General features: G+C 28.7%; 15 protein-coding genes and 2 long non-coding RNA genes across 23 annotated transcripts; 12 read left to right on the forward strand and 5 right to left on the reverse strand.

Annotated features, from left to right (window-relative positions):
* Window positions 1-2,305: 2,305 nt before the first annotated feature.
* LOC141537350 (5-hydroxytryptamine receptor 2A-like) lies at window positions 2,306-28,900 on the forward strand. Its single transcript, XM_074258270.1, has 7 exons — window positions 2,306-2,753; window positions 11,777-11,956; window positions 12,175-12,269; window positions 14,149-14,301; window positions 16,754-16,942; window positions 18,997-19,131; window positions 27,330-28,900. Exons 1-7 carry the CDS (start codon window positions 2,370-2,372, stop codon window positions 27,616-27,618), a joined length of 1,425 nt encoding a protein of 474 aa, XP_074114371.1. The 5' UTR covers window positions 2,306-2,369; the 3' UTR covers window positions 27,619-28,900.
* A 6,786-nt stretch (window positions 28,901-35,686) lies between these two features.
* Window positions 35,687-39,137, forward strand: LOC141537402 (uncharacterized). Its single transcript, XM_074258387.1, has 4 exons — window positions 35,687-36,192; window positions 36,251-36,533; window positions 38,119-38,321; window positions 38,582-39,137. The coding sequence occupies exons 1-4, from the start codon at window positions 36,190-36,192 to the stop codon at window positions 38,702-38,704; spliced, it is 612 nt and encodes a 203-aa protein (XP_074114488.1). The 5' UTR covers window positions 35,687-36,189; the 3' UTR covers window positions 38,705-39,137.
* Window positions 39,138-39,278: 141 nt separating this feature from the next.
* LOC141537401 (ribonuclease Oy-like) lies at window positions 39,279-45,369 on the reverse strand. 2 transcript variants are annotated; one of them, XM_074258385.1, is made up of 3 exons: window positions 44,846-45,342; window positions 40,062-40,929; window positions 39,279-39,544 (listed from the first exon to the last, which is right to left on the reverse strand). In XM_074258385.1, the coding sequence occupies exons 1-3, from the start codon at window positions 44,902-44,904 to the stop codon at window positions 39,404-39,406; spliced, it is 1,068 nt and encodes a 355-aa protein (XP_074114486.1). In that variant the 5' UTR covers window positions 44,905-45,342; the 3' UTR covers window positions 39,279-39,403. The 2 variants fall into 2 exon arrangements, with proteins under 2 accessions (XP_074114486.1, XP_074114487.1); XM_074258386.1 differs by having other exon boundaries at window positions 39,405-39,544; window positions 40,072-40,929; window positions 44,846-45,369.
* Window positions 45,370-47,533: 2,164 nt separating this feature from the next.
* LOC141537551 (uncharacterized) lies at window positions 47,534-52,325 on the reverse strand. Of its 2 annotated transcripts, none has more exons than XM_074258589.1 (4): window positions 52,167-52,325; window positions 50,572-52,098; window positions 48,013-49,084; window positions 47,534-47,789 (listed from the first exon to the last, which is right to left on the reverse strand). In XM_074258589.1, the coding sequence occupies exons 2-4, from the start codon at window positions 50,628-50,630 to the stop codon at window positions 47,613-47,615; spliced, it is 1,308 nt and encodes a 435-aa protein (XP_074114690.1). In that variant the 5' UTR covers window positions 50,631-52,098; window positions 52,167-52,325; the 3' UTR covers window positions 47,534-47,612. The 2 variants fall into 2 exon arrangements, with proteins under 2 accessions (XP_074114690.1, XP_074114691.1); XM_074258590.1 differs by having other exon boundaries at window positions 50,572-52,113; window positions 52,167-52,303.
* A 1,459-nt stretch (window positions 52,326-53,784) lies between these two features.
* Window positions 53,785-55,708, forward strand: LOC141537333 (uncharacterized). The gene is made up of 2 exons (XM_074258240.1): window positions 53,785-53,995; window positions 54,709-55,708. The coding sequence occupies exons 1-2, from the start codon at window positions 53,895-53,897 to the stop codon at window positions 55,664-55,666; spliced, it is 1,059 nt and encodes a 352-aa protein (XP_074114341.1). The 5' UTR covers window positions 53,785-53,894; the 3' UTR covers window positions 55,667-55,708.
* A 5,134-nt stretch (window positions 55,709-60,842) lies between these two features.
* Window positions 60,843-68,783, forward strand: LOC141537567 (uncharacterized). Its single transcript, XM_074258609.1, has 3 exons — window positions 60,843-64,230; window positions 67,462-67,816; window positions 68,501-68,783. Exons 1-3 carry the CDS (start codon window positions 63,444-63,446, stop codon window positions 68,532-68,534), a joined length of 1,176 nt encoding a protein of 391 aa, XP_074114710.1. The 5' UTR covers window positions 60,843-63,443; the 3' UTR covers window positions 68,535-68,783.
* A 9,500-nt stretch (window positions 68,784-78,283) lies between these two features.
* On the forward strand, window positions 78,284-80,740 carry LOC141537568 (uncharacterized). 2 transcript variants are annotated; one of them, XR_012480947.1, is made up of 5 exons: window positions 78,284-78,578; window positions 78,740-78,926; window positions 79,305-79,486; window positions 79,751-80,196; window positions 80,380-80,739. XR_012480947.1 is itself a non-coding variant. In XM_074258610.1 (4 exons), exons 1-4 carry the CDS (start codon window positions 78,453-78,455, stop codon window positions 79,961-79,963), a joined length of 708 nt encoding a protein of 235 aa, XP_074114711.1. In that variant the 5' UTR covers window positions 78,284-78,452; the 3' UTR covers window positions 79,964-80,740. The 2 variants fall into 2 exon arrangements, 1 of the variants encoding a protein (XP_074114711.1); XM_074258610.1 differs by having other exon boundaries at window positions 79,751-80,740.
* A 1,442-nt stretch (window positions 80,741-82,182) lies between these two features.
* On the forward strand, window positions 82,183-85,047 carry LOC141537555 (uncharacterized). Of its 2 annotated transcripts, none has more exons than XM_074258594.1 (4): window positions 82,183-83,440; window positions 84,134-84,169; window positions 84,265-84,464; window positions 84,895-85,047. In XM_074258594.1, exons 1-4 carry the CDS (start codon window positions 82,471-82,473, stop codon window positions 85,042-85,044), a joined length of 1,356 nt encoding a protein of 451 aa, XP_074114695.1. In that variant the 5' UTR covers window positions 82,183-82,470; the 3' UTR covers window positions 85,045-85,047. The 2 variants fall into 2 exon arrangements, with proteins under 2 accessions (XP_074114695.1, XP_074114696.1); XM_074258595.1 differs by having other exon boundaries at window positions 82,185-83,440; window positions 84,283-84,464.
* A 105-nt stretch (window positions 85,048-85,152) lies between these two features.
* On the reverse strand, window positions 85,153-88,448 carry LOC141537556 (trypsin-1-like). Its single transcript, XM_074258596.1, has 7 exons — window positions 88,313-88,448; window positions 88,178-88,223; window positions 87,937-88,105; window positions 87,432-87,640; window positions 87,130-87,323; window positions 85,930-85,987; window positions 85,153-85,853 (listed from the first exon to the last, which is right to left on the reverse strand). The coding sequence occupies exons 1-7, from the start codon at window positions 88,391-88,393 to the stop codon at window positions 85,729-85,731; spliced, it is 882 nt and encodes a 293-aa protein (XP_074114697.1). The 5' UTR covers window positions 88,394-88,448; the 3' UTR covers window positions 85,153-85,728.
* Window positions 88,449-89,618: 1,170 nt separating this feature from the next.
* On the forward strand, window positions 89,619-91,978 carry Prel (preli-like). Of its 2 annotated transcripts, none has more exons than XM_074258708.1 (4): window positions 89,619-89,839; window positions 90,199-90,369; window positions 91,165-91,378; window positions 91,440-91,978. In XM_074258708.1, the coding sequence occupies exons 2-4, from the start codon at window positions 90,278-90,280 to the stop codon at window positions 91,842-91,844; spliced, it is 711 nt and encodes a 236-aa protein (XP_074114809.1). In that variant the 5' UTR covers window positions 89,619-89,839; window positions 90,199-90,277; the 3' UTR covers window positions 91,845-91,978. The 2 variants fall into 2 exon arrangements, with proteins under 2 accessions (XP_074114809.1, XP_074114810.1); XM_074258709.1 differs by lacking the exon at window positions 89,619-89,839 and adding an exon at window positions 90,012-90,110.
* Window positions 91,979-93,180: 1,202 nt separating this feature from the next.
* LOC141537616 (uncharacterized) lies at window positions 93,181-95,327 on the reverse strand. Its single transcript, XM_074258716.1, has 2 exons — window positions 94,969-95,327; window positions 93,181-93,359 (listed from the first exon to the last, which is right to left on the reverse strand). The coding sequence occupies exons 1-2, from the start codon at window positions 95,144-95,146 to the stop codon at window positions 93,193-93,195; spliced, it is 345 nt and encodes a 114-aa protein (XP_074114817.1). The 5' UTR covers window positions 95,147-95,327; the 3' UTR covers window positions 93,181-93,192.
* A 614-nt stretch (window positions 95,328-95,941) lies between these two features.
* Window positions 95,942-100,962, forward strand: Abi (tyrosine kinase Abl). 2 transcript variants are annotated; one of them, XM_074258705.1, is made up of 4 exons: window positions 95,942-96,084; window positions 98,489-99,439; window positions 100,337-100,588; window positions 100,695-100,962. In XM_074258705.1, exons 2-4 carry the CDS (start codon window positions 98,506-98,508, stop codon window positions 100,856-100,858), a joined length of 1,350 nt encoding a protein of 449 aa, XP_074114806.1. In that variant the 5' UTR covers window positions 95,942-96,084; window positions 98,489-98,505; the 3' UTR covers window positions 100,859-100,962. The 2 variants fall into 2 exon arrangements, with proteins under 2 accessions (XP_074114806.1, XP_074114808.1); XM_074258707.1 differs by lacking the exon at window positions 95,942-96,084 and adding an exon at window positions 96,162-96,330.
* Window positions 100,963-105,789: 4,827 nt separating this feature from the next.
* LOC141537618 (uncharacterized) lies at window positions 105,790-106,874 on the forward strand. The gene is made up of 3 exons (XR_012480952.1): window positions 105,790-106,479; window positions 106,553-106,683; window positions 106,753-106,874. It is a non-coding gene; the product is annotated as an uncharacterized LOC141537618 (long non-coding RNA).
* Window positions 106,875-106,879: 5 nt separating this feature from the next.
* LOC141537612 (uncharacterized) lies at window positions 106,880-108,060 on the forward strand. Its single transcript, XM_074258710.1, has 3 exons — window positions 106,880-106,959; window positions 107,012-107,387; window positions 107,850-108,060. Exons 2-3 carry the CDS (start codon window positions 107,033-107,035, stop codon window positions 108,041-108,043), a joined length of 549 nt encoding a protein of 182 aa, XP_074114811.1. The 5' UTR covers window positions 106,880-106,959; window positions 107,012-107,032; the 3' UTR covers window positions 108,044-108,060.
* Window positions 108,061-110,069: 2,009 nt separating this feature from the next.
* Window positions 110,070-110,766, forward strand: LOC141537617 (uncharacterized). The gene is made up of 2 exons (XM_074258717.1): window positions 110,070-110,130; window positions 110,396-110,766. The coding sequence occupies exons 1-2, from the start codon at window positions 110,098-110,100 to the stop codon at window positions 110,675-110,677; spliced, it is 315 nt and encodes a 104-aa protein (XP_074114818.1). The 5' UTR covers window positions 110,070-110,097; the 3' UTR covers window positions 110,678-110,766.
* A 2,801-nt stretch (window positions 110,767-113,567) lies between these two features.
* On the forward strand, window positions 113,568-116,261 carry LOC141537614 (uncharacterized). The gene is made up of 2 exons (XM_074258713.1): window positions 113,568-113,711; window positions 115,629-116,261. Exons 1-2 carry the CDS (start codon window positions 113,664-113,666, stop codon window positions 116,049-116,051), a joined length of 471 nt encoding a protein of 156 aa, XP_074114814.1. The 5' UTR covers window positions 113,568-113,663; the 3' UTR covers window positions 116,052-116,261.
* A 14,606-nt stretch (window positions 116,262-130,867) lies between these two features.
* On the reverse strand, window positions 130,868-139,350 carry LOC141537619 (uncharacterized). Its single transcript, XR_012480953.1, has 3 exons — window positions 139,320-139,350; window positions 139,041-139,181; window positions 130,868-131,006 (listed from the first exon to the last, which is right to left on the reverse strand). It is a non-coding gene; the product is annotated as an uncharacterized LOC141537619 (long non-coding RNA).
* Window positions 139,351-143,818: the final 4,468 nt, after the last annotated feature.

Consider the following 143,818-nt stretch of genomic DNA (forward strand, 5'->3'; position numbering starts at 1 on the left):
TTTGGAGTAAGCTAAAACACCTAGGCCTTGTAAAGCGTACTTCATCTTCTCCTCTAAATCATTTTGAACCGTCTGACTTCTGTATATGAACATTATGCAGCCATGGTACGTCGACACCCAGCATGTGACCAACAATTTGTAAATTCACTTTTCCAATTACATAAAAGTAAAGTAAATTCTTTTTTACTTGGACTGAAATAGATATAGTTGATGTGACTAAAGCTCTACACTTGACTCTTCAAAAATCTAAAGGGAATAGTCCAGATGGACTTGATTTGAGATGGTTAAAAAATCACGTACCTCAAATTACAATCCTTCTTACAGCACTTTTTGATCGGTCATTAGACACTGGAGTCTTCCCTCATATATGGAAAGCAATATTTATAATACCCATCAATAAAGTAACTCCCCCAAAATCTTTATCAGATACGCGCCCAATAGCTAATACATCTCATCTGAGCAAGGTATTTGAGAGAATCATTGCAAATCAGGTAATAAGCTACTTAGAAGATAATGAGCTGCTTGATAAATATCAATCAGGGTTTAGGAAACATCATAGCACTCAATCAGCCTTACTAAAACTTATAGATGATATTAGGCGTTCTATGGATGAAAACAAGTTAACTATTATTGTCCTATTTGATCTAACTAAAGCTTTTGATTATGTTAACCCAAGAGTAATTTTGATTACACTAGTTGAACTCGGTTTTTCGAGTGAGACCATTTCTTGGTTTTTCTCGTACTTGACAAATCAAACCCAATCAGTTGTAAATGAATTGGGGTTACCCGTAAAATTCCTAGAAACTACCTCTGGAGTCCCACAAGGCTCAGTTCTTGGACCGATATTATTTCTAATAGTAATGAACTTGGTAGCTAAGCGATTAATTTATACAAATTATGGTCTGTTTGCGGATGATCAATTCATTTACCTTCATTTCTACGACTATCAACTTCAAGACGCTATTAGACAAATTACGATAGATGCTCAGGCTGTTGCTGATTGGACAAGAGAGAATGGCTTGCAATTGAATCTATCCAAAACTAAAACAATGATTCTTCAAAAGTTACAAGCAAATGGTATTCCACCAATTGTCATTGACGGATTTGCACTTCCTTATGTAGAGTCAACTAAATGTTTAGGTCTTCATATTGTAAATAATTTATCTTGGAGTTTGCATATGTGAAAGACTGTATATAAAATTAATTCAGCGTTATATAGTTTAAAAATAAGAAAAAACATCTATACTAAAGACATTAGGAGGTTATTAGTCTCAGCAACTATATTACCACTTATCGATTATTGTTCTATAGTATTAACTAGTTGTACTGCTGATGAGAATTGTAAATTACAACGCTCATTAAATACAGCGATTCGTTTTATTTATAAATTGAAAAAGGATGAACATATTACACCGTATAGACGAGAGCTTAGATGGCTATCAGTTAAAAGCCGCCGAATGTACTATTTAGCATGTTATTTTTATAAACTGTTGAGTATAGGCAAACCTAGCTACTTACGAGAACTATTCATTGAAGATATTGATTATATATAAGTTATAATTATTACGTTTAAATCATAAAATTTAAAAATGTATTGTTTTCACAAAATGTATATTTTTCTATTGTCATTTGGCCGATGAAGGCTTTGGCATAAATCAATAAATTCAAATTCAAATTCAATTCTATCAGTTCCGGATTTTTTTAATATAATATTAATTTAAAATTTACATAAAAATCTACGCGACATAATTTTTCACACTACATTGACACTAAAAATCAATGTAATGCTATTTTTCACAATTAAAAAAATTCATAAAATTTTCGCACTGCATTGACACTCAAAACTAATGCAAAATTATTTTTTTCGTTATTTCCATTAATTTCAAATATTTTTTAACAATTTCAGTTCAATATTTAAAACACAAAAGACTAACAAAATTTTTATTCTACATTGACACTCAGAATCAATGCACTCATTTTTCAGTAATATCTAAGAATCTATTAGTCGAATTTCAATGAAATTTCGATATGTAATTCTCGAAACTAAAACAAAGTAATAACAGAACAAATAATAACAGTAATCATGATAACAATAATAAAAAAATTTCTATAATAAGTAAAAGATGAGATAACAATAAAGTTTGTTTCTTTTGTTATTTAAGCGTCAGATCGTGCGAAGATCCAGAACCGAAAGGATTATGCGCGATAAAACAAGGGATGAAAGTAGGGGATGAGCATATTGTCCTTTAACACGCGTATATTCCATGCAACCCTGCGATAAAATTTAGTCGTTGCCGCGGCATAGTCGGGAGAGCTTCTATTTTACTTAAATTGCGACAAAATCGGCCGATTTTTTTTTCTCAAACAAAATGGAAGAAGCTAAACGAGAAATGGCTTTAATTCCCAGCCAATATTACTCGGAAGTTGCCGAATACATAAAAGATCTCAACAATTTGTCGTATCACTTCGATCTTTCAAAACCGATTTTACGACTTGCGGTTGCTAAAATTTACCCGCTATTTATATTAATCTACGCGATTTTAATAACTATCGGAATTATCGCCAACGCCGCTATGATTATGCATATTTCCAAAAATAAATTATATCGCGACCCGACTTACGCGTATTTAATTAATATCGCGATATCGGATATCGCTAAATGTATGTTTGTTCTTCCAATTACACTCGCGGTTTTGTTGATCCAAAATTGGGTTTTTGGAAAGTTTTTGTGCTTATCTTTGGCAATGATACAAGTAAGTTTTTTCACTATTAATAATTATTATCACCTAAAAAGAAAAATCAATGTAATTTATTTTATTTATCGGCTTAATGAAGAAAAAAAGAAATTTATTATTTTCCTTGCAGATTTTTATTGAAAAATTAATTCATAATTAAAATCGCGTTGTAATATCAATTAAATAAGGTTTTTTGGTTACAAATGACGCTTTTATGCTGCATTGACGCTCGAAATCAATGTAAAATTTTATCAGTGTCTTAAAAGATAATATTTACGAAGTACCTTAAAAAATAAATCTTTACAGATTTGTTATTCGAGATAAATAAATTTTTTAAATTACATTGACGCTTAAAATCAATGCATTTCTTTGAAAAATCGTAAAAGTGTTACAGTTGTTAATTATTTCGTGTTTTAAGTTCAATAAAAAGTGGGTTGAAGTATTAATAAAATGCTTATTAACCATAAATGACGTATTTATACTGCATTGACCTTCAAAATCTATGTAGCATTTCGTAAAGTTTTATTATCGTTCTACTTGTTAGAAACATCCAGTCAAAATTTTAATAAAAGTGTCTTGAAAAGATAAATGAGAAATTTAGATTGCATTGACTCTTAAAATCAATGCAATTATTCGGAGATATTTCAATCCGTTATACGTGTTACAATTTTATTAAAAAAAAAAAGGCCGTTATGTTTAATATTCCGTTCTCGGCTGCATTGACAATCAAAATCAATGCAAAGTCGTATTAAACATCACCATTTCGAGGATTTGTCACTAATTTGAAGACTAAATTACTCTTTACATAATTTAAAGACGTCCCTGAACTGCATTGACGCTTTAAATCAATGCATTGATTTGATAATTGTCTCAATTCGTAATATCGCCTTAAAATTCCACCAAAAGGGCCGTTTGTATCTAGTATTCCGTTTTTACTACATTGACATTCGAAATCAATGCAACTGTCAATAATAATTACAATTTGTAACTTCTATTAGCCATATCGTTTCAAATTTATTAACAAAAATTATTTGTAATGTAATTGACACGACAAGCTGCATTGATGTTTAAAATCAATGTAATAATATTATTAAACATCGCAATTTACAATATTTATTACGGATATCGAGTCAAAATTTGAAGAAAAATCTTCTTTACACAATTCAATGACAGTTCTGAACTGCATTGACGCTAAAAATCAATGTAGTCATTAATAAAGTTTTAATTTGTAAAATTAATCAGTGTTATATCAAAATTCCAACAAAATGTATTCTTTCGGGGTAAATTATTACAATTTATACTGTAAATATTTTTTAAAGCATTGACGTTCGAAATCAATGCAATTTATTATCGTCAATATTTCAAAATCTAACGATTGGATTTTTTTAAAAGTTTGATATGTTTTTTAAACGGTAACCCAGAACCTATTAATGTCAACCATGTTACAATTTCTAACACTGGATTATAAATTGAATTGTTTAATCAAAAGCACAATACTACTTTGAACAAGAAACTCAAATTTATTCCGGTCAAGAAAATTGTCCGTCAATATTGAGTTTAAATAAATACGGTCCGAAGTAACATTAATGAATCTAGTTTTGTAGTGAACAAAACTTTCTCGAAAAGCATCTATTTTCTCGAAGGATTCCGGATATAATATTTGGTATAGTGCTTTGAACTGAAGTATCACTAAACCATTGCTAAGAACTTCAGGAACCTCAATAAAACCACAGTAGTCCGTTTTATCTGTATGTCAAGACAGACTGGAGTAATCTCTTTTACCACACGACGAAGGGAACTCAATAATTACAAAGGTTTCATTTAAGCATTCGAAATTCTCAGTCAACCTCAATTAGTATCTATCTGCTTTGATTAAACTTCTTTTGTCTTTTGCAATTTCAAGTGTTTTTAGTGTATTGACTCTTAAAATCAATGCAAACATAATTTTTATTGATTCTAGCATTATTTATTTATGAAATCGCGTGAAAAATCTATTTAGGATCAGTTTTTAAGGGAAAAGGATGTTATTAGACTGCATTGACACTCATAATCAATGCATATATTCTTTTTTTTCATAAACTTGACTGATTTAATCATTAATAATTAATAACACCGCATCAAATTTTTTCTCAAGAGTAAATTTGTTGAAACGGCGACTTTCAACTGCATTGACACTAAAAATCAATGTAATAGTTAGTAAACATCTTAATCGGTAATATTTGTTGAATACATCCCGCTGAAATTTTGACTGGAAAATTTTTATGTGGAAAAGCCGGTTTGCACTGCATTGACACTCAAAATCAATACATTTTAGTCAATATCTCCAAAAATAACTGCAATTTTGTTATTTAAGGCTTAAAATTCAATCAAAAGAGCATTTGAATAGAATAATACAATTTTAAGCTGCATTGACACTCAAAATCAATGTATTTTGATGGATATCTAACAAAAAAACCCCTAATTTGTTAGTATCTACTGAAAATTTGATTAAAAGAGTATTTAAATTAAAGATGACAATTTCAGGATGCATTGACACTCAGAATCAATGCATTTTAAATTAATTTCTTATTTAATAATATTAATTAGTAACATTGCAATAACCTTTCCATATAAAAGACCTTTTTTTACCTATAAAATGTCATTTTACGCTGCATTGACGCTCAAAATCAATGCATTTTTAATAAATATCTAATAAAAGTTCCTAACTTGTTATTGTATACTGAAAATGTAATTAAAAGAGTATTTAAATAAAAATGCCATTTTCCACTGCATTGACACTCAAAATCAATGCTTTTTTATGAATATCTAACAAAAACTCTAATTTTTTATTATCTATTGAAAATTTAGTTGAAAAAATTTTTAAATAAAAAATAACAATTTCAGGATGCATTTACACTCAGAATCAATACATTTTTTATCAATTTCTTAATGAATAATACTAATTAGTAGCATTGCAATAAACTTCCCATATATAAAAGACCCTTTTTCCCTATAAAATGCCATTTACACTGCATTGACACTCAAAATCAATGTATTTTTAATTAATGTCTAAAAAATCCCAAATTTGTTATTTTTTGTTTTCTATTTGTTATTATTTGCTGAAATTTCAATTGAAAGAGTATTTAAATAAAAAAAATCGACTTTATCAAGCTGCATTAACACTCAAAATCAATGCAAATCCTATAAAACATTTTAATTAGTTTCCGGCGTTATTTCCTAACATAGTAAATAAAATTTCCGACATCATTGACACTCAATATCAATGTAATCACTACTTCAAATAACATTTGATAAGTTTTAGCTTAGTCATGTATGAAATATACTTCAATCAGACAATTTCAATGCAATTGTTAATGTTCTACTACGACATTGACGCTCAAAATCACTGCATATATTTTTTTTCAATATTTCTAGATCTATTGACCCGATTTTTTTGTAAATTGAAATTTTCATTCTTGAGACTAAAATACAATGTTATTAATAAAATAAGTATAAATAAAAATAATAATAATAAAAACAGTACAAAACATTCGTTACGTAAAAAATCTATATTGACTACATTTGTCGGACTTTTATACTCGATATTTACATTATACACTTCTATTTATCAGAAAAATTCATAACTGAAAAAAAAAAGTCCTTATAAATGCTTACTGAAAAAATAAAAATAACTGAAAAATTTTATTTTATTGCGTACCTACAATAAAGGTTCGAATAAAAATTTTAAAAACATTCCAGCATCAGTAAATATTGTAAATTTATCTGACAAAGCTTATATTGTATTGTTGGAAACGTGTAAATTAATAACAATTAATTGTTACTAACAATTATTCAACTAAAAAATGTTTAAATTTCAATTAACTATCATTTTTATTGTTAATATTTATGGAATTTATGTTATATCATGCGTATACTTCCGTCAGTATGATTGACATCCCTTCGTATTCTACCCCTCATACTATCACTCATTATTCATTATTATTATTATTGTTATTATTATTTGTACACCTCATGGATCGAATTACTATTTATTCACGCACTGTTTAAATAACGAACAGACGTGAAATAATTAGGGGCAGAAATAGTGAATAAATAGTAGGTCAATTGTAGTTATTATGGAACGATAATTCGAACAAAGTTTTCAATTTTGTTTATATCTAAGCTGGCAACAAGCTTTTTACACTCGAGCCCGTGTAAAAAAAATTGTCCCAAGTTTGGGACATCCAAACGTGACACAATTTGGGACAATTTTGGGATATCTTAGAAATAACCAGAATTTTTGAAAATGTGCATTTAAGTAATTTGTCGTCAATTTTACGTATTTTTTTTTTTTAATTTTTGGAATACTTCAATTTTATGACAATTTTACTACAATATTTTTTAAATTTCCCAAAATTGTTCCAAAGTTGTCCCAAAAATGTCCTAAATTTGTTCCAATAAAGTCCCAAAAATGTCCTAAAATTGTCCCAAAATTTTCATCCATTAATCTTACGATAAATCTATAACCGTGCAAAAGTAAATTGTCTTTACTAAAATCATTTGAAAAACGTTTAAAATTGTCTTAAGAATATTTTAAAAAAGTTCTAAAAATTACTTAAATGCACTATTTTAAAATTTCTGTTTATTTCTAAGATGTTCCAAAATTGTCCCAAATTGTGTCACGTTTGAATGTCCCAAGCTTGGGACATTTTTGGGACAATTTTTTTACACTCGAGAAGTTAATAGATTTTTTTATTTCTGTAAAAGTGATATTTTTATATTCTATATTAGAGAATAAGTAAAATTTTGGGGCAGTGTATTTATACGATAAAATTACAAGTATTTATCACAAAATTTGATTTAAAAATTAGGAAAACAGTTGACCCTAAAGGCCACCTCTGCAACTTCCCGCTAATTCCGTTAATACATGGCCGTTTTTTTTTTTAGCTCTTCGAGCTCAAAAATACAATCTGTATGTTATTTTGAGCTCTTCGAGCTCAAAAAGATACCCTTTCTGTGCTTTTGCGCTCTTTGAGCTTAAAAGTCTGACAGAAGTTTCACAGAACATTATTTTTGGATTTTTAAACCGCAATAAATTTTGAATGAGTGAACCGATTTTGACCGGATTGGCGGCAATCGACGTGGTTTTTCAAGGTTGAGAGTTAATTAGTTTTTGAAATCGATCGGTTGCGCCGTTTAAATGTTATTTCAAAAAAACCACTTCTGAAAAAATTTTTTCCTAATTTTTTTGAGATTTCTCAAAATTTCTCAAAATCTATCGGTCCGAATCGGTTCAAATTTTCAGGAAATCTAAGATTTTCAAAAAACGGGGTAAAACCAATAACTTCCCGATTTTTGAAAATTTTCAATTTTCTTAGCGGGAAGTTAAAAAAACAATCGGACCTGTTTGAAAATAAAAATATCGAAAATTTTTTCTTAGTGCAAACCTACACTAAAATTCTATAAATACTTTAGTACAATTGGCGTCACACTAAGTTTTCATTCTCCCCTTACAATTATCGTCAATCAATCTTCAATTTTTTCTCCAACAATGAGGATTAACAAAATTTTATTCGACATATTTATACCCAGTACATTAAGGTTATATAAACTAAAAATAAACTTTATCATGATTAATTGAATTTTACCACACTAAATATATTATTATATGACAATAATTCAATATTATGTTTTTACTTCGCAACAGGACGTCAATTTAATATTTCACCCCTTTAATGCTCAATTATTCTCTCTTTTACTTAACCCACACTCACTAACACATTTATTTATTTTATTGAACATAAACAAACCCGATATTAAAATAAATTATTATTTAATTAAAAAAATTTTCAATTTAAAATTTGATGCACAACTTAAAGGGTTACATTTGTTTTCTCCGAGAAAAAATGGCTCATTTTTAACAATTTTTTTTTAAATTCAAATTTAAAAAAATTCGCGCCTTTTTTTTCAAATAACGGAAGGCTTCATCAAAAGCAAGATGGCGGTAAGCAACCGGATCAGCTGATTATACCCGTATTTCACAGTAAAAGCTGGAAAAATCCTCATTTTGTTAATAAAAGTCCGACTTTTTTTTGTAGAATCAATTATTGGGCTAATTAGCTTTGTTGAATCAGTGTTTCTAATTAAAAGCTTTCAACGCTTGATAAATAATTCTTTAAAATGAGAACTGGGAACGGTACAAAGCAATCGTTCACGCTTGATCATCTGTTAATGAATGTGAAAAAAAAAATTTCAACTTTTCATTAAAAGCGACCTTTGACGTTCCCTACAAGCGCTTTTACTCTTGATTTTCCGACTAAACGAGCGCGAAAGCAAGATAAACACGGACAATGTTGATTTCATTTAATTACAACCGTTTTAGATATATATATATATATTTTTTTTTTTAATTTCTATGATGAACTCGGATAATGAAGTTGGCGGTATATTCTTTATGACTATAATAAATTAATTTATCATTATTATTATATTAAATTTTTTTATATATATATATATATATATATATATATATATATATATATATATATATATATATATATATATATATATATATATATATATATATATATCAATTAAGAGTCAATGAAAAGAAAATTTCAAAATTTCATTAAATCAAACAAGTATAACCTGAGATACAGACAAAAGAAAAATTACATTGATTTCGGCTGTCAATGTAATTGAAAAAAAAAACAGTTTTTATTAAAAGAAGCCTAAGATTCAACTTTTAACTTCATATTATTGAAAAATATGGCTATAAAAAGTAAAACGAGCGTGTTTGCATTGATTTTGAGCGTCAATGCAAACCAAAGCGTTGAGGTTGTGCTCTACTCTCGACATTTCAAAAAAAGCAATTTTCTCGAAACTGAAATTGATTTTTTGTTATTTATATTGCACTTATAGGTTAATTTGAGTGCACCAATATCAAGTCAAATAATTTGTCAGGCACATAAAATATATTTCAATAACAATTTTTTTGTTTAACATAGTAAATAATAACATTAAATATAATCTTTTCTGGACGTCCGTGTATGGATGGGTGTATGTGGCATCAAAATTGCTCGAAAAAATGATCGTACCGGAATAATTTTTTTTTAATTATCTAAAGTAACACACGACAGAATTTCGTAGTTAATATGAGCGTTTAATTCACTGTCGTTAAATTATTATTTATAAAAAACTAATATATGACTGTTGATTTTTTTGTATATTTATCTATACATTTTTATTATAGTATTTTTTTCCTCACCTTAGAGTTATGGCGCTACTAAACCATAGCAGAGTTTTCTGTTTTTTTTTTTTTATTATTTTATTTTAATTTGATTAATTATTTGATTGTTAGCAGTAATAAAGATAAAAAAATTGCTAAACTTCTTTAAAAGCATTTTTTATTTGTTTATTGAATAAAAATAAATAAAAAAAAAAGTCAAATGTAAAATCTTAAGTTGTAACCTCGTGAATATAACTCCATCTGATATCTATAAATGGTATTTACTTACAAGTCACGGTAAAGTTACATTGACTATTGAGGTGTTTTTCTACATTTTATATTTTATTTTAATCAATTTTATTGTGAAAAATGAGATTATGAGGCGTGCACTTTTGGATTTTCCAATTTTTTAATTTAATTTTGAATTTAATATTAAAAGGTCTGTTATACTATCACGGATAATTATTTCATTGCTTTTTTGTACTTTTTACTTTCATGTAGCAAACATGATACATGTAATATTTATTTGTTATCTTGAGAGCTCGATATAAAATGTGTTATCTCTCGCACAACGTGTGTGGGGAGGCAGAATAGATGGAAGATGGATGAATAGATAGATAAACAGATGAATAGACACATCTGATCGAAAGTGAATACTCCAGAGAATGTGCTTCCGCTTGAATACTATCTCCCGGAAATGAACGTTTCCCGATTATTATCGTTACAAAGGTTCGTGTTGACATGATGGAAATTAAATTTTCACTTCGGTTGTTTGTGATTTATATATGTTAATATAATTTTGTAATTGTTAATATTTCATAATGTGTAGTTGTTTTATCATAATTTGCGGATCAAAATTCATATTTCTGATTTTATACTCAGTTATAATTTGATAAAAAGTTTCTACTTTAATAAGCCATTAATAAGTCTTTAATAAGCCAATGCATTCGTAAGTAAGAAAATATTTTTCTTCTCAATTATTTTCTTGAGTGAAAAAAAAATTTTTTTTTGACAAAAGAAATTTCACTTATTTCAACAAATTGATTCTCTTGCTTTAAGAAATAAAAATCTTGATCCAAGAAAATTTATTTAAGTCAAGAAAATCTTCTTGTTTTAAGAAAATTCAGCCCCTTGCTCCAAAAAATTAAATATCTTGATAGTAAATTTTCATTAATATTTTTACTGACTAACATGTCAAATGGGAAGATCAAATAATATTTCATCATTTCTTTTTATTCAATATGTAAAATTGCACGCTAAAATAATATAAAATGGGCATCAAATATTTAAGAGAAAAATTTTCTCAAGGTGAGAAAATTTTTTTCTCAGCTGAAGTAGGTGGCGCTGCTTCCCTGAAGTATCTAAAAATCTTGATCAAATATAAAAATTTATTGTATCAAGTATTTATGATAATTTGAATTAAGAAAAAATTACTTCCACCAAGAATAGAATTTCTCGAAAAATTTTTACTTCGGCCAACACAACTTCGGTCTTCCTTCCGGCACCCGAAAATTTTCTTGAGCCAAGAATTTCGTTCTCTAGTCAAGAAATTTTTCTTTCTATGTGACAGGTTTAAAATTATGTCACAGCCCAATTATAAGAGCAATGTTGTTTCTACTGTATTGACACTCAAAATCAATGCAATCTGTTTTTGCCAACTTCTAAGAATCTCCGCAATCGATTTTCACAAAATTTGAATATATTCTACTCGAAAACCACACCGATTATTCCAATACACATGAAACTGAATTTACAAAGTATTATCGAAATAATCCTGTCACAACATTGACGAAGCTAAAGTAAATATTAAACGAAGCTATTTGACTCATTTCAGGACATTCCATTCCACGTATCGATGATGACATATTTACTGATTGCTGGGGATCGATACCGTTTATTAAGCGATCCTGGAAAACCAAGAATACCAGCGTTTGTGTGTGCTCTCGGTTCATGGTTCTTCGCAATATGCATTGTGCTGCCGTTTCCAATTTATACTACTTACCTTGATCTCTCGGTAAGCTGCCTCCATTTATATTATTTTATTATTATTCACTGTATCTCGAATATAATACAGAAAAACAGCAATAAGGATACAAATGTTGTTTTCTTATGCAGAATATAATGCAGACTAATGTTAAAGATTTCTTCCCTTAAGTCGCTTCTGAATCTTTCAGAATAACTTCTCAGTAACATTACTTATGTATGCTTAATAATAATATTATTATGTTGCAGAGCTTCAAAAAAGGGCACTTTGACGGTCTTGGGATTTGTCTCGGAAATCTCGTCGACGACATTCAGCAGTACATGCGCGGTTTATTTTTATTGACGTAATTATCCTCTTTAATATTCCATAAGCATGAAATTTTCATAAAAAAAATAACACTTTAAAAAGATCTAAATTATAAATTATGCAATATTATAAAATTTTTTTTAAATCCCAGTCTTAGACCTTTATTTTAGAGGGCATTTTTTTAGTGTTGTATGTGTGCGAATACACAAATATTGTTATGTACTAATTGTTCAATGTCGGTAAAGACGATAGGAACCTGTGAGTTCTTGGATTCCTACATGGGAAATCCACATCGGAATACCTATAAAAACGATTTTGTTAAAATAACAAAAGATCGGATAACTGAAAAATATGTTGTGATAACAAATAAGTATAGTTATAGTAACAAATCCATTAGTTGCATTAACAAAATGTTTCAAGTTATACTAACAAACCAGTTTGTTAAATCACAAAATCAATTTGTTGCTCTAACAAAATCATTTTGTTGCTATCACAAAATAACTTTGTTGCTGCAATAAAGTGATTTTGTTGCAATAACAAAACTCATTTTTTTCTTTTCAAATGTATTCTTGTAAAATTCACTGTTATGAATTTATTTGTTATTCCAACAAATTTTCATTGTTATTCTTAAAAATTCTCTTTATTACTTCAACAAATTGTCTTTGTTATTTTAATAAAATAATTTTGCTGTTTCAATGAAAAAATTTGTTATACCAATTAAAGTATTTCGTCGAATCAACTAAAAAATTTGTGTCGTAACAAAACTGTTTTGTTGTTATAACATATCAATAAATTGTTATAACACAAATTTTGTTATTTTAACATGTGATTTACCGTAATATAGTATGACACTGTAAATTACGGAGATTTTACGGCAAATTACCGCGATTGTACAGTAATTTACCGTTATTGTACGGTAACTTATTGCTAAAATAGGGTATATTTGACGGTAGGTTACCATTGGAATACGGTAATGCGGAAAGTTCAGAAATATATATATTCTACCATATTTTCACCGTACGCTACCGTAATTTTACCGTTCTATACTGTATTTTCACCATTCTTTACTGTAAGTTACGGTGTTTTACGGTTTCTACTGTGCAAATAGAACGCTACTGTAATCTACGGTGGCCACACAGTATATCGACCGCATTTTACCGTAGAATACCGTAATTTTACGGTATTTCAGATCCGCCAGGGAACATATCTTAGGTTATCTTAACAAAAGTTTTTCTGCGTGAAGTATGGATTTATATAGTGGAAATAAATCCACATTATTCACAGTGGAAATAAATATTAAAATATGATGGTGCGGTCAAAACTAAAAATATATCCAATTTTTAGTTGTAAAAACCAAATGAGCATGCTTTAAGCGCTCATGTTATCTGTCTGTTATTTAAAAAAAAAAATTAATCAATATTTGTTTATTTATTTTTAATTTCCCGCGTACAGTGATTATTTACGATGCGAATAAAAAGCGTTGACGTATTCAATCAAAATGTTTTAATTACAGCTAAATGAAGCTACATCAAGCTTTAATATTGAATAGGGTTCTTCATTAAAGTTTAATGACCGAGCTGGAAAAAAAAATGACTCCTAAAATTGTATATATTTTTAAGTTTATCAAACTTTTTTAATTCTTGCGATTGGACGTGAAAAATACAATCCGTATTTTGCCGTTTAATTGTCAATTAATATTCATATGATTATTAGAGCTCGATCGGCGAATAACAATGATAAACAGTCGGCGGAATTACTGCATACAATAATTAAATTGTACTTTTTAATTCGCATATCTGTCATCTGTTATTTCGCATTGTTTGTTTAATGAGTAATTAAAATGTGTATTTTAACATTTCGATAATTCTTTGATCGATGAATGTTAATTATGATTTAATTATAATATTTTATTCCAGGTATATTGCGCCGTTGGCAATTACTGCGTATATTTATGTTAAATCAAGTCGTGAGTTGCAAAATAAAGAAGATCCATTGTCGGCAATTGCGATTTTTGAAGCAAGAAGAAAAGGCTCTTCAAGACATGACAGCGATGTTAGTACTGACTTGATGTAAGTATTTTTTTTTTATTTTTTAAATTTTAATCAGTATTAATTAAAATAATGATAATGAATGAATATTGTTGTTATTCAGGCGTTAATTGAAAATGACACATTGATTTTGTGCGTCAATGCAGGATAAATTGGGGAGTGAAAAATAAAATATTTACTTGTTTGGATTTCTATTGTGATCCACTCTTATAATTTAAATGAAAAGTATGAAAATATATCATGTATCGTGATTGGTCAAATATATCATAAGCATGAAAATATATATAATTCCATACTAATGTTCAGACGTGCGTTTGCGCGCGCAACATATACCAGTATCGTAAATTGAGCGTGTTCAGCCGAACTAAGTTGTGAGTAAACTTATAGTTAGCCTTAGTATAGTCAAAGCATTCCTTGCTATACATATCCGAACAAAAACAGTTTCACTGTAAAAAAAAATCGTGCCAAGTCCACGTTCATAAGACTATTAAGAAAAAAAAAATTTTATTTCTTTACAAAAAGATATAAAATAAAAAATTAAAAAATCCAAGTAACCGATATGGTTGTATATGATTTTCGAAAATTAAAAAAAAATTTTTGTAAATTTAAAAATTAAAAGAAACAATTTTGGAACGTATTTAGTGTGCGTAGTTACGAAATATTTCACTTTTTATGAAATTTCTAAATTGTATCTACTAGGATACTTAAAAAAAATTCAAGTACACAATAACGCACACCAAGTACATATAGTTTGTGCTGATTATTTTTAATAATTTTAAATAGAAATTATAAAGATAATTGATAATAATCAAGTAATACGCGTAATAAAAAGCATGAACTACTATTATAAAATATCATATAAAAAAAAAATCAAATTAAATTTGAAAAAAAACTTGTAACCTCAAAAAACGATTCTGCTTACGGTATATACACACTCGGTAGTCTGGCTTGAGAACGGAACTTGGCGCCATATTCTACCGAATCTGTTGATATTTATCTACTATACTATACATATCTTACTAAGTTTACTCAAAACTCAGTTCGGGTGAACACGCTCATTGTCAACGTAGATTAGTATAAGAGTTATGATAAAGATTAGTAATTAGGGATACTACTGAAGATTATACATTGATTTTGAGAGTCAATGCAGGATAAATTCGTACTGATAAAAAGATTTGTTTGTTTGAATTTTCATTGTGATATCATAAATAGTTTTCATAAAAATCAGGATACATATTAAAGCTTGTACATTGATTTTGAGAGTCAATGCAGTATCATTTTCGGACTGGTAAAAATTTGTATGTTTGAAATTCTATTGTGATATAACAAATAGTTTTCAGAAAGATTAAGATACTACTGAAGATTATACATTGATTATGAGGGTCAATGCAGGAGAAAATAAGGAATAATAAAAAGATTTTTTTGTTTGAAATTTCATTGTGATATCATAAGTAGTTCTCATAAAGATTAAAATACCTACTGAATATTAAACATTGATTCTGAGAGTCTATGCAAGTCAAGACAAGTTGGGTATAGTGATAAAATTAAAATTTGTTTGATGTATGAAATTCTATTGTGATATCATAAATAGTTTTCATAAAGATTAGAATACCTACTAAAGATTATACATTGATTTTGAGAGTCAATACAGTCAAAAATTCCAGTTTTTGTGCAAGAATTCGTTAATATAAAATTCCAACCTCATTATAAATAAATGTTTCTAATTGAAGCATCTATTAAAAAAAATGCATTGATTTTGAGCATAAATGCAGCATTAAAACAAAATCTTTTTGTAAAAAGTTTGCTTGGTAGTAAATTTAACGCAAAACTATACGCAAGAATTAGTAATTAAAATTCAGTCAAAATACATTGATTTTGAACGTCAATGCCATACAGTAAAGCTATTCTTTTGTAAAAAATTGGTTTGATTTGAAATCTAATGCGATATTATAAACACGAATTACTAGTGCATTGATAATAAGTATCAATGCAGTATAAAACGTCAGTTTTAGTATAAAAACTTGTTCAATCTGAATTTGAACGCTTAATTAAGAACAAGTATTACTAATTAAGGTATGAACTGAGAAATGCATTGATCTTCAGCGTCAATGCAGTTATAAATATTTCATTTTCTTGTAAAAATGTTCTATTAGAATTTTATCCCCAGATTGTTGACAAATATCATTGGTTAATACACTAACTGCCATTGCATTGATTTCGAATGTCAATGCAGCGTCAAGAGGTCTTTAAAAAATTCAGTTTCATTATTTTTCAAAAGGATTTGTATCATAAATGCTAACAAACAAAGATTTATATGAGAAGCAATTTCTTTAACTAGGTTAAATAAATATAAATATTGATTTTATAAATTAAGATAATTTCAAAACCGAAAATATTTACCCAAGTGTTATTTTAATCCTTAGATTGTGATAATATTTATGGTTAATGTTTACATTTTTTCTCGTTGTTATAGGACATACCGAGACATTAAATGTGGGAGCGGAAGTTTGACAACAACAACTGCTACAATGGGATTATCTGCGTTTACAACTAACACTTACAATCCGGAAATAGATGTTGCTAAAGAAATACGCTCGCAAAAATATCTTATCTTCATGGTGTCTTATTACGCAATTTTGCTGTGTCCGTTAATGGTTTTGAAGTGAGTTTTTTTTTATTTTTAGAAAGAGTAAAAAATGATAATGATAACGTTGTTTAATGGATAAAAAATTCATGGGTACCGTAAATCAATCTTTCAGCGAAAAATAATGAACGAAAAAAGATTTATTGTGATATCCTTGATGGTATTATTTTTTTTTTATCCTCCGGGTTTTATTTTTGTATTAAGAAGAAAAACTCGAGACGATTACCGTGAATTTTAGTTTTATCCTTCAGAGTAATTCGATTTCTGTAACGACGATCATATTTTTCTTTTTAATTGCTGTATGCTTTCGTAATTATAATCGTAATATTTTATAACATTTTTATTATTATTAGTATTTTTTTTTTTAAATAAATCCAGAAACATTAAGAAAAAACTAGTGCATTGACTCTGGGAGTCAATGCAAGATAAATGCAAAAATCGTTAAAAAAATCTTCAGTTTCAATTTTTACTTGCTGTTATTAACAAAATTTGGCTGATTAAGCCGAATAATAAATATACTGCATTGATTCTGAGTGTCAATGTAGACAAAATTGTGTTAGGACAAGCTAATGCTCATTTACTATTTTTGTTACTGAAAAATAGTCCTTACAAATACACTTCTTACAAAAATTAAGGAAGCAAGAAAAAATCCAAATTTTTGGGGGATTTTCAACAGGCTGTAACTTATACAAAAATGGTCGTACAGCAAAAAAAAAAACAAATTGTAGCTCTAAGTGTCTAGTTTTCGGATCTGAGTTTGAAATTTTTTTTTTCAAAATTGTTTTCGAGGAATCTTAAGAAAACCACCGAAAAAAAAAATTTCGAAATTTTTTTGGTTTTTTTTTTTTTTTAATCTCCGGACGTAGAAAAAATTTTTTTGACTTAACCTTCATATGGACTAGATAGCTTAGTTATTCAGCTTTAATTTGGTTTTTTAAAAATCTCAATACGAGCATTTCTCACTGAAATATCGGTGTTTGAATGGAAAAAGATCATTTTGTCTTTGATTACCAATATCTCAGCAACCAATGATCGCACAGAAATTTTAAGATTAGTTTTGAAAACTTGAATAAATTCTCTACAAGGATTGGCTATTGATTTTTGAAAAAAAAATTTTTTTTCAATCATTACATGAATTTGAAAAAGCAACCAAAAATGGGCTTTTTGTGGTTTTTTGGAAAATCAAGCGCCTAATCAAAAATATTGCGGAAATCACTAATGTTAAATATGCGTTTTACTATTCAATATACCCACAAAAATCCTACGAAGTTTCAACTTAATCTAGCCAACCGTTTTTTTTCCGACTAGATTTAATTTTTAAAAAAATTAAAGGAGCAAAAATTTCGCTCTGAAAAAGTCATGATTTTTATTAAAAATGAAAAAAAAAATTTTTTTTTTCATTTTTCTCTTCATTCTGTATTAGTGACTTGATAAATTTGAGAAAAAAAAATCAAAAATTTTTGAAAAAAAATTCAAAAATTAAAAAAAAAAAAAATTATTTTTTTAATTTTTTAATTGGCTGCATCATTATAATTTTAAGCCAATTTTAATGAAGATGTTTATTAATTGAGCGCAATGATTATGAGTGTCAATGCAGTAAAAATACCAAAATTGTTTGCAGGCACATTAGATTTGACTTCTGCTTGTTTTTATAAACAAATACTACCAATTAACATGTTTTCTTAACCAAATACATTGATTTTGAGTAGCAATGCAGTAAAAATGCAATTACCCATAGAACGGCACCTCAAATTCAAATTCTACCATTGTACAATCGATCTTATTCTAAAAAAGACTGCATCATCATTATTTTTATTCAATTTTTGCTTTAAAGAAGCATAGAATAAAAAAAACAACATTTACATAAAAAAGCAGAAGAAAAATAGCGCGGAAGAAAAATATTTGTTCTTCATCATAAATAAAAGCTTTTCTATGTCTCATATACAAAAGAATATTACTGATGATGAGTATTTTATTTCATCAGCTCATATTTAATAAATATTAAATTAAAATGAATGAAACCACTTAGTAAATTTGGAACACAAACATTTATATTGTACTTCTTTTTCTAGACTCGCAAAATTGGCCCTTGTGGAAACGGCGGAGAATGAAGGTCACTTTGACATTACTTACACGATATTTGTTTGGCTCGGGTTCACCCCCACAGTCGCAACCCCTATACTTTATGCGTCTTGGCAAATGAGCAGGTATGTTATATTAATATGCAAATTCAATTTTCTAAACAGAATTTTTTTTTTTTTTTTCATTTTATTACATTAAATTTTTATTTGCATAATTATAAATTTTTTATACCAAGAAAATATTTAGTTTAATATTTTTAATTGAAATTTCTTTGCAGTATATTTTAACGTAAAAAAAAAAAAAAAAATAATAATAATCAAAATTCAGTTTTCTATTTATTGACTTAGATATAAATAATTCATTCGTTGAGGTACAATATTTACAGAACCCAACCTCGAGAAAATTCAAGATTTTTTTTTGTCCAATATTAAATTTATTATACGGAAAATTGTGATTGATTAAATTAACATTTAAATCTCAAGAAAAGAATTTAATAAAAATTATTCTGAAAATAATGTTAAATGTACATGTAAATAACTTGACATTAACTTATAAGAAATAAATTATAAATTATAATAATACTTGGTATTACTTTGAACGTTCAATGACCTGAACTTTATGTAGTTAGCCTTTGAAGGTAACAAGTATTGTAGGTGATGAAAATGAATACTTTGAGGGAATTACTGGGTTTAATAATGTAAAGAAATTATTATTATCATTATGATTATATCGGTTTTTTTTTGTTCCTTTTATATTTATTATATCTTGTACTTGTAATGATATTTATACGTAGAAGGGAGTCGATTTAGTCAATAAAGTTAGATTATCATTTAACGTTCTGTTGAGCTCTCTGCAAATTGACGACTCGAATTATGAAGTGGAGTGAAGGAGGAAATTGAGGAATAAAAATAAACTAACTTCGTTCTGTATTTTTAGTTACTTATAAAGTTTATTATTATTATTATTATTATTTTTTTTTTTTTTTAAATCTCACCAACAAAATTAAATTTTCTTGAAAATCGAGTGAAAAGATCTGGAGAAATTGCCAAAAATAAGTATTTTGATTTAAAAATTGTCAGTGTAGTATAAAAAACTATAACTAGTTTAAATACAATGTTGATTTAAGGTAGTACCCTCGCCAGAGTCGTTTTCTTAGGATTTTTTTTTAATTTTGGCAGATCAATGTTCATATAATTCTGCATCGATTGGCGCAATTTGAAAATTTTTGACCATCTAGTTTCAGAGATATTTAATTTCAAAGTTTGAGTTTTTAACGCTCTTATACGTTACGGTATACGGGATATCCAAAAGTTTACCTACAAACATTTTTATATCTCAGAAACTTTTCTTAAGATCTTTTTAAAAAACTAGAGTAACGTTAACTAACAACTAAACAATTTTTTAAAAATAATTTCATTGATAATTTACCATAGAGTTTCACAAATATTTATTAATAAGTAATGAAAAATTTACCAGACTTTAGCCGAGGAAGGGATACGTTAATAAAGCTATGGCAACAACGCAAGTTTTGTGAGCCGCGAAAAAAGTATGAGACGCGCATGCGCTGAAAAATTTGAAAAGTTTAATGTACGTAAGGTGTAATATTACAGTTATTAATTTTATTTATTTAAAAAAAAAATAAAAATGATTATTTTATGAAAATAAGTATTTTTCTACATTTATTAAAAATTCAAAAAAGTTAACAATTTTAATATAATAATATATATTAATCTTTGATAAGTTATAAAAATAATAGTCAGATGAAATAATAAAAAATAGTAAAATTTAAAATCAGTTAATACATCAACACAAAAAATTTAATTGCTGATTTTTCTGAAAAAACAAAACAATACTGTCAATTATTTTTTTTTTTAGACATTGTAATTATATTTCCGAATAAATGTATGTAAATAAATAAATAAACGCGTGTATCAAAACAGAGGTTAGTCTACAGCTGGTCCAAAATATTACAGTGTAACCACTATAAAATATCTTAACGCTCATGCAGTGTTGCCAGACTTTTCAAACGGTCAGTTTCTTGTTGGTGATTGGCTAAAATAAGTACATAAACAGCAAAAAGTTTTAGGCTTGTCAATAATTACTCTCAAGAATATGTACCGTACACTCTAACATAAACTTTTGACTACGAAAGTCGCGAGGGTTCTACCTTAAATTTTTACTCGATAAAATTCTTAAATATCACCCTTTTTGATGATTATGATAACAAAGTAGTACATACATCGATTTTGAGCGTCAATGCAGTCTAAAAATGTCATTTACTGTGTAGCAGTTCACCGGATTTGAATTCTGACGCGATATCATCGTTAGTATAATCATCACGACCGTTCTTTATGTAAAAACATGTAAAAGAACAGAATAAAAAAATATGAACTACAATAAAAATAAAAAACTTCAACAATTGTATGAAATAGGAACAACTCTATCTAAATAATTGTGTATTGTGTATTATATATTTATTTCATAATAAAATATTCAAATAAAGTGACAAAAATGATAACAAAAAAAAGGAGTGCGCTCGTGGATTCTATTTTGAAGATATAATATACGTTCCGATTCAGATTCCGATTGCAACAACCTGTATAATAATAAAATGAAATATAAAAATGTCATGAATATCAATTGTATGACTTTCATATTGACAACGAAAAGAAAATGATTTCACCTTTCACTTTTTCTACTCACTTTTATATAAATATACATACAAATAATCTTTGATACATTTTTTTTGTTCAACATTGCGATATTAAAATAAAAAGTTAGATATTTATCATTTAACTAAATCCTTTAGCGACATTTAAATTAAAAGCTAAAAGATTCGAAGAAGAAAAATAGCTTTTTATATATTTAGGGGAAGAAAGTTTTGTGGGGACAAAAACAAGAATAAAAGCAATTATTTTAAAACTCTGATAAGCAAATTTTTTTTTTTTTTTTTTGTTTAATTTATATTTATGGATTTATTATTGTAGGGAGTAAAAAAATAAAAAAGTTATTTTTAAAATAAAAATGCTATTTTAAAAATGAACGAATAATCGATTTGTCGAGCCGTAAAAATGCGTCACAGATAAAAAAATTAATTCAGTAGCTCAATTTGCAGAAAAGGTTTTTAAAATTTAATTTTTAATATTTTTAGAGCTTTTGAGAGAGAAAAATTTTTTTGCGTTTTTCTATCAAAATTAACGATTTTTTTACAACATTTTTGGGGTTTTTTGTACTCGGCCTCTTTCCTTAACTATCGAAAAAATCTATATGGGGAACCAACCTAAATTCCCACATGGCGCTTTCTATGTAGGATTCTACATAGATTCCCATATTAATTAGACGAAAAAAAAATTTACTTGAAAAATTAAAAATGATGATGCATGTTAAATATCCAATTTTTAATTGAATTTATCTTGGGATATAATTGGTCAATCGACTTTGAATTTTTAGGGTAAATGTGTCATCATATCCTTAATAAGTATCCAAAAATTTTTTAAAATTTGGAAAAGTTTGGAAAATCCAAAAGTGCACGCCTCATAATCTCATTTTTCACAATAAAATTGATTAAAATAAAATATAAAATGTAGAAAAACACCTCAATAGTCAATGTAACTTTACCGTGATTTGTAAGTAAGTACCATTTATAAATATCAGATGGACTTATATTCATGAGGTTACAACTTAAGATTTTACATTTGACTTTTTTTTTTTTTTAATTTATTTTTATTCAATAAACAAATAAAAAAATGCTTTTAAAGAAGTTTAGCAATTTTTTTTTATCTTTATTACTGCTAACAATCAAATAATTAATCAAATTAAAATAAAATAATTAAAAAAAAAAAAAAAAACAGAAAACTCTGCTATGGTTTAGTAGCGCGATAACTCTAAGGTGAGGAAAAAAAATACTATAATAAAAATGTATAGATAAATATACAAAAAAATCAACAGTCATGTATTAGTTTTTTATAAATAATAATTTAACGACAGTGAATTGAACGCTCATATTAACTAAGAAATTCTGTCGTGTGTTACTTTAGATAATTAAAAAAAAATTAATCCGGTACGATCATTTTTTCGAGCAATTTTGATGCCACATACACCCATCCATACACGGACGTCCAGAAAAGATTATATTTAATGTTATTATTTACTATGTTAAACAAAAAAATTGTTATTGAAATATATTTTATGTGCCTGACAAATTATTTGACTTGATATTGGTGCACTCAAATTAACCTATAAGTGTAATATAAATAACAAAAAATCAATTTCAGTTTTGAGAAAATTGCTTTTTTTGAAATGTCGAGAGTAGAGCACAACCTCAACGCTTCGCTTACGAGGCGTACAATAATTAGTACATACGGTAACTTTAACATTATTTTGTTTTTTCGTTTAGTTACTAAAATGTTGGTAATGGTTTTGAACTTTGAAACAGAAAGGCCATCGGTACATTTGCAACTGTCTAACTCGAAGGCAAAATCTAGTTAAAAGTTACATAACATAGTGTCGATTAATGAAACTTTAAATATATGCCTATGAATTTTTGACATAACATAATAAATGGAAAATATCCGCATAAATGTTTTGGATTATTGCCGTGCATTGAAATGTAAGCGTCACGCAAACTTCTCCGGAAATTAATTACTTTCAACGTGGATTATGTAAATTATTTCTTGCTCGGAATATACACGTGAAAAATTTGCATACTGTCGAAAGAATGATAATGATAATATATATTTTTACAATGAGACGTAATATTATTTATCTTGCGTTAAAGTTTTAATTTAAAGTAAATTTGTACAGAAAAAAGATTTTCTGAACTGCACTGACGCTCAAAATCAATGTAAGTGAAATTGCTTCTTATTATCTAAATATTAAAATAGAGATGAAATGTATGTGAAACCAATGTATTCGTGATGTGATTGGTCGAAAATAATTATTCTTATTCTGATTGGTTGAAAATGAATATAGTATATATAAACGACACGTAAATATATCATGACAATATATATGAGGCGCGCGCTTGCGCGCGCAAATTCAAATTCTAGTCCCATAATAAAATTGAGATGAAATGTATGTGGCATCAAACTATTCGTAACGTGATTGGTCGAATATATCATGAGCATGAAAATATATGTAAACGCTATAGTAAGGCGCGCGCTTGCGCGCGCAAATTTGAATTCTAGTGTCAATTTAAAAATAATCTTTGTTGTAATATCACCTTAAAATTCCAATTGAGAGTTTAAATAACGTTTTTTGAACTGCATTGACACTCAAAATCAATGCACATGATTTTTTTTTAATATAGCAACACTGTAACTAATATTTATAATAATATCACAACTAAATGTCAATTTAGAGAGTATTTGTATAAACAATATCGTTCTTTGACTGTATTGACGCTTAAAATCAATGCACATGCTCTTTTTTTTATATTCAAACTCTAATAAAAATATTTGTTGTGATATCTTATATAAATTTCAATTTAGAATGACTTTGTATAAAAAATAATTTTTTTGAGATGCATTGACACTCGAAATCAATGCATTTAATATTTCTTGTAATATTTCAATACTGATGAGACTATTTCTTAGTATTATTGCCTTAAAACTTCTAATTTTAGTAAATTTGTTTGAAAAACAACGTTTTTAGACTGCATTGACTTTGAACGTCAATGCACATGAAATTATTCCATAATTTTTCAATAATAATTGAAATAATTATAGTAACATCGCCTCTAAACTCCAATTAACAATGTATTTGGCCAAAAAATTACGCATTTGAACTGCATTGACACTCTAAATCAATGCATTTGATATTCTTGTAATATTTCAATACTGATGAGAGTTTTTCTTAGTATTATCGCCTTAAAACTCCAATCGGGAGAGTATTTGTTTGAAAAATAACGTATTTTAAATTGCATTGACGTTCAAAGTCAATGTACATAAAATTATTTCATAATTTTTCAATAATAATTGAATTAATTGTAGTAAAATCGCCTTTAAACTCCAATTAAGAATGTATTTAATAAAAATGACATTTTGAACTGCATTGACACCCAAAGTCAATGCATATACTATTTTTTGTGCTTTTTTTCGTAATGAAGAATATAAATCGTTACATTACTTTAAAATTACAACTAAAAATATCTTATACCAAAAATTCGCCGTAAAACTCATCAAGAGCTTTCATTTTAGTACTCACACGCATTTTTCATATATTTTTCATATATACATATATATAATATAAATATAAATATATGAAATATATGAAAAATTGATGTGGGTACTCAAATGAAAGGTCTCGATGAGTGTAACATCGGGATGAGCTTATATTTTTAAAAATGTCAATAGTTCACAAGATACAAGGTAATTTCTTAATTATGTATCTAGAGATAGAGCATTTTCAAATGCAGTCTAAATTCTTATCACCCTAAATCGACTATCAGTGAGAATTATCTCCTGAACACTAAATTTTTCTTATCCTCTTAATAATATAAATAAAGTAGAACATTAATCATTGTAATCTCATATTGAAATTTTTATCATTAATGCATGACATTTTTCCGCTGCATTTATCCGCCCGAATTTTCTCAAATTTTAATACCTCTCAGGCTGCATCCAGACAGACAATTACCTAAAAAAACATTTCAAAATCGAGTAGTCAGAAAAAAATTTTAGTACAAAGTAAAGCAGAATACTTAATCTCCCCTTTCAATAATCGTTGCTTGTACGCATTCTTGTCAAACAATTTCTGGACTGATCAATAATTAACAATCCACTTCCTTTGATCTGTCAGCGCAACTATGTCTTCAATGTCTACCAAGGAATTCTCAACCCCCACAACTTTCCATCTCTAATGTAATCACTCTAATTGGGGCAGTTTTCCCTGCATAAAAGTCACCTCTATTCACTTAAAAATTACCATCCATGATTTATTATAAAAAAGAAAAAACCTTCAATTACATGAGATCAATTACGATTAAAATATTTTTTTTTTCTGGATCAATAGTGTCGTGACCCATAACTGCCATTAAATTATCATGAAAAATACATCCGAGTTGTTTTTTTTTCTCCCTATCATCTACAATTTTTAAGAAAAATTTCCTAAGCTTATAAATAACCTAAATAATTCCTTACAATAAATAATAAAAATGATACATTATAATCAATATATTTTTCATTCAACCTTGTAAGCACGATAAATCACGAAAAAATAGTCCAATCGGTCCGATTTTTTGTAAGCATCAGCTCCTTACCTCTCTAAAGGACCGTATTAAAAATCAGCCCTCAACCTCCACTTCTTCACTGAAATCATTAACTTTGTTCCAGGCCAATGAAGAAAATTTTATCAAATCGTTGTTGTTGTCATTATCATTATGAACTTATAAAATTTTCCGTCAGACATTTTCAATTAGAATTTTACCGTGATAGTATTTTCGTATCAGCAGTGATACCGCGAACAACATTAGTGTTTGCATTGATTTTGAGCATCAATACAGGATAAAATGTGAAAAGTAGTATGAAGACACATTCAATTTTACTTTTAATTTAGTGCCGTCAATCAATACCACCAATTACAGTCCTTAATGCATTTAATGTATTGATTTCTGTTATGAGTGACAGTAGAAGTTAAAAACATTAGAACTAATATGAAGACTCGTTTATCTTCAATTTTGTATCGATTTTGAACGTCAATGCAGACTAAAAATTCCAGAACTATACGGAAAGAAAATTGAAGGAATTTTTACTATTGCACGACTCATGATGCGAAGCATCAGAGAGTGCTTTACGATCGAAAAATTTTTTTTCTTTTTATTTTGCACGACTCATATGTGTTTTTTTTTTTTTCCTTATTTTCGTTATTTATTGACAAATAATTGGATAGCTATTTTTTTTATTTTTTTTTATATTTCATAATTAAATGAGCATTATGAATCGTGCACTTTTGGATTTTCCAAACTTTTTTACTATTTTACTGGATGCAGATAAAAAATATAAAATAAATGGAGACAATTTTAGTTAAAAAAAAATTACTTGATTTTTGTAAAGCGAGAGTAGAGCACTACCTCATGCGCATCGCTTATGAGGCGTGCAATTTCAAAACTAATGTAAAGTCATAATCAATTTTAATTTTGACTCATTATAACTTAAATATTACCAACTAAGGTCTTTACTGAATAAAATGTATTGATTTTGATCGTCAATGCAGATTAAAAAAAAAAAGCGATAAAAACGTTCAATCGACTTGATTTTTTGCAACCATCATCTCCTAACCTCTATAAACAATCACCAGCTTACTAAATTAATGAGCTTTGTTCCAGACCAACAAAGGAGAGATTGAAAGGCTACTTCCAGTCTTCAAGCCGGAGACTTACTAAGGTTTGCGAAGAGACTGTTATTAGATCGAACCGGCACCCATCTCACCAGATCAACCCCTCTGGTCTAGCTAACGTCGCTTATACACAACACCCAAGATCCGGAAATGGGAACAATAGCTCCAGCGGCAGTAATTACAATGAATCAGAGGGTATCAATTGCTCCCGAGGAAATCTAAGCACCCGCAGCAGCGAATTTGATAATCATCCACAAAATATGTATCTCGTTCATTGATTACGTAATTTAATAGTTTATTGGGAAAGGTCAAGGAGCAAGAATAGAAATTTGATGCCAATTTTAAAAAATTTAGAACTTCAATTTTATTAGAATTTTTTTCTACATTTCTACGGAATTTAAATTTATTTATATAAGAATTTTAATAATTTTGATAAATTTGTATATATTTTCTCAAATATCGTGTTGAAAACTCTAAAATTTTGTAAATTATACCAAAACATTGCTTAAGGGTCTTTTTTCGGCGTTAGTTTGTTTTTTCACCGCTAGGTGGCGCATAGGCGGCGGCTTCTCGCATGTGGTCGGTACTGGAGGCCAAAAATGACGGAATCAGCGATCTGAGGACTTTGTAGTTACTATCAATGGCCCTAAAGACGTTTGCCTTGATGGCTACTGAGTTTTTTTTGTTAAAAACTTAAAAAAAGTCAAATTTCGAGAAATTTTTGAGAACTTTCATTAAATTTTCTTTCTTCGACGTTATTTCATAAACAACTGAATTTATCAAAAAAATGGTAAGAACAAAATTTATAGGAAATTTAGTTTTCTGTGAAAAAGGTCCTTTGAACTTAATCACTAAAATTAATATTTCTTGAGATATAGACCGTTGACATTATAATAACATAAAAAATCACTTTTGACCTTATTTTTGACCATTAGTACTTCTCGCATGCGAGAAACTGTCGCAAGCGCCATCTAGAAGTAAAATAACGAACTAATATTCAAAAGGCTTATTTTATGTACTAGAGCTGCAGGACGGCTGTATATTTTATGATTAATTAATTTTAATTAAATTCTATCCGTCTTTTTGCTAGCTTTGACAATTATTAAACATTTTTTGTGTAGCTGGGAATAGAATTATGCGTGATGAAAAAGAACTCAGAGTCCAGCAAAAAATTATAATCCAACGAAGGTAGAATTTTTTCCATCCCCGGGGGATGCGTTGTTTACACAGTACTGGAGTTTTATTTTAAACTGTTATTTGTTTATAAATTTTCGGCGGCTTTTACGCTTGTGGAATATCATGTACAGAAAAAATAACCACTGTTTGGTCAAAAATAAATAAATATCTATATAAACAAAAATAATGTCAAAGATATAAAAATAAATGTGGATAAAATTTATGTTTGCTATAAATATTATTAATGTGGAAAAAAAATAAACATTTTTATTCAATGAATATAAAAATGAAATTCATTGCAAAAAAGTATATGTGATATATTTTTAAATGAATATAAAGATACTTGTAATTAATAAAAAATAAAATAAAATAAAAAAAAATGAATACTATTAATTAATTTGATTTTTTAATTTACTAAAAGTAAAAAATCGCACACAAAAAACCAATTACTTGCGCCAAAAAAATTTCAAGGAAAAAAAATGATTCTAGAGCAAGAAGAAATTTTCTTGGCTCAAGAAACTTTGACTTAATTAAAAAAATTTTCAATCTTCCTAAATATTTTCTTAAGCTAAGAAAATTTACACTCCAGTTAAGAATTTTCTTTTTCAGTGCAGGATTTTACAGTTTGAAATGGAAATTTTTAGCAGTTGATAATTACTTATTACAAATCGACTATTATTTATTACAGTTTACTTTTTTCCGTATATTTTTTATATTTTCAAAAATCAAAAACGTTAATTTATGTAATGAATTGAATTATTATTATGTATTCCAGCTATAGGGCTATAAAAAATGTCAAAAGAAAATTGCTTTTTATTAACAGTTAATAAATATATATATATATATATATATATATATATATATATATATATATATATATATATATATATATATATATATATTAGGTGGGTCAAAAAAATCGAATAATTTATTTTTGACTTTATACTCTGAAAAATAGGTTCGTAGACACCTAAAAAGAATTCTCTCCAAGTATAAGCTCTTAATTATAACGGGAAGGTCCTCCGCTTTGCGGGTTTCTATTTTTTCGAATAATCAGATAAAAAAATTTATATCTCGCTTCCAACTGCTTGGAAAAATATTCCGTGGCATAGATTTTGTGAGAAATTGAATGCTTTACAAAAAAGGTCTCTTATGACTTTTTCAAAAACTCAACCGATTAAAAGATATTCATAGTTGAAGTTTGGCTATTTTAAGGAAAATATTCGTTTTTATTATGAATTTTATAAGTCGATGAAAAAAATTATTTCGGATTGCGGAACTCATGATTTTGTAGGAAATTTACTGCTCTACAAAAATGGTCTCTTATAATTTTTTGATTAAGTGAAGCCGTTACGAGATATTCATCGTCAAACATTAACGAATATCAATATTTCCAGTTTTTGATCAATAATTCGATAAATTTTAATTTAAACTATGAGTTTCAGGAAAATTTACATAAATTTGAGTTTCGATCGATAAAGAAATGTTATAAACAATTTTTTAATATTGTTTTCAGTCTTGAGCTTGTTTGATTGCATTAAAACAAGAAATTAGAGCATTTTTTTCGACATATAGCCAATGATTAGTTTAATTTGAAGTGAATGACATATTTCTTTGTCAAATTTAATATGAAACGTATTGAATCAAGTGAGAAACAACCAGTATTTAACTTTTTTATAGATAAATTTTTTATTGAATTATCAATTGCAATATAATTGTCTATATTTTTAACATAACAGTACGCTATTACTATAAATAATTTCTTTTATTACAATTTGGGAATGTTTTTTGATGTTCTTTGACAACTTGCAATAAGTACTGGAATTGTTCTTCATTTTTGTCAAGCATTGATTATATTCACTGACTAATGCAACAGCTCGCTCTGCTGAATCATTGACAACTTTTAGTTGTTGAAAGTATTCTTTATTTTCGAGATAACTCTCATTAGTAGGCCATAATTCAACATCGACATCAAGAAAGTCATACGGTAGATCGAAGATTTTGAAAAGATTTAATGACTTTTTAGACACAAAGTCACTCAGAGTTCTCTGCGCCAATGAATTCAAATCTTTTTAGCAATTACAAATCTTTTAGCTTTAGAATCTGTACCTTCACGAGTATTAACAGCTTCAACAATACTTTTTTTTACTTCTAATGGAACGCCATCGTCAAACAGTGATAAAATGGCAAGTTCATCGCTCAAATACCATAAGTGCGAAATCATTTTTTCACACGTAGCTGAAGAAATCAAAGGATTGATATGTTTGTACTCCAATAAATTTTTCATAAACTGCAAGTCATGATAAGCAGCAGTTGTTGCAGAAGTTGATGAAAACCAAGCTTTTAAATACAATGTGACTATAAAAATACAGAAATGACGAAGACCATGCAATTCTTTCTGAGAGAGTTTGAATTCATCTCTGAATAGATACATTTTCAAACTATAAATGGCCTTAGCCATCCATCTAGCATGATGAACAGCACCAGGACGTTTGAAAGAAATCTTTTCTTGAGGCATTTCTCCAAGGAAAATCAATGATAATTCCAATAATTCTTTATCTAACTTATTATAACATTTCTTTATCGATCGAAACTCAAATTTATGTAAATTTTCCTGAAACTCATAGTTTAAATTAAAATTTATCGAATTATTGATCAAAAACTGGAAATATTGATATTCGTTAATGTTTGACGATGAATATCTCGTAACGGCTTCACTTAATCAAAAATCATAAGAGACCATTTTTGTAGAGCAGTAAATTTCCTACAAAATCATGAGTTCCGCAATCCGAAATAATTTTTTTCATCGACTTATAAAATTCATAATAAAAACGAATTTTTTTCCTTAAAATAGCCAAACTTCAACTATGAATATCTTTTAATCGGTTAAGTTTTTGAAAAAGTCATAAGAGACCTTTTTGTAAAGCATTCAATTTCTCACAAAATCTATGCCACGGAATATTTTTCCAAGCAGTTGGAAGCGAGATATAAATTTTTTTATCTGATTATTCGAAAAAATAGAAACCCGCAAAGCGGAGGACCTTCCCGTTATAATTAAGAGCTTATACTTGGAGAGAATTCTTTTTAGGTGTCTACGAACCTATTTTTCAGAGTATAAAGTCAAAAATAAATTATTCGATTTTTTGACCAACCTATATATATATATATATATATATATATATATATATATATATATATATATATATATATATATATATATATATATATATAAATCATTTGCTGTGCGTTAGTCTCGCTAAAACTCAAAAACGGCTGGACCGATTTTCAAAATTTTTTTTTTGTTTTGTTCGTTATAGTTCAGGGATGGTTTAGAAAAAATTTTGGAATTTTGGAATTGAAAAAAATTTCAGCTTAAAAAATAAAAAATTGTTTATTTTGTATCGAAATCGCTATTGTTACGCTTGAGCCTCAAGGTTGCAAGAGTATACAAAATTGTCCAATATGCAGGAAGATACGTACAAGTATAGTTTGGGTATCTTTTATATATATATATATATATATATATATATATATATATATATATATATATATATATATATATAAAAGCCATATATAATAGCTAAATTTGTCATTACAGACAAATTTTTGGGAACTGCGGGAAATAAAGGATAAAGGGGGAAGGGGAGGACCTTTACTCAGTAGGAATTTTCGGTAACTGAAAAAGTAATTCGGACAGCCCAGACCGGGAATCGAACCCGGATCGTTTGGTTACGCGCCAAAGGCTCTATAATTTGTTATACATTTATTATATAAATAAAACACATAAAACATATTAAAATGACCAACAAGTTTCATTTAATAACTTAATACCAACTTAACCGTCTACAATAGACCAGTGTTAATTGTTGACAAAAATAAATTAGTGTTTGCAGGTTAAAAATCACAAATCAAAATTTGTAAAAAAAAAATTTTTGTAGGTGAAACGAAGTTCACCGGGTCAGCTAGTATATATATATATGTGTGTATATAGGAGACTTTCTATAGATATAGTCACTCATCACGATATCTCTGGACCTATAAGACCTAGAGACTTGAAATTTGGCAGGAATATTCCTTTCACCGAGTAGAGGTCAGCTAAGAACGGATTTTACAAAATTCCACCCACAAGGGGGGTTGCGGGGGCGTTAACAATGAAAAATTCCCGTTTTTAAACTATAGCTCCTATCGACTCCAAATTTTTTAGGAATCTTCTGTAAAAGATGTAGAAATAATCTATAAATGAATTTTACGATATCTCACCTCACAGAGGGTTGCGGGGGTTGGTATTAACAATCAAAATTTTTAATTTTCAAGCTATAACTCCTACAGACACCAAATTTTGTAGGAATTTTCTGTAAGTGATGAAAAAATAATTTATGAACGAATTTTACGATATTCTACCCCAAAGAAGATTGCGGGGGCGTTAATAATGAAAAATTCCCGTTTTTAAAATATAGCTCCTATCGACTCTAAATTTGGTAGGAATCTTCTGTAAGAGATGTAGAAAAATTCTATGGGCAAATTTTACGATAGCTCATCTCACAGGGGTTTGCGAAGGTGGCTGTTAACATTAAAAATTTTTAATTTCCAAGCTATAGTTCCTATAGACTCCAAATTCTCATTTCAAATTTTTTTCTTCGTGTCAATTATTATTCATTTTTGAAAAAAAGCCACGCAAACATTATAATGATTGCACTTTGAAAGTTACAATGAATATTAGCTGGAATAATTACATGGATAAAAGGTATATGCTAATTCGATGAAATTTGGAATTTGTGAAATTCAAAACAATACTCTAATTAAATTTCAAGTTTAGATCTAAAAATGCAATTCTATAAAATTCCCAGTGACGCGAGCGGGTAACAGCTAGTATTTTTTATAACAGTTAAATATAATTTATAACAGTTAATAAATTACTTATAAACTGTTAATAAATATTTGTTAACTGTTAAAAAATATTTATTAATATTTAATAAATAATTTATTAACTGTTAATTGGCATTAAAAAATTATTTATTAGCAGTTAAAAAAGCTTATTAAATAAAAGCCAATTATTCTCTTGAATCAGTGTACAATAAATTTACAAATAATGTATTTATGTTCATTTTATCTCAACTGGTAATTATTTGGAGCCTTTATCCGATAATAATAATAATAATAGTTAGGAAAATTTGTTCCAAGTGGATTTCAGTTCGTCCTGAAATTTAATCCCTTAACTGACTAGAATTCGTAATCCGCTGTCATCGGACACTTATCAACTTACTCTACTATTCGGTAAGACAAGCCTTTGTTAAGAAGAATAATTCTGAATTCTTCGGAGGACTACGACGAACTTTTACCTTCGGTATCTAACAAAACTCGAATTAGTTTTATCTCAATACAAGGTTATAGAGTTTTACTAATTTAAAACTTTCGGGATCGTGAATGAGAAGTAAAAAAAAAAAAAAAACGTATTTTTATATATTTCTGTTGAAGTTATAATTATTGTTAGTAAATTAAATCTGGATCCAGAAAGTCTGGAAAACTGAGGAGAGGAAAATTCAGATTTGATTTAAGCTTCATAATTGAGTTTTACATGCGCTTGATTTTTATTATTATTCATTTTTTTTTTTTTTATGGTAAAAAAAATGCTTGGAAATATTCGAAGAAAAAAATCGATTTGCGTCAGGGGAATAGTGATGCAGAGAATTGTATTTATTCAGTCAAACTAATTTAAGCTCCGGGAAAAAGTTGAGTTGGATTGACGGGATGCTTGAATAATTACGGGAAATTGGGTTATTTGGGAAACAAAAAAATTGGGGTGAGTTTATTTCATTTGTGTTGAGAATTTAAGATAATCTACTTTGAAGCTTAGTGAGTAAGATTGAAGGAAATTTTAATAAAAATACTATTAAAAAAAAAAAAAAAAAAAAAATCGAAATTTTTGAAGGTAAATAGATACAAAACGACAGACTGAGGAACATATCAAAATTTGAGATAAATCGGACGAGTAGTTCCTGAGAAAAATGACTGAATTGATTTTGAGTGACGATGCAGGATTAAAATAATTATTCTTTTTTTTAGATATAATTAAAATTCTAAAAAGTTAATATTGAGCAATATTACTCACCGAAATTTCGACTAAATGAATTGCATTGATTTTGAACATCAATGCAGTAAACTGTGATATGAATTGTGTTCAACTAGATGAAATTAAACTTTCATAGCGATATTACTGATTCTGATATGATAATAATCAGTAATTAAGATGCTGGATGAATTGCATTGATTCAATTTAAGTTTTTATGCTAAATTTTTTTGAATGATGCCTGGCTTTGTAGCTGAAATATCAAAACGAACAATTGCATTGACTTTGAGAGTCAATGCAGTCCATAACCTTATTTTCCTTAGAACTGCGCCTCTTATTCGAGGTTTATTGCTACATTTGAACAATTCTAATCTTAAGTGATGAGTGGGATTTTGATTAGAGAAATTGCATTGATTTTGAGTGTTAATGTAACATAGAAATGCTATTTTCCGCAATTACGGCTCTTTTAATCGAAATTTCAACGCTAGATTTTAACAATTCTAATCTTAACTGGTAATGATGATGTCGATTAGCAAAATTACATTGAATTTGAATGTCAATGCAGTCTAAAAACGTCAGTTTCCGTACAAACACATCTCTAAATAAAACTCCAAGGTTACAATTAAACAATTCTAATATCAATTAGTAACTGACACTTAAATTAAAGAAATTACATTGATTTTGAGTGTCAATGCAGTCTAATACGTAGTTTTTCTTGTAACAACGCCTATTTTTCAACATTTATTGCTCCATTTAAATAATTCTAATCTTGAGTGATGAGTGGGATTTTGATTAGCAAAATTGCATTGATTTTGAATGTCAATGCAGTCTAAAACGTTATTTTCCCCACAAACACATCTCTAATTAATATTTCAATGTTATAATTGAACAATTCTAACCTAATTAACAATTGACACTTCAATTAAAGAAATTGCATTGAATTTGAGTGTCAATGCAGTCTAAAAACGTCATTTTTCATACAAACACATCTCTAAATAAAATTCCAATGTTAAAATTGAACAATTCTAATCTCACTTAGTAATGAATACTTTAATTAAAAAAATTGCATTGATTTTAAAAGTCAATGCAGTCATTTTTCACAAAAACGGCGTTCTAAATAAAAATTCTTGCCTAAAAATACAATATTCTTTAAAAAGTCACGTAAGTATAAAAAAAAGTAAGATTTCATTGTTACTCAAAATTTCACTTTTATTTTCTAATTGTTCCATAAAAGCAGTCCTCATTTTACCTCATCCACCTATCATAGATTTATGATTATTTTCTCTCTTCCTTTCGTCTTTCCGTTCGCCGTATATATAGAGGGAAAGTACGGGGAATAATAATTCACATATTTATACATCTCACGTTTCTATAGCAAGTGAATGCTTCCTTTGTATATAAATATAACTTGCTCGGAATTGAATCTCACTTGATTGCCAGTTTGATTTTCGTCATCAGACATCAAATATCAGTCGTATAAATCGGATTAAGATCCACTTACAGTTTTACGTCTAAAATAAGTACAAATATATATATTGCACCGCGTGTGTCAACAGTTTGTAATAATTCATCAGATAGTAAAGCTAATCAGTGACTCTGAAACAAAATGGTAACAATCACCGACAAAATGGCGACAAACGATAAACTAAATATATTGTCCATTACAGAACACAAATATTGGGATTTGTCTGATGATAGCATCATCAATATCTTCAGTTGTTTCCGTCAGTGTTAATCCAGGATCCGGAATAAGGCCGTCGAATATATTAGGAGGCGCTGGACAACATGCAAGTTTCGATTTCATCCGGCCCGGATTAACCCAGACGTCCTATTCATTCAATGGCCCCAGCTCGCATCAATCATTCAGCTCAAGCATTGGGAACCCATTACTAGCCCAAAAAGTCCTCCCTAATGTTGCTCAAGCTCTGGCCTACAGAAATCCTGGACTCGGTAAAAAATTTAACATCTTTATTATTATTACTTTCCCTCTTTTTACTTACTCTCGGTTATTATTTCTCTTGACATCGATTTATCTTAAGAAAGTTCTTGTTTAAGAGTGATGGTGGAATTAACATTGAAATAAATCGGTAAATAATTTGAAAATTTAGAATTTGAGTTATAGCCAAGGAAGGTTTTGAGAAAATATTTTTCTTCCTAATTATTTTCTTGAGTGAAAAAAAAATTTTTTTTTGACAAGAAATTTCATTTATTCCAACAAATTAATTCTCTTGCTATAAGAAATACGTATCTTGATCCAAGAAAATGTATTTAAGTTAAAAAAATCTTCTTGTTTTAAGAAAATTCAGCCTCTCGCTCCGAAAAATTTTGTTATTGATAGAAGTAAATTTTCTTGCCTTGAGAAAATTTCTCTCTTGCTCCAAAAAATTAAATATCTTGATAGTAAATTTTCATTAATATTTTTATTAACTAACATGTCAAATGGGAAGATCAAATAATATTTCATCATTTTTTTTCATTCAATATGTAAAATTGCACGCTAAAATAATATAAAATGAGCATCAAATATTCAAGAGAAAAATTTTCTCAAGGTGAAAAAATTGTTTTCTCCGCTGAAGTAGGTGGCGCTGCTTCTCTAAAGTATCTAAAAATCTTGATCAAATATAAAAATTTATCGTATCAAGTATTTATGATAATTCGAATAAAGAAAAAATTACTTTCACCAAGAATAGAATTTCTCGAAAAATTTTTACTTCGACCAACACAACTTCGGTCTTCCTTCAGGCACCCGAAAATTTTCTTGAGCCTAGAATTTTGTTCTCTAGTCAAGAAATTTTTCTTTCTGGGTACACAGAAAGAAAATTGAAAGAATTTTTACTATTTTACTATCGTAATTTTTATTAAATAAAATACTGATGATTTTAATACTTGATAAAATAGTCTTAAAAAATCATAAAATTGTCTTAAAAAATCTTAAAAAAGTCTTAAAAAATCTTAAAATAATCTTAAAAAAATTTTTTTTTAATTTTTCGTGACTATTATAAAATGAGCTAACAGCGACAGAGCCCCGGAATATTAAAACGGAGCGTCTTAAAATTGTCCAATAATAAGTTTTCAACAATTTCAAATTCAATTTAAAAAGAGCGTACTCAAAAATATAGCGGTTAGAAAATCGTAAAATCGTCTAAAAATTAATTATCATAAAAAATTCGAGAGCCAAATTTCAAAAATCTGCTCTCGGAATTTTTTTTTAACGTCTTAAAAAAGTCTTAAAATAGTCTTGGTTTGTGTCACGTTTAAGACCTTAAACAAAAGACAATTTTTTTTACACGGGTGAGATAGAAGCGTATTTGCATTAATTTTAAGCGTCAATGCAGTAAAAAGCATCAAATTTTTTTTTCAAAATTTTTACTCGATGTTATTAAAAATATTTTATGTAACTCCTTAATATTATAATAACTCTAATCGTTTGAGCATTGATGCACCAAAAAAACATTTTTGCAGAAAAAAAGTTTTTCCAAAATTTTCTCAAAACCAATTTTTCTTGCTTTTGTAACCACCCAAAAATTATTTTCAGACTATCAACCCCAAATTCGACCAGAACTGTTCCAATATTCTCAATATCCATCGAGAGCTTCTCCAGATGCTGGTGCAGTTTATCAACACAGTTTGTTAAGCCAACAATATCAGCAGCAACAACAAATAAATAATAACTATTACCAAAATCAATTAGCGCAAATATTGGCATTGCGTCAAGCCCAATTAACTTCTATTGAAAATGTGAGTTGATAATTATTCTCCATTAACTTCTACTTTTATTTGGTTACGAATCGTTAATTGCTGGTTATGCACATTCACAATTGGAATTACTTCTTTGTTAGTTCAAATTAAAAAAATGGCCTTTGTCTCTTATAATCGAAACTCATTTTTAATGTTTTCATTTCTTCATTTCTTCTCGTGAATTGTAATGAAAAGATTTTATTCAATTAACCAACAACTACGATTTAGTCATTAATAAAACTGATTACGTTTTTTTCTAGGCACCCGATCAAGTTCAACAATCACCTGTGGAGCACCAGAATTTATTAGGCGTCGCATATTCCCCATCAAACGCCGTATCGCATGTGAAAATCAGTGCAAATGGCTATAAATACGATTTCTAATTAATTATTTAATTATTTTAAAGACTGTATCATACTTAATTACATCAATTAAATAAAGTTATCTAATATAATTATCAAGAATATCAATTTAAATTTGATAACATCAATCAATAATAATTCCCTGAAGGCATCTGTTTATTGTTCGTCAACAAAATGGAGGACGCATGTGCGTGTCAATACATATGGTAAAAACATTTCCTGCAAAATCGAGCGTTGTCTACTGGCTAGAGAAATTTAGACTTTTGTCTGTCGATAATAAAAATCTGGATGAAACAATTTTTAGTATCAAACCCTGTTAACACAAATTAAACAAACTTCGCTTAAACCTACGGCCGAAATTTGACGTAAAGTTTTCGCTAACAATTGTACTTATATCTGTTGACGTGAAGTTAAGGTTAACTTTTTGTAACTTCGCGTTAAATTTGAGCGAATCTTTCGGAAAAATTCCGGCAGTAGATTGACCTTAACTTGATGCGTAAATTAAAGTCAAGTTCTAGGAAACTATTGCAAATATAAAGGTTGATGGTCAACCCATGCTAACTGGGTAAAAGAATAAGATCATATGTGGGCAATATTACATGCATATGATATTATATTAAAGAGATTGATCATAATGCAACATATTTATAAGTTATAATTACACAATAAATTACACTGATTGTAACTTTAAAGTTGTTTTGTTCATCATCGATCTTGTTTTTATCGAGGCACTTCTGCTAAATAAGAAATTTCAATGTTTCTAATCTTCGGATTATCATGTTCCTCCTTTGGATGGTCTATAGATTTAAATTGGTGGTCATAACACAATTGGATTTCTATTAAGTAACGTTGTTGGGTTATCTATGAAAAAAAAATTTTTTTTTTCTAATTGATCAGATCAGATATGGTCACATCTGATTAAATTTGATCACACATGACCGTACCTAACTATTTATAGTCATATATAATAATATATGGCCAGATGCGTCCAAATAGATCATGTATGGCAAAAACGTGACCACATATAATCATATGTGATCAAATGCGGTCATATATGGTCAGACTGTGATCATATGTGATCAAATATGATCATACGTGACCAGATATGATTATATTTGACCAGATATGAATATATCTTAGAAATTGGGTCATATTAAATTTAACGTGATCATATATGGCCAAATCAGTTTAGATATGGTTGCATATGATCGGGCATAATGTAATTATGCCTGACCATATATGGTCAGCTCTGATAATATATGGTCACATGATCACATGTTATATATAGAAGATCATGCCATATCTGATCAAATATAGTCAGATCTAGTATCAATTTCCCGACACTCATTAACGAAAATAAAAGTTGAAAGAATCTTACGTGATCATACCAGTATTTTATGTAAGGATAACAACCATGTTTTTTTTTAACAATACTGTACAACTCCGTCAACTTGACCTTAGTTCCTTCGATAAACCCACCATCCTCCAGGGTTTTTTTGAGGTTTATGTCATCATACAACTTAAACGTCATCTGAAAGTATCCTATCTGGTCACAAACATATTCCGAGCGAGTGGCACATTTACCGTGTTTGTTGAACTGGTACCGCCAAAAGGACTCATCAGTTCTGTTAATCTCATCATACAAAGCTGACCACAGCTTACTGAGTCTTTCTACCAGACTTTCTTTACTAAACAGTAGCTTCTCGTTGTATTTTATGAATATCTGGTTACACCAGTCTTGAAGTTCTTCTCCACCTTTCGAAGCCGTAGGCCACAATCCATGAATTGTCCAGTCATCAATCAATTTATGTTTATGATATTTTTTACCGGTTCTTTCTCCAAACAATGCTTTTGTTATCGGTGAAATTAGTGCCAATGTAAAGTAATCGAAACAGTCTTTTGCTGAAGAGTTTTTGTCGATGCAAGTTTCCATTGATGCATATGTTGGTTGAGGGTCAGTTTCTTTTGAGACATGACTTGATTTATCATAACTTTGGGCGCTGTCACTACTGTCTCCTGATATAGAACTAAGATTACTTTTGCTAGAACTGGCAACGCTTGATATAAAATGATTATCTGGATAATTTAGATATCCACGTCCAGAATAAAGTCCAGTATGACTAGTGCCCTTTGAACTTGATTGACCTCCTGGATTCATTATATCTAAAGCTCTATAATAACTTATTTTTCCTTGAACATTATCCGCTGTGAGATTTTTATTACTATTTGGACTTGCATTAACATTCCTAATTACAAAAATCATACAATTAAAAAAAAAACTGCAAGTTTGTTTAATTTTGTTGTTTCTAAAAAGTTTAGTTGAAGTTATTGAGATAAAATAAAGAAGAAATATTTAAATAATTTACTTGTCCAAGTAGTTTTTAAATTAAATTATTTTTTAAATTCAAATTTAACCGCGGCAGTGACGTAGTATTATTTCCGGCGCGCAACGCCATCTTACAGAGAGTTTTAAAACTATATCCATGTTAACGTTGTCTTCTTAACTAAATAAATAAACGGTTATTTTGTAATACAAGATATATTTATCGGTGAAATAAATTAATAAATTAAAAAAAAAATATTTTAACGAATAAAACAATTATTTGTGAAAAATAATTATTATTAAAAAGCGCGGGAAAGATAAATACTGACCGATATTTAACAGCAATACTTCAAGTACACCCGGACACGTTATGTCTTGTTTCTTCAACCCGATATCAATCATATTTTTTATTTATTCGAGATTATTTTGCATTAATAAAAAAAATTATCATAATTTGCTTTTACACCAAAATTTTCATTTTTTATAATGAATTTAAAAAATACACTAGTCACAAAAATTAAGGGATATAAAAAAAATTCCAAATTTTTTGGTGATTTTCAGCGAGCTGTAACTCCGAGGAAAATGATCGCACAGAAAAAAAAAAAAAAAGCAAATTATAGCTCCAAGTGTCTAGTTTTTAGATATGACCATGAAAATTTTTTGTCATCGTCAGGTCTGGAGAAATCCTAAGAAAACTACTGAAAAAAAATTTTTCGAAATTTTTTTTCGTCTTAAAAAAGGTCTACGGGCTTCAAAAAATTTTTTCGATTGTTTCGTTTAAAAGCTCTTTTAGTAAATTTAATACCCTTTAATTTGACGTAATCAAAAAGCCTGTACGATAATTTGCCGCGGAGTTATCGTCAATCAAAGCAAAAAAGGTTTTTTTGACTTTGGAAATCAATAACTCTGGAAATAATGACCGTATAGGAAATCGAAGGAGGGTTTTGAAAACTACACAATATTCTCTATAAGAGAACGTAAACCGCTTTTGAAGAAAAAATTTTTTTTGAATTGAAAACTCGGACTGAAAAAAAGACAAAAATTCGCATAATTAAGGATATTTGGATAACTTGGTATAACTTTGGATAAAATGGATGAACGAAGGATATCGTTGGTAATTTTTAACTTCAAAGTGTCCTCTAAAATCCCTAAGAAATTCAAAGCGCTGCGATTTTTTGTTCATAGTGCCCAGAAGCTTCAAATTCTGTGTTTTCGCAAAAATCACCATTATGAGCAATTTTGTGATTTTTATTCATTTTTCCATTGAAAAAATTTTTTTCAAAATTCTTTATTTTTTCGATCAAAGAGATTGATTTTTCAAGAAATTTGAAAAAAAAATTTCAATTTTTTTCGAAAATTTTTTCGAAATTTTTTTATCAAAAATTTTTTTTTTTTTTTTTTATCGTCTTCAGAATGCTTCACTATTGTCAAAAAAATTAACTCAATTTTTTCTGTCCGCTACAACTGCCTTAGTTTTAAATCTCATTTTAAAAATTCAATAAAAACAAATTGATATACCCCCGCGGAGTTCGGCTTTTCCTCACACAAAACTTGAATTTTACGTTTTCTTTTTAGCCTAAATTCCTTACGTGAATTTTATGTAAGCTTTTCTTTGATAAGCACCTTTTGATATGCCTCGTCGACATTTAGCTGCCACAGATGTGGCTCGCATTGTTACCCTCCTTCAAGAGGGCTACAGTCAGGTGGAAGTAGCAGCTTCTATGGGAGTGAGCCAGTCCGTTATCAGTCGGGCCTATGCCCGATTTAACGCGACTCAAAGTTACGATCGTCGTCCGGGTCAAGGTAGACTACGAATCACTACCGAGCGTGATGATCGAGCTATCATTCGAGAAGCTCGTCGAAACCCTACTGCGCATGCCCACATGATCGCTCATCAATTTCGCAATCGTCGACAACGTCCTCCCCAACAACACATATCGGCATCGACGGTTCGAAATCGCTTTCGAGAGCAAGGACTACGCGCTAGACGCGCAAATCGCGTGCCTATGCTCACTCCACGACATCGCCGAGCCCGATTGGCCTATGCTCATGATCATCACCATTGGGGTCGTAGACAGTGGACCAGTGTATTATGGACTGACGAATCTCGATTTTGTCTTCATGGCAGCGATAGACGATCTCTCGTTTGGCGCCGTCGTGGAGAACGAGATCGGGATGGTTTTACGAGACCAGTTACAGCTTTCAATGGTGGATCAGTCATGGTGTGGGCAGGCGTGTCCTTCAATACCAGAACCCCGTTGGTCATCGTTCGTGGGACGTTGACTGCCGATAGGTACGTCGACGAAATTCTGGAGCCACACGTCCTGCCTATGCGCACACGCATGGGGGCAAGACGGTTCATTTTGATGCAGGATAATGCTCGTCCTCACACTGCAGTTCGTACGCGAACTTTTCTCCGCGCCAACAACGTAACAACGCTTAATCATCCAGCGATGAGTCCTGATTTGAACCCAATTGAGCATGTTTGGGACATGCTTGGGCGTCGATTGCGGCGAGACTATCCGCAACTGCACAATCTTCATCAGTTGACTCAAGCGTTGTTACGTTGTTGGCAAGGAATTTCGCAACGTGATATTCGACGATGCATCAACATGCAAGAGCGTTTACGAGCTGTGATTCGGAACAGAGGTGGCAATACACGGTACTGAGCAGTTACTGCCGTGCGTACAGAGGTCATTCGGCAGCTGCAAACAGGCAAACGCGCAGACAAAGACACACACACACACACACACGCGCGTGTGTGTGAGAAGCGTAAATCCGACCGAGCAACCTCCACGTGGTACGCTTTGGGTAACGCTAATGCCGGCGGTAAAACAACAGTCGAAAAAAATTGAGAAAATTTCGAAAAAATTTTCGAAAAAATTGAAATTTTTTTTTCAAATTTCTTGAAAAATCAATCTCTTTGATCGAAAAAATAAAGAATTTTGAAAAAAATTTTTTCAATGGAAAAATGAATAAAAATCACAAAATTGCTCATAATGGTGATTTTTGCGAAAACACAGAATTTGAAGCTTCTGGGCACTATGAACAAAAAATCGCAGCGCTTTGAATTTCTTAGGGATTTTAGAGGACACTTTGAAGTTAAAAATTACCAACGATATCCTTCGTTCATCCATTTTATCCAAAGTTATACCAAGTTATCCAAATATCCTTAATTATGCGAATTTTTGTCTTTTTTCAGTCCGAGTTTTCAATTCAAAAAAAATTTTTTCTTCAAAAGCGGTTTACGTTCTCTTATAGAGAATATTGTGTAGTTTTCAAAACCCTCCTTCGATTTCCTATACGGTCATTATTTCCAGAGTTATTGATTTCCAAAGTCAAAAAAACTTTTTTGCTTTGATTGACGATAACTCCGCGGCAAATTATCGTACAGGCTTTTGATTACGTCAAATTAAAGGGTATTAAATTTACTAAAAGAGCTTTTAAACGAAACAATCGAAAAATTTTTTTGAAGCCCGTAGACCTTTTTAAGACGAAAAAAATTTCGAAAAATTTTTTTTCAGTAGTTTTCTTAGGATTTCTCCAGACCTGACGATGACAAAAAATTTTCATGGTCATATCTAAAAACTAGACACTTGGAGCTATAATTTGCTTTTTTTTTTTTTTCTGTGCGATCATTTTTCTCGGAGTTACAGCTCGCTGAAAATCACCAAAAAATTTGGAATTTTTTTTATATCCCTTAATTTTTGTGACTAGTGTAGAATTGTTAATCAAAAAATTATTAGAACATTTTTAAAATAAAGAATTTTTTAATTTATAAATTAATTCTTATAGTGTAATTCAATATCAATAAAAGTGCTTTGATTAAAATTACTTACGATTTGATAGTTCTGACTTTTTGTTGTAAATTATTCCAAACGTTGTATGTATTAGACATATTGTCAATTCGTTTTTTTTTTTGTCAGATAAAATATATATTAATCACTCACTTTGTCACGTACGCAATTATTAACAACAGTGATAAAATCAGTAAAATTGTCGTCGTATATATAACATAATAAGATTATGGTACAATCTTCGAGAATACAAAATTGTTTAAAATTTCTTCTTAAATTTCCATTCTGAGCCAGAAAATTCTTCTACAGAAATTCAATGACGCAAATTTGATTATAAGAGTACAAAATGTCGTTTCATATGATATGCAGCCATTTTAAAAGTAATTTCTAGAAAACATCTCTTTACTAACAGTCAACAAGATGGCGGACATACGCATGAGTATCATATCTATAGTATATATACTGGGTGGGAGAAATCAGGTAGTCGCCTGTGGGTAAGGTAGACTTAAATAGTATTCAATGATGGTAATAAGATATGGATATCCATATAAATGCTGCCAATAAAGTAAAATCTTCTACTTTTAAAAGTAAATGTCATAAAACTCATAATATACTTTATTGAACAAAATTAATGGAACGGAAAAATGATAACATGTTTATAATAATAATAATAATAATAATAATAATAATAATAATAATAATAATAATAATAATAATAATAATAATAATAATAATAATAATAATAATAATAATAATAATAATAATAATAATAATAATAATAATAATAATAATAATAATAATAATAATAATAATAATAATAATAATAATAATAATAATAATAATAATAATAATAATAATAATAATAATAATAATAATAATAATAATAATAATAATAATAATAATAATAATAATAATAATAATAATAATAATAATAATAATAATAATAATAATAATAATAATAATAATAATAATAATAATAATAACACACATAATAATAATAATAATAATAATAATAATAATAATAATAATAATAATAATAATAACATAATAATAATAACACATAACATAATAATAACATAATAATAATAATAATAATAATAATAATAATAATAATAATAATAATAATAATAATAATAATAATAATAATAATAACACACACATAATAATAATAATAATAATAATAACACACACACACACATAATAATAACACACACACACATAATAACACATAATAATAACATAACACATAACACATAATAATAACACATAATAATAATAATAATAATAATAATAATAATAATAATAATAATAATCATAATAATAATAATAATAATAATAATAATAATAATAATAATAATAATAATAATAATAATAATAATAATAATAATAATAATAATAATAATAATAATAATCATAATAATAATAATAATAATAATAATAATAATAATAATAATAATAATAATAATAATAATAATAATAATAATAATAATAATAATAATAATAATAATAATATTGACGTGACACCAGTGCTGCCTTATTTGCCAGGAGATATTCCCCAGGTTGTTGAGAATGACAGTTGCAAAATTTATTGGAACATGCCATTTGCAACAACCCGGCGGATAGATCACAACAAACCTGATATTGTACTCTTCGACAAGGCCACTCATGACATTTATGTCATTGAGTTCTCGGCCCCGGCTGAATACAACATCTCAGCCAAAGAAGAGCAGAAAAGACAAATATATCAGGATCTCCTGTTTGAAATTGGTAAACTTTATCCAGGTTACCGTGTCAAGCTTGTCGTCCTGATTGTTGGCGTCCTAGGAGGGATGAAGCAGTCTTTTGTATCCTCACTTGCCAAAGTTCCAGCTTGCTCATCAAAAGCTGAGTTCTTGGCAGTTAGGATGCAGAAGGCTGTTTTACTTGGTTCTCTCCGTCTCTTAAGGGAAATGACTTTGGCCTGCTGTGATCACTAACCGCCTTGTTGTGCGGAGTGGTCCAGCAGTAACGGACGGAGCTCAGGCTGGGCCCTTTAATAATAATAATACACACATACACACACACACATATTATTATTATTATTATTATTATTATTATATTATTATTATTATTATTATTATTATATTATTATTATTATTATTATTATTATTATTATTATATTATTATTATATTATATTATTATTATTATTATTATTATATTATTATTATTATTATTATTATTATTATTATTATTATTATTATTATTATTATTATTATTATTATTATTATTATTATTATTATTATTATTATTATTATTATTATTATTATTATTATTATTATTATTATTATTATTATTATTATTATTATTATTATTATTATTATTATTATTATTATTATTATTATTATTGTATTATTATTATTATTATTATTATTATTATTATTATTATTATTATTATGTATTATTATTGTATTATTATTATTATTATTATTATTATTATGTATTATTGTATTATTATTATTGTATTATTATGTATTATTATGTGTATTATTATTATTATTATTATTATTATTATTATTATTATTATTATTATTATTATTATTATTATTATTATTGTATTATTATTGTATTGTGTATTGTGTATTATTATTATTATTATTATTATTATTATTATTATTATTATTATTATTATTATTATTATTATTATTATTATTATTATTATTATTATTATTATTATTATTATTGTATTATTATTATTATTATTATTATTATTATTATTATTATTATTATTATTATTATTATTATTATTATTATTATAATGATAATGTGTTATTACATGGAATTAAACGGAAAATATCTTTTTGTTGATGTTTTCCGCAGCGTTACATCATAGTGGAACAGCAACTTCTTGAATTTAGGATCACGATATGGGTCTCCTGGACAATCCATAGGTTTCAGATCATGATCATAGAACAGTTTTATTTCATGTGCATGGAAGATGTTACGATCCTTAAAAGTCATAAAATATTACAAACTACTTTTTTAACTTCCCGCTAATAAAATTGAAAGTTTTCAAAAATCGTGAAGTCCCTCATTAAAAAAAAGAATTAGAAAGCTAAGGCTATCAAAAGCGTTGCTGCACAATATTTGTTTAAAATCTACCGAACTATTTCAAAATTTGAGCCAGTAAGTGAAATTCTAGCATAATTAAGTAAAATAAAAAAAATCTTACCGAGTCTCTCAGTTGTTCGATTTTAGGATAACCACCATGTTTTTTTTTAATAATCTCGTACATTTTCGCCCAGGTGACAGTTGTTCCGGATTTAAAACCACCGTCAGCAAGCGTTTTCGTGAGGTCTGCACGATCGAACATCTTCAATGTCAGATTGAAGTATCCTTTAAGGTCTTTAACATGTTTTGACCGCGTCGCACACCTGCCGTGCTCATAAAATTCATGCTTCCAAAACCCTTCTTCAGAATAACCATCATTCTTGTAAAGACTAAACCACTTTTTACGTAGTTTATTGACAAGCTCTTCATCATTTAGCAATAATTGTTCATCAAACCTCATGCTAATCAGATTAGCGCACTTTTTTTCCAGTTCTGCACCGTACTTATAAGAAAAAGTCCACAATCCATGAATAGCCCAGTCATCATTCAACTTATCTTTCCTATATATCTTACCGAGGGATTGAGCATTCAAGGCTGCCGCTTTTGGAAAATAACATGTCAACATAAAGAAGTCGAAGCAATCTTTAGCGGATGATTTTTCATTAATACAAGTCCTTAAAGATGCATAACCTCTCTCAGAGCTTGACTGGTGTTTAGAACGAGACTTGCTTCTATCACTGGTAGCCCTTGATCTTGAAGAATCTGTTCTAGAACGGGAGTGACTTCTACGGTTGCTGGCCTTGGATTTAGAAGAGTCTCTTTCGTGACTTCTATCTCTTGATTCGTAAAATCCTGCACTAGAATCATAATCATCGATGCGACTGCTGTGTTTTGATTTGGACGAATCTCTCTTGGATCGCTGATCACTTGTGCGACTGCTGTCTCTTGATCTAGAAGAGTGTTTTTGAGAGTGATGGTAACTTCTACGACTGCTTTCCCTTGATACAGAATCTGCCTTAGGGGGAATTGAATGTCCAGAGCCATGAGAATATTCTTTGTGTCTGTTGCTGAAATCGGCTTTACTAGTAGGACGATCATACGGACAATTTGGTATGATTCTCGTAACACTTCCGTGCACTGCACCAGAATATGAGGTTGACTTTGGTAACTCTGTCTCTGGATCGTCAGTATAACTGAGAAAAGTTAACAATTAAGTGATTCTACAGTGTAATAGTATTTTTTCTCCAACTTCATTTTTAGATCCAGAAAGTGGTATTCTTGTGGGACAAATACCAAAGTTTAATCTCCACAAGAATACGAACTTGTTACAGCAAAGTTTGGTTTTACTATCACCAAAATTCTCTAAAAAAAGTTTGGAAAATCCAATAATGCACGCCTCATAATCTCATTTTTCATAATAAAAATTGATTAAAATAAAATACAAATACTTTTAAATCTTTCGCGCCATTTTTTACCCTGAAAAGAAAGGTAGGGGAGAAGGGGGTGAAAAATTGAAAAAACGCTTCATGCTGTTAGAATTAGATTATAATATGTTAAACTCGGATATGATCAAAATTTGAAATCATTGCGATTAATAAATTTTGAAAAATTGAGATTTTTTTATTTTTAGGCATGTAAACTTTTTTTTTGGCTGGTGACAAATTGTTTAATAAAATTTCAATTTTTGAATTAATTGATAAAGTTTGAATTGTAGTCGTTGTATATACTTATACTTTATAATCCTCAACTTTGTTTATAGTGATATAATAGTTTATTTATGTATTATTTACTATTAATTGTTATAAAATTATATGGGGTCAATTGAACCAGCAGTCCCGGGGACGATTGAACCATACGGAGAAGCATGGGATATGCGCGCGCATCTTGACTACTCTACGTGAAAAAACTCAGGGAAATAACCTAACAATTTGATGAACTGAATTTATAATGAAAATTATTTTTAAATTGATTTTTAATTTATTTAATATAATATCTGTGCATTAAAACGATGCAACAGTAATATTAGCAAGTAACAATTAATATATTATTTTCTTAAAAGTTCGGGTTTGAGTTTTAAATATTATTGGTTCAATTGACCCCAAGCAGTGGTTCAATTGCCCCCAAGCGGGGGTCAATTGAACCATTCGACGCATTTGGATAAATCAATAATTTTTTAAAATTCACTTTGTTTATTGCCTAATTTATGTATTGATAATGATAGTAGATATAATAAACTACCATTCCAAGAAAAAAAAAAATTATTATTTAGTTTTAATTCGAATAGTAAAAAATTTTTGTAAAAATAGTAAAAAGATTTTTGTAAAGCGAAAGTAGAGCACTACTTCATCCGCTTCGCTTATGAGGTGTGCAATTTATATCAAACAAACTTAACCTCACCTAATTGATGCGAATGTGTCTATAGAATGACGGCCGTTTTCATTTTTTATTCAATGAACTATCAAGAATTAAAAGTATTATTTAATAAAAATTAAGCAAACTTTTCAATCCTCGATTTCGCCGTAATAAATAGCATTTAATAATTCTAATACACACATAAACAAAATAAAAATCATATCAATTGATGAAAAAATTAGAGCTTTAAAAAATTTACGCATAACATGAGCGCTTGAGGCTTACATTTGGATTTACCAAAATTCTTTTGAAATTATTGTATACTTACGATTTTAAACTTTCTACTATATCTCTCATTCTACTGTAGCTCCTGTCTTTATTAAACATTTTCAACTTGTTCGTTGTTCGCAAGACAAAACAAATTTATCTATACTTTGTCACTATTCACTATCAGGATTAATAATGATCTAGTTATTATAATTGTCATCTGCTTTATAAAGTGAGACATTAGAAAATTTTCGAGAATGCAAAGCTAGAGCTTTTTTCGATGAAAATTGACTATCTTATCAGTCGAGAAAATGTCGCAGACATTTTGTACAACTTCGACACTATTAATCACTTTTGTTGATGAAAATTGGACCTTGGAGAGGATTTTTTAAATTGAACATTCCAATTTTTAAAAAGTTATTCAATAAATTATAAATTTACAATACAAAATTATTATTTAATGCAAAGTTTATTTTTAAAAAATTATAATAAACAAAAAATCCGTACATTTTACATCAATCTGCCATTTTGCCGAGCTTAGCTTTCGCAAATATTACCAAGGAATTAAAAAAAAAGAGCGATTATTTACACTAAACAATACATTAACTGCTCATGATACCTTGCAGTTAACCTTAGGCCTACAATTTACTATAGTTTCACTAAAAAACCGCGTGGTTACACAAAAAGTCCGCCATTTTGTCGTGCGTAACTTTCGCTAATATCACCAAGCAGAAACTCAACAAAACAACGATTATTTACACTTTTAATGCTTAAAACTAAGCTTAGACCAAGTTTCACTATTTTCTTTTAAAAAAACCGGATAATTACACAAGAAGGACGACAAAATGGCGGACAAAACAACGTTTACTTATGACAAATGACACTACTAACGCTTAAGATTCTACTAAAATAATAATAATATAAAAAGCGAAATAAAATCAAAACTTTTCCAAGCAGAAGGAGTTCTAAAATGGGACGGTGCTATCAAGAGGGTCCGTGCTATCAGGAAGGCATGCTATCAAAAGGAACCGTGCTATCAGGAGGGTTCGTGGAATCATCACAAAAATCTGCCCAGGAGTTATCGTCGTAAAATTCTGGATCCATCCTGGTTTTTTTGGTCGTAGGCCTGAAAATAACTTCGACAGACTCGATGTCAAACTCGTAGACGAAGGTCATGACGTTCTTTGGGGCGTATTCCTCGTAGTTGATGAAGAGGCCATCTTTGTTGATGAAATCCGGGATGGTGTAGGTTATGATGTCGTCTATCTCTAAAAGAGCGTCGTGGTTCATGCGGATTTTCGTGCCATTTTGTGTCACCATCCAGATCTTGAAGTTTACAATCACCCGCTTCCCCTCTGTGAACTGCTTAAGTTGCAAGGAAATCCATTGGCCGTACTCGTTTTTTGAACCGTTGAAGATCAACGTAATTTCCCAGAGGAGGTCGTGGTACGACTTCGTAGTGCGGACTGAGTTGAATATCTCGTAGTTGCTGTCAAATTCCGTGTCTAACAGCTCGTCCACGCCGTTTACTCTCCATTGGTGGAGTAAGTTCTTCTCGACCGACGCCATAGCTTTAGACAATTGCTTACTGGAAAGATTTTTACTTTGGTTTATTGTTGGCGAGTGTTTGAAATTAATCGAGAATTCAGTACTTACCTGAGAGCGAAATTTAAGGTGGAAATTCTACAGCTAAGGTTAATTTTATACGCGCACTTGGTTAGCAGGGTTTTTGGTTATGTTCTCTAGTCACGCCGAATGCCGATGGGAATATCGGTGAAAGTTTTTTTTAGAACTTGGGCAGGTTTGAGCTGCCTCGTGTATGCGTTGTAAGAAAGGGAATCAAGGCCCGTTTACAATAATTGGAAAGTTTGGATTATTAAAATGAAAATTAAAGAATTGAAATAAAAAGTTAGAAAATTCAATTTTTAAAGGTCAAAATTGAAAATTTAATTTTAAAATGAAAGATTTTAATTGGTGGAAATTTTAACAAAATTTTATTCAATTCTTTAATTTTTGAGGTTAACATTTGTTTTTTAAATGTAAAAAATAAAAAATTTCTGAAAAAAATTTTGAGTTGGAATAAATAGAAAATTTAGTGTTTTTTTTTTTTTTTTTGGACAAATTCGTATAAAAGAGATACGAAGTGGGATTTCAAAATTAGAAATTAGTTAAAAAATTATCAAGAAAGAAAATTTTGTAAAAATTTTCCGGACTTTTCTCTGAAAAACTCTAAAAAAAACTTATCTCAAGTTCTAAAAGACTTCTAAAGACTTCTTCAGAGTTTTTGAGAGAAAAGTTCGAAAAATTTTCACCAGGGTAATCTATCACTAGAACTATGTTTCTACCCTGATTAAAAATATTGATTGAAAAGTATTGGGAATCAGTCACCCTATGTGAACTGTATATCTATATATACATGAAAAAGAATTGAAATTATTCAAAAGTATTCTAATTTCATCATTTTCAATCCTTTTCAATCAATATTTTTAACCAGGGTATACTATCTTAATATATTCATCAGAAATGTATCCGGAATTCATTTGTAATTCATACTTGTGAATGTGGGCGAAAAGTGGCAACTTTCGGCCCGCTGCGCTAAACAAAGTTGCCGCTTTTCGCCTGGAGGGCAAAAGAAATTTTTATGAAGAATATATATTCTTCTCTATATAGTCTCTATATCGTGACACTTTTGGCGAAATGGCGGCATTTTATAGATTGTTTTAATCAATGAAGATTGAAATTTTGATAATAATTAAAAATAAATTAGTTTTAAGTATCAAAAATAACAATGATATCATTAATAGTGACGATCCACTCTTATAATTTAGATGAAAAATATGAAAATATATCATGTGAGCAAACTATTCGTAACGTAATTGGTCAAATATATCATAAGCATGAAAATGTATGTAAACCCTAAACTCAGGCGCGCGCTTGCGCGCGCAAATTTGAATTCTAGTAATAATTAAGATAATACATAAGATATATTATCTTAATTATATATCATATCTTATATATTATCTTAGTAATAATAATAACTAGAATTCAAATTTGCGCGCGCAAATTAAATTCTAGTGTTAATAAATTTAAATTATATTAATAATAAATGATTGTTGTGAAAGTTGATATAAAAAGTGTCAAGAAAACTTTACATTTACTGCCATCTATTGACAGTAACCTTGAAATTCTTTTTACCTACAGCAAGACAAAACTAAATTTCTTTTATTACCATCTGAAACTTGTGTATACTCTATAATCAATACAGTATATTTTGTCACGCTCGAACGTTTACGTTTACATACATGTAAAGTTGAATAAAACCCACGTGTTCGTTAAAAATAAATAAATATTATTAATAATTAATAATAATATATAAAATTAAAAATGACTAAAATACGTAGAGTTAAACGCCGTCAAAAATTCAGAGTTGATGTCAATCGCAAAAGACTACGGAATAAATTAAGAAAAAAACCTAATATCCAATGGTAAATATAACCTGCACTTTTTTTAATTTTAATTTTATTTATTTTAATACTTTTTTGAGAAAAAAATTCATAAATTTTCAATTTATAATAGAAATTTTAAAACATTAATTAAGAAGTCATTTTTTATGTTTTTAAAAAATGTAACAAATGTTTAAATAAAAAAAAATGTAAATAATAATATTTTTAGTATTTTTTTTTTTTTAATTATTATCAAAAACTAAAAAATTAATTAAATTATTAAAATTTTTTCAAAATTCCGAGTCCAATATTAAAATACTCAAAATACTCAAAAATCATATCAATTTTTTTTTTTTATACAAAATTTCATTTTTTACAATAAAAGATTCTAATTAATTTTTTTTTACTTCTCTTTTTTTTTACAAAATTTAAACTTTAAAAAAATTAAGTGATAAAATTTATCCATAGTTTTCAAAAGTTTAAATTTAAGTCTAAATATTATTATCATAATCAATTTTTTTTTAAATAAAAATTATTACTAATTTTACAAAAATAAAAATTATTATTAATTTTTTTTTAATTATTATCAATTTTTTTTTTAATTAAAAATTATTACTAATTTATAAAAAATAAAAATTATTAATAATTTAAAAAAGATAAAAATTATTACTAATTTTTTTTAAATCAAAATTTTTACTAAATTAAAAAAAAAAAAATTATTACTAATTTTTTTTAAATAAAAATAAATTTTTCAGTGATAAAATAAAAAATGCATGGGAAGATACAAAATCAATCCGCCGAAACTTATCACAAATGGGTCTTGCTTATGACGCAAATCAATTATTCAAAGTACCCAGCAATAAAACCCAAATAATTAAAACCGTAAAGTCCTTGGAATCCCCTGAAGAAGAAGAAAAAATCCAAAAAGACAGATCAAACTCCAAAAAGCCAGATAAAAAAATAAAAAAAAATGTAGCAATGGAACTGGAAGCGGAGGCGCGCGCTCCAAGAGAGCGTAAATTCCGCGTTCCTCAGAACCAGGTAATTTTCGTGACCTACATGATGGACAAGTACGGCGAGGACTACGAGGCGATGGCCAGAGACAAGAAGAACTACTACCAGCTGACCTGGAGGCAGATTAGGAAGCAGATCAATGTCTTCAAAGGAGTTCCCGAGCAATACGCGGAGTACCTGGTGAAGAAAGGGGAGATTGTGCTGGACGACCCGGAGCCTCTTGAGGTCACCAAGAAGAAGATCAGCGAGGAGAACGTCAGGAAGTTCAACTTGCCTCAGCCTGGAAGCAAGAGGCAGATGAAGAAGAACAAGAAGACGACCAAGGGCTGGATTGAGGAAGAAGTCAGGAGGGAGGAACTAAAAAATCATGATGATCTTGATGATAATAATGACGCTGCTGCTGATGCTGATGGCTTGGAAGATATTTATGTTGATGGTCAGGACAAGGGTGGCAAAAAGATTCAATTGTTCTCTGATGATGATGATGATGATGATGATGATGATGATGATGATGAAGAAGAAGATGAAGATGATCAGCCAGAAAAGAAAAAGAAGAAGAAGAAAATGGATGACAGTGATAGTGACTCACCAGGCGAGTTAGACGACGATCAGGACGGAGAATTTGTCAGCCTGAGTGATATGAGCGACCAAGAGCTCTCTGAAGATGACGATGATGAATTTTCGAGTGACTCTGATTGAGAATAATTGTAAATTAAATAAATAATTTTTTAAATATATTAATTTTTTTATTGTCAATTTAAAAAAAAAGTTTGGAAAATCCAAAAGTGCACGACTCATAATGCTCATTTAATTATGAAATATAAAAAAAAATTAAAAAAATAGCTATCCAATTATTTATCAATAAATAATGAAAATAACGAAAATAAGGAAAAAAAAAAACACATATGAGTCGTGCAAAATAAAAAGAAAAAAAATTTTTTAAAATAACAGCTGTACTAGGAAAGTGATGCACAGGCGCACCTGGTAGAATAAAATGTACATAATATCTATAGATATAGATATATCACCATCCATGTTAATTTTACATGGATATATATAGATATACAGTTTTGTAGTTTTCGTTTTTTATTAATTGCAATTAAACGACACTGAATTAATTAATCATTCACATTCAGTGACCTACAATCGTCGATTAGAATTTAAAAAAAAAAAATTTAACTCAAATAATGGATTTTTTCACAAGTTACAGTGTTTCCGGGTTTCACACATGACGGACAGGAAAATTTTTTGACCTATTTTGGTGTTTTTTTCAAATTCCATTGCAGTAAATAAATTTTAAAAAAGTATGGAATTAATCTCCATTAAATTATCTCAACAATAGTATGCAAAATATCTTGATTCCGTGAACTAACAAGGCTATAATAAAAAAAAAAATATCCGCCAAAATGAGGCGAAAAAAATTTTTCGATCGTAAAGCACTCTCTGATGCTTCGCATCATGAGTCGTGCAATAAGGAAGAAATAAAAAAATGAGTGCGTGTAACCGTCACACGCGATTGAAGTATAACTTCTTTGGCATTATATGAGAGATAGCGATTAAATTAAGTTAAAAATAAAAAGTTTGGCAAATCAAAAAGTGCACAACTCATGATGCTCTTTCGTTAGATAGATAAATAAAAAAAAAAAGTTAATGTTTTGAAAAATCATTTTTTTTTATTTTATTTTAAATATTACTTTACTTGTTTTTTTTTATTTAAATATTACTATCGTAATTTGCTATTTTTTTTTTTTTTAATTACTTTTAAGTATAATTTCGTTGTTTTTTTATTTTATTTTTTATTTAATTTCAAATATCACATTTTCAACTTAAACATCGACTATACAAGCTAGTATACTGAAAGTACCTTAGTTACTTGTATGTATGATTAATACATAATTAATTTTATTGTATGATTTTTATTATTATTCAATTTAATTTTTTTTATTAATTATTTCTTATTGAAAAATTTTTGATTGATTTGTTTATAAACTCTTTATCGACAAAATCAAAAATATTTAACGGACTTCCGTTGCATTGTCGTCCAGTTACTCTCTAATCGCGTCTAAAGAAGTTTTACTTCAAAAATATTAGATTATGCATAAATTCAATTAATTTTATAAGTTTGATTAATCAATTTTTGATAATTGATAAAATTTAATATTAAACAAAATTTTAAAATTATTTTTAAATTTCGATAAACTATAAAATTGTATTAAATTTTAGTAATTATTAAAAACAATATTTAGAATTAATTTTTTTACAACATAATACTAGTTTAGATAAAATTTGACATTTTTGTGAAAAAATTATTGGAAGAAGAGATTCTCATCTCTAAAGCATAACCCGAACGGCGAGAACTCATCAGGATATCGAGATTTCAAGGGCTTGCAGCAGTCATGATCAAACCAGTACTAAAAATCCCGAAGAAAAAAATATAAACAACTATTTGTATTTCTTCCCAATTAATTAAAAAATATCACGATAACTTATTCAAAAAAATTAGTATCAAATTAATATCTCAAAATTGGAAATTATTTTTAAAATAAATTAACACATAAAATTGATTTTTAAATTTGATTGAGCAAGATTGAAAAAAATTTTGAATAAATTTTTTTTCTGGCAAAATTACTTCAAAATTTTGAACACAAACTTACACCATCGTAATCATATCCGCAGTCTAAAGCTTTGGATAAAACTTGAGGGGCTAAAATAAAAACTAGCAAAGTCAAAATCAAAACCAACAGTTTTGACATTTCTTCTTTTGGTTTAAATTATAATAATAATCACTATCTCAATTACTGTTTGCGACTGGCTAAATAGAAGCTACAGTCAGGGACTCGATTACGGACAATTTTCAGACAAACATTAAACATTTGCACTAAAGACAAACAAACAGTCAATTGGTTTGCAAACAATTTGCAATTATAATTAACCAGAACGTCAATCTTAATCATGAACAAATAATTTTGAGATAAGGATAACAATTGGGTTTTTTTATCAATTGACCGAAGCTTATCACGTCATTCCGTTAAATCGATCTGTTCAAATTTGGAGATTTTTTGTGACCTAGTTTAAATAAAATTCTTTTTAATTTTTTCGTACACTGATAGAAAAACAATCTTGAAAATGAGCATCAAATATTCAAGAGACAAATTTTCTCAAGGTGAGAAAATATTCTTCTCAACTGAAGTAAGTAGCGCTGCTTCTCAATGATGGGGACACAAAAATTAACTTGCGTCAACTAACGACATAGGCCATAATGTAAGGCAACTTAACTCCGTCAACATACATGTCAATGTATTAATGTTAACATACTGTCATGTAATTTTATAAGAATCAAAGTATTTGAGACTAGAAAAAATTGCTAAAAAAAAAACCTGGTAAAAAATATAGAAAAGCTATGTCAATAATCGGCTCTTTGAATTTTTTGCGCTGTCAATAATACATACATTCGACCTGTTGGTTTTAAGTTGAAATAATAATTATTAAATTTATTCCTATTAAAATTAATTAATTAAATTATATAAATAAAAACAATGATTAAGGTTTTCTATAAAAACAAAGTTGATAATATTGATTTGAAACACGACAAAAAAATTCAAATATTCATGATCTCTCTTATAGTGTAAATAATGGGGGCTTTTACCTTATCAATTACAAAAAAAAATCAAAACTAATTTATAAATTTAATTCAGCGGAAGATTTTCAAGTTTATATTCCCAGAAATTGTAAAAAGCTCTGAAAAGTGACTATCTCTAAACTAATATCCCAATTTCATCCCAAGAATGTTGGGTATGAATAGACGCGTTAGTTTTGTAGTAATTTAGCATGAGATGTATATTGAAACAGAAGCAATTATAATCGTTGGATCGCGAGAGGAGGTCGGGGAAGACATAAAGGAACTGAAGGGAGTAATATAAAGTAAGCTAAGCAAGAGAGCTCCGGCATTTTACGGGGATCCACAGGAGCAGGATCTGAAACAGAGTGGGGATCACTCGAGTATGATTGGTTGTCATGGAATTAATCCTGGCAGGAGCCACACCCCGGTAAATGGCTCAATCTACCCTCGATTGCGTCTGTGTGCACGCATTCATGAAGATTGCAGGTACGCTCCAACGTATGCCTTTACAATAATCCGGATTCTTATGTGTCTATGCACAGGTTTATTTCCTCAAATTAACCCGTTGATAGAAATAGAACAAGAACCTGATGTTCGATTCTAATTTCTATTTCAATTCATTTTTTATTTCGGTTTTTTCGTCTTATTTTTTTTTTTTTTTTTTTCTTATTTTCAATTCAAATTTTTTATCACAATCAATTGAATAAAAAGAACTTTAGTGTATTACACACCTAGGGAAGAAAAGTAAAAAATGTAATTGTTTGTATGGAAAGAAAAATTTCTTGACTAGAGAACAAAATTCTTGGCTCAAGAAAATTTTCGGGTGCCTGAAGGAAGACCAAAGTTGTGTTGGCCGAAGTAAAAATTGTTCGAGAAATTCTATTCCTGATGCAAGTAATTTTTTCTTCATTCAAATTATCAAATAATTCATTCAAATTATTGACATCCGCTGTTTTAAAATTTATCTCAACTCGATAAAGTATAAATAAATGATTATATGGTTATTTAGACTATAAATAATCTAAAATAATTTTAAACAATGCAATTACATGAAAAAAAAACATTGAGAAATCTGGATTTGAAAATAAGGCCTTTCTTAACAATATTTTTAAGAAATTACAAACGTATAAGCAGTTTTGGCCTACTTGAAAAAATGAAATTTTTTTGCGGTAAATAGTTTTTTCCTTGGAATTAAATTTTACTATTTTTTATTTTTAAAAATATGTAAAATTTTTATTAAATATCAATAATTGTGATTATTAACAGATTTTGATAATGAAATAATAAAATTCAATGGGGTGTCCTGTTAATAATAACGGCTTTCACCTTAGTTGAAGAAAATTATTAGGGTTGGAATTTTGGTGGAGGGTTAGAGAAACTGAAAAATCGATAAGAATTTAAAAAAAAAAAAATTGAATTTTTTAAAAAAAAATATTTTTGATAACCTCTAAGAAGCTTCCCTAAAGTACCGGCTTAATTATTCCCAACATACCGCTAATTTAGGTAAACGGAGATTGAAAAAGGGTAATTCGGTTTGTTATTAGATGATAAAGGGAGAAGAGTTTTGAGAAATTTGAACTTTTAGAGATTTTGGAAATTGCAATAGGAAAAATTGTGTTACTTAGGTTTATTTTGAGTAATTGTGATCATTTTGAAGGTTGATAAAAATCTTTTTTATAGATGATTAAATTTGCTACACAAGGCTTTTATGATATTTTGGAATTTTGAATATTAAACTCTGAATTTTGGGATTCTGGGCGACTCAAAAGATTTGGGATAACTATAATTCTGAACTCATTAATCGATTAACTTGATTTATGATAATATTACTCTATATCTTGGTCCCTGAATTCGTACAAAAAATTGGAACTCAAATACTATTTTAAAAATTAAAACTAATAATTAGAGTTTTTATAAATTTAGTGCGATAAGTTATTGAAAGTTTGAATCAAAATTTTGGCTAAAGAATAAAAGATACAGAAAAATTGATAGAAATTTTTTTTATAGAAAATTGAATTTTTTACAAAGAAAAATTCTTACAATTTTTTCATATTTTTAATATCTAACCCAAGATTTTGAATGCTAAATTTTGATCACAGACAATTGGAATAAAAAAACTTTAAATTGGAATTTTGACTGAAGGATTAGAATTACAGAAAAATTGATGAGCGTCCTGTATACAAAATTAAATTTTCTACAAAAAAGGTATCTTTTGATTTTTTCGTACCTTCAATATTTAACGCAGAAATTAAAAAAGAAATTTTCTCGCTGCCGCGGTTTGGGTTGTGCCGTAATTTTTAAATGACTATAACTCGGAGACTACTTGACCGATTTACTTGATCTTTGGTAACTTAACGACAAATGATGGACCCTAGGTCCCTACAAAAAATCAAGTTAAAAATCTTATCCGTTTAGATGAATCTTAATTACTAAATTTGTAAGTTTAACTCGGAATAAAAGTGTATAAGCAATTACCCTTGTATAAAATACTTGGATGAAAAATTTTGCCGTGATAAATTTCCGAGACGTAATAAGGGTGGCTCGAGTCATTTGCCGGGGACGGTTACTGTAGATATTGAGCTTCAATAGAAATTCTTTAAGCCTTATAAAGACTTTATATATATTGTCGGAACGGTAAGCGAATTCAGTTATTTAATTTAAACATTTGTCCGTTTTAGCAATATTGCCTGGTTGTTTTATTACGCTCCAGCTTTCTACTTCCCTTTCTTGATCTTTAGCAATAAATATATGATTATTATTCTAAATATAAATAATAAAGATACCGAGGGCTGAATACAATATCCTCCGACAATAACGAAGAAAGAGGAAAAGTTTAAAGTTTATTGCAGAACTTGTTCTATAACCAAAGTAATATATATAATACGTCAAAATTTTATTAATCTGTGACGTAATTGCTCTCAGTATATATCTGTATGTTTCAACGCTAAGTCCTTTGTAGACATTCCTCTATAGTTATAGTTAGATATACGTATCCAAGGCTAAATTTAATCCTCAAAGTAAATTTTCAAATTTATAGCTTAATCTTGACTTCATAATAGTCTTGAGGTTTTGTAACTTTACCTTTATCAAGAGCTTATCCCTACATCATATAGTTTAATAAATGGATGAGAAATTATTTGAAGTTTTAAGTTTGTTCATAAAAGTACGTAGTAATTAAAATTTATTTAAAAAATTGGATTTTTTAACTGATTTTTCGTAGGGACCTAGGGTCCATCATTTGTCGTTAAGTTACCAAAGATCAAGTAAATCGGTCAAGTAGTCTCCGAGTTATAGTCATTTAAAAATTACGGCACAACCCAAACCGCGGCAGCGAGAAAATTTCTTTTTTAATTTCTGCGTTAAATATTGAAGGTACGAAAAAATCAAAAGATACCTTTTTTGTAGAAAATTTAATTTTGTACACAGGACGCTCATCAATTTTTCTGTAATTCTAATCCTTCAGTCAAAATTCCAATTTAAAGTTTTTTTATTCCAATTGTCTGTGATCAAAATTTAGCATTCAAAATCTTGGGTTAGATATTAAAAATATGAAAAAATTGTAAGAATTTTTCTTTGTAAAAAATTCAATTTTCTATAAAAAAAATTTCTATCAATTTTTCTGTATCTTTTATTCTTTAGCCAAAATTTTGATTCAAACTTTTAATAACTTATCGCACTAAATTTATAAAAACTCTAATTATTAATTTTAATTTTTAAAATAGTATTTGAGTTCCAATTTTTTGTACGAATTCAGGGACCAAGATATAGAGTAATATTATCATAAATCAAGTTAATCGATTAGTGAGTTTAGAATTATAGTCATCACAAAATTTGTAAGTCGCCCAGAACCCCAAAATTCAGAGTTTAATATTTAAGATTCCAAAATATCATAAAAGCCTTGTGTAGCAAATTTAATCATCAATAAAAAAGATTTTTATCAACCTTCAAAATGATCACTATTACTCAAAATAAACCAAAGTAACACAATTTTTCCTATTGCAATTTCCAAAATCTCTAAAAGTTCAAATTTCCCAAAACTCTTCTCCCTTTATCATCTAATAACAAACCGAATTACCCTTTTTCAATCTCCGTTTACCTAAATTAGCGGTATGTTGGGAATAATTAAGCCGGTACTTTAGGGAAGCTTCTTAGAGGTTATCAAGTATAAATTCCGTCTTGGTATAATGAGGAAATTATGCCGTCAACTTTTGACATGAGAACCTAATCTTAAACTATACTTGCGGCTGATATTAAACCCACTCAATTATCTCCCACGTCTCATAAACTAATGTATCACCACCCAAATAAAAACCGCCTTTCAAAAATTCCCACCCAAAATCTCAATTTTTTCCCGCAAAAAAAAAAAAAAAAAAAAACAAAAAAACCAAATTCCATTATTAAATCTCTAATAACAATAAAAATCCCAACATAAACACAACTGTAGGTCTCGTAAAGAATCCGAAGCTTGGTCCCTGGCCGTAGGCGTGGCCCCAGATAGACACCATCCAATAAGCGGTGACGTTGCGCATCCTTAAGCGCCGTAATACGGAAAAAATATTGACCGCACAGATATCCGTGCGGTCCATTTGAGGCCGTAGAAGGGGGCGCCATCCCTCCTTTTCTTGCCAGTGGTAGTGGTAGGGGGAACGGTAGTTGTGTTAGACCCCCTCCCCACCCCACTGGAACCGTGGTAGTCACCTCACGGAAGGATCATTAGACGTTTATCCTTAGTGCGGAGCAGTGCAGTGATTCGACATCATTATCGCAAGTGATAAAATCAATCAATCATCAATCACCAATCATTTAGCCGTTGGATGGTCTTGAGCTGATGTTCTGGATGGTACCAAGTTCTGCTTGATGATGGAGAGCTGCGATCCATCAGCTCAGACCTACGAGGACTCTTCAGACCCAAGCGAAAGCAGCCACTTTGATTCTAACCTGATCAGCTACAGTCCAAGTGACCCCAAATCGTTGACCGGTTTGAACTTATCAGTCTGTCGGAAGGTTAATCCAAGTGTCAGGGTCCTCGAGAAAGAACCTGCTGATCATCCGAATCCTAGACCAGTTGATCTCCAGCCTAGAACCATTCAAAGCCATGGTCCTGGTCATCAACACCATCAACATCATCCGCCTCACCATCAATTCGACCACTTTGGCCGCGACCTGTCGCTGTTGAAGCCCAAGAACTTCCAGTTTGAGCGGGCTCACGTGCTAAGTGATCATCCGGATATGGACAAGGAGTACGGAACCACCCGGACCAGGAGACAGAAGCTTGCTGGGGAGTTCAAGGAGCTTGGACTGACCAAAAACTACATGATGAAAGAGTTTGGGTTGGTGGACCACCAAGGCATGATGGGTGTTGGACATCTCGGGACCAGGATCATGGACGGCTCAGCTTGTGAGTTTAGGAGCGGATTGGGAGTTCAAAGAGCTCCTAATGAACATACTGCTGAGAGAAGACAACTTCTGGGCGCTATTGATTTTGGACAGAACGTGTCCTTGCCTAACAGGATGGTCATTCATCACCAGCCTCAACAGCAGCAGACAACCTCATTTACTATTGATGCTATTTTGGGGAAGAATAGCCAGCGGGAAAAGTACCAGAGGTGCGCTGTTGCGAACAGGAAACTTTCCAGGCAAGAGTGTAAGTTTTGTGTTTTGGTTTAATGCCTGGAGTTACTGATTTTTGGGTTGTTTGACACAAATTGGTTGATTTTTCTGGAGTTTTAATGGTTTTGGTTTTGATTTAAGATGTTTTGAGTAGATTTTTTGTGGTTTGGAAGCCTGATCAAAGGAACTGTGATTTCTAGGTCGAGGATTGGAGATACGAAAAATTTTTGGGTATCTCTGACCTTCGAGCCAGCAATTTGATTCTAAGTTTTAATAGTTCAAAATCTTTAGAGTTCTGATTGATAAAATTTGGAAAGAATCTTTAACTTAGAATTCTGGGTTAAATATTGAAAATACAAAAATATCATAAGAAACCTTTCTTGTAGAAAATATAATTCTCTATAAAAAATGTTCTTATCGATTTTCATGTATCTTTAACCATTTAGCCAGAATTCTATACTCCGTAGATGATCAAAAAAATCTTGGTCCAATTTTGAAAAATTTCTACGTCTTGAATTATAACAATTATTTTTGAACCTTTAATTTGTAAATTTTCAGTTTGTGTGTTTTTATATATCCTTGCTAAGCTCCCATTTTCTTGAAATTTTGTATAGTTCAAATTTAGAATTTTTGGATAATTATAAAAAGTATGATTTTTGGTAAAAATAACTGCAGGTTTGTTAAAGTGGAATTTTAATAAAAAACACTGAGCTTGGTCCGTCGGACGCTTCAAATTTTATTAAAACAGCTTCAATCATCAAAAAAATTCCCTTTCAAATATTTTTATCAAAAATCGTTTGGGAATTTCAAAACTTTGCTTAAGTTTTCCGAGACAGGTTATCAAAAAATTAAAACATGTCTTTCATTTTGTGAAGCTAGAAGTTAAAATGACTTTTTTAAAAAATGTTTAATTAACATTGTAACATTGCCAAATTTTATGATCCAAAAATTACATTTCCAAAAATGTAAATTCAATAGTCGTGTCTTGACATCGCGGAAGTAAAAAAATTTTTTTGCAATCTTTGTAAAAATATTTTAAGCTTAAAAGTAAAAAAAAAATTTGTAAGCCAAAAAAGCGTATGTCTAAAATTGTACATCAATTTTGGAATTAGGAACTTAAAAATTTAGCGTTCTAAAGCCAACATTTTTTTTGCCAGTTTTTGCAAGCAAATTTAAAGCTAAAAAATAAAAAAAAAATTTTATAAAGCCAAAAATTCAAAAAGTTTAAAAATTTTCGCCCGTTTTGGGTTTAGGAATTTCAAAATTTAGTGACATAAAGCCAAAAGAGCGTAGAAATTTTTGGCAATTATTTAAAAATGGGGTCAAAGCTAGTTTTGGTATTTTTCCATCAATTTTGAACGTACCAAAAAAAAAAAACTTTCTAATTAGTTCCATCTTTTGACCATCAAACTTATCGATTGACTTTTTACGCTTTGGATAATTTTCTTCTTTTTAGTCTTCAGCAAATCTTAAATGAATTTTTAAAAAGACCGAATGATATGTTTGATTGCATTTACATCAAATTCCAAGATAAACGATAATTAGACATCATTACGCAATAGGAAGCACTGGTTCAATAGAACTAATTGACGCCCACTCAAACCGAATCGATATGACTTGATGACTATCAAGTTACCTATCACCGATCATTGATCAGTTATCCAATAATTATCGTGATTAGACTGAATTGTAGGATTCTTTATGCAACGTTTGTTTAATTAATTTGATTATGCGTCAATTGGTTACATTAACTACGCTGTATTTATTCGAGCTCTGTGAATAACTGAAGGGGTGATTTTTACACTTTAGTTTATCTCAACTGTCAAAGTTAACTATTAATATTTCTTGTATTTTAGAAAAATTTTTTATTTTAAATTTGGTTTGAAATACATATTGAATTTCCAGAAAAATTGAATCATTAGATCGTGAGATATTTACAAAATAAAATACATTGATTTTGAGTGTCAATGCAGCATAGAAGTTATTAATCGTAGGTAGGTACTACAATTTGAAACTTTGGCGCGAAAATTGACAAATATTATTAGATGTATAAAAGCACTTCAAATTCAAATTTTAACGTGATGTTATTCACAAGTGTTAACAACTGAGAGGTTAATTATAGAGAATGCATTGATTTTGATCGTCAATGCAGCCTAAATTATTAAAGAGTGACTAAAAGTCTTTAAATTGAAATTTTAACGTGATATCATTAAAATGAAAGGTTAACTAAGCACTAAATTAATTTTGAGTATCCAAATGTCAGTTGAGGAAGTAAGATACTATTAATTGTAATTTTGTATGCCTTAAGCGCAATCATAACTCTACTGGGGCCTAAAAATCAAGTTTTCTATCTCGTCAAGAAAAATTGTATTTTTGATCCATAATCCTCGTAAAAATGCTTAAAAAATACACTGTTGGCAAGACAAATGATGACTTAACTAATTAAAAACACTGTTTAGTGAATTAATTATCAATTTCAGTAGAAAAATCCGTTTTCCAAGAAGATGACACTGAATATCATCCAAGATTATACTCAGTGATATCTGTGGTGAAAAAAATTTCAGATAGTAGCTAGAAAAATCTAGATTATACTGCGTGATATCTGGATTATAGTCATTGTAATCTGGATTATACTCATTATAATCTGGATTATACTAATTGCAATCTGGATTATACTCATTGTAATCTGGATTATAGTCATTATAATCTGGATTATACTCATTATAATTTGGATTATACTCATTATAATCTGGATTATACTAATTGCAATCTGGATTATACTCATTATAATCTGGATTATACTAGCTGCTATCTAAAAAAAATTTTCACTCAGTATAATCTCGGATAATATCCAGTGTCATCTTGTTCTTTCCGTGCATTTAAAGGATAATTGCAAAATTTAAGAAAAAATAATGTATACATTAATTTTGGACGTCAATGCAGCATCAAAATTTTATTTTACGGATAATGAAACTTCTTATTGATATTCTAACAAATCTTCTTAGAATAATAAGAAATTATGATAAAATAATATATACATTGATTTTGAGTGTCAATACAGTTTAAAAAAGTCATTTAGCGCACAACGGAATGTCCAATTTGAATTCTAACGCGTCATTATCGTTCACCGCAATAACCACTATCATTTTTTATAAAATAATTTGAACAAATTCAACTTAAATCATCTTAAAATTATCAAATTTAAAAGATTTTTTTACAAAAAATATAAATTTCACTGACATGATCACTCAATTCTTTTTTCCAGGTCACCAGGAACTGAAAACCAGCCCCGTGTCATCCTGTTCGCGAGTGGTCCCAGACTTGAACATGACCAATCCGGGAAAAACGAAGCGCGTTCGCACAATCTTCACTGCAGAACAATTGGAACGGCTGGAAGGCGAGTTCGCCAGAACCCAGTACATGGTAGGGCCGGAGAGACTGTACCTGGCCCATTCCTTGCGGCTGACCGAGGCCCAGGTGAAGGTCTGGTTCCAGAACCGGCGGATAAAATGGCGAAAAGTCCACCACGAACAGCAGACTCAGCGGGTCAACGAACTGAGACAGAGGTCATTGTCGTCTCTAGAGGATGACGATTGCAAGGAACCGGAACCTGGTGAATGGTGAGAAGAACAATTATAACCTCACACATCAACTTGATTTTTTTTCGGCATTATGCAGGTGTAAATAAGGTTACTTTGAATAATCAACCGAACCTTGGGCTTTTTTTTTTTTTTAATAACACTTTAGCAAACTGCGAAAAATTCGCGCGGGAATTTTGAATTTTTAAATAGAGAAGCTATTAAGGAACTTCTAGTACTATTTAATAGTTTATTAAGAAACCTCTATTAAATAAGTAAAAATCAGCAATTATTAAATTGTTCAAATTACTTTCAATTAAAATAGACAATTTTGACGAATATCGGGAAAACTGAAAGTAAAAAAAAAATTTAAACATTATTTTGACTCACAAGTTACGCTCGAATTTCCTTACGACGAAATAAAAGAAAAATATTTAAATAACTTTTTTGTCCAGGTGATTTTGAATTAACTAACTTTTTTGATTCAAATTTTAGCGCGGCAGTGACGTAGTATTATATCCGGCGCGCAACGCCATCTTATAGAGAATTTTAAAACTATATTCATGTCTTCTTATAAACGGTTATTTTGTAATATAGGTTTTATTTGTCGGTGAAATTAATTAATTTAAAAAATAAAATTTTCATTTAAAAATTCATGAAAACATTTTTTGAATTGATGCAATTTCTCTATAAAAGAATTTTTTTTTTTTTTTCGTTTTTTTTAAGTGCAATGGGCAGATCAAATTTTGACGAACTGTGATTGTTTGAAATTTCTAAGTCACTATATAAAACTTGCGCCCAAATGGCTGTGGAATTTTTTTTACGAAAATTTTAAATAGATTATTGATGGTTAAAAATCAATAATCGATGTATATAGTTCTGGTAGGCGAAGAGGGGTTAGATGGAATTTAATAAGTTAATTCGCTGATAGTCTCGCGTAAACCGTCGATTATTGACGCTTGATATATGTGTACATTATTCGTCTGTTTATAGGATTATGTGTTATGTATGATGTAAATAGATATATATATATATATATATATATATATATATATATATATATATATATATATATATAAATATATATTATTATATTATATATGTTGTGAAATAATATTTGATTGTTGATTTTGTTTCTGTACTTCCAAAGAATGGAAGTAAAGAATGCCGAGTTTTGGTTTAAAGAGCGGGAAATTTTGGTTTTTTATTATAGACTGAGATTTTGAGTATAGTGTACAAAAATTCGTATTTATATTCATCGAATTTTTAATATATATATTTTTGTAATACTTATGAGTATGATATTACCTTTAAGTGTATATATGATATAATATATGAAAAAAATGTGATTTATCGAGGTTTATAACAGAAATGGGGTAAAATATTTTTTTGAAATTTCATTACTTAATTTCTGATAAAATGATAGAAAAAAAAATAAGGAAAATCAATTTTTTCGTTGTTGAGTTGAGAAAAAAATTTATTTTAGAATTTCAGGATTGAAAAATGGTTCAAAATAAATTTTTTTGAGATTATAGGCTTTATAATGACTGAAATTTCCTTATAAAAGTGTTTTCTAACTTGAATGATCTTTAAAAATAATATTAAGAACAGTAATTTGATTAATCTTATTTTTCTACCGATGTACTTGCGAGAATAATAGCTAGTCACGCCATCTATCGAAAAAAATAGTAACTACAAGTCTAAAATTTTAATGACAATGGAATTTAAGTTAAAATACATAATATTTAAGTGATTTTAAGCAAAAAATAGAATAAAAAAAAACAATAATTGATTTTAAGTTCCAAAATACTGTACTTATGACTAAAATTCACTTAAAATTTTTATTTTGAGCTTTTCAATTATATTTCGAGCACTAATTTTCATTTTCTTGGTTTTTTACCGATGTACTTGCGATAATAATAGCTAATCACGCCATCTATTGGAAAAAATAGAAACCAAATGGCTAAAATTTTGATGAATCGAATTTTAATTAAGATACATAATATTTCAGTGATTTTAAGCAAAAAATAGAATAAAATTTTTCCGTTTTCTGATGGATATGCTTGCGAGAATAATAGCTGTCCATGCCATCTATCGGAGAAAATAGCAACTAAAAGGCTATAATTTTAATTATTACAGGATATGAGGTAATATAAAATTATATCTTCAAAAAAATCCCTCATTTTTTGCTTCAAGCCTCGATAAATCAAAAAAGTACTGTAGTAATAAAATAACAAAATCTAACTGAATGTCTCTAAAAATATCCACGCAGAAGTAATTATAGTTAAGCAACAATTACCAAAGACCAACTGTTTTTTTAATCGATCACTGTATATACTACAAAGACAAAATATATAATTAATGGTGTAAAAATATGAAAATAAAGTATATTATATGTAAAATAATTATTTTCGATTATTCAAACCTCTAATATTTTAATATTTGATATTTTCAATATATTTTATACATTTTTAAAAAATTTTTGTAAAATCACCAGTAAAATTTTCTACTGCAAAAAAATGGTAAAGTTTTGATTCAATTTTGATAAAATGAAGATGAAATTAAATATTGGCTTTATAAGTATATATACGCGGCAAAGCAAATACTATAGGAGGGAAATATATATACATATATAGAGAGAGAGAAAGAGAGAGAGAGCGGGAGGGTGAGTTACCCCACAAAGGCAGTGGGGCTCTTTTGATTCGCGAGCTAATTGGAATGCCGTGGATGCCAACGGTATATATATATATATATATATATATATATATATATATATATATATATATATATATATATATATATATATTTAGGGAAGTATGTATATACACAACGACTTTTGAAAACGTAAACGGGCGGAGCTTAACACCGTATACAGGGTGTAGCTTGCGATATGAAAGCTCAGGCTATATATATATATTATATATATGTATAGTTTGATTTGTCTTGACTCTCTTGACCCTCTAAAATTTTTCTCGATTATTTTTTTAATAAAGAATTTAATTGCGGTTCTTTTGATCCTCGGATTAAATTATTGAAAACTTACTTAGAATGCAGCCAAAGAATGAAATTACCTTGAGAACAATTGTGAAAAGGAATAATTTTAATATAAGGAAAATATTAAATTGTCTGTGGGAAGCAATTGTGCTTAATGAATGGATAAATTAAATTTTTATTGCACTATAAATAGAACGGATTGATGTAAAAATGTTGATTTTATGATTTTAAATGGTTTTGATGTTTTGATGAGGAATATTATAATTTAAAGGGATGGAAAAATAAGGGAATCAAAAGTTTGACTTGGAATTGTTTTTGTGGGTAAGACAAGAGAATTTTTGAAGTATCCGAGTCGAAATTTAAAACTACTTAAATGACTACACATGCTTGGAACGTAAATAGACAAAAAAAAAATTTTTCAGTTTTGTTAGGGTGATTTTACGTTTCTTAGCTTAAATTTACCATTTTTTTTTTTACGGAAATGCTTTTTTAAAATTTTTTATTCTCGAAATGGTTTCCAAAATGATGTAAAATTTTATGGAATATATCATTCATACGATTTTATACCAAAAATGACCTAATAAATCTGTATATAAAATGATAAATTTTTATACAATTTTATAAAATTTTGTACCACTGAATTTTTACAAAAAAAAATTAAAATTTTTAACTTCCCGTTAAAAAAATTAAAAATGTGTAATTATTTGAGTTGTTTTAATATTACTATTTTCACCCATTATTCACTGAAAAAAAAGTTTTCTACGCCGCACGATCCAGTATCGCTACTGTCACTATACACACTTTACGGAACACCGGATCTTGAAATGGTGTCGCTCCTAGCACGATCTACGAATCGTAAACGTGAATCGCTATGGTCACTATCCAGTTTCGCTAATTTAGCGATCTATTGAATCGTACACACCTAGCAGTATCGGAGAAACTGACTTTGCATAATTTATTATTTATGTTTTAAATAATGAATTATGTTATCAAGCCATGTTTTAAATATTTTATCCAGTTACAATGTTTAGTTAGTACGAAAATTGTTGTAAAGTTTTTTAGATAAATTATATTTCGTGTCTCATGAATCAAAACAGAAGACCTAACCTCTACCTGTCACAGCAAATAAACATCTTGTTACAATGTTATGCAAAAAAATTATTAATGAGTACTTTTCATTTAACAATATACAATATTGTCTAAGGAAAATGTGGAACCAAGAAAAGCACGATTTTATTATTTTATTAATTCTCCAAAAATTAAGTATTAATAATTATAGAATATGATTTTAATAAAAATAATAACTCAATTTAAAATTCAAGTTATAACTATAATGTATTTCCTCGAAGTAGAGATTTAGGGAAATAAAAACAGAATGTGATAGTACTTAAACATTTTATTAAAGTAAAGATACTTGATAATAATCATTTAAATAAAAATAAGATAAAGAGTTTATAATTTATTTAAAAGAATCTTATAAACATAACATTAAATTATTAATAATTATGATATTTTTTTTTTAGAGGAAATATTTTTGATAAAAGTTCTGCAAATTTTATTTTTTTACAAATAATTGCAAGTACTTGGTATATTTACAAAGGTAAAATATAAAACATATCTTTTTGTTTTATTAAGCCAGTTGGATATGAATCACATAAATCTTCATATCTTACAATCGATCGTGACCGTCAGGATTCGTTTCGTTATTTTCGCGATTCGTTCGCTCACGGTAGCAGTACGGACCAGTATATTTACAATACAGTTGAATCGCTTTAGGAACTATTTATTAAATAGTGTCTCGTAAAAAAAGTAGTGTAATAATTACGAAACTTTATATCCCTGATGTTAGGATCTTAAATATAGTTCATGTTCGTATTTAAATCGTTGATGTTATAATATAGTTTGGCGTTGATCAGGATTCGTTGCATGATTATAGCGATACGCGGTTCACAATACAACGGATCGTGCAGCGTAGAAAACTTTTTTTTCAGTGTTGGTTCTTTTCACATTTATAATACCTTGGGTACGTTCAATACGTTGAATCTACGATTTAAATTTCGACTCGGGATATTTTTTGAATTTTCGAGGATTTAAATTTAAACACGAAGATTGAAACAGATTAAGATTTTCTATCTGGATCAGCAACTAAAATTTAAGTCAAAATCCGGTCAATTTTAACATTTAACTTTCTTTGGGTTAGTTGAGATTAATTAAGGACAAAAAAAATTAAAATCAATTTATTTTATTATTCAAGAAAATTTTTTTTGTGCATGTATATATCCAAATAAGTGTTATTACCAAATACAAACAAAACTTTTGAGCTCATAATCGCATTAAAGTTCTATTGTGAAGCTTGGATAGCTTAAAATAGCTGTAAAACCATGTTTTTGAGCTCGAAGAGTTGAAAAACGTCGTATTAGGTAAAATTTGGAGCGCTTTACATTTGAAACTGCAGAGATAGCTTCGTGACCGAATGAGAAAACTCAAAAATTCGATTGGAAATTTCCCAAAGTACAGAAGTCAATGAAAAACTCTAAATTCTCCGAATCGCTCAAAACTCGTTTGTTTACATCACTCAACTTCTAAACAAGGGTAGATACTGGCTGATTTTTCCTGTTCAGAACTCGGGATCTCTATTGATAAAAAAAAAAAAAAAAAAAAAAAAAAAAAAAAGCATAACCACTTACACCCGTGGAAGATAAAAGGCTCCGTTAGATAGTTTGCCGTTTGCTGGGCGTTGATCGCATTCATAACATCAGACAAGGCAATAAAAGTCATTCTCACCCCCTTTACCCTCGCCCTCGTTATCCTTGTTCCCCCGAAGCGCGTAGAAGGGTGACGCTGGTATCTAGTATTTGCTACAGCCGGCAGTGCAAAGAGGAAAGAGACAACTCGGGATCAAAAAGCGACAGTAGCGAGCACAAAAAAACATCCGGGGGATCGTTGTATTGTCAAGTGTTAAAAGCGCAAATACTATTTTTATCGAATAACCAATTTTCATTGGTGCAAGTGACTTTTAACGTGAAAAAGTACATTTTTTATTTTATTTTACATGCTGCAAATGCGATGATAAAAAAAGCTCACTGGATCCACATGTCGATGTACATGTGCGAGTAAGTATTATATATTTATATTGACTTTTTGTGGAGTCACAAAGGAAAAATGAGCGACATTGTATATTGTGGGGAATTTATGCTTTTTTTTTAACGCTAATACTTTTTTTTTTTAATATTCACGGTACTTCGAGGAATATTGGAATGCTTTGAAATTGAAAACATGAAAAATCAGATAAGTATCAAAGGGATTATTAAATTAGTTTTTTTTTTTAATATTTATCAATTCTTTGCTTTGAAAGATTAGAAATTTTGTAAAATTGAGAAGTAATTAATTGAGAAACTCAAGTTTTAATCCGATCTGCAAATGAGACTACAAAGAAAACTTAATGCATGTGTCCGGTTCATTTTCAAAATTTCAACACTGATAGAAAAACAATCTTGATTTAAGAAATTTTTTTTCTTCAAAATTTGAACTCTTGAAACTAGATATAGATATATTTCTTTCAAGAATTTTTGTCTCTTGGTTCAAGATAGACGATAACATTGATTCAAGATGTTACCGACTTGTGTTAACAATGGCTTTTTTTTGAGTCATTAATTTACTTATTTCCAAGAAATAATTTTTTTTCGGTATAACAATTAAAGACTATTTAGTTTTTGAAATATACTTTGATGAATTATTTTAACTTTTTTAAACGATAATGTTATTTTGGTTGAAAAACTAAATGTATCGATTGAAGATAATATAGCTCTTAAGCCAAGAAAATCTAAATCAAGACAAGAAATTCTTGAAGCAAAATAATCATTTGTCTTCCAAAATAAATTCTTAGATCAAGAAAATATCTCTTGAGTTAACATAAATTTTCTATCAGTGTAGTCAAAAATACTTACTGAGACTTCAAAAGCTCCAAATCTGATTAAAACTCAAGTTTTTCAATCGGATTACTTTTAAATTTTTCACAGTAGGAAATTATAAGAGAAAATATTTTAAAATCAAAAATTTGTTGAGTTCAAAATATTCTTAAGAAAATTGTCTTGAATCAGGACATCTGTAGGTGCTCAGCAGAGCGGCTAGGCAACAGCTAGTAATATTAATAATAGTGATATATAAATAACTTACGTTAAGGTTAGGATAACCTAGACTTTGTTATCCTAACATATAATTCATTATCCTTATCCTAACATATTTATTATTACCACACTTTCATGTTGTCCCAACAAAATTTTTTTTTGCTTTTAATCTAAGCTGACTGTGCACTAGCTTGGGTAAGAGCGAGATGAGAACAAAAGGATGATGAGTAGGCAGCAAAATAATAAACAAATGAGAGGAAACCGGAAAATCGTTCTATCTTCTCTTCACTCCAGACTCCAGTTAGATGTCACTGAAAAAGACCGGCGAATTGAATATAATCCAAGTGTAAGTCACCCTCGTGGACCATCTCATTGATGTGCGTATCATCCTACGTCAATGAGCGCCTCCCCCAGGTCAAGTGCCTCGGAATCAAACACCGTGTAATCCAGCTGCTCGCTCTCGAATAAAGCGACCCCGTAAAAGAATTGTAACTATTTCATTTGGGGACAAATTAGACAGATTAGTGTCCAACGACAAGGGTGAGCTCGGCTTTAGATCATTGTCTATTAAATTCGCCCCCGTTTCGCTCAATTATGCTCAGAGTCACTTCAAACTCCAACAATTGGCATTTTTTAATCGTCCATCCTCGGAATTCCATTCTTCAAGAGATGGATTGTCGTTATGATTAGATTTTACCAAACTATGATAAAGTATTATGTCCTTTTGCTTCCTGCGATTTATTCAAAATTCTAAAGCATGACCACACTCGTTGGTTTTGTTATTAATGTTCTTTTTTTTTTTCTTTTCTCTCCGTAGGTTCAAGAGAAAACGAGATAATTTTGATACAAAAGGGTTGATTTAACGAATCAACCCTTTGTGTGTAATCCCGAGTCACTCGGGTATTTATTAAAACATTTTTAATCGGATTAATTATTGAATTCCGACCAATTAGCGATTCAAGCTCTCTTCTGTTTCATTTTTGTCAAAAATTGAGCAATAGAGCTTCTATATCTAATCTAAAAAAAAAATACATTTAGATTTTGAAGGATTTTTTTTATCGACTGAAGATAGTGTACTTATTATAGTGGCTAGTGTTATTGACCGAAGACAAACATTTTTTGATCCAAGATGTCCTGATTCAAGACAATTTTCTTAAGAATATTTTAAACTCAACAAATTTTTGATTTTTAAATATTTTCTCCTATAATTTACTACTGTGAAAAATTTAATAGAGTTTTAATCAGATTTGGAGCTTTTGAAGTCTCAGAAAGTATTTTTGACGACATCTTTTATTTGCCATGTAGAGATCATCTCAATAAAGATTTTAATAAATTCTACTTCCGATTCGATGGAATGTGGAACCTGTCCAAGTCAAAATAATACTCCAATTGAATTTCAAGTTTAGATCTAAAACTACAATTCTATAATAGAGCGTTTAAAAACGGGAATTTTTCATTGTTAACGCCCCCGCAACCTCCTTTGTGGATAGAATTTCGTAAAACCGATAAAATTTAAAAAAAAAGTTTGGAAAATCCAAGAGTGCATGACTCATAATGCTCATTTACTTATGAAATGTAAAAAAAAATTAAAAAAATAGCTATCCAATTATTTGTCAATAAATAACGAAAATAACGAAAAAAAAAAAAAAAAACACATGAGTCGTGCAAAATAAAAAGAAAAAAAAAATTTTTAAATTAACAGCTGTACTAGCAAAGTGATGCACAGGCGCCCCTGGTGGACTAAAATGTACATAATATCTATAGATATAGATATATCACCATCCATGTTAATTTTACATGGATATATATAGATATACAGTCTTGTAGTTTTCGTTTTTTATTAATTGCAATTAAATGACACTGAATTAATTAATCATTCGCATTCAGTGACCTACAATCGTCGATTAGAATTTAAAAAAAAAAATTTAACTCAAATAATGGATTTTTTCACAAGTTACAGTGTTTCCGGGTTTTACACATGACGGACAGGAAAATTTTTTGACCTATTTTGGTGTTTTTTTCAACTTCCATTGCAGTAAATAAATTTTTAAAATGTATGGAATTAATCTCCATTAAATTATCTCGACAATAGTATGCAAAATATCTTGATTCCGTGAACTAACAAGGCTGTAATAATAAAAATATCCGCCAAAATGAGGCGAAAAAAATTTTTGATAGAAATGCTATTTAAAATAACCGCTTCCGCCAAAGACTTCTCTAGTAGAAGCGTCTAGCATAGAAATGTCGCTACAAGTTTATCGAGTCCCGATACAACGTTCCTTGTCTTCTATATTTCATCATCCTAAATATGCTAAAGTAGCGCAGAAGAATTCGTAAAAAACGATTCGAGTAAATGGTAAACATTTTTTATAATTTTATATTTAATAATTTAAAATCATTGTTTTAATTTTTATCAACATCTTAAAAAGTATTGTTGCTCAATTTAAGTGATGATTGATCTCTAATACCAATTTTATCAAGTACAGTATAACTATTTCCAGTATGTATAACCCTTGGGCCTTATTACCCTACCGTAGTAAAATAAGGCCTACTTGCAAGATTTTTGAAAAAATTTAATTTTGTATTTGTTTATGGTGAAAATTACCATTACTCCATCATATTTTATGGCTAATGTATCCACTCATAATTTTCCACTCTTATAATTTAGATGAAAGATATGAAAATATATCATGTAAGCAAACTATTCGTAACGTGATTGGTCAAATATATCATAAGCATAAAAATATATGCAAATCCTAAACTCAGGCGCGCGCAAATTTGAATTCTAGTTAATTTAAAAATGAATGATACATTGCAATAATTAAATGCAAAGATTAAGTATAAACAATTAGCTTCTATTTAAAAATAATGAAAATTAGTTTAATAATTTTTTGAACAATTAAATTATGGCAAAAAAAATTGACATCTAAAAATTTTTAAGAATTGAGTGAAATTTTTTTGTTAAAAAAATTAAAAAATTGACTGCTAAATTTAATGATAAAAATAAAATCAGCTGACATTGAAAAATTTTTATAATTTTTTTTATTGATAAAATTATTACAAAAAAACAAAGAAAAAATTATAAAAATTATCCATGCAATTTTTTTTAAGTATTTTTTTATGTATGATTCAATTGTCGGAAAAAAATTAAAAATTATTTAACGTCTGCTAATTTTATTATTTTTAAAATCACTTCACTTATAATTAAGTAATAATAATAACTATTAATAACAATACTCACTTGTTCATTTGTTATTATATTTTTAAAAACTTCCTTGACAATTTCAATTTCTCCCGCTTTTTTCTGACTTCCGAATTTTGGCGATTATTCTCGAAGTCACCCAGTTTCATGGACCCCACACATGTTTCTCGCGCACGCGCATTTTCGCCATAGAACATAAACATCAGTAAACCGTATTTACAATTCACACAGTAGCAAAATATAATTTAAACTCATCACAATTTCGTCCTACCTCATATACTAATTATTTAAATAATTATAAATATTTCTAATAACTATATATTACATTGTTAATTAGTAATAATAATTAACCGAGATGTTTCGCACTAACAAGAAAATAATAATATTCGGATGTGCATGCGCCAGTGCATATGTCTTTTATTATTACTGGAAAAAACGCCAATTAAAGTCTATTGACGAAGGATTCGAAGAAGTCACCAAGGTTTGTTATTTTTAGTCATTACTTTTATCAATTTTTATTGAAATTAATTAATATTTTTCTGTCAAAGCTCAATAGTTTCAACAACATAACCTGACAGTTTTTAATTGTTGTGACTAAGTTGTTTGTTAATAATTTTTTTTTTTTTTTTTTTTTTTTTTTAGATTGATGACAGCAATGAAAGAAGAGTTTTATTACTTGGATTGAACAATGCTGGAAAAAGTTCTGTAATGAACCAAATTGTTTCTATTGAGGACAAAGATAATGTTTACAATGTTCCACCGAAAAAAACAGATGGTTTTGCTGTTTATTTATTGAAAAATAAAGATTTTATCTGTAATGTTTGGGAAAGTAAGTTTTTTTAAATTGATCTATATTATTAAGAAAATAAGCAGTGTATTGAGAACTATTGACATTTTTAAAGATATAAGCTCATCCCGATGTTACACTCATCAAGACCTTTCATTAGAGTACCCACATCAATTTTTCATATATTTTATATATTTATATATATTATATATATGTATATATGAAAAATATATCAAAAATGCATGTAGGTACTCAAATGAAAGCTCTTGATGAGTGTAACATCGGGATTAGCTTATATCTTTAAAAAGAATAATTTAGAAAAATTCTTATCAAATAAAGAACTTGTTTAAATTTTTATAATTCAAGGATTCACTTGAATTATTATTTTACAAATAAATAATTAATGTAAATGACTTCCAGTTGGAGGATCTGACGAAGTAAGAAAACACTGGAATAATTTTCTCCAAGATACTGATGTCCTGATATTTATGGTCGACGCAAGTGATGCTAATCAATTATCTCAGGCTGTTTTATCTCTCAAAGAAATTTTAGGGGATAGTAGGATGGATAATGTACCTATTTTAGTAATTGCTAATAAGCAAGTAAGTTTTATCAATTAAAAAAAAATTTTTAATTAAAAAATTCGCAAAATATTTAAAGTAAAAAATAAATTTTTCATTAATTTTCGGGATAAAAATTTTTTTATAATTATTCAGTAAATTTATTGTGAAAAATTATAAATAAAATTTTTTGTTACTTAGTTTTAAAAATTAATCAAAAAGATTTTTTTCGTGTAAAATTAAAAAATTTATTTTATCAATTTTTATAAAAATCATTGAACTAAAATAATTATTCAATTATTTCAGGACGTTCCAGATGCACTGAAAGCAGATCAAATAAAACGCGCGTTGGATTTGCATAGCATATCACCTCACAAACACAAAGTCGAAGTGATAACCTGCCAAACGATGCCTATTCCAGATTCAGTGAAAAAACCTGGGACCTCTGAATATTCCTATTATCACCCAAGTATGATGAACGTCAGGAAGAAAATATTTTCCCTAGCCTCGGCGACTTAAAAGTTCTCATATCAACTTACTTTACTCTAAACTAAATTTATTTATCTAAATACATAAATAAATTATATATTTTTGTTTATATTTATACGAAGGGAATCAAATGCTAACTGGAGATATTTTTTTTAATTACTTTTGTTACTCGAGCTGTTCCACTATAATGTTATTTGAAAGTGAAAAAAAAAAATTTCTAATTACAAGAAAAAAAAAAAAAAAAAAAATAAGTAACATTTATGGTAAGAAATTAAATTAAACATCTGATATGTCTTAAAAAATTTTTAAATTTATGATTTGAAGTATATTTCTGTTTTTTTTTTTGCATTTAAAAATTATTTACAAATAAATGTTTTTGAATTATTTTTATTAAATTTTTGTAAAATTTTTGTAAGTAGAATTCAAAAAAAATTTTTCTTTTTTAGAAATCAGTTTGACGAAAAAAAAATTGAATCAACGGGTGGTGTCATAAAAAATGTACGAGCCGTTTTGGTTGATTGAAAATAAACAAATTATTTGATAAAAGAAGACAAATTACAAAAATAAAAATTGTCAAAGTATTTTTAAAATGTGAAAAAGAAATTAAACAAAAAATTGAATATATTTTGTGAAACTTTAAAAAATTTTGTGAGAATTTGGGAATATAATTTTCTAAGTTTTTTATAATGAATTAATTGCTGTAATAAACGGTGAAATACTGTTCTTAAATAATTATAATAATATGTTTTGTAAAAAATTATTTAAAATAATTGATACATTACACGAAAATATATATAGAAGATATTGATAAGAAAGCGCAAGTTAATGATTTAACAAACCTTGGCAAGAAATAATATGCAGAAGGGTAGTGAACACTTCAGGAACTTCCAAGTGTTTTACAGTTAGCTCTTTTCAGATGTGAAACTTTTTAATTAATTTTTTTTTTTAACAATTAAGTTGCTATAAAATTCTAAAAAAATTTTTAATATCTGTCAACTTCAGAGTTATTCTGATGATATTAAAGTTAGCTGTCACTTGACCATTTTTTAATTTTATTTAACAAAAAAATTTGTTCCGAAAAATTATTTTTAATTTATTAAAATTTGTAAATGTCCATTTTTTTTCCTTTTTTTACTGACATTTAATTTAGCTTCACAATTTTTAAAATTTTCTTTAATAAATAAATTACAGTAAAAAAAAGTTATTAAAAAAATGGACTTAGGAATTTTAATAAATTAAATATACAATTTTTTAAAAATAATTTTTTACAACAAATTTTTGTCTTAAAGAAAATTAAAAAATTGTCAAGTGACCGCTAAATTTATTCTCATTTTTTTAATTCAGTAATTTAATTATTAAATATTTGCTAAATTTTTTTCATTCTCCTTATAATACTAAAATTAGCTGTTTCTAATTTTTTTATTTTTCATTTATTAAATTGAAACAAAAAAATTTCTCTTTTAGTTTTTCAAGTTTTTTACAAATAAAATTTTTTTTATTTTTTTGTAATAATTTTTTTCCAAAAAAAAATTTTTCATGGAGGTTAAATTAGCCGACATTTAAAAATTTTGATAATTTGTTTTATTGAAAAATTATTAAAAAAAAAAAATTTCACATACAGATAGTTTGAAAAATTACACGTGCAATTGTTTAAAAATATTGTTTTAGTCTTAATTTACGTAAAAAAAATCAAATCCACTCTTATAATTTAGATGAAATCCACTCGTATAATTTAGAAGAAAAATATGAAAATATATCATGTAAGCAAACTATTTGTAACGTGATTGGTTGAATATATCATAAGTATGAAAATATATGCAAACTCTACAGTCGAAGAGCGCGCAAATTTGAATTCTATTTATATCTTTAATTTTCGTATACTAGAATTCAAATTTGCGCGCGCAAGCCCGCATTTGCATATATTTTTATGGTATGATTTTCATAACACTGAAGTTAGTCGTCAGCTGTTGATTTTAAAAAATTTTTCAACAAATCAATTACAATAAAAAAATACTTCCAAAAATTATCACTTGTAATTTTTATTAATTTTCACATGTGAAACATTTTTAATGTCTGTCAATTTCAGTGTCATATATTTTCATATTTTTCATCTAAATTATAAAAGTGGATCCTACATTATTACCTTTTGGCTGTATGTCGATGCGCAATCATTTTTTTCTAATCTCTTAATTACCAACAGTTTAATTTTCTTACCTACCGAGCAAGTGCGTCACTGAGTGATCACCAAACCTAGAAAGATTATATATTTATTCACCGGTTGATCAACAAACAAAAAATCAAGCGACCAAAAAATCTAGAATTAAAAATCAAAATTCACTACAATGTCATTCTAATCATCATCAACCTTCTGCGACGAATCATAACCAGCAAGAGTGAAGTGTCAAGTGTAACCAATAATGTGAATCCAGAAAAGTCTGACCTGAACCTAAGTATTCATATTATTAATTCTAAATTCTAAATAAATAAATTATAAATTATAAATTACAAATTACAAATTATAAAAAAACTAACCAAAAATGTTGAAGATAATCTACGGACTGTTGCTAATTTACTTGTTCACCACCGAAGCGTCGACAGTTGTAGACAAGAACATCACCAGCAGCGCTAGCAGCAACAGCAGCATCTCCAGCAGCACCAGCAAGAACATCGCGAAGAACACCACGGAGCAGTTCTCGATCCTGTCTCAGCTGACCGGGGACCAGAATTTCTGCTCGGTGTCGTCAGCGATCAAGACCTCCAAGTTCACCCAGGTCTGTGGAAACCTGACGCTGCCCACCGAGACGAATGTCACCAGCCAGAACATCAACCAGTTCTTGTGCTCGGCGGTCTGGCACAAAGCTGTCAAGCTCTGCAACCTCACCAAGACCAAGTCTTCGAATCTTGCAGAGCTTGATGCCAAGGTAGGAAATTTCCTGGCCCAAGACCCGGGATTTGAAATTTTTAGGAAGGTCTGCAAGCACTGGAGGACCAATGAGACTTTTAGGTATGAAAAAACCCAGAAGTTTGTTGATGATTTGTCCGTAGTCCTCAGGAAGGACAAGACTTGCATGGATCTATGTGTGGAAAAGGACAAGCTCAAGGGGCTCTGTGTCTTGATTTACTTTGTCGACCAGGCTGTTGATGATCTGCTGGTGGGTAGTTCTGCTAAGGTCCAGGAGGAGAAAAAAGAAAAGGTCCCGCTGCAGGAGAAACAGGTCATGGTAGAAGACAAGAAGGAGCAGGTCAAGGAAGCTGATAAAGCCAAGGAAAAGGAAAAGGTTCAGGATAAAAAGGTTGATGCTGCGAAGCTTGGAGACAAGAAAGAGGTCAAGGTGGAAGACAAGAGTCCTCCGGTCAGTGAGGGAAAAGGCGAGAAACTGGAGAAAATTGAGGGTGATGCTGATAAACTTTTGGGGGAAAAAGGTGATAGTGTGCTGGATAATCCTATCCCTACTGGTAACGATGAAGTTTTTCCTTCGCAAATTAATGGAAATCTTTTTGCTACAGGTTTGTAATTTTTTTTTTTTTTATGGAATTTTTTATTTTTATTTTTATATTTATATTTATATTTATTTTTCATCAAAATTTTTTTTTATTTAGAATTTTCGGCTTTGATTTAATTTTTAAATTATTATCAATTTTATTTACAATTTTTTGTTTGAATTTAATAATCTGAATTGAATTCAAAATTATTAGTTAATTTTTATATTAATGTTTATTTTTCATCATAATTTTTTTTTTATTTTGAATTTTCAGCTTTGATTAAATTTTTAAATTATTATCAATTTTATTTACAATTTTTGATTTGAATTTAATAATCTGAATTCAATTCAAAATTATTAGTTTATAATTTTTTTTTATTAATTTTTAGTTTAAATTTAATGATTCAAATAATTTTTAGTTAAATTCAAAGTTTTTTATTTTTATGATAAATTTTTGTATTATTTAAAAATTTTGATTTAATTAAAAATTTTTCATTAATATTATTTCCAATTTTTTATTTAAAAAATTTTTTGATGCTTGATTAAATATAAATATTAAATTTTTTGCTTTAAATTTGTTGATTTTTAATTTAAAATTAAATTTATCTTTAAATTAAAATTTACAAATAATTTTATATTATCTGTAATATAATTCATTTAAAAATGTATTTTTAATAAATTTGTTAATTTTTTTCTAATCCTAAATTTTATTTTCCAGATCCAGACCCTGGAAATGACGACGGGGATGATATAGGTAAATAAAATCTCAACAACTTACCAAAAAATTCAAATTTTCTAATGAAATTTTTACTGAACTTTCAAATCGTAATTTAATATAATTTTTTATAGAAAATTATTTTCTTCCAGACGTAGAAGCTCCAGTAAAAAGCTCCGGAGCACAAGAAGAAGAAACGATAAAAGAAGATGTTGTACCGAGATTAAGTAATATGCCCAAGGAAGATGATGATTCACATTTCTTTGGGTACTTTTCAATATTAGGACTCATTTGTGGGATGGGTGGATGTGTGCTTTATCATCATAAGCAAAAGGTAATTTACAATCAAATTCAATATCAATTACAGTTGAAAGAAAAAAGTAAACAGATTTTTAAAAAGATTTCTTTGATTTTGAATAAGAAATTAATTTCTACACAATCTAAAAAAAAAAAAAAAAAAAAAAAAAAGATTAATTTTCAATTTTTTAATTTTGTAAAATAAATTATTGAATTTTTTTTGTCTCTAAATTAAAATTCTTTGAATTGAATTTATTTAAATCGACAAAATTTGTTAATTCAAAAATTTTTCTATTTGAGACAAGATGAAGTTTTTAAAAATGATTTTTTTGGGTGAAGAATTTTTTTTTCGAATTAATTTTTTTTTTATAGAAAAATACAAGTCGAGTTAAAAATGAAATTTTAGAAAAAATTTTTAATCAATAAAATTTATAAAAATTTATTGACTTATAATGAATAAATTTTAGGTCCTGGCAATTTTATTAGAAGGAAGAAGATCGCGGGGAGGTAGAGGAAGAAGGCGACCAAGTACCGCGAATTACCGTAAGCTTGACTGCACTCTAGAAGAAGCTGTCACCTCGCAATGCAGCTCAAACGCCACCAATGTAATTTATTAATTATTAATTATTGCAACAACTCATTAATTTTATTTAAAATTTTTCAATTTTGTTATTTCTTCGCTAAAATTATTTCCATGTTTGAGCACTTAGTGTTTGATGCGCAATTAAAAAAAAAAAAAAAAAAAAAAAAAAAAATTACACTAAAAGTTAGCAGACATTTAAAAATTTTTAAATTTACTAAACAATTTATTTTTTTTCAATTCTCAATATAAATCTTTTTTTTTTTCCTCAATAATTTGGTTTGTTAAAAAAAAAAATTATATGTCTGTTAATTCAAGTTTTATTAATTATAAATTATATTTAAAAGTGTCTTGTGTTTACAAAAATATTTGAATATATTTTATCTTTTTTATCTTAAATTAATAAATCTGTAAATACTTTAAATATTTCTGTAAACGAATTAATTAGATTAATAATTGTAAGTGTGTAAAAATAAAATACTTTTTGCGATAAGAGAAAAGTATTGTTAACTATGAATATAAGATTACTTTCAAAGTCGATTTACTTTTAATCGATTTTTATTTATCGCCTCATAAAAATTGTACAGCCGTTTAATTTTAAAAGTTAATCAATCATTTTCCATTCTTTATTTATAGTTATGAGTTTTGATAATAATTCATTTATTATTTTTAAAATTCAATTTTGTTTTTTTTTTTTTTAGATTTTCAAATTTATTAATTTTTATCTATTTAAACAGTAAACTGCATCTTTCGTATGAGTTCTCAGCCATATCAAGTAGTCTGTTATCTTAACATACACACCGGGTACACCTGGTTGCGCGCATCCTATCCCCCAGGATACAATTCCTATTCAAAAAAAAATTTTTATTAAAATTTTTATCAAATGTTTTTTATTGAAAAATTTTAATCAAAAAATAATTACCAATAAGTTCATATCTTCCATTGGCTCTCTCATACAGCAACGGACCGCCACTATCACCCTTAAAAAACCCAAATTTTTATTTTATTATTTCATTACACATTTATTTTAAATTAATTTACCCGCTAAAAAAATTAAATATCAATCAAAAATATATTTTTAAAGTCGTACTCAGGCCTTTTTTTCAAATTCGGTGAGCAAAATTTATCAAAAATAAAATAAAATAAACTTACAAAAAACGTTTGTATTTTATGGGTCTATCTTTTTTTTTTTTTTTTTTTTCTTTTAAGGAGATAGAGGGACTTTAAGAAAATTTCAAAAGTTGAAAATCGAAAGTTTTATAAAATAAAATTAAATAAAAAATCGAAACATTAATCTTTTTGAATATGTTCAAAAATTTTCAAATTATGATTTTTTGAATTTTTTTTTTCTAATTTATTCTATTTTTATAGCTCTTTAAGAAAAAAAAATATTTCAATAGCATCGTCACAATTTCATTGAAAAAAAAACCTAAAATCGTAAATTTTGAACTTTCAAATGATAAAAAAAAAAAAAAAAAAAAAAAAAACATAAAATTGTTGAAAGAAAAAAAATCTTGAGTCAAGCGTTAATTTTCTTAAATCAAGAAAATCTTAAGGAAGTCTGAAAATTTCTTGAACGAAGTTAAAATTTTTTGAATGAAGTTTTAAGCCAAAAAAATTTCTCCTTGCTCCAAAATTACTTCAGTCTTCCTTGTAATTTTCTTAGTTCAAGAAATTTTTTTTTTCTGTACATAATTACGATATTTTATATTTTTATAAACAATTAATGGCTAAAATTTCCATCGAAAATTGATCGTATTTCTTGTCAAGCCGCCATCTTGTCGGAAGTATGTATTTTTATAATTGCGACCATTAATCTCAATGTAATTTTTTATATAGACGGAATTTTTTTTCATTAATCTTTGTATTTATTAATTAAAGAGTTTCTTCAATGCACAGAAAAAAAAAATTAACTTAAATCAAGAAAATAATTTTCTTGATTTAAATAGAAAAATTCTTAAACTAAGAAATTTTTCTTAGATCAAGAATTTTTTGTCTTAATTCAAGACTGAAGCTTAAAAATTATTTTCTTGGTTCAAAATTTTTTCTCTTGATTCAATTTAATTTTTTTTCTGTGTGGAATCGTCAAAAAATAACTTAGAAATATTAAAAAAAATTTTACCTGACAAGCATCGGTATTGTCATTGTAAGCGCAGAGCATAGATGTTGTCAGGTGATCGCCAAAAGAAGTGTTGGTACAAATGTCAAAGGGCATAACTTTGAGAGTCGCTTGTCTCAAGTATCTTGAAGCTCCGCCATTAACTGTAACGCGTCCCCAACCGGCAACTTTTACCAAGTGCCCAGAGTAGTCGGATCCTGATTAATTATTTTAATTATTATTAATTATTATAATTATTATTATTAATTATTAATAATTAATAACCGATTAATTGTTTTAATTTTTATTTAATTTAAAGTCTGTACCTCCCATCGGAAGACATATCGGCTGGATTGTATCGCTGAAACGTACAGGACGAAGAAGTTCTAGCAGCGCGATGTCGTTAGTGTCATGCAAGTAATCGCTTTCGAAGTCTTCATGGAGAATTACACGCTCAATTGGTATCACGTAGCCCTCAGAAGCCGATTTTAGATCGTGCATTCCTAAACCGACGTCCAAACCTCGGTGGTCGATCCTTGGAAAAAGTTTAAATCGAAATTCTGGGTTAGGGATTGAAGATATGGAAAAATGATAAGGAACTTTTTTTGTAGGGAATTTGATTAAATTTTCAGTCAAATATTGAGAGTAAAAAAAATGAAGACCTATTTTTTTTTTATAGATTATTTTCTACAAAAAAAGTTCTTAGCAATTACTTTATTCTAGCTGTAACTTTTCTACCACAATTTTAAAGCAATGCACATTTTTCATCAAAAATTCTAGACAAAAAAAATTTGTCAAAAATTAAACAGACACATTTAATTCCCCTATTACCATTTAATACAATGACCAGCTGTCAGGACATATCGATCATTAATCAGAGCACCACCACAATGAAGAGCGCCTTTATAAAAAATTGCCGCGATCCACGGAAACATGTGTGGAACCGTGATAGAACCTCCAACTATTCTGTTCGATAATCCTTCACCTGACCAACCGCATTCTGCACAATTTATAAAGAAAAAAATTATTTTAAATTCGCCAATAAATAAAAAGATAAAAATCGAACAATTACCACAATTGGGATTAACTTTCGGGTAAGTTTTCCGACACGAAATTTCCTATAAAAAAAATCAAACGAATTAACAGAACATTGAAAGAACAATACGAGCAAGGGAATGTGATACGTCAATTACTCTACTCAACCAACGTCAATCATTAGAACGAATCCCGCGAGAAATAAAATTCTTGTTACATCGCCGAGACAACAATTAAGCATCCTTGATTTCATTGCAAGTAGTTGATTAATTATTTATTATTAATTATTAATAAAAAAATTAACAAACGGCTGATCACAACACGGTGGTAAAACTGAATCAGGATAGAAGCTCTGAAATATTCTATCGTTTAATATTCAATTATTTTTATTGCTATTTGTTACTCAATTAAATTTTATCATAATGAATTTAACTTTATCGATTCAATTTAAACGATATTGAGTTTAAGTTTGTGATAAACTTTTGGTCGAAGAAATAATTATTGTTATATAAGATGTGTTATAAAAATAATTTGGTTCAAGAAAATATTTTCCTTAAAAATTTCGTCTTGTTTTCGAATATTGCATACTTTTTTTTATTTATTTATTTATTAATAAAAATTTAATTTAAATGACCAATGGCCGAATTGTAGAGATTTGAATTGAGAAAAAATTACTTCCACAAAACTGATTCATTAAACAAACTCTAAAAGGAGTAATATTAAGGCAATTACTACTTCTGATTAGTGAAAATTGAAGCTTAATAAAAGAGCTTTACGATGCAATTTACCAAATTTGAATATCTTGTTTAGTTAAGTAATTACACCAAGTTGAAGTGGTAAAAACATCAATTTTTAGAATTTTCAAAATTTCAAAAACTGAGTCAGAAAATGGCTAAATTTTTTAAAAGTTGCGCCATGAGGACGGCTGCAACAGTTAGATTTTTATGAAATCTACTAAAAATGGTAAAGTGACAGCTAACTTTAATATCATTAAAAGTTATAACAATTTTTAAATGTCGGCTAACTTAATCATGACTAGAATTCAAATTTGCGCGCGCAATCGTGCGCATGAATTTAGGATTTGCATATATTTTCATACTTATGATATATTTGACCAATTACGTTACGAATAGTTTGCTTACATGATATATTTTCATATTTTTTTCATCTAAATTATGAGAGTGGATTATTAATTTATTATAGGATAGGATTTATTATCGGATAAAATTACACAAAATGTCTGTCTGTGCCTTTCCAAAATGTCCGCCTTTCGGATAACGTCCAATCAAAATTCAAAGATTTGTATCACTGGATTTTAAACAAAAAGATTATAAAAAATTTCTATAGATGGCGACGTAAGTCTTGTCTTTTTATTTAAACCATCGGTCGGTAAATTTCGCCAATGCGTAAAGACATCATACGAATTTCGCATCACCATAGAGTGAATATTGATGAGTGTATAAAGTCCACGATAAAATAAAACATCAATAATAAAAATAACAAACAGTAATAGTCTGTCTATGAAAATTAGACTCTAGACTCTATATAGAAATTTCTGTTTAACAATCGACTTATCTATTATCAAGATATTTATTAATCTATTAATAAAGTTCGTGTTATAACCACAACTTTCAAATTAAGTTTGAATATTTTTTTGGGGTTATGTGACAACTTTTTTTTTTTAAAAAAACTTTTGCAAGTAAGTTTGACTGCATTTTACTAGTTATTATTATCATTATTATTGTCAATATTTATTGAATTTAAAATCACAGAATTTTTTTTTCTGTTTTGTTAGAATAATTTAAAATTATTATTTTTATTTAAGAAGCCGCAATTATGTAATTTTAGTGCAATTTATTATAAAACTAGGTCACCGAACTAGTTTATATTTTATTTATGTAATGAATTACTGTAAGGAATTTTACTTAATAGTACTATGATTGTTATTAGTGTGTAGTTATTTTTTATGGGTATGTAAAATTATTTTAGAGATAAGAAATTTTATTATTTATTTATTTATTTTTCATTGATAATTTTTTTTTTTTTTTTTTTTTTCAGGTTTGAGATAAAATTCTAAAGAATCAAAGAATTGATTTAATTTGTTCAATTTATTGGCTGGTGTAATTAATTCGCAAAAATGGTTAAATACTATGAGTCTAATACGGTGTTTCAATTTAACTGGAGTCAAGTTGCACAGGGATTTTGGAAACGTTATCCTAATCCACATAGGTAATTATTATTATTATTATTATGATACTGAAGTTAGCGGTCAGCTGTTAATTTAAAAAATTTTTTTAACAAATCAATTACAATAAAAAAATTTTTCTAAAAATTTTCACTTGTAATTTTTATTAATTTTTACATGTGATACTTTTTAATTAATTTTTTTTTTTAATAATTGAATTGCTACAAAAAAAAATTTTAAGATCTGTCAACTTCAATGTTATTTATTTTTATAATGATTGACTTGAAATTTTTTATTTTATCATTCAGTAATTTTGTAAAATCTATATTGTTAAGAAAATAAGCGAAATTTTATGGCCAAGGTAGTCATATGACAAAAGCGGTTTTTTTTTTGGTGAAATTTAGTGTCATTGCAAAGGTCTTGATTTATATTTGTGCCTTTTCAAGGTTTTATATCATTCTCACTGATAGTTAATTTATGATGATGTATTCGAAAATTCTCTATCGCTAGATATATAATTAAGAAATGACCTTATATCTTGTGAACTATTGACATTTTTAAAGATATAAGCTCATCCTGATGTTACACTCATCAAGACCTTTCATTTGAGTACCCACATCAATTTTTCATATATTTTATATGTTTATATATATTATATATATGTATATATGAAAAATATATCAAAAATGCATGTGGGTACTCAAATGAAAGCTCTTGATGAGTGTAACATCAGGGAGAGCTTATATCTTTAAAAATGTCAATAATTAAGAAATGACCTTGTATCCTGAGAACTATTGACATTTTTAAAGATACATATCAATTTTTATTAATTATTTCAGCTCCCATGTATTATCCGAAGATACAATAACTCGAGAAGTAAAAGACGGTAAATTGTATTCAAAACGTCTACTGACGAAGACGAATCGTGTCCCAAAATGGGGTGAAAAATTCATCAGTAAAAATGTTGTAAAAATAATCGAAGAGACTATCGTTGATCTCAAGGAAAAAACACTTACTTCTTACACTCGCAATCTTGGATACACTAAAGTTATGGTGAGTTTTTAATTTTTCATACAAAAATGAACAATTTATAAATTTTATAGAAAATTTCCAGAGTGTCGTTGAAAAAGTAACTTACAAAGTGTCTGAAGACAACCCAGAGTGGACGGTAGCTCACAGGTTAGCCTGGATTGACAGCTCAGTTTTTGGATTCGGCCACGCGATCAAGGCCTTCGGATTAGACAGGTTCAAGAAAAACTGCGGAAAAATGACCGGCGGGTTCAATTACGTTCTCGCGCACATGTTTCCGGCCACTGCCTCGCTGATTAATCCGAATTTCGCGCAGCTTACTTTAGATATGAACAACTTTGACGAGCCGATGACGAAATTGAGTCACGCGGCTGAAGACTTGCAGCACTCGTTCCAAGACAAGGCTGAAAAAATGAAAGACGCCGCGAAAAAGGCGACAGATTTGGCCAAGAAAAAGGCCTACGCTGCTTGCCAGCCGAATCAGTCATAAATTTAAGTTAAATGCTATTTTAATATTTAAAGTAATTATCTAAGTGATCTATGAGGTTATACGGTAGACTTATTTATTCAATTAAAGCTTGTGATGAATAAATTTTTGTGACAATAATTGTAATTAATTTTCAATTCTGATAATTTTGTAAGAGTATCAAATAATATTAAAATTCTAAATTTTAAAGTGAAAATTTTTTTCTGAAAAAATTTGGCTTTTGTTGATACTCGGCAAGGATATTTTTATAAAAATTTTATCTTTTTTTAAAGAGTTGAAATTCAAAGTAATATTTTGTAAATTATTGAAAATTTTTTCTACAATTAATTTTGATAAAAAAAATTTTTTTTTTTTTTTAAAGTAATAATTATGAAAAAAAAATTTTTTTTCAGAACTAATAATTTAAAATAAATTAATTATTTTAATTGATTAAAAGAAAATAATTTCAAATTTTTGGTCGCAAAACTTCATAATAATAATCGTTATTAAATATCTAAAACGTGTAAGTAGATGATTTAATTACTTAAGTAAAGTATATAAGGTAAAAGGCCCGGTTATTGACACTTAGCTAGTTATTGACACTTGCAATTTTATTTTAATAAAAAAAAACAAATCAACTCTACACGGAAAAAACAAGATTATACTGGATATCATCCCAGATTATACTGAGTGAAAAAAAATTTCACATAGTAGCTAGTATAATCTAGATTACATTGAGTATAATCCAGATATCACTCAGTATAATCTAGATAACAATGAGTATAATCCAGATATCACTCAGTATAATCTAGATTACAATGAATATAATCCAGATATTACTCAGTATAATCTAGATAACAATGAGTATAATCCAGATATCACTCAGTATAATCTGGATTATACTAGCTACTGTCTAAAAAAATTTTTCACCCCAGATATCACTGAGTATAATCTGGGATGATATTCAGTGTCATCTTTTTTTTTCTGTGTAGTAAATTAATAAATATAATTTTTGAATTATAAATTTTAAGAAATTTGATTTTTTGAGAACATTGAATTTTTTTTTAATTAGAATTAAATTGCAAGTGTCAAAAAATTAGGCCAGTGTCAATAACTAGGTCTTTTACCTTAATAATCATTCCTAAAGTAAGCTGATTTTTTTTTTTTTTAGATTTAAATAAAAACCGCATTTTTGTAAAGTTATCGTTACCATAGTTTATTAATGTATGCTTAGAAATTGTAATTAAAATTATAATTATCCTATCAATTGATTGGTTAAAAATAATAAAACCAAAATTAAACGTTTAACACTTATAATTCAGCCACTGTATTAATTAAATATGTAAATAAATTAAATTACAGTAAAAATAATTTAAAAGTATTCAACGGAAGTTGATTCTCCAGAGTCTTCATTTTTAATCGCAAAGTTCGATCTAAATATCACGCCATTTTTGTCAATCGCTTCTACGGATTTGTCTTTAGCTTCTGCTTTAGTGTTGTATGACGGACATACTTCAGTTTCAGAAAGTACCTGTTCATCTGTAAAATTTAAATTATTTAATAATTAAATTGGTAATTTATTTTTATGCAAACTTTTATGTTAATTACTGACAGTTATTTCAATTTTTTAGACTTTTTCTGGACATTTTTTAGGTGCATTTAAGTTAGAACCCTCGCGACTTTCGTAGTCAAAAGTTTATGTTAGAATGTACGGTACATATACTTGAGAGTCATTATTGATAAGCCTAAAACTTTTTGCTGTTTATGTACTTATTTTAGCCAATCACCAACGAGAAACTGATCGTTTGAAAAGTCTGGCAACACTGCATGAGCGTTAATATATTTTATCGTGGTTACACTGTAATATTTTGGACCAGCTATAGACTAATCTCTGTTTTGATACATGCGTTTATTTATTTATTTACATACATTTATTCGGAAATATAATTACAATGTCTAAAAAAAAAATAATTGACAGTATTGTTTTGTTTTTTCAGAAAAATCAGTAATTAAATTTTTTGTGTTGATGTATTAACTGATTTTAAATTTTACTATTTTTTATTATTTCATCTGACTATTATTTTTATAACTTATCAAAGATTAATATATATTATTATATTAAAATTGTTAACTTTTTTAATTTTTAATAAATATAGAAAAATACTTATTTTCATAAAATAATCATTGTTATTTTTTTTTTAAATAAATAAAATTAATAACTATAATATTACACCTGACGTACATTAAACTTTTCAAATTTTTCAGCGCATGCGCGTTTTATACTTTTTTCGCGGCTCACAAAACTTGCGTTGTTGCCATAGCTTTATTAACGTATCCCTTCCTCGGCTAAAGTCTGGTAAATTTTTCATTACTTATTAATAAATATTTGTGAAACTGTCTAATAATTATCAATGAAATTATTTTTAAAAAATTGTTTAGTTGTTAGTTAACGTTACTCTAGTTTTTTAAAAAGATCCTAAGAAAAGTTTCTGAGATATAAAAATGTTTGTAGGTAAACTTTTGGATATCCCGTATACCGTAATGTATAAGAGCGTTCAAAACTCAAACTTTGAAATTAAATATCTCTGAAACTAGATGGTCAAAAATTTTCAAATTGCGCCAATCGATGCAGAATTATATGATCATTAATCTGTCAAAATTTTAAAAAAATCCTAAGAAAACTACTCTGGCGAGGGTACTAACTTAAGTTGGAAGTTGTTTAAAAAATCGCAACTTTTTTTTTGGAACCCGGCATTTTGTCAAAATTAAAAATTTTGACTATATTTTTGATTAATTCCTGCATTAATTTATCTACTAAATAAATTTTTTGGAATTTTCCATTTGATATAATCCAAAAAAGAGATATCTTGCTCATACCAACTGACACCTTTTTTTAGAGAACCTCCAGGATGTTTTTAAAAAAGGACGACCGGGTCTTAAAATATAAGAACTTTTTTTTTTAAATTAAAATATCTCTTCTTTTATTAAAAATTTTTTTTTTTTTTTTTTTTTTTTTTTTTAATTAAAATATCTTCTCAGAAAAAATTCATAGATAAAGAGTTTTTCTTTAAACTCGCATCTAAACAGCTTTTTTTAGCTTTAAAGTGAGTTCAATTTTTAATATTACAGAAATTATAAAAATACATACTCAATTTTTTATTACAAATCTGCTGTAACAGCACACATTTATTTTTATACGAAATTCCGTGCGCACAAATTGGATTGTAATCATCTGGACATCCTTTAGGACACTCGATTCTGGCTTCGACAAGAATATTATCGCTTGAAATACTCAATAAGTACGTAAATAATAATGTACCAAGCATAATTTTCTAGTTTTTTAATATTGAAAAATTTTAACAACCAACTCATAAGTAAATAAATAAATCTGCATTTGCCTGGTTGACACAACAGTAACTATATTATTCAATATTCTTATCAGTAGCTTTTATTACTTATAGGTCATCATAAAAATTTTTATTTGATTAGTTGTTAAATTTTATTACTTCAAACTTTAATTTTATAAATTGATTCTTAAGTCTAATAAAAAGTTTTTGATTGATTTTTTTTTTAGTAGACTTCATATAAATAGAACTCTTGATTAGTTTTTTAAAAATGAGAAAAAAATTAAAAATTTTGGAAAAATCGCATTTTTGTCGATTTTTTCTCGAAATAACTTTTAAATGAGATAATTTATCAAATTTAAGTAGATCCCAAAGAAAATTTAATTTTCATGTCATTTCATTCTTCCAGACTAAACCTTTTTAAAAATATTGATCGAAAAAGATTGAAAATGATGAAATTAGAATTCTTATCAATGATTTCAATTCTTTTGCTTGTATATAGATGTATACACACTAGTCACAAAAATTAAGGGATATAAAAAAAATTCGAAATTTTTGGGTGATTTACAACGAGCTGTAACTTCGAAGAAAATGATCGTACAGAAAAATAAAAAAAAAAAAAGCAAATTGTAGCTCCATCATTATTTTCATCATTATTTTCTTTTATATTTATCTAAAAATTTTAATCAGTCGATAATTAAGAACTTTTCCCGCGAAATGAAACCTGCAAAGTGCTGCCCTCTTTCTTAAAAAATTCAAAACTAAGTGCATCGAACTCAAACTATACTGACTGAAATTCTACACTACAATTCTACTCTTCTATAGTTAGTGCAAGTGCCTGAGTGTTAGAAGAATTCAGTAGGTATGACAATGTTTCAATAGTAATTAAAATTTATGATTTATATTCACAAATATACTATGTAAGTACAAACCTTATTTTCCAAATACTTCCTACTTATTCTGTCATTCAGAGTATACTTTACTTTTCAGGTTTTTGTTTGTCGTCTAGTTTTCTTTAAATCAACAATCAAACTCCATCTTGTCTGATTATTTGACGCCCTTAATTATTAACAAAAAAAAAAAAAAAATGACAGTACTTCAGATTTCGCCAAAATATCAATTAAAAAAAAAATTTTTTTTAATAATTGAGTGCTAAAAAAAATCAAGTAATTTTTTTTTTATATTTAAATATCATGTGTCATTACTTGTGAAATTTTTGCGAAATGTGATATTTTTTATTCATTTTTTTTTAATACTGAAAAGTTATTGTTCTATTAAAAATTTAATATTTTATTTTAATGAATAAGACATTTAATACACAAATATTTTTGGTGAAATTTGAGATTTTTATATTCATTAATTGCAATAGTATATATTTTTATGAATCAGTATTTTAAAATTAATTAATAAATTCAATACTTTGGCCCTCTGAGTAAAATAAATATTGATGTTATTAAAAGAAAATATTGAAATTACACTTTTGATACAACTATAGTAAATTAAAATTCGACTAATAAATATTAGTAATATTTATTAACAATGCTGACAATTAAATTTTAATTAAAAACAAAAAAAAAATAAAGAATATGGTTCAATAGCAAAGTATACTAAAAAAAAATAAAATAATTTTGAATGAATTTTAATAACTTTGAAAATTTCGTGATCTAAAGCCAAAAGGGCATAGAAAATTTTTTTACGAATTTTTGCAAGCATACGCTAAACTTGAAACTGAAAAAAAAATTTTCTCAAGCCAAAAAGGTATATGTCTAAAAATTCACGCCCGTTTTGGGTTTAGGAATTTTAAAATTTAGTCATCTAAAGCCATAAGCGCGTAGAAATTTTTAGAGATCTAATTGTCTTACTAATTGATTGGGTACCTCCGTCTCTCTAGTTGATTTTCATACCCTGAGTATTATTTTTATCTACCTTAATTTTTCAACCTTTTGTAATAAACACATCTATTTTTTTTCTCCGCCCTTTTGGCTTTAAGAAAATTTATCTTAAAGCCAAATTAGCGTATCCAGATCCGTCTTTTCGGCTTTAGAAATTCAATGAATTTTTTATATTAATTTAGACGTTTTGAACAATTTTGATTTTGATAGCAATAAAAATTTTTTTATACTTTCCTTTGGCACAAAACTAATATGCCCTTTTGGCATTTGTCACGTGGTATATTACTGATAAAAAAATATTTTTTTCAACATTCGAATCAAAGTAGTTAGAATGTCAAAAATATTCAAATTTTGACAAAATTACTTCTTGCAATACTATTATGTCAATTCTCAAAAAAAACCTTTTTTTATACGCTTTTATTATACAATTATTCGAAACTTACCTGACTATAGTCAAGCCATCAATAACAAAACCGAATCATAAAGTATTCTTGAAAAATGAGCGGTGGTTGTTGGTTTTACCATTAAAAGTAATGGCGGCTCCCGCCATATAAATAAATTTTATAGGAAAATTTGTATTTTAAACTTTGATTAGTTAGCGGTTCAAAATTTTATTGGTTACTCAATAATACATAATAATTATTAAAGAAAATTAATAAGTCACTAAAAAATTACCAAGAATTTTTTTACGGTCGATTCACATTTAATTTGATGTTCCAGGCGGATTTGTTTCCTAAAACCTCTTGATTTGACAAAAAAATTAAAGTTTACAAGTGTCTTAACTCTTGAAGATTCTTAAAAACTATTGTTAGTGGTTATTTAATTAAAATTAGAAAAATTTTTGTTATTTTTCTTTATAAATGCTCAAAAATATTTCTGACTGACCATAAATAAAATGACCGAAGTAAAAAATGACGGTCATTTCACATCACTACACTGATAGAAAATTTATGTTGACTCAAGAGATATTTTCTTGATCTAAGAATTTATTTTGGAAGACAAATGATTATTTTGCTTCAAGAATTTCTTGTCTTGATTTAGATTTTCTTGGCTTAAGAGTTATATTATCTTCAGTCGATACATTTAGTTTTTCAACCAAAATAACATTATCGTTTAAAAAACTTAAAATAATTCATCAAAGTATATTTCAAAAACTAAATAGTCTTTAATTGTTATACCGAAAAAAAATTATTTCTTGGAAATAAGTAAATTAATGCCTCAAAAAAAAAAGCCATTGTTAACACAAGTCGGTAACATCTTGAATCAATGTTATCGCCTATCTTGATCCAAGAGCCAAAAATTCTTGAAAGAAATATATCTATATCTAGTTTCAAGAGTTCAAATTTTGAAGAAAAAAAGTTTCTTGAATTAAGATTGTTTTTCTATCAGTGTAGCAACGCGATTTATCTACTAACTTTTTTTTAACTTTCAGAGCTTAAGATCACAAAAATGGCGGAACTGGCGGCGCTTCTGCGCCAAGACATACCCGAGGGACGCAGCAACTTAGCGGACAGTCACACGAACCTGGAGCGCGTGGCCGAGTACTGCGAGGCAAATTACTTCCAGGCAGAAAACAAGCGAATCGCTTTGGAAGAAACAAAGAATTTCACGACCCAATCTTTGGCCAGCGTCGCCTACCAGATAAACACCTTGGCGTACAACTTCCTGCAGTTGCTGGACCTCCAGACGTCACAGCTGAACGAAATGGAGAGCCAAATGAACCACATCGCCCAAACGGTGATGATCCACAAAGAAAAAGTCGCTCGCCGCGAGATCGGAGTCCTAACTGCTAACAAAATGACCACCAGACAGTACAAAATTATCGCGCCGGCAAATCCTGAGAAACCAATCAAGTACGTGCGCAAGAGCATCGACTACACGACGCTGGACGATATCGGCCACGGGGTGAGGAGTGGAGGCACTCCTAGAAGCAAACAGCGCGGCAGCAGCCAAGGAAGTGTCCAAAGTTTGGGTGGAACTTCCACCAATTCGGGAATCACTGCTGCGATGGTTGGACCCGCTCCGACGACGAAACCTCCGACGCCGCCACAGGTTGCCAGGACTGGGACGCTCAGCAAAGGCTCCAGAGAGTACAGGACGCCTCCGGCGGTGGCGCCACCGCAAGTGCCGAGTCACTACGCGCCGAATTATCCGCTTGGGCACCCCAGGCGCGAAAGAGGACCTGGGTATAGCACTCTGCCTCTCCATGCTCACACCACCACCATGGCTCACAATAATCAGGTGCTTAATAATAGCGTTAACAGCGTCCTTTCCGCGTCTCCGCAAGTTGGTACGGTTCATCCACTCCAGAGTCATCCGCAGATGCCGCCTCCAGCGCCGCCTAGTGTCACTGGGTCTTATATTCAAGAAGTTCATATGCCTCGTAAGTTAGACAATTTTTTTTTTTATTTTTTAGATTTTGTGCACTTGAAAAAAAAAAAAAAAAAAAAAAAAATAAAATTTTGTGTTATTAAATAATGATTTTTGGTAAATTGCATTGTAATTTCTTAACTATTGATGTTTTTAAAAATATAAGCTCATTCCGATGTTACACTCATCAAGAGCTTTCATTTGAGTACCCACATGCATTTTTGATATATTTTTTATATATACATATATATAAATATATAAAATATATGAAAAATTGATGTGTGTACTCAAATGAAAGGTATTGATGAGTGTAACATCGAGATGAGCTTATATCTTAAAAAATGTCAATAGTTCTCAAGATACAAGGTCATTTCTAAATTATTGACATTTTTAAAGATATAAGCTCATCCCGATGTTACACTTATTGAGACCTTTTATTTAAGTACCCACGTGGCAATTTTTATATATTTTATATGTATGGTATTTGTGAAATATATAAAATATATGAAATATATGAAAAATTGATGTGGGTACTCAAATGAAAGGTATTGATGAGTGTAACATCGAGATGAGCTTATATATTTAAAAATGTCAATAGTTCACAAGATACAAGGTCATATCTTAATTATGTATCTTGAGACAGAGAATTTTCGAATGCAGCCTAAATACTTATCCCAATAAATTGACTATCGGTGAGAATGATTTAAAACTTTTAAAACTCTTAATAATATAGATTAACATAGATATATATTTTTCTTTTTCCGAATAATTTATTACAAAATTAATAATTCTTAACTTACCAAGAAAAAACTCTAGCCGCCTCTAAATATCTGAAATTTAGCATCCTAGCCTAAAAAAATGAGCTAACTCAGACCGCGAAAAGCTAACCACTGGCTTATCATAAATTTAGCACCACCGTCACCAATGGTCGTCGGCGGAGACTTGGGGGAATTTACAGGTCACCACACATTACCACATCGTCTCTCTCACCAATTAAGCCGTGGCAGCGGTGCCAGTAGTCCTCCCTTGCCTCCACCGCCGCCACCGGAGCACGAGGAGCACCCGCAGTTCGGTCGTCCGCCGCAGTCTAGCGCTATTATGCCAATCGTACCCGACGAGGATGATCTTCCTGGCTGGGTTCCCAAAAATTACATCGAGAAAGGTACTTACACCAGTTCACCTCTTTCCTAATCTCTTATCTCTTATCTCTCATCTCCTTTCCGCCCTTTCAAAAATTTATTCCCTCTAATTGGACTTAACTATTGCAGTGGTTGCAATTTATGACTACTACGCCGACAAAGAAGATGAATTAAGCTTCCAGGAGAGCTGCGTTATCTACGTACTGAAGAAGAATGACGACGGATGGTGGGAGGGTGTTATGGACGGAATAACTGGACTCTTTCCAGGCAATTACGTCGAACCTTGTGTCTAAAAAAATTAAAAAAAAAAAAAAAAAAAAAAAGGAAGATTAACAAAATAAAATCCTTGAATTTTTTTTTTGTCAAAATCTCGTTTCATTTTTTTTTTTTTTTTTTTCCCAAGGATATCAAAGATGCTGAGGCTAAGAATAATGTCGCACTATTTTCGTTTTTAGAGAATGTGCTAATGCAATTTTGTTTTTTTATTTCTTTCAAATATATTAATAATAGATATAAGAAGAAATAAAAATAAAGTGGTAAGTAATAAGCTTGTGTAATTTTTTAGCGCATCTTTACGTTATTTCGTTAGTTTTTTTTTTAGGGGATACTTATTTGTAATACAAAATTTGTAATTATTAATGTTTAATGTTTGTACCTTTTTTAGTGAAAATTATAAGTATTTATGATGAAAATATTTAATGATGTTCTTTGGTAACTGAATAAAGAATAATTAATTAAAGAGTAAAAAGGTTTTTTATTTTACTAAAATTTATGCGATGATTATTAATTTCAAAGATGTCATCTGGATCAGATTGAAATCTTTTAGACGGAAAAAGTAAACTGTGAAATTCACTCAGATTCCGGTTAATTTATATAGTTTTATAGAAACAGTAAAGCGGATACCGAGGTTTGTCCCCCGACAAACCTAAACAGGATAATTTCTGAAAAAATCCATTTTTAAACTCAATGTATTTTTTAATCTCTTTATCTGCATTATGGAAAGTTCTGGATTAAAAATTGAAGAAAATTTCCTAAATTTAAGATATTTTTTATTTGCAAAAAAAAATTCTGATTCAAAATGAATTTGATTGAAATTCATATTTTGACACAAATATAAATTAGTTTTGAGATCAATCCAAATTTGAAATTGATTTGTAAATAGAAATTAGCACGCCTGTAGAAATTTCGATTCTGCTTTAGAATTTTAATAAAGACTTGAGAATATTTTATAGATAAAATTTATGGCCAGAACTGCTCAAATAGAAAACAGAAACGCCGAAAACAGTTTTTTCGAAGTCGAGGAAGGTCCGATGTATGCAGCAGGAATGGCAGATTGAATAAATGTAAGTTAAAAATATAATTTTATGACTTAGACTGCAAAAATTTTACTTGAAACTTTAAACGCATTTTTCTCAGAACTGTCTTTTTGAATCTGATACCCACGATTTCTCAGGTTCTGCGGAACCGATTTACTTGAAATTTTAAGAGAGTCTTCTTTAGGGAGTTGTTTACGTCCAGAATTACGGCCATCCCCAAATTTTCATTTTTACTATTTTTAACAAATCGAAGAATGTTCAAAAAAGAGGTACAAAAATTTTTTTTTTCTTTAGGCAGTCGCCATTTTGTAAAAAAATTTTTTTGTAACTTTTCCGTAGTTCCAGACATTGCGACATTATTGTAGATTGATAATATTTTTTAGTTTTTGATTTCAGATTGCTAGGAGAGTTAAAATCGTGGGTATGGTCAGGCACCAAATTTTTGAGATGTCCCACTCCATCAGCTGATAAATAACGGAATTTTGAATTTTTTTTGTATGATTCTAATGTGAATAAATAATGTATAAAAAAATTGATGGTAAAAATATTGCTTCCTTTTTTTTTACAGCACTTCAAAAATTACCTAAAATTCATGTCTCTAGACCAGAATACCCCCTTAAATTCATTTTGAATCAGAATTTTTTTGCACGGGTGATTCATCACCAAACTCTTCAAAATATGTTGTTAGCTAAAGAATTTCGCTATTTACTCGTTAATTTTTTTATTAGCGCCTTTTTCTGCTGCAACGCTTAGTTTTTCGTTTTTCCCAACTGTCCAGAATGTTAATTGACAGTCTGAAACATCTACTAAAAAACCAACCAGGCAAATTAGATTCATTTTTTCGGGACGTAAACCTATCTACTGTACAATATCCTATTATCTATATTGATCAAGCTATAACCTGCATGTATATATAATAATACATAGGATATATGAGATATATGGTGTACGGTGGGTATTAAACACATGTATAGCCCGCTCGGTTTAATGTAAACGTTATCCTAATTTGACAGGATGCCTGTTGACATGAATTTATGTTACGCCGAGCTTGTACTGCCCCTTCAGGATCTATATTATATACTGTAACCTTCTCACTTTATATATATATGTTCAGTTTATAATCGGATGTATATAAAGCACTCTAAAATTTAGGGGCGTGTTACAGTATTCAAATTCAAAAATATTGCCGATCCAACCATAAATAAATAAAATAAATAAAAAAACATATAAAAGCTCAATATCTCTTGGCAATTTTTATGCATTTATGTTTCGCTAAAAAAATCCATTTATCAAACATAAAAAATCTCTGTGCTGGTACGTAGGTGAGGGATTTTGTGATTTTTTAGTTTTCTATTCAAGGATACAGAAAGTTTTTTCTCTATTGTGTTGCGTTGAAAAAAATTTATCTCATTTTTCATTTGAGATTGTAATCTGTGCGCTTTAACGTAAGCCCGGTTGTCGTACAACGGAAATTAAAAGCTTGATATGGGTCTAGAACCGACATTTTCAGGTTCCTCCTGCCATCATAGAAGTTGAGTTGAGTATTGAGATAGGTTGGCTGCACAACTGCTTCAATATTTCAATGAAATTAATCTTTATTAGCATTCTATTGTGTAGGTATCGCTTCTTTTTATAGTCAGGTTGGAAAATTTACCTCTAATTTGTTTTTTTTTCTTCGGAATTGAGTTTGTGTCAGAGGATATTGATTCTTTTTTTTGTAACCTGAATTCCGGATATAATACGGCCTAGTGGCAAAATATCTGTGGGACAAAAAAAAAAAAAACCCTTTTGGCTTGACTCGATTTAGAAAATATTTCCATTCAATATATATTTTCAAATAAAGTTACTTTAAAGTCGTGGTTTTATGCGTTTTTGAAATTTTTAGATGCACGGCACAAAAAAGTTGAAGGGGTTCGAGCGAAACTAATGTGAAAAATAATAAAAAACGGTAACCATAATTGGAAATCTATATATATATAGGAAACTTTCTATAGATATAGTCGCTCATCACGATATCTCTGGAACTATAAGACCTAGAGACTTGAAATTTAGCAGGAATATTCCTTTTGCCGAGTAGAGATCAGCTAAGAACGGATTTTACGAAATTCCACCCACAAGGGGGGTTGCGAGGGCGTTAACAATGAAAAATTCCCGTTTTTAAACTATAGCTCTTATCGACTCCAACTTTGGTAGGAATCTTCCGTAAGAGATGTAGAAATAATCTATAAACGAATTTTACGATATCTCACCTCACAGAGGGTTGCGGGGGTGGGTATTAACAATCAAAATTTTTAATTTTCATGCTATAACTCCTACAGACTCCAAATTTTGTAGGAATTTTCTGTAAGTGATGAAAAAATAATTTATGAACGAATTTTACGATATTCTACCCCAAAGAGGATTGCGGGGGCGTTAATAATGAAAAATTACCGTTTTTAAACTATAGCTTCTATCGACTCCAAATTTGGTAGGAATCTTCTGTAAGAGATGTAGAAAAAGTCTATGGGCAAATTTTACGATAGCTCATCTCACAGGGGTTTGCGAAGGTGGCTGTTAACATTAAAAATTTTTAATTTCCAAGCTATAGCTCCTATAGACTCCAAATTCTCATTTCAAATTTTTTTCTTCGTGTCAATTATTATTCATTTTTGAAAAAAAGCCACGCAAATATTATAATGATTGCACATTGAAAGTTACAATGAATATTAGCTGGAATAATTACATGGATAAAAGGTATATGCTAATTCGACGAAATTTGGAATTTGTGAAAGTCAAAATAATACTCTTATTAAATTTCAAGTTTAGATTTAAAATTACAATTCTATAACCCGACTAAAAATTTTTTCGTGATCCTTAGAAGGACCGGACCGGGCATGCCCGATCTAGACCAGATAAGGAATGTAACGCAGATGATTTGCCTGGACCTGATCGGGAAAACCTTATCTGAACCCGATCAGGAAAATTTTATCAGGACCCGATTCGGAATTCTTAATCGAATCTGGATGAGATTTTCCTAATCGGATCCAAATCAATCATCTGCGTTATATACCTTGGCTAATTCAAATCGGGTATGCCCGGTCCGATCCCTTTAAGCACGGAGCTTAGATAGAAGGAGCTCGAACGGCATAGGTCATTTGGTATAAAATGTGTCCTCAAAAACAGCAGCAAATAACATGTACCTATTTTCACCACCAGAGTAGCGCAACGATCACTACAATCTCTGTGACGTCACAAAAAGCCGTTAAGATTTTATGAAGTATGTAAACATAAACAAATGTAAAATTAAGTTTGCTTGGACAGTGCTGTTAAAGTGTGAAAATAATTGATAAAATAATTTAAGAAAATGGTCAAAAAGTATTCAGTTAAAAATTGCTTAAGTGGCTCAACTGCTGAAAGAAAACGAAACGTTGAATTAAACCGTCGTCAAACGACTTTATTTCAAGTACCCAAGGTAATATAACCAATAAGTTCAATCCATTTTATTATAAGTTAATAATATATAATTTAAATTAAGTAATAATAAGAGTTAATTAATTTATATTCTGTGATTTTTCAATAAAGAGTCGAGTTTTATTTTGTAATCACTAGTTTATAAAATCAAAAATTACGGGAATTATAATCAATAATTAATAGAATGAAAGTTGAGGATAAATAAGATAAAATTTTTAAAAGTTATAATTGATTAAAGACATCACAGTTATTTATTTATTTAAATTTTTTTTTTTTTCAAACAAATTTCTATGAGTGTGGCTATTAGCATTTACCCGTGCTAGCATTTTTCCCCTGTTTTTGCTAACACTTCAAACTTTAAAGTATAAAAAAAAAAAAAAAAGAGAAATTGCACATTTTTTTGATTCAGCGTAATAGATGCGTACTAATATCTGAATAATCGTTGGAAATATAATTTTTTTTTCTTAAATTAGTGTCCGATGCATTAAAAAATTGGAACTTGGCATTGTCACAACATCTTCTTCATAAAAACTTTGTCTGTGAATTGCATTTTAAAGATGATGATATCATTAGAACATTTGACAGAATAAACTTGCCAAATGGTGAGGTTTTTGATTTACCAAAAGAAAGATTCCACTTAAAGGCAGGTGCAATTCCTGTACAGGCAAATATGATCGTAGACCACCATGATGCACGTGTATTAGATTCTTCAAATACAAATCCTTTACCTATGCAAATAGTTTCGGAGGAAGTGGTTATAAACGAAGAACTTGATACTGGCTGTTCTGCCGGAAAACATATGGAAGAGAACAGCAACATAAGTGACAATTTTTCCGATTGTCGCCAACAAATGTATAGTTCAAGTATCGTAAATGAAATAATTGAAGATACAACAAGTCATACTGGAGATCTTGAGTTGGAATGGCAAATATTATGCGAAGAAAATTATCGTCCTGCAGCTTTTGATGACAATCCTGGAACGTTTTCGTTAACTACAATATTGCAAGCACTGAAAGATCAAGGTTTACCACAAAATTGGTGTTGGTCAAAACAATCAGAACCACAAAAACTTTTAATTCTATATTACATAGATAGTTTTTGAAAAACTAAAATTAGAAGTTAAAATTAGTAATAATCTAATTATTCAGGTACTTAGACTTTAGTATATTATCGGCCGGAAATATAAATTTTATCTTTCAATTTTTATCATTTATTATTTAGATAACTGTTATGGAAACAGGGGTGACTGTTAATTACAATTATTCATTAACATCAGTAATACATTTTTTTAATATGCTCCAAGAAATTGAAAAATCGCAGTTTTGCAGTGGTGCTGGAGTGAACAACGGAAGGTTTTTATTATCTTCATTTCCTTGTGAAGTAATGAATAAAATGAATTACGAATTTTATCTTTTTTGTAGGTATTCAACCAGGTGTGATAGTATTTTACAATCACCCGAAAAATATAAAAGATTTATGAAAATGAATCGATGTTTCAGTTGTCGATCCTTACGAAAAAGATTGTTAATGTCGTCAAAACGAAAAACAACGATATAACGAAACGTTACATTACGATTAAACGTAAACTGCATGTAAAACAAAAAAATTTACATCGTCTGAAGAAAAAGGTAATATTGGTTTTATAATGTAATTGCTGTTATACTATTTGTTGTTCTACAGAATCATCAATTGAAGGAAAAGATGGAACAATTAAAACACCAGTGTGCTGTAATCAAAGATAGTGTTATTGAAGAAGAAATCGCGGATCTCCCAGAAGCCCAAAAACAAGCAGTTCGTGCTTGTTTTCAAGCTGCTAAAGTCAAAAATTCGAAACAACGACGTTATACTATTGAGTGGGTATATGAGTGTCTAATGATTAGAATTAAAGGTCCTGCGGTTTATGATAAATTGCGTGAACGTCAAATATTACCATTACCTTGTAAGGACACACTAAACAGATACATAAACAAATTAGATAGCGCTTTTGGTTTTCCGAAAGCTATATTTGACACTCTCCGTTTGAAGGCATCGCGAATGGAAAGTTATGACAAAAGGGGTATAATTTATTTTACGTGACACGTGGTAAACTTTGCGATACTAACAATTTTTCTACAGTTGGTTACTAACAATCAATGCAAAGACAATATAACAATTGCTTCTTCGAAACATTACGTTAAACTATACGTGAATATGAGCTGTTGAGCTTTATTAGCGTTATAAATTATCCACTTTTTATTTCTATTATTTTTCAAAAGCATTTGTTACAGTAATACAATTATGACATACACAACAATGATACACATTGTGTCATTTTTACATTTACAAAGAAATTGCGTAGTACTAAATTTCGAATAATTTACATAGGCTTAATATCATTTTTGCTAATATGCTTATTAATACGTAGATAATGCATTATTAACATAGCTTAATTAGAAATAAATTACTTTTGCTTACAATTTTTTAATACAAGTACTCCAAGCATTTTATTACACTAACTTTCATCTTCGTGTTTTCGCAGGTACCTTATTAATTGACGAAATCGCTTTAAGCGAAGCTGTAAAATTAAATACTAAAACTATGGAGTTTAATGGCTTCGTCAATTTAGGCAGTTACACGCCACAAAACTTAATAAACGAGAGAGCTGATCATGCACTAGTTTTTATGTACCAACCCTTCCGTGGTACATGGGTCCAAGTGTTGGGATATTTTTAAGCAAAAGTGCAGTGACGAAAGACGTTCTGCATAAATTAATCATAGACTGCATCATCCAGTTAGAGAAAGCTGGAATGCAAGTAGATGTTGTCACCTCGGATGGTGCTCAGTGGAACCGCGGAGCGTGGAAAATTTTGGTATCGAAGACCAAAAATTCAGTTGTACGCATCCTTATGATACATCTAGACAACTATGGTTTATGTCAGACTTTCCTCATTTGCTGAAGTGTTTCCGAACCAAAATTCTTGAGGGACCTTCGTTTTAGGTAAGAAGTCAAATATATATGTTTATAATTTTGTAAATAGTATGTAAATTGACGATGCGTAATATTTAGTAAGAAAAAATATCATGTTTGGTATGAAAAATTGTTCTCATTACGGTAATTAAATAGCTTAATACATTTTTAGACCCCTGATGGGATTGTGAAAAAAATCCATTGGGAAGTTTTATTGCAACACGAGCTTCAATATAGACCTAACTTGAAAGTTTCGTACAAATTAACACCTGAACATATACACCCCGAAGGATATCAAAAATGAATGTTCGTTTAGCGGAAGAAGTAAGTAAACTTTAATCTTTAATCTTTAACTTTTTATCTGATTCTTTTATTTTCATGAAAAATTAATATTAGTTGAAACAGTTGCCTTGTAAAATACAGATTCCGCCATTGGTCTCTTTATTCATTCATTGGTAGTTCAGCTTTTTCATAATTATCGCGAATTTGGTATTCCATTTACGTTCACTATACTAACTTAATAATAATTTCGGAAGAAAACTAAGAGGCCGGAAATGCCTATTTTTTTTTCTTCGGATTTGAATATATAAATTCGTATAATATTTGTTTTTAAATCAATCAGACCGTCTATTCAGCGTGAAAACAAGAATATGCGGTTTGGTCATTCTTTAAATTGCAATAATCTCGCATTAGGGATAGTTAATCAATTTCAAATTTAAAGGGTTAGTGCATTTCAATATCCTTATTAAGTATACAAAAGTTTAGAATTTTCCGACATTACTATTTCCGAAGAACGACTACCTCACTGAAAAATCAAAATTTAATTTCAACAGAAATTGCAATTTTTATTCTTTTAGTTATTCTCTAAACCATTAAGAGTTGCTATGATGACTTGGCAAAACGATTGCACCGAACTGCAAGATTGTGGACCCACTATCAAATTTATGGAAAGAGTAGATAATTTGATAAAGGCGATGAGTTCTCGCACTCCTGAATCTGCTTTACGTTCTAATGACGAATGTCCAATGAGACAGGTATTGTATTATTTTCAATAAAGTAGAAATAATTGATTATTTCAGTTAAAGACCAAGTGGAAATGAAATCGGTATATCACAGCTAACGGCGCATAAAACGAATATCAATACCTTCGAAAGTTTTTTTCTCCATCACAATATTTATCAGAAGGAGTAAGTAAACAATATAAAATTGAAGAGAGAGGAGAGTCACACTTCTACACACATCTATTCACAGTTCAGATACTCCATGTTCTTCATTCGGCAATAACAATAACAAATAATAACAAACAATTTTGTAGTATGTTGATTCCCAATATTTAGTAAAAAAATAATTAATATTTTATGCATCATACATCTTTTACTAAATCTAAGACAAAACATTTCTTATAATTTGAGTTAGTAATGCTTTGCCGCTCTGTTTTCTTATGTATTGTTATGAATTTCATTTTTCGTTATGAATTTAAAATTAATAATCACATGTACATATGTAATAACCATTCACTTCAAATTATTTCATTGCATGAACATTTTCCAATTCACCAACACTTCTTGATATAGTTCTATTTTTACGCTGTAGATTATCAAAGAATTTGACAAATATTTGAGAGAATGGGAAGCTGAAGCTGTTGATAACAAAAACAAATGTCGCAAGAAGAAAAATCAAAATGTAGAAAGTGATGACAGTATTGAAAAACATTTTTTCTCGCTATTACCAAAAGCACGCTAACAGGATTGAAGATTACTTTAGGAGGGACACTTGAACTATTGGATTTTTGACTGAAAAATGTAATTTTGACTATTTAATGACTGCCCGTCTTAATCAAGACAAGTTAGAAGTAAGTACAATGAAGATTTAATTGTATACAGTCACTTCTCGAAATATCATACTCTCATAGAGTCTCCCTGGTTTAAAAAACTGATTGAAAAGAATTGAAAAGTGATCACTCCATGCAAACTGTATATCTATATATACAATCAAAAGAATTAAAATTATTGAAAAAATTTGAATTTCATCATTTTTAATTCTTTTTAATCAATATTTTTAAACGGCTCTATAGCTTTCATAAATTTTTAAATTTCTCATTTGTTCATACTTTATAGCAATTTTTTGGGATCGTAAGGAGTGCTTGTGGGTGTAATGAACATCCAGATCCTATCATATTTGGACAAGTATTCAGATTACTCTGCTCCTATTCTTTAGTTACGCCACCAAAAGGATCAAATGTAACTGCCGTTGAACTTTTGCAATCATTGATGGAGACAAAAGAATCACTGATGCTAATTCAAGATAAAAAATCAAAGTGGCTACAGAAATTAGATTCTATAATTGACAATGGATTTATTGAAGAAGACGATATTACCGAAGAAAAAGCGTCGCAGTGAGTCATTTTGAGAATTTAGTTGATACGAGTGAAGATGACACTGACGTCACGTCTGCCACCAATGATTCATCAAAGTCAAGGACTATGAATTTTCTTGAAAAAGGAGTGTAGCTAAAAACCTTTTGAGAGTTTAGTTGACTCTAGTGAAGATGAAAACAATAATGTTAATTTGGATTCTGCTATTGCTGATGGATTACAGGCTAATGATCCTCATGAACATCATGACTACGATGTTGTTAGTACAAGCGAGTTTGTTGTGTCGTATATTGCTGGTTACGTTGCCAGAAAAATGCAGCGATTTTCTCGGTGTCATCTTTGCTTGGCGAGTCTAGAGTCTGATAAATCTTCTCATAGAGATCGAGTCATTGATCTAATGAGTGAACAATGTATACGTCCAAGTAATAATCTATATTCTTTGATCCAGCAATTGGAAAATATTGTATTGACTGTTGTTGGGACAAAGACAGTTAGGTTTGATACGATGAATTGTATTTTAGATAAAGTCGCAGAAGAAAAATCACTACCTTTCGTTGGTTGCCAAGAACATCAATTCACGTTGATGAAAAAAATATTAAATTACTTTATAACTATTAGAGGTCATTTCTTAGCTAATCATATTAATAAGAATTATAAGCAAAAAAGTATTAAAAATAAAAAATTACGTAAAATTTCAAAATTAGTATAAGTTGTGCTTATCGGAGTTTTAAAAGATTTTTACAAATGTTCGTCAAACTTAACAATTTTATAATGATAACTTTTATAGTTATTAATTATTTTTATGCAGAGTTTTTATGTAAAAAAAAAAAAACATTTAAGTAACAATATATATTTTTTAATAGATGTTTACGTTTATTATTTGATTTTTATCTTTATAGAAATTATTTTTTTCATACTTCACTTCTATGCCTGCTAATTATAAACAGACCAAGGAATTCATCGTTAATACTATTTTTGGTATTTTATAATTATAAGGCTTCTTTTAGAAAATAAATTTAATAATTTTAAATCTATTCAACAGGTCCTTCTCTTAATATGTTCAGTTTTTTATATGAAATAATTTATTATTTACTCAAAAATTTTAAAATAATTAAGTCATTATAAAAGTAACAATTTAGTTAAAAATTAAATGTGCCGTTAACTTGTTATTTCAATATTATTTTCGAATTCTTAATTATTTATTGGAAAATCTGTAAACATTGGAGTTGTAGGTTAAGTATAGCTTACTCCTCGTTATACTTATACTCTTAACCGCTAAATTCAAAAACTGGATTGCAGCAGTAGCAGCGCACTCTGTAATGAAACTTTATTTTCTCTACTTTTCGTGGACACTTCTGATACTATACGTTCGAGCTCCTTCTATCTAAGCTCCGTGCCTTTAAGAAACACGAGTGTTTGGTTTCGAGAAAATTGTTTGATAAAACAAATTTATCAATTGATATTATAAATGTGTTATTTCATATATTATTATATTTATCATTACACTATTATGTTATTATTAAATAAATATTATTAATTATATATTAAATATGTTTATTAAATATTTTTAACCAACTAATTAATTCTTATTAATTTTTTTGGTAGAATATTTTTCACAACAAAAAAAAATGATTAAAAAAAAATGAATAGGATAATAACGATGTTTTTTATTTATCTTCATTAGATGCTTATTTTTTTATTCTTGAAACTCTGTGACCATCCCAATCTTTAGCATTATTCAATACTGAAGATAATGCTTGATGCAACTTGTTATCAGGAATAATTTCTTCATTATTTTGAAATTTCTGTGAATCATGATGTGAAACATGTCATACTTAAACATGTCATACTTACACATTGCATTATGTTGACTTTGACATTTAGTGTAATAGCATACTTTATTATTAGATTATATCATTATAATTAAATTTTTTTATATATTTTTCAAATTTATGAACATGATATGTAATCCTAAGTTTATATCAATGTAACTTTAAAAAAGTTTATTTATTAAAAATTGAATTTATTATTATTATTATTATTATTACTATTATTATTTACTTGGCTGTATGAAATCTACTAGATCAATATCGAACGATTGAACTCATTAAAATTTTTTATGAAAAATATTTTGAATTGAATTAAGTTATCATTTAATATAGATAAATGACTCTTATTAATTTGATCTGATACAAATACAACCTAACTTATGGTATAAGTATGACAATCATGATGTGAAACATGTCATACTTAATAATTTTTTATACTATGATAACTGTATTTAGTCCTGATGCAGTATACTTTACAATACCTGATTATATTTTACATCAGGCTATCCTCATCTGGTCCAGACCTGGTCCTGATAGGGCTTACCGGATTTGGCAAGCCTTATTCTATCCTGATCCGGTCCAGATATATTATCTGGTTCAGCCTAACTTTTTTTCTAGTCGGGAAAGTGCCCAGCGGAGCGGGCGGGCAACAGCTAGTTAACCATAATTATTAAATAGATAAAATGAATAATGAAATATTTTTTTTTTTTTCGTATAAATTATTATTATCAATCTAACAAAGGTAATTAGAAAAAAAAAATTGACTTAGGCTTGAGTCACTTCTACTTACACTAAAGTAATTTTTGTAGATAATTACAAATCAAATTAACAGTTTCAACACTTATAACATCACTCGTAATATATAAGAGCTTTGAAACGTCAATTAAGTATTTACTGATAAAAAAAAACTTCTTTGTATTGCGTTGCCCAATTCTTCACTAATTATTTTTGGTATTTTCTTTATATGACTCATGAATTTCCAATAATGATAAATATAATTGAGAAACTAGAAAAACAAAGTACGTCAGAATAGATGGGGATCTAAAATAAATTCATTGCATTTATGAAAGTACTAGTCATTAGTCATCACTTATCAGAATTTAAACTGTATATAACGACAGTATATGAGGTAAAAAAATCAGTTTCTTCAAAGCAAGCTTTTGGAAACATTATATCGTCAAAATGAATACTTTATTATTCGGTTTTGTTATTGTTGGCTTGGCTAGTCAGGTAAGTTTCGAATAATTGTATAATAAAAGCGTATAAAAAAAAGGTTTTTTTGAGAATTGACATAATAGTATTGCAAGAAGTAATTTTGTCAAAATTTGAATATTTTTGACATTCTAACTACTTTGATTCGAATGTTGAAAAAAATTTTTTTTTATCAGTAATATACCACGTGACAAATGCCAAAAGGGCATATTAGTTTTGTGCCAAAGGAAAGTATAAAAAAATTTTTATTGCTATCAAAATCAAAATTGTTCAAAACGTCTAAATTAATATAAAAATTCATTTGAATTTCTAAAGCCGAAAAGACGGATCTGGATACGCTAATTTGGCTTTAAGATAAATTTTCTTAAAGCCAAAAGGGCGGAGAAAAAAATAGATGTGTTTATTACAAAAGGTTGAAAAATTAAGGTAGATAAAAATAATACTCAGGGTATGAAAATCAACTAGAGAGACGGAGGTACCCAATCAATTAGTAAGACAATTAGATCTCTAAAAATTTCTACGCGCTTATGGCTTTAGATGACTAAATTTTAAAATTCCTAAACCCAAAACGGGCGTGAATTTTTAGACATATACCTTTTGGCTTGAGAAAATTTTTTTCAGTTTCAAGTTTAGCGTATGCTTGCAAAAATTCGTAAAAAAATTTTCTATGCCCTTTTGGCTTTAGATCACGAAATTTTCAAAGTTATTAAAATTCATTCAAAATTATTTTATTTTTTTTTAGTATACTTTGCTATTGAACCATATTCTTTATTTTTTTTTTTGTTTTTAATTAAAATTTAATTGTCAGCATTGTTAATAAATATTACTAATATTTATTAGTCGAATTTTAATTTACTATAGTTGTATCAAAAGTGTAATTTCAATATTTTCTTTTAATAACATCAATATTTATTTTACTCAGAGGGCCAAAGTATTGAATTTATTAATTAATTTTAAAATACTGATTCATAAAAATATATACTATTGCAATTAATGAATATAAAAATCTCAAATTTCACCAAAAATATTTGTGTATTAAATATCATATTCCCTTTATTAAAAAAATAATTAAAAATGATCTCACATGTTAAATGTCCATAAGAGTCTTCAAAAGGTCAGGGAACTCATGCGGTGTTGTCATGTCAAGTGTATACCGGTAATTCGGAGTGCTGAATTATAGAAAAATATTTATTTTCATAACATAATTATTGTTATTTTTTTTTTAAATAAATAACATTAATAACTATAATATTACACCTAACGTACATTAAACTTTTCAAATTTTTCAGCGCATGCGCGTTTTATACTTTTTTCGCGGCTCACAAAACTTGCGTTGTTGCCATAGCTTTATTAACGTATCCCTTCCTCGGCTAAAGTCTGGTAAATTTTTCATTACTTATTAATAAATATTTGTGAAACTGTCTAATAATTATTAATGAAATTATTTTTAAAAAATTGTTTAGTTGTTAGTTAACGTTACTCTAGTTTTTTAAAAAGATCCTAAGAATAGTTTCTGAGATATAAAAATGTTTGTAGGTAAACTTTTGAATATCCCGTATACCGTAATGTATACGAGCATTCAAAACTCAAACTTTGAAATTAAATATCTCTGAAACTAGATGGTCAAAAATTTTCAAATTGCGCCAATCGATGCAGAATTATATGATCATTAATCTGCCAAAATTAAAAAAAAATCCTAAGAAAACTACTCTGGCAAGGGTACTACCTTAAGCTCAGAATATTATCTTTCATTACACAGTAATAACAGTGAGTTTCATCAATGATAACTTATCGGAAAGAGTGATTGACGTATCTCACGAAATAATTATCTCAAAAAGAAAATTTTTCTTCACATAAATTAAATTTGTCTTTTTATACCATAAAATTCTTAACAAAATTATTATTAATTTAACCTTAATATTTTCCTCACTACAGGTATTAACTGCTCCTCAAACTGTCAATTATGAATATGTTCAACAAGACCCAGAATATGTTCAAGAAGTTGCATACAATTTCAACGCTATGAGAAATGCGATCGAATCATTCGTTACTACTTTTGACAATGCACGCGAAGACAAAATTCCAGATGCTCTGGTTGAAGCGATTAGGATTATCAGAAGTTTCATGGATTCAATGTTCACTGAAAGGACCATTAACGAAGCCAAATTAGCTTCTATTAACATGAAAGCCTACCTGAATGTAAATGAATTTCTTACATTTATGTACGGATTTTTCAAGGATATCATTGATTCCGTAGAATCCCACAAACACATTGTTCCCAGTGCCGTAGAAATTACTGATATTATCAATAATTTCGTCAACAAAATGAGTAAAGGAACAGTGAAGAAAATTGCTTAATCTAATTAATCTTTGTAATTACGAGACTATACAGTCATTATGCGTGATAATGACTTTAGTCATTTTTAATTATCAATAAAAAAAAACTTACACCTAATTATTTTTTTAACCACAACGTAGATATTTTGGAAATTCTTAAACTAAATCTGAAAATTAATAAAAAAAAAAAAAAACAATTAATGTAGCTTAATAAAATTTTAGAAATTTAAATCTCCAACTTTTTATTAGAATCCTAGATATTATTTTTTTGTAGAATTAAAAATGATGAAATTCGAATTTTTTTCAATAATTTCAATTCTTTCCTTTGTATATATATATTAGTTATGTATATTAGTATATATATATATATATATATATATATATATATATATATATATATATATATATATATATATATATATATAGTTATGCAATTTGCATGGAGTGACTGCTTCTCAATTCTTTTCAATCAGTATTTTTAACCAGGGATATTATTTGTAATTGAAAAAATAAAAAAATTCCATTAAAAAGTAGTAAATATATTTTTAAACAAAAGAAACAATCATAATAATAAGTTAAAAATGCATTAATAGGTCATTTGAACATTAAATTATAAAATAATTATAGTTAATTGACGTTATTTCCTCAATTAATGCATCTGTCTCTTTTTTTGTTATTTTTGTCTTTATAAAAAAAAATATTAATTAAAAGACAAAAAAAAATTAAAGATGTCAGCATACACGTGGCAACACTCTGAAAAACATTTCCGAAGTGAATGAAATGGATTTAAATTATATTGTTAATTAATTTCATTTCCTGGAGTAAATTTTTTATTTATTTGTTTTGAACAAACAATAAAAAAATAGTTTTGAATCGTTTGAAAATTATAAAATGGGTGTATTGAGATTTTAAACATCACAACTGATAAACGATTTTTTAATTTCTGTCAAAATTGGAATTTCAACGATTTATGCCTTACATATTATTTATTTTTTAATTTTAGGAATTTTTATGGATTTTTTATTTTAATTTATCGAATATTTACTACAGTTGTTGTGACCCAACTGGAGCGGAAGGACTTCCTTAAAGCATGCACATTTGGATTTCCTCAAATTTTTCATTCACTTTCGAGCCAACTCGCGAAACGTCAGATTTCTATACAAAATAGCAGAGTTTTAAATCGCGTTACTAAAACCATAAGGGCGTATCTCAAAATATACGCCCTTATGGCATTGCAGAACCAAAAGGGCGTATAAAAAAATTTTTTTTGCTCCAATTAATATAAAAATAGTAAAAACATGAAAATCTATGAAGAAAACGAAAACAAAATGTTTATTTAAATATACGCTCTTATGGTTTTAAGAAAAAATTTTTTTAAAGTCATAAGGGTGTACCTATTTTTTCAATTTATTATTAATTATAGATCAGAGTAAATAGTAAATGTTACGGGTGATGATAAATATCACACCACAACTTAATTTATCTGAAAAAATATTTATTTAAGTAAAAAAGAAAAATTTTGAATTGATTTTTGATCTACTCTTAAGTTTCTTATAATTTTAATAATTCCAAAATTTATCATTAAAAATATAAATAATTCAAAAATTAAAAAAATACGATTTTTTTCTTACTCTGACATATAATTAATAATAAACCGAAAAAATAGGATACGCCCTTATGACTTTAAAAAAATTTTTCTTAAAACCATAAGGGCGTATATTAAAAAAATGTATTTTTCATTTTTTCCATAGATTTTAATTTTTTTTTACTATTTTTACATCGATAGGAACAAAAAAAATTTTTTTTATACGCCCTTTTGGTTCTGCAATGCCATAAGGGCGTATATTCCGAGCTACGCCCTTATGGTTTTAGTAACGCGAAATATATTTAATCCTTACATCCGAAATCTAAAAAACGAAAAATTGAACTTTTTCGCTTATCATGACTTTCTGCAAAATACCCCCTCCCCTTTTACATCCGAGTTTTTTTTTCTTCAATTCCTCTTTTCCGAGCCTTCCTTTTCTTCAAAGCCGTTTAGTTCTTGAAACAGCTGAGTCGATTGATTGGAACATGTCGGAAACGTTTGGCTGCGCACCAGCCGAGCATTCTGATTTATCATCTCCGAGATCTAGCTATTAATCCTCCTTCAAGAGAATTCCTCTATTTCCGTTCCACCTTTCTAAACTGATAGAGGATCCAGATTAAAATAAAATATAAAAAAGGGAGTAATCTCTAGTACAAATCTTCCTTGCGATAACGGATCTCCCTGGATTTCCATCCTTTTAATTCAATTAAAGCACTTGACACTCTGGACTTGAGTGAGTGTCGAAAAAAAAGACAAGGGATGAATCCTTACGAAAGAAGTAGAGAGAAAAAACAAAAGATAATCTTCTTTTGCAGTTATTTTTCGCTGTATTGTCCTCGAGGCCCGGGTTTATTATACAAGGGGGGGGTGTGTCATAAAAATAATGGATTTTAAAGATTTATCGTCGTGTAAGTAACGATTAATCTTGGGAGGTATGCGCTATGACGTGACTAATTATTAAGAAAAATGGATGTATCAGGTGAAACGGTATTTTGTTTTTTGCAGAAAACATTTGGAAGAAAATAACAACACTGAAAACTATACTATTTGATTCTTAAAAAAATTTACATTAAAATTTTTATTTTGTTTTGAAGTATTGAGTTTAAATTTATTTAAAAAATTAACGAGAAGAAACTATAAAATAAATTTTATAGAGAAAAAAAGTTTTTAGTCCTTAATTTGTCTAGGAATTGATGGATAAAACATTTATTGACCATTTCTGGGACAATTTTGGAACAATTTTAGAACATTTTTGGGACAATTTTAGGACATTTTTTAAATATTTTGAGGACAATTTCAAACGTTTTTCAAATGATTTTAAGACAATTGTTTTTTGCACGGTTGTAGATAAATTCTAAAAATATTTTAAGAATGTCCCAAAAATGTCCCAAAATTGTATTTAAATTGTTCCAAAGATGGTCAATAAATGTTTTATCCATCAATTTCAAGACAAATCTACAGCTGTGCAAAAATAAATTATTTTTTCTTAAATCATTTAATAATCGTTTAAAATTGTAGTAAAATTATTATAAAATTGAAGTATTCCGAAAATTTTCAAAAATATACGTAAAATTGACGACAAATTACTTAAATGCACTATATTGAAATTTCTGTTTACTTCTAAGATGTCCCAAAATTGTCCCAAATTGTGTCACCTTTGGATGTTCCAAGCGTGGGGCAATTGTTTTTTACACGGGCTGTGGTTGAACTATCTAAAGCTAAGAACATCATGTTCTCGAGTTTAATTCTTCAACTTTGGGATAAAATATCAAATAAAATTAAATTAAGAGACTTATTTATCTATAAATTACATCGAATTTGAATTTACTAATTTTACTAATTCATACTTCCTACATGGAAAGAAAATTGAAGGAATTTTTACTATTTTACTATCGTAATTTTTATTTCATAAAATAGTAACGGTGGACTATACTTCTTATTTAGTAATTTTTACGATCTACTATTGTAAATTTTATCCAACAAACAAGACTAGCGAGAGAAGATACAATAGTTGTATCGTAATTTTTCCCAGAAATTTTTTTCTGCATATAAATCTATAAGTATGTGCATCAAATCAATTTCTTGTCGTATTTATCCAAAGCTCTCAATCGACGAGCGAAAACTGCCAAAAAAAAAAAAAAAACAAAAAAAAATACAAATAAAATGAAAATAATGTGGATTTAGGAATTGAAACACTTTTCCAATGATTCCTTGTCTGTGTTCATTCGGTTTGTACGTGATCCCGGCTATTGCAAAATAGAATACTAGCTCTGAATCCCTCACAGAGTGCACCGATGTATGTGTGTATATCCATTGTACAGCCCATAGAGTTTCGAACGTATTGAAGCTTCTCAAAAGCTCTAGCTGTCTACGTGCTTGCTTTTGTATGCTCGCCGGTACTTTGTACTACTGCTCAGTGCGAAACAAGATAGAGGAGGAAGCAACATGTGTGTGTGTGTGTGTTTGTGTGTAGAAGCAATATATGTATATATATATATATATATATTATGTATGTGTGAGAAGCGTAAGAAGCTTCGATACTTGAAAGCGGAGGAAATTCAATATCGTTTGCTGTGCAGCTCAAAATTTAAGATGATGAAAATTGAAACGCTTCAACTCTTTATTGATTGGATTTTTCACGACAGTAAGTAGGGCCCTCGGTCATAGACTTACCGTTAAAATTTAATGCTTGGTGTAGTAGTACACTATAATGAGATAATAAACCAGTTTAATTTTTAAAAAGCTCCGAAGAACCAGAAAAAAGATATTGGCATAAATAAATGGTTGCTTTTAGCAGAAATCCTGAGGAGGAATCTTTAGAAGAAATAAAAAATAAAAAGTTTGGAAAATCCAAAAGTGCACGCCTCATAATCTTATTTTTCACAATAAAATTGATTAAAAACAAAATCGCGTTACTAAAACAATAAGGGCGTAGCTCGGAATATACGCCCTTATGGTTTTAAGAAAAATTTTTTTAAAGTCATAAAGGGCGTATCCTATTTTTTCAGTTTATTATCAATTATATGTCAGAGTAAGAAAAAAATCGTATTTTTTTAATTTTTGAATTATTTATATTTTTAATGATAAATTTTGGAATTATTAAAATTATAAGAAACTTAAGAGTAGATCAAAAATCAATTCAAAATTTTTCTTTTTTACTTAAATAAATATTTTTTCAGATAAATTAAGTTGTGGTGTGATATTTATCATCACCCGTAACATTTATTATTTACTCTGATCTATAATTAATAATAAATTGAAAAAATAGGTACGCCCTTATGACTTTAAAAAAATTTTTTCTTAAAACCATAAGGGCGTATATTAAAAAAAATTTTGTTTTCGTTTTCTTCATAGATTTCCATTTTTTTACTATTTTTATATTGATTGGAGCAAAAAAAATTTTTTTATACGCCCTTTTGGTTCTGCAATGCCATAAGGGCGTATATTTTGAGATACGCCCTTATGGTTTTAGTAACGCGATTTAAAACTCCGCTATTTTGTATAGAAATCTGACATTTCGCGAGTTGGCTCGAAAGTGAATGAAAAATTTGAGGAAATCCAAATGTGCATGCTTTAAGGAAGTCCTTCCGCTCCAGTTGGGTCACAACAACTGTAGTAAATATTCGATAAATTAAAATAAAAAAATCCATAAAAATTCCTAAAATTAAAAAATAAATAATATATAAGGCATTAATCGTTGAAATTTTGGAAATTAAAAAAAAAAAGAATTAAATTGACCTGTGATTTTCAAAAAGGTTACGAAAGTAGCGGGAAACTGCAGGGATGGCCTTCAGGGTCAACCGTTTTCCTATTTTTTTTTTTTTTTTTTTCACAAAAATGTGCAAATTACTTAAAATACTTTATATGAGACTTAAAATACTTAATATGAGACAAAAATTAGTTCATTCTTGATTAAACAAAGGCTAATGTCAAATAAGCTCCCTAAACCCTCCAGTTTAATCGATTTCCGCGGTAAAAATATAAAATTTTTCTTTACCTCTAATGGGTTTGAAGACAAAAGAAGCTAAATGTTTTTTTTTGCATTGGCCGAGTGAAAACTGGACAAAGAAAAATAGAGAAAAGGCTTGTGGGTGGTCAGGGGAGCGAGAGTGTGATTCAACGCGCGAACGCGATAAAAGCCGTTGAATCGTTGGGGCGTGCGCCAGCTGACGATAAATGGTTCTTGTTTATATATGCGTACGAAAATAAAAAAAACTAAAACTGAAACTAAAACTAAAAATCCAACTTTAAATGTCAAGTTTAAAAAAAAAAAAAAATCTATTTAATTTTCTCTTCCTCCACAAATTGGATTTATTTTTTTTTTTATAAAAAAAATATCGGATTAAAAATGTTGACATGGAATTTCCATCAAACCTCAAACTCAAAAAATTTTATTTAGCTCCCAATTGATCGATTACACGGACCACTGAATGAATGTTATAATTTTTGGTCCGCGGGATTTTGGGGTCGTAAAAAGCGTCACGGTGAGTTGATACTGCAGTTGAATCACCCGAGCATCATATTGTTCTTCTGTGTGATATAAATTTGTCGAGTAGTTTAAATATTGCAGAGTAGCGAGTTGGGTTTGAGTGGAGCAGCACCAATATCACGTTGATATGATTGAAGAATGTAAAGGGTAGGTACTAGATACATTTTTCACGGATCACCGGCGACCCCAATTGCGTCTGACGAAAATTTGACGGGTTATTTTTTTTAAAAGTCAACGCTGATGATTAAAATCCGTCAGTTCAAATTGTTCGATCCAAAGGTTTCTCATAAATCGGGCTTGTTTTTATCTGAATTTGACATATTTTTTGTGATTTCTTTCTTACACTGAAAAAAATGCAAAAAAATTGCAATTGACGATCAAGTCGATAAAACTTTTGAGTGAATCCTTAAAAATTGAAAAATATATACATTATTTTTGAGCTTAAAGGTCAGGAAATTTTTTTGAATTTTGGGAAAATTCTGTTTTTAAATTTTTATGTTTTTTTTTTTAAAGCATTGTCGCAGTTTTTTTTCGTACAAACGGCCCATATTTAAAATAGGGAAAAAAAAAGGGAGCAAGAGAAAAATCCAAATTTTTGGGCGATTTTCAACAGGCTGTAACTTATACAAAAATGGTCGTACCCATACAAAGTTGCCGTTAATGGAAATAATCCCAACCATCGGCCGATATCTGGCAGCCAACGATTGGCCAGTTATAGGGATATGTCAACGGGCCATACTTGGTTAAACGCTGGTCGCCGTCTATTGCGGACATTAATATTTTGCAATTAATATCCATTTATCGCCCAAAGTCTGGCTGTTCTTGGCCAATTTGTTATTTTATAATAACACAAATTTGGGTTTTCGGAGATGCATTACGCGAAGTATAATATTTAAAAAATTAAAAAAGATATTGTAATGTTTATTTAAGATTATTATTGATCCAAATAGAAGTTATATATAAACTTATATAAATAAATAAAAAAAATATATAAACTTTTATACAAGATTATCGTAGATCTAAACAAAAATAATGAGTAAATAAAACAAGACAATAAAAATTTTAAATGTGATTTCGAAGTTTGACTTGAGAAAAGGATGGCATAATTTTTGAAACAAACATATAACTATTGGAAGGATCAACTATCCCTTATTAGAAACAGAGATTTAAAAAGATTAAAATTGTTTGAAAAAATTGAAAAAGATTTGATTTTTACTACTACATAGATATACACTTTACATTGAGGTAATCTTTTTGAATCTCTTTTTCTAATAAGGGATTAGCCTAAATAGGTTTGGTGCAAATTAAATTTAGAATAAAAAAATAATCGTCTTTAGACATTTAAAAACTTTATACAAAAATCGACAAAATTGAGTACTAATAAATTTCATAATCTGTATATGCAGTAATAAAATATATTTCAATCATTCAAATAGCTAAGTAGAATTTTTCAGTTAGATTCCAGCATGCAGCGCAGCCGGTAATGATCGAGACTTTCACGCAGACGAACCAGGTTCGATTCCCACTTCCACTTAACCTTGAAAATTTTTTCAGAGTTTCCGACTAGGATCGACGCTCCTGTGCTACATCTTCTACTACTTGACTTCATAATGCCAATACGATTATAGGAATAAAAAATTCTACGGCATATCGGCTAAATTTTTAGCTTTTTTTTTTTTTTTTTTTTTATTTTAACATACTCAGCCGATGATCAGCCATTAACGGCCCGATAACTTTTCTTATAATCGGCCGATAATCAACTGCCGTTAATGGGCCGTTGTTATCATTTGGACATTCAGCCGTCCGTGGGCCATTAAAAGTCGCCAATGATCGGCCGTCAATCAGTATCCTTCGCCCGTCGATGGTACAACAAAAAAAAAAAAAAAAAAGCAAATTGTAGCTCAAAGTGTCTAGTTTTCGGATCTGAGTTTGAAATTTTGTTTTTTTAATTTTTTTTCGAGTAATCTTAAGAAAACCACTGAAAAAAAAATTTTAGAAATTTTTTTGGTTTTTTTTTTTTTAATCTACGGACGTGGAAAAATTTTTTTTGACTTAATCCTCATATGGACTGGATAGCTTAGCAATTCAGCTTTAATTTAGTTTTTAAAAAATCTCATTACAAGCATTTCTTACTCAAAATAATCATTTGTCTTCCAAAATAAATTCTTAGATCAAGAAAATATCTCTTGAGTCAATAAAAATTTTCTATAAGTGTTTGTATACCTTACCATCAGTCTAGACCAAAAATGATTCTCTTTATCTATTTAATAGAATTTTACTCTTGCATTCGTTTTGGAAATTATTATTTTAGTAGTTTTTACACTCACTATAAAATCTATTTCCATTTAAGCTGCCGAACGGTTTTTTTTTTTTTTTTTTTTTTTAATTGCTCATGTTAATTAAAAACACAGAACTTTTAAATGAATAATTGTGCATCGAAAAAAAAATTTAAAATTTTTTGGTCCTCTATCAAATATTTATTATTTCAACTGAAGGCCGTCCATATAAAAAACCAATCTATTATAATTGAGTAATAACAATCTTTTATAGATATAGCATGAAAAAATTAAAATGTAAAAATCGCAGGGCCATGTGTCACAGTCACGTCATAAATTAACGTCGCTACCAGTAGACACTACAACACTATAACCAATTATTTAACCCATTTTTTATAAAATTCCATTCGACACATATTTATAAAAGTAATTAATCACTATTAATAGCTCTAATTAAATAATTTATAGACATTCATATTTTTTTTTATTTTTTCATTTTTTTTTTTTTTTGTAAAGGTCTGCTCAATTTGTTCCAATTAAAAAAAATATATGACGGATTAAAAGGCATTAAATAAATGAACGAAAATAAAGGGAGATTAAAAAAAATTTTAAATTTTTTGGACGATTTAATAGTCCAAATAGAGTGTTTAAGTGTTTGCATAGGGGCGTTCGGGTTTTAGCTTCTGCAGAGGCATCTATTTTGTTTGCGTACAAATAAATTGAAATTTACGGTTGTACTTGATCGAGCTCGTGTGTGTGTTTTATTTCCGTGTGGGCGGGTAAGTGTGTTTAAATAGGATAGGGGCCAACGAGGCCATCGAAAATTTTGTCCTGTGCTAGTCGCGCTGTACTAAACAAAAAATAGTGCCCATAAATTTATTTCTCGACTATTTTCTATCTATATGAATTGCAGTTGTGGAAATTATTAACTACTGCGATTTTGCACGCCTCATAAGCGAAGCGTTGAGGTTGTGCTCTATTCTCGACATTTCAAAAAAAGCAATTTTCTCGAAACTGAAATTGATTTTTTGTTATTTATATTGCACTTACAGGTTAATTTGAGTGCACTAATATTAAGTCAATGAATTTGTCAGGCACATAAAATATATTTCAATAACAATTTTTTTGTTTAACATAGTAAATAATAACATTAAACATAATCTTTTCTGGACATCCGTGTATGGATGGGTGTATGTGGCATCAAAATTGGTCGCAAAAATGATCGTATCGGAATAATTTTTTTTTAATTATCTAAAGTAACTCACGACAGAATTTCTTAGTTAATATGAGCGTTCAATTCACTGTCGTTAAATTATTATTTATAAAAAACTAATATATGACTGTTGATTTTTTTGTATATTTATCTATACATTTTTATTATAGTATTTTTTTTCCTCACCTTAGAGTTATGACGCTACTAAACCATAGCTGAGTTTTCTGTTTTTTTTTTTTATTATTTTATTTTAATTTGATTAATTATTTGATTGTTAGCAGTAATAAAGATAAAAAAAAATTGCTAAACTTCTTTAAAAGCATTTTTTTTATTTGTTTATTGAATAAAAATAAATAAAAAAAAAAAAGTCAAATGTAAAATCTTAAGTTGTCACCTCGTGAATATAACTCCATCTGATATCTATAAATGGTACTTACTTACAAGTCACGGTAAAGTTACATTGACTATTGAGGTGTTTTTCTACATTTTATATTTTATTTTAATCAATTTTATTGTGAAAAAAATGAAATTATGAGGCGTGCACTTTTGAATTTTTCAAACTTTAAAAATTTTTTTTTTTAATTAATAAATGATTTAATTTATTTTAAGAAAAGTTTAATCTTTTAATTTACTCGGAGGACTTAAACAAAGTGCCGAACAACAATCAAACTATACGTGAAATCCTTGGAAGTTACCAGAACCCGAGAACAAAAATATTTATTAGCCAGCGGCTACAGACTAGAACAAGTTTACGAGTTTTAAGTCCCAATAACCACGTAGAATACTTATAACAACTTATAACTCGGTGGTTAAAAGTTACTCTTCATATATGGGCTTTAATTTTCGATGCAACAATGTCTACACTTTACCTGAATTTAACTGCATGGGTGGCCTTATCATCTAAGTAATTATTCTGATCAAGATCTTTTAGAATTAATGAGATATTTAGTATTTTGATGTCAAACTGAAATGATATTCTTCTATAAAGAAAGAAGATTTCAGTTGTTTGGCTCTTCAAAAGAGTTATTTTTAGTGAATTATAAAATTTCCGATTATTAAAATAATGTTTATTATTTCAACGAAGCATATAATTATTTCGGCTTCAACTGTAACAATTGCTGCTTTAATTTAATGAGAAAATTGCAATTTATTAAAATTTAAGCTGCAATCGAGAAACTGTTTAATTGGATGCAACAAAAGAATTTTAGTAAAATAAAACCAGAAACAAGAAAATAAATTTATTGTTTGAAGGATTTATTACTGGAGGAAAGATTTTATTCTAAGCAAACTGGTTAATAACAGTAATTCGAAGAGTATTCGCGATTTTGTTTAATATTTTATTTTTTTCAGTGAAACAAATTTTATCAAGAACAAATAGTGTCCACTTTAGTCGATAGGTGGCGAGAAGTAGTCCAAAGTTTTCCTGGTCAGACGGTAGATCGAGTAATTAAGTACCATTCAATAGTTATATTCTTCCACGTGGAACACTTGACGCATCTCCGAACATTTAACACGTCGATTTGATGTTAAAGATTTATAAATCTTATTGTTGACTACTTTTAACAATATTAATCCATCTGAATAGTCCGGAACTTGAAAATAAATCCTCAGGCTATCTGATTAAAGTTTAGTCTCTTTCTAAATTGACATATAATTTTAAAACTGGACACACCAAATTGGATTCAATTGAACAATTTTTTGCTGAAGCTATTCCAGGTAAATAGTTGCAAGAATAATAATAATCTTAACAATAATATATGTGTTACTTGCCGTAAATATATTTTTACTTGACTTAAATTTAAATTTGCTTAATGTCGGCAATTCTAATTACTAAATTTAAATTTTCAATATTCTTCAATCAAGAGATTACTTTTAAGAAAATTATTTCTCAACTTTTAAGAAAATCTATAACAAGTAACTTTAATCAAAAACTGTGGTGGAAAAAGTTGCTAATATTTAATTTAAATTCGTTAAATGTCGGCAATTCTAAAATACCTTACGCTTTTTTTTTTTTACAATAAAATAATTTTCTTCAATTACTTTATTTTTATTTTAAACTTACTGAAAATTATTTTCTACTTTTTAGTTTTTTAAATTATTATTTTATTTTCTTAACTTAACTATGATATAAATTTGTAATAAACAGTTTTGTGACTTTCATGTAAACTCGAAAGTGTGCTAATTGCATCACCAGTACCGTAAATTATAGAATAATATTATATTACGTTATTAATAAACCGTAAACTGTTACACACACAAATATTATGTTCCGAGCAGCATCAAACTGTCAGAGAATTCACGAGAGCCGAAAGCCTTCAAGCCACAGTTGCTAAACTTACTAATTAAAGCCGGTCATTTATAGTTCATTATTTAAAATTTAAAGTGTTTATTTTGATAATTATTAATAAGAATTTCAATGTTGTGTTTAATTAAGTCTGGGATTAATTATATATTGTCATAGAAAAGATAAAATAAAAAAGCGCTTATTTATAATAGTTATATATTAAAATCTACCGACCAGTAGATTAATGTTTTTATAGAGGCTGCTATTTGAACTTTATCTTCGTCAAAGTGAAGCTCTGGAGCTTATTGCAGAGCTCTCTCTGGGATTTATTGCGTTTTTATATTACTTTTTTAACAGGTGATTAAAATTTAAATAAGAATTGAATTAAATGTTGATTTACAAGATCGAAAATTTGAAAAAATAAATATAAATTTTGTGTTTTAATTTTATTTTTGATATATCCACAATTAAACGAGCAAAATTTTTTATTGGATAGTTGTTAATTTTTTCTCATATTTTATCGGAGAAGAGTTTTATTTCCGAGAGAAAAGTTGGCAAAAAAATAAAATATAATAAATAATTAAACATATCAATGAGTATTAAAAAGCAACAAATTTTAAATATACTTTTTTACTAATTAAAAATTTTACAAACGTTGTTTGCAGTTTGTCGTTCAAATATTGTACAAAAGTTTATTTGATATGTAAATATATGTTTTTATGAATTTTAATTTGAATCGAAATTCACAAAATTAATTTCGATGATAGTTCAAAAAGTAAAAAACGAAAAAATTCCCTAAGGAAATCAATTGAAGTAACTAAAATTATTTGAATGGAATTTTTAAATAAATAAATTACAATTACATAATTAATTAACCGAAAAATAGATTTCTTTTAGAAAAAATTAAATCTATATATATGTAGGAGACTTTCTATAGATATAGTCACTCATCACGATATCTCTGGAACTATAAGACCTAGAGACTTGAAATTTGGCAGGAATATTCCTTTCACCGAGTAGAGGTCAGTTAAGAACGGAATTTACAAAATTCCACCCACAAGGGGGGTTGCGGGGGCGTTAACAATGAAAAATTTCCGTTTTTAAACTATAGCTTCTAGCGACTCCAAATTTGGTAGGAATCTTCTGTAAGAGATGTAGAAAAAGTCTATGGGCAAATTTTACGATAGCTCATCTCACAGGGGTTTGCGAAGGTGGCTGTTAACATTAAAAATTTTTAATTTCCAAGCTATAGCTCCTATAGACTCTAAATTCTCATTTCAAATTTTTTTCTTCGTGTCAATTATTATTCATTTTTGAAAAAAAGCCACGCAAACATTGTAATGATTGCACATTGAAAGTTACAATGAATATTAGCTGGAATAATTACATGGATAAAAGGTATATGCTAATTCGATGAAATTTGGAATTTGTGAAAGTCAAAATAATACTCTAATTAAATTTCAAGTTTAGATCTAAAAATACAATTCTATAAAATGCCTAGCAAAGCGGGCGGGTAACAGCTAGTCTCTTATATATGTATAAATTTTTTATTATTTTAAATAACTTTGATTATAAAATTCGATTGGTTTTATTGTGGATAGAGAAGTTTATTATCGATAATTTAAATGGAATAAAAAAAAAACATTCATTGACGGAGGATTATAAATTACAATAAAAGTTTATAAAGACGGAATATTTATCAGATTGTTGGGAATATTTTAAAGAATATTCTCTCTGACCAGAATTATCTTCAGAGTCTCAATAAAATTAATTAAAGACAATTGTTTATTAAGTTTTTATTTAAAAACTTTAAGCGACACCAAAGTTATGCGCTCACTAAGAACGCTCGAATTGCACGAATCAAAAAGCAGGCGCCCTAAGCTGCTGAAGCGCATGCGTTTACTATGGGACATTTTAAAGTTTAATATCCAGCCCAGTAATTTATAAACAGATGCACAGTACCAAGAACTGAATTTCAGATAAATATTTTGTATCACCAAAGTTAAAAAATTTACACCGTTGAAAAATTCCCTACGGTCACTTATAAAAGTCATTTACTTCCAGTAATTTATTTTCCTTTCGGGTAAAAATCGTAGCATTTACTAATCTGATTAAAAACCACTTGGCCGTAACCACTTGAGCGGTTAATCTCAATTTGAAAGAAAAACTTTCGGTGACTTTTAATATTTTTGTTGTATCTGAAAAACACGAAAGTGATAAGTCAAAAACATAATTTAGCAAAGTAACGACACGTTGACATAAAAAACAATAAACAAAGTGTGATTTAGTTTAAAGTTGATACCAGAACAAGTTATCTATCAAACTATAAACTACTTTACGGTTTAGAAGCCGTTTTAAAGTAAAAACCCCCAAGTTGAGGTGGGAGGGCGGGGCTGACGAAGAAGAAGAGCACAAACGGCAAAAAGAAAAGAACGAGGACATAAAAATGAAGAAAGGACAAAAGACACACACGAGGAAAAATTCAACCCCAGTAAGAATTCCCGTAGGAGACATAAGATTCGGGATTTATGGCCACAGTTTGCAGGCAGCGCTCGACAGTCACATCATTTACCAGTTGGCACTGCACAACCACCTAACACTTTATTATACATTTTTTAAAATTATATATTTATATATTGTGTGTCTATATCTATACTCGGTACGTGCTTTTGAAAATTTATGGATTCGAATTCTTGTTTCCCACCAAAACAACACTTTAGAAGAAAACATTTATTATAAATTATCATTTTTTCATTACGACCGAACGTTTGTCGTTAAATAATCATAAATTTTTAATAAAAAATAAGAACTTGGTCAATCTTAATTTAAAGTGCATGCCTCAGAGGTTTGAGCGTAACTACTGTTTAATTAATTTTCCAATTTTAATTAAAGAAGAACACTACTGTGACGATAGAAAAAAAGAGGTGATTTTCGGGAATTTTTTTGACAGGGAAAATAAAGGAATTTGGGGATCGGATTTTTTTTATTTTATTAAGGGTACATTAAAGATTATTACCCTAAATTTTCATTAAAAAATATTTAATTATTACAGAGTTATTAACAATCTCATAAAGCACTAGAAAAAATTTCCCCCTCCATGGTCAGTTCGATAACTCAAAAACGGATCATCTGAAAATAAAAACCCAAATTGCTTTTCAATCAGTAAGGATGTAGTTATCGACGCACGTCGATAAGAATTTTGAAAATTTTCATTTAAAAAAAAAATGGTGACTGATTCAAAATTTTTTCACTATTTATACTGTTTTTTGAACTTCCCGCTAAGAAGATTGAAAATTTTCAAAAATCGGGAAGTTATTGTTTTTACCCCGTTTTCTAAAAACCGAGTTTTCATCAGATCTTGACGATTTGAGGTCCTAGAAAGCTTCCCTGACTATTCCCGCGATGGTGTCTGTATGTACGCATGTATGTATGTATGTGTTTGTGTGTATATATGTAAACCTCTCATAACTTTTGAACGGCTCGGCCGATTTGATCGCGGTTGGTGTCATTTGAAAGGGCTTGACCAAACTTAGATTTTGAATACAATTTAGACGGATTCCGACCGGTAGATTTTGAGGAATCTTAAAAAAACTACGAAAAAAAATTTTTTCAAATCAAGTTTTTTTTGAATAACTTTTAAACGGCTCAATCGATCAATTCCAAAAACTAATCGGTTCTTAACATCGAAAAACCACGTCGGTCGCCATCAAGCCGGTCAAAATCGGTTGATTCGTTCGTGAGTTATCGTTGACGAAAGAAATCGAATAAATGCGTTTTTTTTTCGAATTACACTGAAACTTCCGGTCTTAACAATTTGTGTTTAAAAATGTATAATAGAATTTGAAAAACTGCGTCGAATGCCGCCAACCGCGTGGAAATCGGTTAATTCATTCAAAAGTTATTGCGGTTTGAAAATTCAAAAAATAGTGTTTTATTAAACTTCTATCAGACTTTTGAGCTCGAAGAGCTCAAAATCGTAATAAGTACAATTTTGAGTGCTTAATTACGAAAGTATCGGGAAGTTGCAGAGATGGTCTTCAGGGCTAACCGTTTTTTGTTATAACCCGGCTAAAAAAATCTTTAAAATAAAATTTTTTTAAATGATCAATTATAAAACCTGTTATATGATTATAAATTCAAATAATGAATTTTACTGAGTATTACAAGAATTAAAAATAAATAAAAATTCAAATACTATTTAGACTCATCGATTTAAAATTTTTCGTTGATTCAGTAATCATTTTTCTTCCTGACAATGTATTTTACTTGTTCAGCGCACTAGCATGCGAAGGATTTTAACAGAATTTATTATAGCATTAACCGCGAAAAAATATATAAATTCGATAATATTTATAGTGGGAATAACGTGAGCTTACAAAAGTACAAGCTAGTAAAGGATATTGTTGGTGTTTCCGTTAGAGTGGTTAGTTTGATAATCTTGTTACTTGTAGTTCTGCTCACAAATAGTCTATACTCTGCATTGCATCGTAATAATTTAACTCGATACACACAGCTACTCACAAACACTCATCCGAGTACTTGTTGGTAGTAACTACACCGATTTTCTTCCGCAAGAAATGGATATTTTGGCAAACCACTTGTATTCTGTAAAAGGACCACTAAACATTCGAGTCACTGTAGAAAATTTGATTTTATTTTATAATGATAGTAAAAGTACACTTAAAGTTGTAAGCAAGAGTTTCAAATTTGAAAATTTAGAAACGGTAATTGAGATAAATTTTATTTAAAGGCTAGTTATCCGTCAATCGATTGGAAGTTAAATCAGACTCTTGGGTAAATCGTTCGTGTGTGCTATTTGTCGAGTGTACTAATGAAATTGGAGAAATGATTTAATGGAACTAAATCACTCGAAAATAAAAAAAGGCTACTCAATAGCCGGAATGAAAGTAGATTTTTCAAGGCATGAATGAAGTTTTCTTCTCTTTGCGGGCAATAAATATTGTATTAAAGTAAATATTGCTTCTATAATCAAAATTAACTATAAATCTGTACCTAGCAATAAAAAAACAATGTTTTTTAAAGTTCTTAACTGAGAAACTTTTGCAATTTTTACGACGATAAAAACTTTGACGATTAGCCAGTAAATATTTTCAATAACCAATTATATTCCAAAAGTTTGAACGAAGCGTAATATAAAAAAAAAGTACAGGAAAGAAGTTTATAATTTGATAAAAATTGCTAAAGATGGAAGATTTCAGAAATATGGAAAGGGTTACAAGAGAAGTGATAGTTATCCGTACAGTGAAAATCAACGGTACTTTGGTAAAACCACGTATCTTCTATGTATTTTAAATGAGAGGTACGAGGTTTTACCAAAGTACCATCGAGATGCGACATGTGACATTTGGCGAGGAACTTTCCAAATTTAGGCACGATCCTCTAGTTTATTGAGAATGCTTTCAAAAGTTACGTTTTAGCTTTGAGGTTTACCACGAAAAACTTTAGTTTTAGAGGGACATTTTTAAATGAAACAGACGGTGGATCATATTGCAATTTTCTAAGCAAACTTATGGTGTTGCTAATCATTCATGGTAATAAGTTAGAATTCAAATTTTTTTAATTGAATAACTATATCTTGCAACAATGTCTCGAGTGACCTGAGAACTGCGATATAAATCAATTAAAAATATCAATTTAACTTTGTCGCGTTATAAGATTTACCTCAAGAACCTCAATGTAATTTCCTTTGACATTTTATTCTTGATAAAATAATTGGTTTCTTCATTACGGTATTATTATTTCAAAGAATCTGCCAGTTATCCAATTAAGGTCATTACTTTGCATCTAAAATTGTATTGCATTGAACTTCTTCTCATATTTCTGCTGATATTACCGGGCTGGTTAAATTATTCTCATCAAAATGATAGAAGTAATAAAATCTTCAGTGGGCTTAATCTGTAAGCGGCTTATAGAATATCAATTCTATATGAAGCGTTGTTACAAATTGTATCATTAAATGTTCAAAGTTTGAATAGAGCATTATTCCGTTCGAAGTTTGTTAAAGTGTATATTATAGACATCATAGCATGACCACTCATAATTTAAAAACAATGGTTAAGTGAAATATTCTATTTGAACAAATTTTGATTCTGTTTTGCGTGATTTCGATAGCAAAAATTGAAAAAATTTCGGAAGCTTGCACAAGCAATTACTAAAGTCAATTTAAATCCGCGACACAAGAGATTGTGCTGTAAATGTACACTGGATTACCGGGAGCTTGGTAGTGTAGTATTTTGGATTTTCATTCGCCGCAATAAATCACAAACTCAATTAACGGCTTATGAAACTATGCACTTGGAATATTTCCCTGTTGAATTTCATCCTGTGTAGGTATTTCTAGTATTCGTTTTGTACCATAAATCTATATAATACAGAAGTTCGTGCGTTTGTGGATGTGTAAATATGAATTTGTCCATGTTTGCGAACAGGGAATGTCACATGTGTGGATTCACTCTGATCCAGACGATACTCAATGCTGTTACGTCAAATACTACTTAAATAACACTGCATGTAGATTCCATATAAAAGTTTAGTGGTTGTTAATGAAAAATGTGGTGGAATATGATTGATATAATAGTAATGGAAGTACAGAAATGGGATTCTTGAAGCTCCAGAGATTAAACGAAGGCAATGTTACTGATATTGAGTCTCGAGCTTCAATATATTTTCAACTATGATAATATTTGCTCTTAAATAGAAATTGACGGAATTATAAGTGAACTTTTTATTGAAGTATACGGAAAAAAATTTCTGGGAAAATTTACGATTCAACGATTATAAAGCTGGACCGTACTTTAGCCATGTGGGAATCTAGGCTGGTTTTCGATGTGGATTTTTTTGATAGGCAAGTATCTTGGTGGAATATTCTGAGGTCTTCAAATTTTCAGACAGAATTTTTTATCCACAAGTATCTAGGACATTCATTTTTGGATCTTAAAATTTAAGTTAAAATTGTTTTTACTATGTCTTTATACACGGAAAAAAATTTCTGGGAACATTTGAGATACAACTATTGTAAAGCTGTACTATACTTTTATTACTATAAATTTTCAAATATTTTAGAAGAAAATTTACTATTTATTCATGAAATTTTGCAACTTACCATTGTAAAAAGTAAGAGATTAAAATTTCCAGTGCTGCCTCTGTACTTTTCAATAGAACTATATCAAATTTTACAATAGTTGAATTGGAATGTTTCTCAATTAGTGTGAGTGATGACCGTGCACAGCGCTAGACTCTGAGTTTATGTAAATGTTAAAGGACATGAATACTAGTTTACCTCGGATAGCGTAGAGGGAGAGTCTCTGAGTGCCGACAAAAAGTTCTGGGTTCGATTCCCGGATAGGACGAAAATTCTGATTTCTTTTTTCGGTTACTGTATAGGTAACAATTAGTCCAACCTCCTATTTCTCTCCCTCCCTAAAATTTCTTTCAAAAAACCGGGTGTCAATTTTTACAAAAGTTGAATTGTAAAGTTTACAAACACATATTGTATAATTTGCTCTATATTATTGGACTTTTTAAGTTTCTTGTTAGCCTTGTTTGTCCGATAAAATTTAGAATAGTAGATCGTAAAAATTACTAAATGAGAAGTATAGTCCACCGTTACTATTTTATTTAATAAAAATTACGATAGTGAAATAGTAAAAATTCCTTCAATTTTTTTTCCGTGTACTTGAGACCCAATTTTATATTTACTGATATCGATCGCGAATCTGCCAGAGTAACAAACATATTTTCATACGAAATTCGAGAAAAAACAATCAATTTTTAGGCCTAGTCTACTTTTCATATATTTAAAATTTTTTTCCCGACTAACTTGTCTTAATCTGTTCTGGCTTCTAACAATAAATTTCAACAGAGAATTATCTCCGTATAAAATCAGGCTGGAAATAAAAAATAGCAATTCGCCTTTCGGCAAGAACCTTTATTTAATGTCTGTCTCGGTGATTTTTATTATTTCAGAAGAAGACGCGTAAATATTAATATTAATACTGATTTTAATATTTATTGCTTGAAGAAATATGCAGTGAAGATTTAGCTAGCTTTGTAAAGAACCCGAAACTGTCAGTATACTCAGTTACTATGTATATTATATAGAGTTAATTAGTAAAGAGCAAATATAAAATGGGCTCTAAAGTCGCTATTGTTAGCTGAGTAGTATTCTGGAAAACGAGATACTTCTCGCTGCCGAGAAGTCGCAAGCTGCGAACTGGAAGTGCCGGAATATCTCAGTAACGAGGAACAATTGTCTCTTTTATCATCATCGCTACTTTCTGAATTTCATTCTTTTTGTGATTCTCATTTCATTATTTTACATTGTAGCTTCCCAACATAGAGCTACTTTTTTTCCTTTTTTAGCTCTCAATTTTGCAATCTACAGCTTGCAATGATTTTTTAACTTTAATTGATCACCAGAACTCTTAAAATATTCATACGAGATTTCTTTTGTCTCAGAAATTGTCGTGCAAAATGTGGCATACACTTGACCTGTAAAATATTTCATTGCTTTTGAGTATCTGAAGTTATTTTTGATTAAACAGAAAATATTTGTTTGGTTAGATCTGTTCATTAATATTAACCCATATTCTGTAATGGATCATTTTTAGTTTTAATCGGTCCAATATCTAGTACGTCAATTGTTGTAGTAAAAAAAAAAAAAGGCGCAAAAAATGGATAACACGCTCAATTTCTAATCAGTTCTATTAATTTATCTATAAATTGAGTGGATAAGGCTTTCGGTACTCGTGTGTGATAACATACACTCTGCTCGTTGCGCCAACTCCAGTCAGAGTCGAAAGCCGCATTCAATCGGTTACATAATATACTATCATGCTGGATCTCATTTCTAAAAAAAAAGTGTCTATTTAAGTTGATTGAATTGCGTGATAGATTTCCACTTGCGCATTAATTTTAAGCAATCCAAAAGCTGTCACGTTAGTTAAACAGTCTGTTAATAGACGGCGCCTTCATGAGCCCTTCAACATAGTTAAATATGTCATCAAGATTACTGAATATTGCACGACTCATGATGCAAAGCATCAGAGAGTGCTTTACGATCGAAAAATTTTTTTCGCCTCATTTTGGCGGCTATTTTTATTATTATAGCCTTGTTAGTTCACGGAATCAAGATATTTTGCATACTATTGTCGAGATAATTTAATGGAGATTAATTCCATACTTTTTAAAAATTTATTTACTGCAATAGAATTTGAAAAAAACACCAAAATAGATCAAAAAATTTTCCTGTCCGTCATGTGTGAAACCCGGAAACACTGTAACTTGTGAAAAAATCCATTATTTAAGTTAAATTTTTTTTTTTTTTAATTCTAATCGACGATTGTAGGTCGATTGTAAAGAAATTCATTTTACAACAAATTTTATTTAACCCACCCCATTACAATGATATTTCCCTTACAATTAATTAACACTTAATCCTAAGTCCTATTCCCGTTTATAAGACGGTTTCCTATCAAAGCTCTTAATCCCGACAATACCCTATTATGGAGCGACCATACCGCGGTTTCTAATCATTTTTCATATTTCCATATTTCCATAATTCCAAAATTCTAATAGTTTCATAATTCCATAATTCTACACACGCACCCACAATGTAATTATTATCATTCAAACACACTAATTAAAATTTCCATACTTTATTAATTATTTTCTAAGACTATTATTTACTTTTACTTTCCAAATTAAATCTGATTAACTAATTTTCTAAATCCAAATTAAATTTCAATTATTAAATTTTCTCTTGAACAAATTTTTCATTCCTTCCTAATCCAAATTCCTATAGCGATTAATTTCCTTTTTAAAATTCTTAACTAATTTACTGCCGTGGTTTTAATAATACAACAATAAATATTTAATACTAAGAGGTCTTCGTATCTCGTATTAATAGATTAAAATTTGACGACAGAGGTCTTAATAATCTGCCGACAAAATATTCGCTACGTCCTAGTATTTTACAAATTTATTTTCCCTTGTTTTACTTTTGTTAATTTTATTTCGTCGGAACTTTTGTAATAAAATTGCACTTAATTATTTTAATTATAATTGATTTGATTTCATTTGAATTTAATTTTACCGTATTTTATAAATTATCTTATTTAATATGTTTTCGTTTTGTCCAAATTATTTGTCAGAGTTAATTAATTAATTTATTTAGTTTTAATCTCTGAATTAAGAAATTGGCAATTGGTTTTATTTCACTCAATTTTAACTAAATTATTTTACTTGTCTCTGAATAACTGAGTTTATTTTATTTTTGCTAAATTACTTTCTTTTACTTTCTTTGTGTTGTACGAAACTTCGAATTTAGTTTATTTTAATTTTGGGGATTATTTTTCACTTTATAACGCCTTGAGATTTTTAGTCTCGACCTTGTGTGTCCTTTACTCAGCGTTATAGCTCAAGACAAGATGACGGACTCTCTCCCAAACTTTTGTTGAATTTTTCTTCAAGTGAAATGATTTATTTTCTACTTTTATCTAAATGATTTTAACAATTAATTTTAAAATTATTTTCTGATTCTAATTTTACTTTTGTTATATTTCACACAATCAAAATTCGTTCCCAAATTATTTATGTTGATTTTAATTAATTTTTACTTCTGATGATTTGACTAAAACATTTTACTGAAATTATTTTAATGATTTTATTTGACACAAAATTAACTGATTTTACTCAAACTCAATTACCAGAGTTCAAATTTTCACGTGACACCAAAATCATGAATTAACAAACTAAAATAATTCCTAGTAAGATTAATCCAGACTCTGCCTACGTGTTTAATTAATAACCCGAAATAATTCCTGGTATTATTAATTAAATATTTAGTTATTTTATTTCTGACTTGTTCTTAAATTTATTGTTAACTTTATTCGGACTTTTATTCTGACTAGTTACCAAATTTTGTTCTTAACATTTCGTTAATTATTTTTGATGTTCAGTTAAATTTACTAGTACTTAAATTTTGACTAAACCAATTGCTTAAATTTTGGCAAGATTAATTGATTAAATTTTTATTTAAAGCTAATGATTGTGATCGAATGCGAAATGGCAATAACCTTCAGCCGACTTAAGGCCTGGCTGATGCCGCTTCACCGAGAATCTATTTAGACGTATTTATTGTACCTGGAGTTTCCTTGGGTTTTATTTTCAAAAATCCCTCAACGCTTTTACTCCCGAGTTTCTCGTCTTTCTTTGATGAGGTCTTATTGCCAGCACGGTCCTGAATCGCCACTTCGTAACTTAATTCTCAGAGAATATTTTATTCTGTAACACGAAATTGGTATTAGAATATTTCTTAGATTAATTAAACTTAAGCGAACCGGCATTGGGCCTAGCAAGCATTAAATTTAACTAAAATTTATCGCCTCGTTCCACAAAAAACAATAGAATAGAAATAATTACCTGAGTGAGATGTTTGCGATGTCGATTCTTCGATCGTTCGAACACAATAAAACTTACCAAAATTTGTTGGTTCGTTTCTTCTTGGCTCTGTCTTCCCCACTCTCTCTCTCTCTCAGCGCCGGCGCTACCCTCTCGGGGACTTACTCATTAGCTTAAGACTATTGGCGCGAGTACTTCGGAGCACAGCGCCCTGGGGAATTAGTCGATAATTTTAGCTCGGATCGAAGACCTTCACCGGATAAAAAAGGTCCCGTGTACTCCATTACAAAGTAATGACCTTAATTGGATAACTGGTAGATTCTTTGAAATAATAATACCGTAATGAAGAAACCAATTATTTTATCAAGAATAAAATGTCAAAGGAAATTACATTGAGGTTCTTGAGGTAAATCTTATAACGCGACAAAGTTAAATTGATATTTTTAATTGATTTATATCGCAGTTCTCAGGTCACTCGAGACATTGTTGCAAGATATAGTTATTCAATTAAAAAAATTTGAATTCTAACTTATTACCATGAATGATTAGCAACACCATAAGTTTGCTTAGAAAATTGCAATATGATCCACCGTCTGTTTCATTTAAAAATGTCCCTCTAAAACTAAAGTTTTTCGTGGTAAACCTCAAAGCGAAAACGTAACTTTTGAAAGCATTCTCAATAAACTAGAGGATCGTGCCTAAATTTGGAAAGTTCCTCGCCAAATGTCACATGTCGCATCTCGATGGTACTTTGGTAAAACCTCGTACCTCTCATTTAAAATACATAGAAGATACGTGGTTTTACCAAAGTACCGTTGATTTTCACTGTACGGATAACTATCACTTCTCTTGTAACCCTTTCCATATTTCTGAAATCTTCCATCTTTAGCAATTTTTATCAAATTATAAACTTCTTTCCTGTACTTTTTTTTTATATTACGCTTCGTTCAAACTTTTGGAATATAATTGGTTATTGAAAATATTTACTGGCTAATCGTCAAAGTTTTTATCGTCGTAAAAATTGCAAAAGTTTCTCAGTTAAGAACTTTAAAAAACATTGTTTTTTTATTGCTAGGTATAAATTTATAGTTAATTTTGATTATAGAAGCAATATTTACTTTAATACAATATTTATTGCCCGCGAAGAGAAGAAAACTTCGTTCATACAATTCTTCTCTCGTTCGAATAAATACTGGAAATAAGTAATTATTTATTAAATGTAATTTGTATTTTCTTATTTGCAATTATAGTCGTCTTCTTTTAATTTTAATTGCAAATTGTAATTGCTACGATAATTAAATGGTCACGTTTTGCAAATTATTGTAATGTTAGCTTCAATTTTCAATTAAAACATTAAGTTAGAGACAATTAATTAAATAATAGTAGTAATAATAATAATAATTATTATTATTATTACTATTATTATAATAAATATGAAGTAAGATATAAAGATCTTTCCAAGTATCGCATCAAGCTCCATCATATATATAAAAATACATAGTATACTCTGAAGCACCAACGGCGTTCGCTGTAGTGAGAGATTAATGAGAAGACTCCAAGTTCTTCTCTTGACTTATATGTACCATATATATCTTCGCATATAGGTAGTTTAAGTACTTAATGTACTTTTAAATTTACTGCACCCACTCATACGTTATGGTATATATATTTTTTATCTATAACTTCGACGAAATATATCGCTCAAGCGTTATAAATTTTTTTTTTTTTCCAATAAAAAAACATTTTAAATGATTAGTTAACATATACTTGACCGATAGTACTTTTTAGTGCTTTTCAAGGTATTTCTCAGTTCTCTAAATTTGATCGTTGAAAAATTGTTCTTGATCAATAAAAATGCCGAGTTTCGGCGAAAGTTTTCCGACCTGCGGAAAATTCAGTTCAGTCTTCATGAAGTATCTTGAAATTTTATAAAATAAAACAATGGTTAGTCCATCGGAAGTATTGATGAATTAATTCAAATCTTTAGCATCACAGATTCACCATTGATAATTTAAAAATACTTATTTATAGTACTAAATAAAAAAATTAAGCTCAATCCGAGCTCACTGTTAATTAATTAGATAAATTTTTAAAGGCTTCGTACTAATTAAACCCTGGTACGAAAAATTCCAGTAATTGAGATAGTAGTCAGAAATTAATTATTGAACAAGTGTATTTACTGTATGGACACTCGTACGAGGGCAATACCGAGCATTTACGTTTTTACCGACAGTATTGCAACTGCAGCTTCGCTTCTCCTACTTAGTGCGCTACCCCCTCCACCAATGGCCTTGAGAATCGCTTAGGGAGATCGGAATACGAATAAGTGGTGGGGGGACCGTCTCTAAGGTTATTCAAGTAGTAGTGAGCAAACAAATATTTAATTTATCAATTAACTACAAATTTATTTAGATTAGAATTTGAATTTGCGCGCGCAAGCGCACGTCTGAATATAGAGTTTACATATATTTTCATACTTATGATATATTCGACCAATCACATCACGAATAAATTAATGCCACATACATTTCATCTTAATTTTATATTAAGGATTTTATATTAAGGAAACTTTGAACAGTTTTACAATACATTTTTTTTTAAATAGAAACTTTCTAAATCTTTTCTTGTCACTTTTTCCAAAATCACCACACAGAAAAAAATTACTTGATGCAAGTAAATAATTGTGAAGAATTTCATCTGATAAATTTGAGCGGAAAAATTCTTAACCTAAGAATTTTTTTTGCTTTGAGTAAATTTTACTTGATTTATGAATTTTTCGTCTTGATTCAAGACAATGTAACCTTCAAAATTATTTATTTGGTTAAAAAATTTATCTCTTGATTCAAGTTAATTTTTTTTTCAGTGCAGCAGTCAACTAAAAAGTAGTAAAGAACAAACAAATATTTAATTTATCAATTAACTAAAAATTTATTTAGAAACTTTGAATATAACACTACTCGCAGCAATTCTAGAATCTTAAAGAACAGTTTTTAATTTTTATCAAAAACTATCGAGTAGATTTCAAGCTAAATCGAAATAAATTACACAGAATTTTTCTATCAAAAAATATTTTCCAATCGCCTTTAATTATCGGAAGCGATTTTCTCCAAAGACTGCAAAACAAATAATATTTATTTTTTCTATTTTTATATAAATTGGAATTGTCTCAGTGCCATTTAAACCCCGGATTTAACCCCCCAGAATAACATTCTTGCCAATTTAACATTTTACAACTCGCCGATGCTGAATTTTCAGCGCCAGAAATACACTTAAGTTTCTACATGTCTGCCTGTACACCAGACTGCTGCTCCTCTTACACAAGCATACGATAGCTGGAGGACTAGAGAAGACTCTTATTCGTATTTGCTGGCGCTGGCATTGGCAAACACGCTTTTCCATACCACACCCTTTTTCTACCCTGCTGTTACCCTTTTTGTTCTTTTTTTTTTTTAGCCTTTCTTTTCCAATCCCCAATCCCCGAAACCTTTCGCTTGCATTCTGTTCCTATCCTCTTTTCCGTATCACTGAAATTTTTTTTATTTTTCCTATTCTTTTATATTTTTTCTCTGTTCTCATCCGCAATTTGTTCTTTACGGTCCCTACGGGCGTACTCCGCTCATACTATATTTTATACTACATACTATACCTCTACACTCTAGAGGAGTCCTTTACGTCTTTTTTTTTTTTCTTACAACCGTCAGTGGAACCCACATGTCGACGTGCGATTTTACAGACGCAAGCATCACTATTTGCATATAAATTCTCAAACAGTAAGCTTTTTTTGTTTTTCCGCTTTGAATAATGTGTTAATTTATTGCTTTTTTTTTATTTAATTAATTCAATTAAATTAAAAATCATGATTCTAATAATTTAACAAATAATTAATTCTTTTTTTTTCTTTTTAAGCAAATCATAATTTTTAAATGTCAAGATTAAGAATAGAAATATAAATGTTAAATGATAAACGCAGTGAGTTACATCCGGGACTTGAATTTCATACTTAAATAGCCTTGGGGTTAATTAATATGCAAACCATTATAGTCTGAATAATGTTACACTTCTGATATTCATACGCGACAGTTTATACATTTTAAATAGTTTCTTGATTTAAAGAAAATATTCACTGCGAAATTTCTTAGAAAAAAAAGACGTTTTAAAAATGACTATTTTAAAAGCTCTTATATGGCTGACATGCTTTCGTCATGTATTTTTTCATATTAACCTCCCAATCTTTAAGGAATTGAAAGACTATATACAAGAAACTTTATTAAATTTAAAACATGATAACATTGAAACAATTTGAAGTTATCGATGTAATTCTCTAAATAATTAAGATTCAATTTTAATTGCACGTCTCATTAGCGAAGCGTTGAGATTGTGCTCTACTCTCGACATTTCAAAAAAAGCAATTTTCTCGAAACTGAAATTGATTTTTTGTTATTTATATTGCACCTACAGGTTAATTTGAGTGCACTAATATCAAGTCAAATAATTTGTCAGGCACATAAAATATATTTCAA

This window comes from Cotesia typhae, unplaced genomic scaffold, assembly GCF_013202065.1.
Source record: "Cotesia typhae breed Kobodo isofemale line unplaced genomic scaffold, CoteBio_Ctyphae scaffold_91, whole genome shotgun sequence".
Lineage (NCBI taxonomy): Eukaryota > Metazoa > Arthropoda > Insecta > Hymenoptera > Braconidae > Cotesia > Cotesia typhae.

Bases quoted from the DNA above. Each gene is read 5' to 3' on its own strand.
- LOC141537350 (XM_074258270.1), top strand. From the start codon at position 2,370: ATGGAAGAAGCTAAACGAGAAATGGCTTTAATTCCCAGCCAATATTAC. The intron at 11,957-12,174 runs GTAAGCTGCCTC...ATTATGTTGCAG, and splicing joins CTACTTACCTTGATCTCTCG to AGCTTCAAAAAAGGGCACTT. The intron at 14,302-16,753 runs GTAAGTATTTTT...TCGTTGTTATAG, and splicing joins GATGTTAGTACTGACTTGAT to GACATACCGAGACATTAAAT.
- LOC141537402 (XM_074258387.1), top strand. The intron at 36,534-38,118 runs GTAAAAAATTTA...AATTATTTTCAG, and splicing joins CTACAGAAATCCTGGACTCG to ACTATCAACCCCAAATTCGA. The intron at 38,322-38,581 runs GTGAGTTGATAA...GTTTTTTTCTAG, and splicing joins AATTAACTTCTATTGAAAAT to GCACCCGATCAAGTTCAACA.
- LOC141537401 (XM_074258385.1), bottom strand. From the start codon at position 44,904: ATGTCTAATACATACAACGTTTGGAATAATTTACAACAAAAAGTCAGA. The intron at 40,930-44,845 runs GTAAGTAATTTT...TTTTGTAATTAG, and splicing joins AAAGTCAGAACTATCAAATC to GAATGTTAATGCAAGTCCAA. The intron at 39,545-40,061 runs GTAAGATTCTTT...TTTTTTTCATAG, and splicing joins TAAAATACTGGTATGATCAC to ATAACCCAACAACGTTACTT.
- LOC141537551 (XM_074258589.1), bottom strand. From the start codon at position 50,630: ATGTTTAATAAAGACAGGAGCTACAGTAGAATGAGAGATATAGTAGAA. The intron at 49,085-50,571 runs GTAAGTATACAA...AACTTTTCTCAG, and splicing joins ATAGTAGAAAGTTTAAAATC to TTATACTGACGATCCAGAGA. The intron at 47,790-48,012 runs GTAAGATTTTTT...ATGACTTTTAAG, and splicing joins TCGAACAACTGAGAGACTCG to GATCGTAACATCTTCCATGC.
- LOC141537333 (XM_074258240.1), top strand. From the start codon at position 53,895: ATGACTAAAATACGTAGAGTTAAACGCCGTCAAAAATTCAGAGTTGAT. The intron at 53,996-54,708 runs GTAAATATAACC...TAAATTTTTCAG, and splicing joins AAAAAACCTAATATCCAATG to TGATAAAATAAAAAATGCAT.
- LOC141537567 (XM_074258609.1), top strand. From the start codon at position 63,444: ATGATGGAGAGCTGCGATCCATCAGCTCAGACCTACGAGGACTCTTCA. The intron at 64,231-67,461 runs GTAAGTTTTGTG...TCTTTTTTCCAG, and splicing joins GAAACTTTCCAGGCAAGAGT to GTCACCAGGAACTGAAAACC. The intron at 67,817-68,500 runs GTGAGAAGAACA...GTTTTTTTTAAG, and splicing joins GAACCGGAACCTGGTGAATG to TGCAATGGGCAGATCAAATT.
- LOC141537568 (XM_074258610.1), top strand. From the start codon at position 78,453: ATGTTTCGCACTAACAAGAAAATAATAATATTCGGATGTGCATGCGCC. The intron at 78,579-78,739 runs GTTTGTTATTTT...TTTTTTTTTTAG, and splicing joins GATTCGAAGAAGTCACCAAG to ATTGATGACAGCAATGAAAG. The intron at 79,487-79,750 runs GTAAGTTTTATC...CAATTATTTCAG, and splicing joins TAGTAATTGCTAATAAGCAA to GACGTTCCAGATGCACTGAA.
- LOC141537555 (XM_074258594.1), top strand. From the start codon at position 82,471: ATGTTGAAGATAATCTACGGACTGTTGCTAATTTACTTGTTCACCACC. The intron at 83,441-84,133 runs GTTTGTAATTTT...TTTATTTTCCAG, and splicing joins TGGAAATCTTTTTGCTACAG to ATCCAGACCCTGGAAATGAC. The intron at 84,170-84,264 runs GTAAATAAAATC...AATTTTTTATAG, and splicing joins TGACGACGGGGATGATATAG to AAAATTATTTTCTTCCAGAC.
- LOC141537556 (XM_074258596.1), bottom strand. From the start codon at position 88,393: ATGAAATCAAGGATGCTTAATTGTTGTCTCGGCGATGTAACAAGAATT. The intron at 88,106-88,177 runs GTAATTGTTCGA...TAAATTGTGCAG, and splicing joins GAAAGTTAATCCCAATTGTG to AATGCGGTTGGTCAGGTGAA. The intron at 85,854-85,929 runs GTAATTATTTTT...TTTTTTGAATAG, and splicing joins TGGAAGATATGAACTTATTG to GAATTGTATCCTGGGGGATA.
- Prel (XM_074258708.1), top strand. From the start codon at position 90,278: ATGGTTAAATACTATGAGTCTAATACGGTGTTTCAATTTAACTGGAGT. The intron at 90,370-91,164 runs GTAATTATTATT...TAATTATTTCAG, and splicing joins CGTTATCCTAATCCACATAG to CTCCCATGTATTATCCGAAG. The intron at 91,379-91,439 runs GTGAGTTTTTAA...GAAAATTTCCAG, and splicing joins TTGGATACACTAAAGTTATG to AGTGTCGTTGAAAAAGTAAC.
- LOC141537616 (XM_074258716.1), bottom strand. From the start codon at position 95,146: ATGCTTGGTACATTATTATTTACGTACTTATTGAGTATTTCAAGCGAT. The intron at 93,360-94,968 runs GTATGTATTTTT...TAAATTTTACAG, and splicing joins GATTTGTAATAAAAAATTGA to ATGAACAGGTACTTTCTGAA.
- Abi (XM_074258705.1), top strand. From the start codon at position 98,506: ATGGCGGAACTGGCGGCGCTTCTGCGCCAAGACATACCCGAGGGACGC. The intron at 99,440-100,336 runs GTAAGTTAGACA...TCATAAATTTAG, and splicing joins TCAAGAAGTTCATATGCCTC to CACCACCGTCACCAATGGTC. The intron at 100,589-100,694 runs GTACTTACACCA...TAACTATTGCAG, and splicing joins CAAAAATTACATCGAGAAAG to TGGTTGCAATTTATGACTAC.
- LOC141537612 (XM_074258710.1), top strand. From the start codon at position 107,033: ATGGAACAATTAAAACACCAGTGTGCTGTAATCAAAGATAGTGTTATT. The intron at 107,388-107,849 runs GTATAATTTATT...GTGTTTTCGCAG, and splicing joins GGAAAGTTATGACAAAAGGG to GTACCTTATTAATTGACGAA.
- LOC141537617 (XM_074258717.1), top strand. From the start codon at position 110,098: ATGACTGCCCGTCTTAATCAAGACAAGTTAGAA. The intron at 110,131-110,395 runs GTAAGTACAATG...CATACTTTATAG, and splicing joins TTAATCAAGACAAGTTAGAA to CAATTTTTTGGGATCGTAAG.
- LOC141537614 (XM_074258713.1), top strand. From the start codon at position 113,664: ATGAATACTTTATTATTCGGTTTTGTTATTGTTGGCTTGGCTAGTCAG. The intron at 113,712-115,628 runs GTAAGTTTCGAA...TCCTCACTACAG, and splicing joins TTGTTGGCTTGGCTAGTCAG to GTATTAACTGCTCCTCAAAC.